The 144,179-nt window shown below is 44.7% G+C and overlaps 1 protein-coding gene and 1 pseudogene across 1 annotated transcript; both read left to right on the plus strand.

The window, feature by feature from the left end:
* The first annotated feature begins 4,649 nt into the window (after positions 1 to 4,649).
* Positions 4,650 to 64,894, plus strand: LOC127316215 (tRNA-specific adenosine deaminase TAD3-like; annotated as a pseudogene).
* A 36,201-nt stretch (positions 64,895 to 101,095) lies between these two features.
* LOC127311291 (F-box protein At2g26160) lies at positions 101,096 to 103,703 on the plus strand. The gene is made up of 2 exons (XM_051341702.2): positions 101,096 to 101,285; positions 102,326 to 103,703. The coding sequence occupies exons 1-2, from the start codon at positions 101,145 to 101,147 to the stop codon at positions 103,487 to 103,489; spliced, it is 1,305 nt and encodes a 434-aa protein (XP_051197662.1). The 5' UTR covers positions 101,096 to 101,144; the 3' UTR covers positions 103,490 to 103,703.
* Positions 103,704 to 144,179: the final 40,476 nt, after the last annotated feature.

The raw sequence follows: 144,179 nt of genomic DNA on the forward strand, positions 1-144,179 counted from the left end.
TCCCACACGAGGCGGGTGCCGACGCAGATGAGCCCGGCGTGCTGGCCGACCTTGACTAGGTCGAGCACACCTTGGCTGCTTAGAGTTCGACTAGGTCCGGTACCTCAGCCGCGTGGCTCTCGATGGAGGGGAGGGGAGGCACCGGGGAGAGGTAGAACAGGGAGAAGATGGGGAGGGAAAGGCCGGTTGCTAGAGAGGTGGAGCAGGGACAAACGGAGAAGGAGATGGAGATCGGAGGTGGGTCGCCATGGAGAGGTAGAGGGAATGCCGTGCTCGTGCTACTGCTGCTTGCTGTCACCAAGTGGTGTTGCTGCCTACGATGGTCCTGCTCTGCTGCTTCCAGGAGAGATTCAGGGCCTCAGCTGCTGCGTGTTAGACACTGGTATGCCTCTGTGTGCCTTCCTGCGGTTGCTGATTCGTAGCTCTGTGTGCGTTTTGGTCATCATGGCTAGGTGCTAGCCTTGGCCCCTGTGTTCTTATTTCTTTGCCGCTACTCTGTTTTTTTTTCAAATCTTCTGGATTGCTAGATGTAAAGATGGGAACAGGTACGTACTGTTTAAATTCATATACACAAAGTAAAGATGTATGATGTGCCTTCCCTAAAATTTGCCAGTGCACGTGCATCGCAACCCAAAATGAGAAGCATTGAAACAGGTACGGATTCCCCAACGTACGTATGCATAGAACAAGTGGGGATTTAGCCGATAATTTCTAGACTTTTCTTCACTCGGCAATACGGCCATACCAAGCATCATCATATCAGGTCATGGCCGACTGTTTTTTCCTTCTTACATGCTATGTAGACAGCCACACGAGGGGCTCATTTTATAAATCATGAATGGTACTATATCGAAGCTGCACATGATACTGTATCATATATTTTATTTGTTTCAATTCTTATGTTATTATAAATAACTCTAGCGCTAGCGAAGTATAGAGCAATGGCACAAATGCTGCTAGGATAAAACTACCATGTACAATAAAAGTTGCCAGGCTTAATGGTGAGATCACCATGAACGTGGGATCTGGGATGCATGAGGGGAGGGGAGGAGCGGAGCATCAAGTTTGGCAGGAGCAAGGACAGTGGCAAAGGGATTGCAAGGAATTAATTGCTTGGATGTTATGTTCATTGCAAGAAATAAATTTTATGGACGATAAGTTCTTGTCCTATGGAATTGGATTATATGAATTTATTCTCACTCATTTTTTATGTATTCGTAGCAACGCACGGGTATTCAGCTAGTAGGGGTATAGGAGTACATGGTTTTCGTATCCAATACACATCTATGTATGGTATACGTATTACATACTATAACCTGGTATTACAACTCTAACAGCTTCCTCGTCCACGAAGATGACAGCCGCTCCCCGGTGAGACCTTCCTTCGTGGAAACTACCTCTCCTCTTCCCGAACCACATGCCATCTATGATGCATCTAACATCCGCAATGTGGTGGTGTCCAATCAGCTCATCGCCGTTCTCAGTGTTACTCTGCCTTCGTCTGTACACGCGCTGGCCGTGAAGCTAGTATGAGGTGCTTGACGAGGACGATGGAGTAGGTGCAACAACATTATTTTGCACCCAATTCCACCTCCGACATTGTACTCGTCAAAGGAAAGCGGTACGCCCTCGCATACAATGAGGAGCTACGTGTCCTGGATATCGACAACTGCATACGCAATATCCTGAGGGTTAGCTACGTTCACGTGCAAAGATGGCACGATCCTTGCGCCACTAACATGTACTAAAGACAACGTGACTACCTCGTTGTGTCCGGTGAGGCTACTATGGGTGAAACGAAAGATGAATATACCACCGATATTGCAATTAGACAATGAGATAAAGGAGCAGAATTTCTTGTTTAATGTCTTCAAAAGTTTAAAGTGGCAGACCTTAGCGGCAGGTGTGGATGATGAAGACAAGTGGATATGTTGATGGGTCATGTTCTTTTTGTCAGCCAAGGTTTCTCTGAGTATGTCTCTGCCATGGCCGTAAACATCATTGGGTTCGACAAGATTGTATCTACTTTGCAAATATGTTTCTCATCTCGGTTGTGTGTAACAAGAGAGACTAATTTTTACACTGGATAGAGTATCTGCTAGAGATGCCATTAAAAGAGCCAATAGTATTTTGTGTGGGTGGTGTCCCTGCAGCGAAAATGCATCATCGCGCTCGGAGAGCCCTGGACATAGCACGATCACCCGCCTTTGTTGCTTTGGTGCTATAGGTATATATCGTTGTATGGTTATGCACGGCTCCGATCTTATTAGAGTTGGAGTTGGATTAGAATTGGGGACAGTACAAAGTCCGTTTCGTTTTTTGTTTTGGAGACCTGCGTGCCGTTCGGAAGCTATGCTCTTGTTTTTTTTTTCAGGTTCAGTTTCTTTCTGGTTGGGAACGTACATAGGAAACAAAGAAAAACAGAAATATAGGAAACGAAGCAAAACAGAAATAAAATGACGGCCGTACGTAGGAAATGAAGCGAAACATAAACAAAATGATGTATACGAAATTTGGATATGAGTGGTATACAGGGCTAAAGGCGGACAATTTAGATGGCAGACGAAACAAATCATGAAAACAATCCTCCCAATTAGGTATAACTAGTAAATTTGCCTGTGTGTTGCCACGGCCCTCGAAGTTGTTACGATGCAAATATGAAAAATTATAACAAGAGCCACTTGATAGCGCAATGATGAAGTAAATTAGTCATCTCTTTGTAAATGTACTATGTTTTGTAAGGAATCTAAAGAAACTCTCTTCTAGATTATGTTATATTTTTTCTTGAATTATTATTGCCAGACGAATAGAAACATAACGGTGATAAATTTGGTTATAAATTATAATCAGGATATTATACCTTCTATATTTTTTAAAGGAAAAGGCAGCTGCTATTCGATTACAGAAGAGAGAAATTGACCCATAATAGGCTAGATGCTGCAAAGGTCGGAAGAATCAACCAAAAAAGGAAAAGGACTAAAAGTGCAGGGCAATATGTCTCGGTCCTATGTGTGCGCAAAGGCGCGCTGATCACTATACTCCTCCACCAGCACCGTCTACCTTCTATATTTTTGCTTACACGGTGTTGTTCAAATATTGTGAATTTAAATGTAAAGGTAGATGAACAAGCTTGTCATGTGAACTTTTGTTCTCATACAGCTCATTACAAACTTCATTAATTTAAAGTTCGACTATGCTCATGTCGAACAGGGGTGTTAAGTTAACAAATGTAAAAGAACCAACACAGGATATCTTCTAAGTGTACACATCTCAACTAATCTAGGTCAAATAATTTTGCAGCGTCGATCTAGTAAATTCTACAAGCTGGTAAACACATCCTTAGATATACCTCTATTATTCTCAGCTCTCTCAGTTCCCCTCTGCTGAAACGCTGCCATTAGTGGTTTGCAAATATATCAGAATAATCCAGCATGAGATGACTAACAACAAAATAATTGTATATATATCTGTAGATTCAGATGATGAAAAGTTTACCCTCAACAAACTTTCCAGAATACTACCTCCATCCCAAAGCTTAAGGCCTATATTTTTTCAGAAAGTCAAACTATGTCAAGTTTGACCAAGTTTTTATCAAAAATTATTAACATGAAAAGTACAAAATCAATATCATTAGATAGATAATGAAATATATTTTCATATGGTGTCTACAAAATATCATATTTTTTTATAGATTCTTCTAAAAGTTTAGTCAAACTTTAATTCGTTTGACTTTTCTAAAAAAATATAAACCTTAAGTTGATGGACGAAGTAGGAAATAGCGGGACTGCAGGAGGTTCACCCTCAACACTGCCCATCAGCATTCTTTAGTCAGGTCTTGATTCCCCAGTGTCAATGGCGGTGCACCGGTCCATCCTACTTTCTCAACACTGCAACCTCAATCAGCGGCTGGTTGAATTTCCCAAGACCTAAGGGGTTTGAGACTCCCGGGCGGAAATCCGGACTTAACAAACGCCGGATTGGATGAAAAAAGGGCGTGGGGGGCAAAATTTTCCCAGTCGCACCCCGTCATTCGCCCATCAGCGAGGGTAGTTTCAAAAAATCGTCTTCCCGCTACACAAAAGCATCGTCCAATAGTTCGGCGATTGGATCAACCACATTCCGGCAATCGAACAAAAACTAGACGATTACAGGCTCATCGACAGTCCCTTCATGCGCCTTGTCTGGCGCAGAATCGGGCGGCGATGCATCATCGGCCGCCGATGTCGCAGCGACGGGAGTGGACGTCGCAGCGGCGGCAGTCGACGGAGGCCGAAGGATGTCTTGGCGATGGCCGTCGTACCAAGCCCTCGTCTCCTTGTCCATCTTGCCATCATTGCCGCCGATCAGGAACACCAGGTCGGTGTTCCTCTTCTTCGCCGCGGAGGTTGCCTTCAGCAAGGCGATCCGAACGCCATGTTTGGCAAGCATCTCCTTCCACCGCACGTCGTACTTGTCGTCTCTCCCGGCGGCGTGCGCCCACGCGTCGGCCCAGCAATTATCGAAGGATAAGGAAGATGGCGGCGGCTGCCCTAGCTGCCGCCTCTGTTTGTTCCACGGGATGAGGGAGCAGTGGAGTACTTGATAATATGTTAGGATGGGAAGTGAACTCAAATCCAAGAGGTTTAATACTTTACATTTTGTTACTTCTTGGGGTGAGATAGAGTGATATTTTTTCGTAAGTCAGCCCTAAGAACCATGACATATAAAGTATAAAAAAATGCATAATTTGATTGACAACTATCCAATACCCTACTATACTACATGTCTACATGGTAACCCCCTTTTCTCTCCGCTTACTTTCGATCGTCACCTTGTCTTTGCTGTAATGAAGTGAATCTTGTCTGATTGTGTTTGGTGCCACACTGGACATCGTCGTCGTGCTGCCAGCTGTCTAAGATGACAAGTGTGTTTTTTTTTTTTTGAAGATGACAATTGACAAGTAAGGTTGACGACACATGACGGAAGATAACAGGTGATCAGCTCGAAAGGAAAACAAACTGTTTTTTTCTTATAACAAGAAAAGGGTATTCCAAGAAGGCCGTAGACTGGGTCCTTGAAAGTGGGCCGGTGATGGGCCACCCTTGTTGTATCGCTTCCCGGTTCCCTCGCCGGATATTTCACAGCCCCAGCCGCCGGGAAACCCCTCTCCGTTCACCGCCGGCAGCTGAATCGGCGCGCCGCCCTCCCCTATTGACGACGATTCCCATGCCCTGAATTTTTTTTTAAAATTAATCCGGGTTCTTCCCTGGTTGTTTGTCTACGCACAAACTTTTAAAATCATTTTGGAAATATTCAAGGCAATGGCTTGTTAGTGTGACTGACATTTCAGGCATTTGAATCAGGTATGCCCATTGGAGAATCTGCGGCATGTTAAGCGGGTGCGTCGGCGTATTGAATGTGGTAGTGTATACTTTTTTTATCTAGTTATGTATTATTTTCTGTTGCGCTTTGAGTGCATATACTTCCTAATTTCATTACACATGATCATTGAAGTCATTGTATAGCTCAATATATACTGCTAAGTGTATCGTGTTAGAGCCCTTAAGAGTTGCAAATGCTAGCAAGATCATGTATAAATTGCGAAGTAAATCTGAGCAGCTCACTATATTAAAAACTGGGTATGCCATGTTGACCAGTAATTGTTTTTTCTTTTGCAGGAAAACCTGAGATATCGATCATCTTATGACTTCCCTTTGGGCCTGAAAATTGTAAAAATGGGTTTCACGATCATGTACAGAAGGTAGTAGAGACTTACCATTTGATACCTTTTATTGCCAAAGTAAGTCCCCCCATTATCCTTGGGGAGCTTAACTCCTATTTATTGCTTTTGTCGGGCATGGGGACGAATTTTCAGGTCATAAAATAAGCACATAAAAATGGCAACATTAGGCCACCAGCTAGTTCTTACTATTCATTCTGAAACTCTTCACACATTTTTTCATGGATGGAAATGTTGTTTCAGGTTTGATCTCCGCAGCAACTACAACCAAGTTTTCTGTGTCTGACCTGTTGACAACCCAAAAGTGGTGCATCTTGTCGTGAATAATTCACTGATATCGGGAGCATTGGTTAAGTTAAATACTTAAGTAAATTTATTTTGTTTTGGAATGTGGATTGTAATGTTAGTAGATAAAGCTGTGTAACTAAATAGTTATCACTCTGATGTATAAAAATAGGATCAACTGAATGGGTTTAGAGGTGAAGGCTGTCATATGTTGATATTTAATATTGGCAAAGTTTTCCGCAGGTTGCCAGTTGTCCTGCTATGTCGAAAGAGGACTGGGAGGAACAGTGCAAACTTTGGCCAACTTCTTATCATCCCCCGCATGAGTATATTCTGATAATGTATCATATTTCCCACGTTCTATTAATTTTAATGCTGCTTGTTACTCCTGTCCTGTATACTTGGTTGCTTTGAACAAATGGGCTAGCTCTGCTAGGCCAAACCATTTGTGTAGTGTGGAACACCACCATCCTTAATCAGCATATAAGCCAAATATAGTCTGTCATGGTGAATGGTGAACCAAATAGGCTTGAACTTTTAGTCAAGGATTTCCTCTCCTTGTTTGGGTGCTTAGCAATGATATCCTTATGTTCGAGTACTGAACAGCCGGCCTTGTCAAATAAGGCTGTGCCCAGCCTAGAAAGAGATTCAAACATTTGTTACTCTGTTCAAGGGAAAGTCTATTAGGCAAAAAATAGGAGTGTTAGTTGACAGTATCATTGCTACTTATTTGACTAATTGAATCATAATTTTACAAGATATAATTTGCAGTATCATAAATGTTCTTCTTAGCATAGACGGTGTTAACAAATAATTCTGATTTGGGATCTAATAGTTGTACGTCACAAAGGCCACAGTTGAAGTTATGAGAGATGAACCTCAGGGTCTGTTTTTTCAGTGCACTATTACTTAAACAAGGTTGTGCAAGAATATCTGGATCATCTATGTTGCTACTTCATATTTTGATTTTCTTCCAAAAAGTTGTACTTGTTCCCTATTAGGGTTGCAGTAAAAAAACATATATTTCACTGATACCATGTCTCCTGCATTATGACCCTTATATTAGATGACTAATTATACTATTTCCTTCCGTTAATATCTGGCCGAGTGAGATTACATTGACACGACTTCACTTGGGAGGCAAGCTTGCAGTTAGCCATGGTGCAGCCTATTCCAACAGCCAACCCAAGGTTGGAACCCATCCAGACTTTCCCTTTTGGTCTTGTTCTCCCTGACAGCAAGGAACCCACCACTGGAAATGATCACCACCCGCTACCCTCTTCCACATGAATTTGAACTGAAAATTAAGCCACAATCTTCCTACTAACTTAGATACTTTCCTCTAATATTTCTGAAATCTGTCAACCAAAACTCCAAACCTTTCAACTAGATCTGAGGAACTTTCAACCAAAATTTGGATAGCATTCCACTGAAAGTCAGAAATCTTTCAACCCAAAAAGTAAAGCTCTCAGCTAGATTTGAGGAACTTTCATTTTTTGTGTGGAACTTCCACTAAATTCGGTTATAACTTTCAACAAAATTGACAAAAGCTCAAAATATAAACATAGGCACCAACAACCAGATATGGAGCATGCATCCCCCACCTTGTACAGTGCAGCCGACGAGGGTGGGTGGCAGCAGACCATAGTGGTAGTGCTAGCCGCCATACCCTTTGAAGTTCCAATAATATCTCCTCTGCGGCCATTCCAAGCATGGCGGGAGGGTGATAAAAATAAAGAAAAAGTGTCGGGGCCTGGTTTACGTTGTGTTGTGGTGAGAATTTAACCGCCGATGTGGTTAACTTCACTAAAATGTTTCCGGCGTCGAATGGAAATTGATCTTGCTAATGTAGATTGTTGCTTTGGACGCAGTTTGACTTGCAACTTAAAAATATAGTAAATTCCATGTTGTTACTTGTTGTTATGACCGGCCTGTCGTATACTAGGAGGGGGCCCAACCGTGGGCCCAATTAGGGGGCTTAGCCCATTTATTTTTATCTCTTTTCAGCTCATAAATACTAGTTGTAATTAGACGTGATGAATCAAGCAATAATCATATCATTATTGCCGACTCCCAAAGGAGTCGGTCTCTCCTAACCATAGCCGCCGCCTCCTTGCGCCGCCGCCACGGCGCCCTGTCACCGGCGCCCTCCTCCTCGGCCGCGCCAGCTCTCCGCCTTCCCCTACAACCTACGCCCTAGACACGGTAGAACCCGAGCTCTTACCAACTTGATATCAGATAGCTCTCGTTCGATCATGTCGTCGCCACCGCCTGCGTCTACCACGCCGGCCGGCCCGCTGCCCGCCACTATGGCCGCCGCCATCGTGTCGCAATTCGCCCCGCCGATGAGCGGGGCCATCAACGACCTCGTCACCGCCGTCCAGGGGATCCGGCTATACCTGATCGGCTCCCAGGGGCCGCCGGCGCCGCCGCAGCCGCCCGCCGCCACCGTCCCGGCGACCGTGCCCTGGAGACCGGCGCTCCGGCGTGCAGCTGCTGCCGCCCCCGCCACCGGCCCTGCCCTGGCCGACGTGGCCTCCGCCCGCCACCACAGGGCCGGCCTCCACCGCCACGAGCGGCGTCCCTAGTCAGCAGGTCCGCTTCCCCCCATCGCCATCACCGCTATCAGCTTGGATCACCGAGTCGTCGTCGCCCCCACCGGTCTATTCGACAGTCGGGGATCTGATGACCCACAAGTATAGGGGATCGCAGCAGTCTTCGCGGGTAGTAAAACCCAATTTATTGATTCGACACAAGGGGAGACAAAGAATACTTGAAAGCCTTAACAGCGGAGTTGTCAATTCAGCTGCACCTGGAAACAGACTTGCTCGCAAGAGTTTATCAGTAGTAACAGTTTTATAGCAGTAGCAGTAGTGAAATAACAGCAGCAGAGTAATAGAGATAGCAGTAGTGATTATAGTAAACAGCAGGATTAAAATACTGTAGGCACGGGGACGGATAACGGGCGTTGCATGGATGAGAGAAACTCATGTAACAATCAAGCAGGGCATTTGCAGATAATAATAAAACGGTGTCTAAGTACAAAGCAATCAATAGGCATGTGTTCCAATTATAGTCGTACGTGCTCGCAATGAGAAACTTGCACAACATCTTTTGTCCTACCAGCCGGTGGCAGCCGGGCCTCAAGGGAATCTACTGGATATTAAGGTACTCCTTTTAATAGAGTACCGGAGCAAAGCATTAACACTCCGTGAACACATGTGATCCTCACATCACTACCATCCCCTCCGGTTGTCTCGATTTCTGTCACTTCGGGGCCATTGGTTCCGGACAGCGACATGTGTATACAACTTGCAGGTAAGACCATAAACAATGAATATCATGATGAAATAATAACATGTTCAGATCTGAGATCATGGCACTCGGGCCCTAGTGACAAGCATTAAGCATAACAAGTTGCAACAATATCATCAAAGTACCAATTACGGACACTAGGCACTATGCCCTAACAATCTAACACTATTACATGACCAATCTCATCCAATCCCTACCATCCCCTTCAGCCTACAGCGGGGGAATTACTCACACATGGATGGGGGAAACATGGCTGGTCGATGGAGAGGCGTCGGTGGTGATGATGGCGATGATCTCCTCCAATTCCCCGTCCCGGAGTAGTACCAGAACGGAGACTTCTGGCTCCTGAGACGGAGTTTCGCGATGTGGCAGCGTTCTGGAGGGTTTCTGGCGACTTCGTCGAACGTGTCAGGGTTTTCGCGACGGAGGCTTTAAATAGGCGGAAGGGCAAGGTCAGAAGGGGTCTGGGGCCACCAGACACTAGGGCGGCGCGCCCCCCTCCTGGGCCGCGCCACCACCATGTGTGGGCCCCCTGTGGCCCCTCTCTGGCGGTTCTCGGGTGTTCTGGAAGCTCTCGGGTGTTCTAAGATCTTCGGTGTTGATTTCGTCCGATTCCGAGAATATTTCCTTACTAGGATTTCTGAAACCAAAAACAGCAGAAAACAGGAACTGGCCCTTCGGCATCTCGTCAATAGGTTAGTTCCGGAAAACGCATAATAATGACATAAAGTATGCATAAAACATGTAGATATCATCAATAATGTGGCATGGAACATAAGAAATTATCGATACGTCGGAGACGTATCAGCATCCCCAAGCTTAGTTCCTGCTCGTCCCGAGCAGGTAAACGATAACAAAGATAATTTCTGGAGTGACATGCCATCATAACCTTGATCATACTATTGTAAGCATATGTAATGAATGCAGCGATCAAAACAATGGTAATGACATGAGTAAACAACTGAATCATAAAGCAAAGACTTTTCATGAATAGTACTTTCAAGACAAGCATCAATAAGTCTTGCATAAGAGTTAACTCATAAAGCAATAAATCAAAGTAAAGGTATTGAAGCAACACAAAGGAAGATTAAGTTTCAGCGGTTGCTTTCAACTTATAACATGTATATCTCATAGATAGTTGTCAATGCAAAGTAATATAACAAGTGCAATATGCAAGTATGTAGGAATCAATGCACAGTTCACACAAGTGTTTGCTTCTTGAGATGGAGAGAAATAGGTGAACTGACTCAACATAAAAGGTAAAAGAATGGCCCTTTGCAGAGGGAAGCATTGATTGCTATATCTGTGCTAGAGCTTTGGTTTTGAAAACATAAAAGAGCATGCAAATAAAGTTTTGAGAGGTGTTTGTTGTTGTCAACGAATGGTAGCGGGTACTCTAACTACCTTATCAACCAGACTTTCAAGAGCGGCTCCCATGAAGGACGTTATCTCTACCAGCAAGGTAGATCATCCCTCTTCTCTTTTGTTTACACATGTACTTTAGTTTAGTTTTTCTTTATTTATGGATGACACTCCTCCCAACCTTTTGCTTACACAAGCCATGGCTAACCGAATCCTCGGGTGCCTTCCAACATTCACATACCATGGAGGAGTGTCTATTTGCAAAATTAAGTTGCTTACTGATAGATCAGAGCAAAACATGTGAAGAGAATTATTAATGCAAGTTAATTAATTGGGGCTGGGCACCCCATTGCCAGCTCTTTTTGCAAAATTATTGGATAAGCGGATGAGCCACTAGTCCATTGGTGAAAGTCTGTCCGAAGTAAATGACAAGATCGAAAGATAAACACCACATACTTCCTCATGAGCTATAAAACATTGACACAAATAAGAGGTGATAAATTTTGAATTATTTAAAGGTAGCACTCAAGCAATTTACTTTGGAATGGCGGAGAAATACCATGTAGTAGGTAGATATGGTGGACACAAATGGCATAGTGGTTGGCTCAAGGATTTTGGATGCATGAGAAGTATTCCCTCTCGATACAAGGTTTAGGCTAGCAAGGTTATTTGAAACAAACACAAGGATGAACCGGTGCAGCAAAACTCACATAAAAGACATATTGTAAACATTATAAGACTCTACACCGTCTTCCTTGTTGTTCAAACTCTTTACTAGAAATTATCTAGACCTTAGAGAGACCAATTATGCAAACCAAATTTTAGCAAGCTCTATGTATTTCTTCATTAATGGGTGCAAAGTATATGATGCAAGAGCTTAAACATAAGCACAACAATTGCCAAGTATCACATTATCCAAGACATTTTATCAATTACTACATGTAGCATTTCCCGTTTCCAACCATATAACAATTAACGAAGCAGTTTCAACCTTCGCCATGAACATTAAAAGCTAAGAACACATGTGTTCATATGAACCAGCGGAGCGTGTCTCTCTCCCACACAAGCATGAATTTATTCAAACATAAAGAAAAACAAAAACAAACAGACGCTCCAAGTAAAGTACATATGATGTGACCGAATAAAAATATAGTTTCAAGAGAAGGAACCTGATAATTTGTCGATGAAGAAGGGGATGCCTTGGGCATCCCCAAGCTTAGATGCTTGAGTCTTCTTGAAATATGCAGGGGTGAACCACCGGGGGCATCCCCAAGCTTAGACTCTTCACTCTTCTTGATCATAGTATATCATCCTCCTCTCTTGACCCTTGAAAACTTCCTCCACACCAAACTCGAAACAAACTCATTAGAGGGTTAGTGCATAATCAAAAATTCACATGTTCAGAGGTGACACAATCATTCTTAACACTTCTGTACATTGCACAAAGCTTCTGGACATTAATGAAACAAAGAAATCCATCCAACATAGCAAAAGAGGCAATGCGAAATAAAAGGCAGAATCTGTCAAAATAGAACAGTTCGTAAATACGAATTTTAATGTGGCACCAGACTTGCTCAAATGAAAATGCCCAAATTGAATGAAAGTTGCGTACATATCTGTGGATCACTCACGTAAATTGGCATAATTTTCTGAGCTACCTACAGAGAGGCAGGTCGAAATTGGTGACAGCAAAGAAATCTGTTTCTGCGCAGTAATCCAAATCTAGTATGAACCTTACTATCAACGACTTTACTTGGCACAACAATGCACAAAACTAAGATAAGGAGAGGTTGCTACAGTAGTAAACAACTTTCAAGACACAAATACAAAATAAAAGTACTGTAACAAAATAAACACATGGGTTATCTCCCAAGAAGTTCTTTCTTTATAGCCATTAAGATGGGCTCAGCAGTTTTAATGGTGCAATCGCAAGAAATGGTATTTGAAGCAAAGAGAGCATCAAGAGGCAAATTCAAAAAAAAATTAAGCCTAACATGCTTCCTATGCATAGGAATCTTGTAAATAAACAAATTCATGAAGCATCATGCAACAAGCATAAAAAGATAAAACAAGTGTAACTTCAAAAATTTCAGCATATAGAGAGGTGTTTTAGTAACATGAAAACTTCTACAACCATATTTTCCTCTCTCTCATAATAACTTTCAGTGGCATCATGAGCAAACTCAACAATATAAGTATCACATAAAGCATTCTTATCATGAGTCTTATGCATAAAATTATTACTCTCCACATAGGCATAATCAATTTTATTAGTTGTAGTGGGAGCAAATTCAACAAAGTAGCTATCATTATTATTCTCATCATCAAATATAGGAGGCATATTGTAATCATAATCAAATTTATCCTCCATAACAAAGTGTACTAAAAGACCAATATCATTATAATCATCATAAATAGGAGGCAAAGTATCATCAAAGTAAATTTTCTCCTCAATGCTTGGGGGACTAAAAATATCATGCTCATCAAAGCCAGCTTCCCCAAGCTTAGAATTTTCCATATCATTAGCAACAATGGTGTTCAAAGCGTTCATACTAATATGTTCCATAGGTTTTTTAATTTTCGCATCAAACCATCCATGTCTTAAATCAGGAAATAGAATAAGAAGCTCATTGTTGTCCATTATGCCTAACTAGTGTAAACAAGAAACAAAAAGATGCAATTGCAGGATCTAAAGGAAATAGCTTCGAGCACACACACAACGGCAACAGAAAAGTACTTTACCTGGGACCAGAGTATGAGTGCCTTTTACCTTTCCTCCCCGGCAACGGCGCTAGAAAACAGTCTTGATGACCCAATAGTATAGGGGATCGCAGCAGTCTTCGCGGGTAGTAAAACCCAATTTATTGATTCGACACAAGGGGAGACAAAGAATACTTGAAAGCCTTAACAGCGGAGTTGTCAATTCAGCTGCACCTGGAAACAGACTTGCTCGCAAGAGTTTATCAGTAGTAACAGTTTTATAGTAGTAGCAGTAGTGAAATAATAGCAGCAGAGTAACAGAGACAGCAGTAGTGATTATAGTAAACCGCAGGATTAAAATACTGTAGGCACGGGGACGGATAACGGGCGTTGCATGGATGAGAGAAACTCATGTAACAATCAAGCAGGGCATTTGCAGATAATAATAAAACGGTGTCTAAGTACAAAGCAATCAATAGGCATGTGTTCCAATTATAGTCGTACGTGCTCGCAATGAGAAACTTGCAGAACATCTTTTGTCCTACCTGCCGGTGGCAGCCGGGCCTCAAGGGAATCTACTGGATATTAAGGTACTCCTTTTAATAGAGTACCGGAGCAAAGCATTAACACTCCGTGAACACATGTGATCCTCACATCACTACCATCCCCTCCGGTTGTCGCGATTATTGTCACTTCGGGGCCATTGGTTCCGGACAGCGACATGTGTATACAACTTGCAGGTAAGACCATAAACAATGAATATCATGATGAAATAATAACATGTTCAGATCTGAGATCATGGCACTCGGGCCCTAGTGACAAGCATTAAGCATAACAAGTTGCAACAATATCATCAAAGTACCAATTACGGACACTAGGCACTATGCCCTAACAATCTTACACTATTACATGACCAATCTCATCCAATCCTTACCATCCCCTTCAGCCTACAGCGGGGGAATTAATCACACATGGATGGGGGAAACATGGCTGGTCGATGGAGAGGCGTCGGTGGTGATGATGGCGATGATCTCCTCCAATTCCCCGTCCCGACGGAGTGCCAGAACGGAGACTTCTGGCTCCTGAGATGGAGTTTCGCGATGTGGCGGCGTTCTGGAGGGTTTCTGGCGACTTCGTCGAACGTGTCAGGGTTTTCGCGACGGAGGCTTTAAATAGGCGGAAGGGCAAGGTCAGAAGGGGTCTGGGGCCACCAGACACTAGGGCGGCGCGCCCCCCTCCTGGGCCGCGCCGCCACCATGTGTGGGCCCCCTGTGGCCCCTCTCTGGCGGTTCTCGGGTGTTCTGGAAGCTCCCGGGGATTCTAAGATCTTCGGTGTTGATTTCGTCCGATTCCGAGAATATTTCCTTACTAGGATTTCTGAAACCAAAAACAGCAGAAAACAGGAACTGGCCCTTCGGCATCTCATCAATAGGTTAGTTCCGAAAAACGCATAATAATGACATAAAGTATGCATAAAACATATAGATATCATCAATAATGTGGCATGGAACATAAGAAATTATCGATACGTCGGACACGTATCAGGATCCACCGATGCCCACCCTCCCGGACGCCTGAAAGGATCGTATGCCGCACCTAGAGGGGGGGTGAATAGGTGCTAACCAATTTTTAGTTTTTTTTTAAATTTAGGCTTGACACAAAGGTAAATTCTCTAGATATGCAACTATGTGAATTTACCTATATGACAAGGTTAACAACTAAGCAAGATATAGCTACGCAATATATAGGAGAGATAATCGGATAGAGGTAACCGAGAGTGGAGCACGTGGAGACACAGAGTTGATTCCCGTAGTTCCCTTCCTTTGCAAGAAGGTACGTCTACGTTCAGAGGAGTGTGGTCGCTATGAAAGGCAGACCAACGCCATGAAGGCTTCACTCAGGTCTCCTGTGAGCACCGCCACGAAGGCCTAGCCCACTTCCACTAAGGGATTTCCTCGAGGCGGAAACCGTGCCTTTACAAGGTTCTTGGGGCACACATCCACAACCAAAATGGAGGCTCCCAAATCTGTAACAACAACAACAACAAGAACAATATCAACTACAAACAACTAGGGTTTCTCAAAAGAGGAACACTAGCAAAGGGGCCCTGAAGCATATGAGGGGGAAATGAGAATCGCTTCGGTGAGGATGTAGATCGGGGTCTTCTCCTTCGGATCTTCAAAGATCAAGAGCTTTGGATGGTTGGAGGAGGAGATCTTGTGAATCTTGTGTTTCTTGAAGTGGCTCTAATGGTGGACGACCTTGTGCAGTGATTGAGCCACTTGTCCCAATGGAGAAGAAAGCTATATATATGAGTGGGGGCTTCAGATCTGACCGTTGTGGACGTTTTTGTGTAAGACCGGAAGTTCCGGCCACAAGGGCTGGAAGTTCCGGCTGGATGTTATCGCACTAGAGCAGCTGAAGGATTGAGAGTGGGCGGAACTAGGGCGGAACTTCCGGTGACCGGAAGTTCCGGCCAAGTTTCGGCCTGCTTCCGAAAATGCGCGAAAACCATACTGGAACATTCTGTAACACAAATCGCCGTTTTCGGAACTTGCCCGGAAGTAGGGCGGAAGTTCCGCTGACCGGAACTTCCGGCCTACTTCCGCCGAACTTCAACGTGAGAGGCGCTGAGATCCTGCTGAATGGAGCATCTGGGCGGAAGTTCTGCCAGCAGGGGCCAGAACTTCCGCCTGAAGTAAAAAGGCAGTAGTGACTTCAGTTTTGTCAATCCTTTCCACCAGCCATGTATATATAATGAAACCATGTACATGTCTACATCAACACACATAAATAGATACCTATTGTTGACATCAAACACACAAAACCCAAAAGGGCGGGAAATGTTCTTTCAATCTCCCCCTTTTTGGTGTTTGATGACAACACAAGTATTTGCAAGGAATAATCAAAGTAAACAACAAGTATGTGAGAGATATAGAGGAGCTCCCCCTAGATATGAGCATGTACCAAGAAAATTTCTCCGCAATCGAAGGTACACATATAAGAAACAAAGCTCCCCCTATATCTTGCGTCCATCTTCCATGGGTTAATAATTCAACATAGTGATAAGCATATAGATAGATAGATCATACACACATAGATAACCATAGAAGACTCACATACGGAGTTTACCATACACATAGATAAAGTTCACGCAACACATAATATCTAGAAACATAGTTCGACACCAAATAGAGAATAAAATGGAATCACAAGCGATAGAAATCAAAGAGCACACACGAGCTTGTGACTCCCCCATGCAAATACCCAACGGAGAGCAACCTAATAAGGGCTCACTCTCCCCCTTTGGCACCAAGGCACCAAAAAGGGACAGGAGAAACTATGCGTCCCAAGGGTCAGCGTTAGCCCAGCCGGGAGGAAGATCAGATGGAGTGCCGGGGTGAGGTGGAGTACAAGAAGGAGACTCGATCTCAAGACCATCTGGTGGGAGAGGAATGCCATGCTGAGAAACCCACTCGGCCTCCGGAGTGATGTTCTCCTCGGATCCGGGAGGAGATACGTCCACATTGAGAGCCCTTGATGTCTACGTTCCCCCTCCTTTCCTGTAGACAGTGTTGGGCCTCCAAGAGCAGAGGTTTGTAGAACAGCAGCAAGTTTTCCCTTAAGTGGATCACCCAAGGTTTATCGAACTCAGGGAGGAAGAGGTCAAAGATATCCCTCTCATGCAACCCTGCAACCACAAAGCAAGAAGTCTCTTGTGTCCCCAACACACCAAATAGGTGCACTAGTTCGGCGAAGAGATAGTGAAATACAGGTGGTATGAATATATATGAGCAGTAGCAACGGTGCCAGAAAATAGCTTGCTGGCGTGTAGTTGATGGTGGTAGTATTGCAGCAGTAGTAACACAAGAAACAAAGAAACAAGCAGTAGTAACGCAGCAGTATTTAGGAACAAGGCCTAGGGATTACACTTTCACTAGTGGACACTCTCAACATTGATCACATAACAGAATAGATAAATGCATACTCTACACTCTTGTTGGATGATGAACACATTGCGTAGGATTACACGAACCCTCAATGCCGGAGTTAACAAGCTCCACAATTTGTTCATATTTAAGTAACCTTATAGTGTAAGATAGACCAACGCTACTAAACCAAGTACTAACATAGCATGCACACTGTCACCTTCATGCATATGTAGGAGGAATAGATCACATCAATATTATCATAGCAATAGTTAACTTCGCAATCTACAAGAGATCATGATCATAGCATAAACCAAGTACTAACACGGTGCACACACTGTCACCTTTACACACGTGCAGGAGGAATAGAACTACTTTAATAACTTTGCTAGAGTAGCACATAGATAGTAGTGATACAAAACTCATATGAATCTCAATCATGTAAAGCAGCTCATGAGATCATTGTATTGAGGTACATGGGAGAGAGATGAACCACATAGCTACATGGAGCCCTCAGCCTCGGGGGTGGATTACTCCCTCCTCATCATGGAGGCAGCGATGGCGGTGAAGATGGCGGTGAAGACGGCGGTGGAGATGGCTCCGGGGGCAATTCCCGTCCGGCAGGTGCCGGAACAGAGAGTTCTGTCCCCGAATTGGAGTTTCGCGATGGTGGCGGCGCCCGGAGTCTTTCTGGAGTTTCGTCAATTGGTACTGCGCGTTTTTAGGTCGAAAGGGCTTTTATAGGCGAAGAGGCGGCGCAGGGCGCACCGGGGGGCGCCCCACCCGCGGCCGGCGCGGCCTAGGCCGGGCCCGCGCCGCCATGTGGTGTGGTGGCCCCCGGGCCCCTCTCCGACTCTTCTTCGGTGTTCTGGACGCTTCCGGGAAAAATAGGAGGTTTGGCGTTGATTTCGTCCAATTCCGAGAATATTGCCCGAACAGCCTTTCTGGAACCAAAAACAGCAGAAAACAGGAACTGGCACTGTGGCATCTTGTTAATAGGTTAGTTCCGGAAAATGCATGAAAATGATATAAAGTGTGAACAAAACATGTTGGTATTGTCATAAAACAAGCATGGAACATCGGAAATTATAGATACGTTGGAGACGTATCAGCATCCCCAAGCTTAGTTCCTACTCGTCCTCGAGTAGGTAAACGATAAAAGATAATTTACTGAGGTGACATGCTACCAACATAATCTTAATCATACCATTGTAAAGCATATGAGATGAATGCAGCGATTCGAAACAATGTAAATGCAATGAGTAAACAAGTGAATCATATAGCAAAGACTTTTCATGAATAGTACTTTCGAGACAAGCATCAATAAGTCTTGCATAAGAGTTACTCATAAAGCAATAAATTCATAGTAGAGACATTGAAGCAACACAATGGAAGATTAAGTTTCAGCGGTTGCTTTCAACTTGTAACATGTATATCTCATGGATAGTTGTCAATGCAAAGCAATATAACAAATGCAATAAGCAAGTATATAAGAATCAATGCACAGTTCACACAAATGTTTGCTTCTTGAGGTGGAGAAAGATAGGTGAACTGACTCAACAATAAAAGTAAAAGAATGGTCCTTCAAAGAGGAAAGCATCGATTGCTATATTTGTGCTAGAGCTTTTATTTTGAAAACATGAAACAATTTTGTCAACGGTAGTAATAAAGCATATGTATCATGTAAATTATATCTTACAAGTTGCAAGCCTCATGCATAGTATACTAATAGTGCCCGCACCTTGTCCTAATTAGCTTGGACTACCGGATCATCACAATGCACATGTTTTAACCAAGTGTCACAAAGGGGTACCTCTATGCCGCTGTACAAAGGTCTAAGGAGAAAGCTCGCATTGGATTTCTCGCTATTGATTATTCTCAACTTAGACATCCATACCGGGACAACATAGACAACAGATAATGGACTCCTCTTTTATGCATAAGCATGTAACAACAATTAATAATTTTCTCATTTGAGATTTGAGGATTGTTGTCCAAGACTGAAACTTCCACCATGGAGCATGGCTTTAGTTAGCGGCCCAATGTTCTTCTCTAACATATGCATGCTTAACCATATAGTGGTAGATCTCTCTTACTTCAGACAAGACGGACATGCATAGCAACTCACATGAAATTCAACAATGAATAGTTGATGGCGTCCCCAGTAAACACGGTTATCGCACAACAAGCAACTTAATAAGAGATAAAGTGAATAATTACATATTCAATACCACAATAGTTTTTAAGCTATTTGTCCCATGAGCTATATATTGCAAAGGTGAATGATGGAATTTTAAAGGTAGCACTCAAGCAATTTACTTTGGAATGGCAGAAAATACCATGTAGTAGGTAGGTATGGTGGACACAAATGGCATAGTGTTGTTTGGCTCAGGATTTGGATGCATGAGAAGTAATCCCTCTCGATACAAGGTTTAGGCTAGCAAGGTTGTTTGAAGCAAACACAAGCACGAACTAGTACAGCAAAACTCACATAAAAGACATATTACAAGCATTATAAAACTATACATCGTCTTCCTTGTTGTTCAAACATCTTACTAGAAATTATCTAGACTCTAGAGAAACCACTCATGCAAACCCAAATTTTAACAAGCTCTATGTATTTCCTCACTAATGGGTGCAAGGTATATGATGCAAGAGCTTAAACATGAGCACAACAATTGCCAAGTATCACATTACTCAAGACATTTATAGCAATTACTACATGTATCATTTTCCAATTCCAACCATATAACAATTTAACGAAGAACTTCGCCATGAATATTATGAGCTAAGAACACATGTGTTCATACGAACCAGCGGAGCGTGTCTCTCTCCCACACAAGCATTTATTCAAACAAAAACAAAAACAAGAAACATACAGACGCTCCAAGTAAAGCACATAAGATGTGACCGAATAAAAATATAGTTTCAAGAGAAGGAACCTGATAATTTGTCGATGAAGAAGGGGATGCCTTGGGCATCCCCAAGCTTAGACGCTTGAGTCTTCTTGAAATATGCAGGGATGAACCACCGGGGCATCCCCAAGCTTAGAGCTTTCACTCTTCTTGATCATAGTATATCATCCTCCTTTCTTGACCCTTGAAAACTTCCTCCACACCAAACTCGAAACAACTCATTAGAGGGTTAGTGCACAATAAAAATTAACATATTCAGAGGTGACACAATCATTCTTAACACTTCTGGACATTGCATAATGCTACTGGACATTAGTGGATCAAAGAAATTCATCCAACATAGCAAAAGAGGCAATGCGAAATAAAAGGCAGAATCTGTCAAAACAGAACAGTTCGTATTGACGAATTTTAAAATGGCACCAGACTTGCTCAAATGAAAATGCTCAAATTGAATGAAAGTTGCGTACATATCTGAGGATCATGCACGTAAATTGGCTTAATTTTATGAGCTACCTACAGGGAGGTGGACCCAGATCCGTGACAGCAAAGAAATCTGGAACTGCGCAGTAATCCAAATCTAGTACTTACTTTTCTATCAACGGCTTTACTTGGCACAACAAAACACAAAACTAAGATAAGGAGACGTTGCTACAGTAGTAAACAACTTCCAAGACACAAATATAAAACAAAGTACTGTAGCAAAATAACACATGGGTTATCTCCCAAGAAGTTCTTTCTTTATAGCCATTAAGATGGGCTCAGTAGTTTTAATAATCCATTCGCGGGAAATAGTATTTGAAGCAAAAGAGAGCTTCAAGAAGCAAATTCAAAACAAATTTAAGTCTAACATGCTTCCTATGAAGAGGAATCTTGTACACAAATGAATTCATGAAGAACAAAGTGACAAGCATAAGAGGATAAAACACGAGTAACTTCAAGATTCTCAACATAAAGAGGGGAAACTTAATATTATTAAGATGCATATAACCATATTTCCCTCTCTCATAATAACTTTCAGTAGCATCATTGATGAAATCCACAATATACCCATCACTTAAAACATTCTTATCATGGTTCATATGCATAGAAGTATCATTAATTTTGGCATAAGAAGAGTTATTCTCATTATTAGTAATTGGAGCAAGATTATTATCAAGAATTTGAACATGGTAAACAAGTTGCATATTAAAAGAATTGTTTTTGGTAATCCAATCATGACTATGACAAGTTTCATAAGGATAATTATAACCTATATCATAGCATTCTTTATAATAATCATCAAAGATCGGAGGCACAGTGTCATCATAAGAAATAGAATAGTTATCTTTCACAGTCGGTTTATCTATAACCATACCATCATTGTTATTAGAAGGAGATGTATCAAACACATAATGATCAGTAGCAAAAGGTTTTTAAAACACCTCTTCCCCAAGCTTACAGCTTTCTATATTATTATGGGAGGAAGCATGGATAGCAATCGACACTATGGCAATTATTATCATCATTTTCAGAATTAGTTTCCCGAGAGATTTGCAATATCAAAAGTAGTGTGTTCATTCAAATCATGATTGCTAATGTATGTAAAGGGCATAGGAAGATCATCGTATTCAGATTCATTATCACAATAATCATTAGGAGCAACATACTTACGGTTACCTAGCGTTATCTCATTCACGCGGGGATACGCCGTTACCTCTTTCTTTTTATTCTCCTTCTTCTTCTTCTTCTTCATTCCCTTCTTCTTCTTCTTCTCTTCCTTCTCCTCGTTCCCTTCTTTAGGAGGAAGAGGCTTGAAGGGTGGCTCGTCCGCATAACCTGATTTACTTTCGTAAACAATAGAAGAAACTTGGGAGGATCCCTCCTTTTCATTAATTAGTTGAAAACACACAAATGTCCTATCATATTTTGGCAAGGTGTCATCTTCTAAAATATTTTGTATGTAAGTATTTGTATGGCTATTATCAATGCAATAAGAAAAACACCCATGCAGGACATCATCAATATCAAGATCACTCATATGTAACAAAGAGATTTTTCTCGACAGTTCTTCACACCCCAAAAATAAAGTAAGTTCATCATGCTGATTAGGAGTAATTTCATCATCACAATACAAATTTGCAGCACTCATTGGGTTCAAATTATCATTGGAGGAGCATTGAAAATTAAAATGACCCACTTCATGGCAAACTTCACAAATAAAAGGATAGAGGGCACAAACTTTTTTACCAAGATCATCTAGAGCCCTAAACCACTTTCTAGTTTTTTCATTAATATGATGGATGCAATATTCATCTTTGACTTGATTAATTCCGCAAGGCCTATGCATTCCACAAAAATTAACATGCTTATAAGAAATAGCATTTTTAGGAGTTTGAGCATGCTTATTGCAATAATTAACAACAATTTCATTCTTCATGCAAGCCTCTTTAAAAGGTTCATGATACTTATCAAAATTATTTTTAGGCAATTCAAAATGAGAAGCAAAGGCTTTATAAAGATTTGCAGCAACTTGAGAGTCAAGACCATAAGTAGCACTCATATTTCGAAATTTATCGGTATCCATAAAAGCTTCAATGCATTCATAATCATAATTTATACCCGACTCTTTACCTTTGTCGTTCTCCCATCCTTCAGCGTTGTCCTCAATCCGATCAAGAAGATCCCACCTAGCTTCAACCTCTTTGCTTGTGAAAGATCCTTCCGAACACGCGTCCAGATAGTCCTTGTGTTGTCCTGAAAGCCTCGCATAAAAATTATTAACAATAACATTATGGGGGAGCTCATGAATGGGACATTTGAGCATTAGTGACTTCAATCTCCCCCACGCTTGAGAAATACTCTCTCCATCACGAGGATAAAAGTTATAAATATAATTCCTATCAATATGCACTTCATGAGGAGGATAAAATTTAGAATAAAAGAGAGATGCAATTTCCTCCCAACCAAGAGAATGTCTATTCTCCAACAATTTATACCAATGCGCCGCTTTACTGACAAACAAACAGAGAATATCTTCTTCCTCACTTCATCCATAGAGATACCTGCACACTTGAATAACCCGCATAATTCGTGCAAAAATAGTAAATGATCTCTAGGATGGACAGTTCCATCCCCTTTATAGTGGTTGTCCATAACACATTCGATAATTTTCATAGGTATTTTATACGGAATACTTTCAGCAGGTGGATTTAAAATATCAGAAACATCATTAGAGTTATCGCATATGGGAGATAAAGCATTATCAGAGCAAAATATTTCTTCCAAAGCTGAGGAGCAAAAAAGATTATTCTTATATAAACTAGCTTCCCCAAGCTTAGACTTATCCATAGTATTAGCAGTAATTGCATTCATACTAATAACATCGCTACTAGCATGCAAATAAGGTTCCATAGGTTTTTTAATTTTCGCATCAAACAATTCTAAATCAGGAAAAAGATTAAAAAGCTCACCAATTTTTTTGTTGTTTTCCATTATGCCTAACTAGTGTAAACAAGAAACAAAAAGATGCAATTGCAGGATCTAAAGGAAATAGCTTCGAGCACAAACACAATGGCGCCGTAAAAGTACTTTACCCGGAACCGAAGTATGAGTGCCTTTTACCTTTCCTCCCGGCAACGGCGCTTTAAAAGTGCTTGATGTCTACGTTCCCCCTCCTTTCCTGTAGACAAGTGTTGGGCCTCCAAGAGCAGAGGTTTGTAGAACAGCAGCAAGTTTTCCCTTAAGTGGATCACCCAAGGTTTATCGAACTCGGGGAGGAAGAGGTCAAAGATATCCCTCTCATGCAACCCCGCAACCACAAAGCAAGAAGTCTCTTGTGTCCCCAACACACCAAATAGGTGCACTAGTTCGGCGAAGAGATAGTGAAATACGGTGGTATGAATATATATGAGCAGTAGCAACGGTGCCGTAAAAATAGCTTGCTGGCGTGTAGTTGATGGTGGTAGTATTGCAGCAGTAGTAACACAAGAAACGATAAACAAGCGTAGTAACGCAGCAGTATTTAGGAACAAGGCCTAGGGATTACACTTTCACTAGTGGACACTCTCAACATTGATCACATAACAGAATAGATAAATGCATACTCTACACTCTTGTTGGATGATGAACACATTGCGTAGGATTACACGAACCCTCAATGCCGGAGTTAACAAGCTCCACAATTTGTTCATATTTAAGTAACCTTATAGTGTAAGATAGACCAACGCTACTAAACCAAGTACTAACATAGCATGCACACTGTCACCTTCATGCATATGTAGGAGGAATAGATCACATCAATATTATCATAGCAATAGTTAACTTCGCAATCTACAAGAGATCATGATCATAGCATAAACCAAGTACTAACACGGTGCACACACTGTCACCTTTACACACGTGCAGGAGGAATAGAACTACTTTAATAACTTTGCTAGAGTAGCACATAGATAGTAGTGATACAAAACTCATATGAATCTCAATCATGTAAAGCAGCTCATGAGATCATTGTATTGAGGTACATGGGAGAGAGATGAACCACATAGCTACAGCGGAGCCCTCAGCCTCGGGGGTGGATTACTCCCTCCTCATCATGGAGGCAGCGATGGCGGTGAAGATGGCGGTGAAGACGGCGGTGGAGATGGCTCCGGGGGCAATTCCCCGTCCGGCAGGGTGCCGGAACAGAGAGTTCTGTCCCCCGAATTGGAGTTTCGCGATGGTGGCGGCACCCCTGGAGTCTTTCTGGAGTTTCGTCAATTGGTACTGCGTTTTTAGGTCGAAAGGGCTTTTATAGGCGAAGAGGCGGCGCAGGGGGGCACCTGGGGGCGCCACACCCTAGGCCGGCGCGGCCTAGGCCTGGCCCGCGCCGCCATGTGGTGTGGTGGCCCCCTGGCCCCTCTCCGACTCTTCTTCGGTGTTCTGGACGCTTCCGGGAAAAATAGGAGGTTTGGCGTTGATTTCGTCCAATTCCGAGAATATTGCCCGAACAGCCTTTCTGGAACCAAAAACAGCAGAAAACAGGAACTGGCACTGTGGCATCTTGTTAATAGGTTAGTTCCGGAAAATGCATGAAAATGATATAAAGTGTGAACAAAACATGTTGGTATTGTCATAAAACAAGCATGGAACATCGGAAATTATAGATACGTTGGAGACGTATCAGCCCTCATGATGCTCTTCTGACGAACCCGAGACTTCTTGGCCTCAGAATGCTGCTGATACTGACGGTGGTTGACAGCAGAGGTGAGACAAAAAATCTGTTGCATGCGGCGGGCAAGCTTGGAGGCCCAACTTGGTGGCTTCTCATGAATGGGAGGAACATCTTCTATGGGCGAATTGTGGCGCTTGACCCGGAGACTCTTCACTTCATGAGATGTGATGTTGAGAGGAATGGAGTGAACGAGAGGAGCCTGACGGGTAGATATCCAAGTGTCTTCAATGAGCTTCATGATGAAAGGAGCAAAGAGAGGAAGCTTCTTCTCCATCACACATGACCACATCTCATTGTAGATGTAGTCCATCACATCGAGCTTCTCACCAGTGCCCTTCTTAGCAAAAGAGTTTGCCATAAGATCCACTTCATAGGTATGCAATTCATCAAGGTTGCCACCCTTGGGTCGAATTGTTTCCCGGTAGACACGAAGCATGATGTCCCAAGTAGGGAGAAAATCCGCACTCGTGCCCAGAATACCCCATCCCTTAATATAGAGAGGTTCCAATGCATCCTTGGTGAGAGCAAATGAGCTATCATGAGACCGCCATCCATTTTCATTCACAACCGGAGAACGAGGGTATCCAAGAGCATCTCCAAAGCTTGCCAAGTTGGCCTCAAGAAGAGTCTCATGAGTCATCCACCGGAATGTTCTGGCTTCATCTTGTTGAAAGTGAACGGTGGCATAGAACTGTTGAATCAACCCAATGTCGAAGTCCTTGTTGAGCTCCATAATGGGATAGAGCCCAAACTCTCCACACAATGCATAGGCTTCATCAAAGTACCTTGTGGTGGCCATCTTGGCGGTGTCAATGGAATGTTGAGTGACAATCCCCTTCTTGAAAGTCACATAGATCTCATAAAAGATTTTTTCTTGCGACTTATTGTGGAAGCGCTTATCCGCAACCCTATTGTGCCGAGGGATGAGATAAGGGTTTCCTTGTCGCAGCTCCTTGTACTCAAGATATGGCATGTTCTTGACTGACACATGAACGTGCTTGCCACGTACTGCGGGTGACTTGACTTTCTTTTGTGCCGCAATTTGGCGAGCCGTGAGCTTGGATGGACGAGTAAGTTCAAACACTTCTTCTTCTTCGTCTTCAACATGCCCCTTGCCTCTCTTCTTGGAACCACCTGAGATACATATATGAAGATGGTAGATGATGAATGAGTGCACACGAACAAGAGGAGGCCAAAACCGGATCCTGAACAGAACACAGAGTACAGAACAGTAAACATGCCAGGCCGGAAGTTCCGGAGGGAACTGGCGGAAGTTCCGGCGCAAGCTGCCAGAACTTCCGGCTGCACGAAGACATCACAGTTTCCCTTCGGATTCGCGGTAATGGCAAGGTGAACCGCTCTACACCAACGTTCTAGACAAGAACTAGCAGGGGATATGCATCTAGAAACAATCTACCAAGGCTTGACCTAGAGTATGCCCTAAATTTCATCTAGTGAGGTCAACCCACACCTAGAGAGGGAAAGAGCACAAACCGGGGGGAGCCATGGTGGAGTAGAAGGAGAGGATGCCGATCCACGGAGCCGATCCAGCGGAGGTTGCCGGAGGAGGGAGATCTGGCCGGGGGAGCCGCCGGCTCCATTGGAGGAAGGAGGGCACGAATAGAAACGATTTGGGGGAAAAGTGGGGAGAAGGAACCGTTCCCCCGTTCCCAACCCCATATGTGGGAAAAGGTACGAGCGGAAGTTCCGCTCGCTGGGTCGGAACTTTCGGTCCCAGCAGAACGAGCCCACCGACAGCGCAGCGTCGCATGAACCAGATGCGATAGGCTTAGGACAGATGATCCAAACTGTAGGATGGTACATGATCACTCATTTTTGCAAGTAATGCAAAGGAAGACCAAAAATGAGCGATTTCCCATAAGAACATGTAGATGGCAAATAAAGATCCATAAGACTCAAATAACACCAACTCTTCAAAACGAAGAGTGTGGTGTCCTAGGCCACCATATATGAGTGTTATGGCATGGCACCACGAAGATATATCTTGGGTCCAAAACCACTACTCATCATTGAAGCTCACATATCAACATATGATAGAAAGGGAATGATTTCTTAATGTCAGCATTATGTGGGGAGGGATAGCTCAATAGTTTAAACCGCACTCCCCCTATTTCCATGCCCACATCTAAACCAAATAAAGTTTTGAGACAAAGGTGTGTTTGCAAGATGGTCAAGCTATACTCCATGAATCAATGATATTTAGTTCATTCCTCAAATAGCAAAACCTTGCTTCATCAAGAGGATTCGTGAATATATCGGCAAGTTGATCTTTGGTAGGAACATATATAGCATAGCTCAATATCACCACGGGCAACATGATCCCTAATGAAATGATTCCGAATCTCAATATGCTTCGTTCTTGAATGTTGCACCGGATTATAAGCAATTTTGATGGCACTTTCATTGTCACATAAAAGAGGCACTTTGTCACAAGTGACACCGTATTCCTTTAAAGTTTGCCCCATCCATAACAATTGAGTGCATCTTGCGGCGGCAACATATTCGGCTTCGGCGGTGGAGAGAGATATACAATTTTGCTTCTTAGAAGACCAACACACCAAGGACCTACCAAGGAATTGGCAAGCCTCGGAGGTTGACTTCCTATCATCCTTGTCTCCCGCCCAATCCGCATCGGTGTACCCATTGAGAAAGAAACTTGAGCCTTTAGGATACCAAAGACCATATCTTGGGGTATGTACTAAATATCGAAAGATTCTTTTGAGAGCCATCATGTGACTCTCCTTAGGAGAAGCTTGATACCTTGCACACACACCAACACTCAACACTATGTCCGGTCTAGATGCACAAAGGTAAAGCAAGGATCCAATCATGGAGCGATATACCTTTTGATCCACCTCTTTACCATTGGGATCTAGTGCAAGATGACATTTAGTAACCATAGGAGTGGCTACACCCTTCATCTCGGTCATCTTGAACCTCTTGAGCATGTCTTGGAGATATTTTGCTTGATTGATGAAAGTCCCTTCTCTCAATTGCTTGATCTCAAAACCAAGAAAGAACCTCATCTCTCCCATCATAGACATCTCAAACCTATCGGTCATAAGCTTTGAAAATTCATTATTGAAAGCTTTGTTAGTAGAGCCAAAGATAATATCAAACGAAAAGCTCCCCATTGACCCTCTTAGTAAAAAGAGTGGGATTGATTAGCCCAACATCAAACCCACGGTCTATCAACAATTCTTTAAGGTGCTCGTACCAAGCTCTAGGAGCTTGTTTGAGACCATAAAGTGCTTTATCAAGCTTATAGACATGGTTAGGAAAGTCGGGATCCTCAAACCCCGGGGGTTGCTTAACATAAACCTCTTCATGCAAAGGACCATTAAGAAATGCACTTTTCACATCCATTTGTTGTAACTTAAAGTTATGATGTGATGCATAAGCAAGAAGGATACGGATGGACTCAAGGCGAGCCACGGGAGCATAAGTTTCTCCAAAGTCAATTCCTTCAATTTGAGAGAAACCTTGAGCCACCAATCTTGCCTTGTTCCTCACGACATTTCCAAACTCATCTTGCTTGTTCTTGAAAATCCATTTAGTGCCTATAACATTGCGGCACTCCTTTGGCTTCTCTACTAAAGACCATACTTTATTGCGCTTGAAGTTGTTGAGTTCATCGTGTATAGCTTCCAACCAATCTGAGTCTTCAAGGGCTTCAAATACTTCCTTGGGTTCCACTAAGGAGATATAAGCATGATGATTGCTAAAGTTAGCCAATTGCCTTCTTGTGGAAACCCTTCCTCTTACATCACTTGGGACCTTCTCATGAGTGTGTTCAAGAATTTCCAAGTTCCTATCTCTTCTTGCTAGACGACAGGCCTCGATTTCCTCCTTGGTTCTTCTTGGCCTTGGAGGTATCACTTAATCAACTTGATCATTTGGGCCCCGTCTTGACCTTCAATTTGAGCTTCCTCAGTTTCTTGAGAGTGCTCAACATCATGTGCTTGATCTTGGACATCATTCGGTGAGAGGAGAATATTGAATGGATACTCATCGGATCCATCATGAATCCTAGGTTGATCTTGTCCTTGATCTTGCACACAAGAGGGAGGGTCTTGTTCTTGTTCTTGGGTAGGTGCATCATTAGCTTCAAGAGATGGAGTTTGTTGATGTTGAGAAGATGAGGGCTCCACCGTGGTAGAGCATAGTCCTTCCTGAGACGCCACACCGTGTCCCTCAATGGGGCGGAAAAATCCCACACCCATTCTTAATATGGCATCTTGAGGTATTTCATCACCTGCACAAACATCAACTTGACCCACTTGGGAGCCATCATTTTCTTCGAACTTCACACTACAAGATTCGATGATAATCCTGGAGGATACATCAAAGACTCTAAAAGTGTGAGATTCGGCACCGTAACTAGCAAATGTACCCTCCAAAGCTTTAGGAGCAAATTTAGATAAACAAACTCCTTTGATTTTATAGAAACACTTACACCCGAACACCTTGAAGTATGAGATGTTAGGCTTGTTCCCGGTGAGTATTTCATATGGAGTATTGTTCAAGCCCTTGCGGAGATAGAGCCGGTTGGAAGAGTGGCAAGCGGTGGAAATGGCTTCGACCCAAAAATTATAGCGGGGTTTATATTCCGCCATCATAGATCTTGCCATATCCATAAGATTCCGGTTCTTCCTCTCCGCAACACCATTTTGTTGAGGGGTGTATGCAGCAGAATATTGATTTCTTATCCCCTCATCACTAAGAAAATTATTGAGTGTGTAGTTCTTGAACTCGGAGCCGTTGTCACTTCTTATTGCCATTATAAGGAGGTTGTGTTGTCGTTGCACCTCGGTAGCAAAGTCAATGAAGATTTGTTGAGTCTCATCTTTCTTGTTGAGAAAGTAGACCCAAGTATATCTTGAATAGTCATCAGGAATTACCAAGCAATATTTCTTCGCACCAAGAATTGCATGACTGGTAGGACCAAAGAGGTCCACATGAAGGAGCTCCAAGATCCTCTTGGAAGAGATGATAGTCTTGCTTGGGTGCGGAGAGTCATGCATTTTGCCTTCAACACAAGCCCTACAAACACGATATTTGGCAAAAGAAATATTTTCCATTAGTCCCATAATATGGTTCCCCTTGTGAAGACTTTGCAAAGTTCTCATGTTGACATGGGCCAAGCGGCGATGCCACAACCAACCCACATCCGCCTTTCCGAATAGGCACATCGCACTTGAGGTGGTGGCCCCCAAGAAGTCCACCACATACAAGTTATGTCGCGATACCCAACGAAAGTGACTTTTAGAGTCTTGCTCCACAAGAGGACCACAATATCATTATCAATAAAGACGGCGAAACCCATCTTGCCAAGGGCGGAAACGGATAATAAATTGTAACCAAGGGTTTTGACAAGCATGACATCCACAAGAGTAATGTTGTGTGCAACCACAACCTTGCCAAAACCCAATACCTCGGATGTAGAATTATCGCCAAAGGAGACGGTGATATTATTTATGTTGGGCCTCAACTCCTTGACGAGATTCTTGCCGCCGGTCATATGACTTGTGCATCCACTATCAAGCACCCATTTTGAACCTCCGGCGGCATAGTCCTTCATGAGATCAATTCTTGGATTTAGGTACCCATTTTTCAATGGGTCCTCTTTTGTTAGCAACAAGGGTCTTTGGGACCCAAATAGACCAAGCAACATAACCATCATATGGGCCAACATATTTTGCATAGACATCACCATAATAATTTTTAAATAGAACATAGTGAGGGTTAGCAATTCCCGCATCATCATCACTAATGGTTTTGCCCTTAGGGGCTTCAACAGTAGTGATAGCTTTCTTCTTTTCTTGTGCGGGCTTGGCCTTCTTCTTGTTTGCCTTCTTTGCCTTGGCATTATAGCCAAGGCCCTCCTTCCCATTGTTTGACCTTTGCTTACTCAAAGATCATCCAAAGAAAGTTTACTTTTGGTAGAGGAGGCCTTAGCAAGTTCATCCTTCAACCTAGCATTTTCCTCAACAATATTTGCATGATCACACGAAGAGGTAGAGGAACTAGGTATGTCATATGACGCAAGCCTAATTTGAAGTTTCTCATTAGACTTGGATAGGAGAGAGTATTCACTCTTCAAAGCTTTGTGAGCCTTGTCTAGTTCATCTAGATCCTTCACAAGTTTCTCATGATCAACACCAAATTTGGCCTTTTCCTTTTTAAGCACTTTTGCTTTAGCCCTAGCAATATCTCTAGCTTTAGTAAGCTTGTTAATTTCATCTTGAGGCCCTTCAAGAGTTTCTAGCCTCTCTTCAAGAGAACCTATAGTTTCTTGACTTTCCTCAAGAGCATTTTTAAGAGCATGTATTTCAAGAGAGTCCTCTCTCTCTATTTGACATTTTTTATCAAGAGTATCATCTAGTTGTGCTAGACGAATCATGAGATTTGAAACATGCCTTTTAGTGTCACCTTTTAAGTTAAGAATGAACTCATCGAAATCTAGCATTTCTTGTTTCACTTTTAAGCTAGCATGATCAACCCCTAGATCATTTGATATGTTAGGCATAGAGGGGTTAGGGGATGATACCTCGGAAGATTTAGCCATGAAGCAACTTTCTTCCTTCATTTGAATATCCTCTTTGGGGAATTCAATTGGTGATGAAGTGGTGTTGGAGAGGGAAGCAAGAGCCATCAATCCATTGGAAGTTTCATCTTCTTCATCGTCATCATCCCCGGATGTGTATTCTTCTTGAGTTGATAGCACAATAGATGTGTCCAAGGAGGACCTTGCCATGAAACAATGTGCATTCTTGATTTGAGGGTTCTCATTGGGAGATTCAAAGAGAGATGAAGAGGGAATATTAGTGGTGGCAATGGCGGCCACTTCCCTTGAAGTTTCTTCTTCATCACTACTATTCTCAACTTCATCAGAAGAATACTTTTCCTTAGTCACAAGAACAATTCTTGATGGCCTCTTGTCCTTCTTACTCTTGTTGTAGAATTTTTTGTTGGGGGCCTTTGGATCTTTGCTCTTATCTTTGGGAATGAGCCTTCCACCACGAGTTTCCCTATGCTCATAGGGGCATTGGGCGATGAAATGATTCCTATCACCACAATTGTAGCAAGATCTTGTTTTTGGGCCCAAACTCTTGAAACCACTTGAGTTGTTTCTCTTGATGTTGTCTTCCTTGGCCTTGGATGGATCAATCCAAAAGGTTTTTGCATGGAATGCCATGTGGTCATTGTAGTGATATTCCAAATCTTCCGGATAGGACATGCTCCAAGATGCCCTATAAGGATCTTGAGTGTGCACCTCTTCCATGGTATTGACCATCAAGGCAAGGTTGTTCCCTCTTGACATCCCAATGGCACGATTGCGAGAATCTTGAGAGTTTTATTCGAGCACCTTGAGAGCTTGCAACTCGTGCACCACTTGTTCTGAGGTGAGAGAAGGAAAGCTTTCTCTCCCAACGAGAGTCTTTACATTAATGGGTTCAAATGGCATCATCCAATCAATATACTTATCCTTGATCCAAAAATCATCAATATGTTTGGCACCCACATTCCGAAAAGCATCGGCAACTGTGATAAGTCTTCTATACATGACTTGGTGATCTTCATCCGGCAACCTCATGAATCCCTCGGCTTGATTCCGGAGAGCACTATACTTGTTTCTCTTCATGCTTTCACTTCCCATGAAGCTTGTGTCCAAACCCTCCCATGCTTCCTTGGCGGTGGTGAAGTTCCGAATAAGAGACAAGTCTTTTGTGCCCACACTAGTTTGAATCATGTGCAAGGCAATCGAGTTGAGTTGGTTATCAACCTCTTCTCTTCTAGTCAACCTTTCGGGGTTGTAAGGCTTGAAACCTTCCAAGATAATTCTCCAAAGTTCATTGGAGGCACTGCACACATAAGATTTAAACTCAAATTGCCATGTACTAAAATCTTTATCATTAAATTTGGGTGGATCACCCCTAGTGTTTATATGTGGATGGGGAACCGGGATATCGGGAGAGCGGAAAGGTGGAGCCACATTATTGTAGCTCGCACCTCCACTAGTTGCCTTAGGAGAAGCAATGGGGGTTTTAATTGTGGTTAAGTGATCACCATTCAAGGGATTGGTAGAGGAGGGTAATGCCGAAGCACCATCCTCTCCTAACGCATCCTTGCCCTTTTACTCTATGACGGGGATAACAGAGGGAGCCATTGGCAAGCGATCGGAAAACATTTTCATCAATGTTTCCATTTGAGCTTCCATGGCGGATCTCAAAGATGTTTCCATCGACTTGAGATCATCCATGGAGACCGGCTTTGCAGCCCCATCCGTAGCCTCATTTTCCGGCATACTCTTAGGCGGTTAAGCCCGAAATAAGAGCCGAGGCTCTGATACCAATTGAAAGGATCTTATGCCGCACCTAGAGGGGGGTGAATAGGTGCTAACCAATTTTTAGTTCTTTTTCAATTTAGGCTTGACACAAAGGTAAATTCTCTAGATATGCAACTATGTGAATTTACCTATATGACAAGGTTAACAACTAAGAAAGATATAGCTACGCAATATATATGAGAGATAACCGGATAGAGGTAACCGAGAGTGGAGCACGCGGAGACACGGAGTTGATTCCCGTAGTTCCCTTCCTTTGCAAGAAGGTACGTCTACGTTCGGAGGAGTGTGGTCGCTACGAAAGCCAGACCAACGTCACGAAGGCTTCACTCAGGTCTCCTATGAGCACCGCCACGAAGGCCTAACCCACTTCCACTAAGGGATTTCCTCGAGGTGGATACCGGGCCTTTACAAGGTTCTTGGGGCACACATCAACACCCGGATTTTTAAGTCCAGATGCCTATTATGCCATACATCGCAATCCCAGGAAGATTGTTGTTGCGAGACATAACAGTTGAATATCATAGAGTCATCATTTATTACAACACATAATCATCTTACAAAGGTAGATCACATGATCCAATATTACAATAGTAGTTGATCTATTGATCAACGAACATCACAAATAGCGGAAGCGAAGTAGTAGTGGCTATCTAATCCACAGGCCAACGCTTGACGTCAGGAGTAGTCCTAGTTGTCGTAGACGTCTTGTTGTCCATCTTCCTCGTACTGCTGTTCTCCTTCATAGTCTGGCCATTTGAATAGCCAGGGACAAAGCCATGAGTACTTTTAAAGTACTCGCAAACTAATACTAATGTAAGTACTTATCAATTTTAGTAAGGGGGTGCTAAGCTCTAAGTTTATTTGCATAAAGCCAATTTTAGTTCACAAATATTTAGTAAAAGCCTCCTCATTTGCTAACTAACTCAAGTGGGAACATTAGTGTCATTCCCACAACTCTGTTGTGATTCAAGTTCAATTCACCATTCACCTTTTAAGTTCAAATCACAAGTCATATGTCACATTTTTTAAAATGGTCTGATGACGGAACAGTATGGCCTTTCCAACCGTCCATAACCATGGACACGGCTATTCGAATAGTTTTACACTCTGCAGAGGTCATACACTTGTGCCACAATATTTGCAATAATCCGTCTGGGTTAACTGGCCCTGATTTATCACACTCCGTATGTGGACTACCAACCATAACCTTTCACTTACATACCCTAGTATAGGCACCTCTCCCCATGAGCTTGGCCTCCTGATACGTCTCCGACGTATCGATAATTTCTTATGTTCCATGCCACATTATTGATGATATCTACATGTTTTATGCATACTTTATGTCATTATTATGCGTTTTCCGGAACTAACCTATTGACGAGATGCCGAAGGGCCGATGTCTTTGTTCTGCTGTTTTTGGTTTCAGAAATCCTAGTAAGGAAATATTCTCGGAATCGGACAAAATCAATGCCCAGCATCCTATTTTTCCACGAAGCTTCCAGAACACCCGAGAGCCGCCAGAGGGGGGCCACAGGCCCACCAAACAGTAGGCCGGCGCGGCCAAGGGGGGGCCTGCGCCCCCCTGTTGTGTCGTCGCCTCGTCAGCCCTCCGACTCCGCCTCTTCGCCTATATAAATGTCCCTGACCTAAAACACGATACGAAAAAAAGCCACAGTACGAGAAACCTTCCAGAGCCACCGCCATCGCGAAGCCAAGATCTGGGGGACAGGAGTCTCTGTTCCGACACGCCGCCGGGACGGGGAAGTGCCCCCGGAAGGCTTCTCCATCGACACCACCGCCATCTTCATCAACGCTGCTGTCTCCCATGAGGAGGGAGTAGTTCTCCATCGAGGCTCGGGGCTGTACCGGTAGCTATGTGGTTAATCTCTCTCCTATGTGCTTCAATACAATAATCTCATGAGCTGCCTTACATGATTGAGATTCATATGATGATGCTTGTAATCTAGATGTCATTATGCTAGTCAAGTGGGTTTTACTTATGTGATCTCCGGAGACTCCTTGTCCCACGTGTGTAAAGGTGACAGTGTGTGCACCGTGTGGGTCTCTTAGGCTATATTTCACAGAATACTTATTCACTGTTATGAATGGCATAGTGAAGTGCTTATTTATATCTCTTTATGATTGCAATGTGTTTTGTATCACAATTTATCTGTGTGCTACTCTAGTGATGTTATTAAAGTAGTTTATTCCTCCTGCACGGTGTAATGGTGACAGTGTGTGCATCGTGTAGTACTTGGCGTAGGCTATGATTGTGATCTCTTGTAGATTATGAAGTTAACTATTGCTATGATAGTATTGATGTGATCTATTCCTCCTTTCGTAGTGTGAAGGTGACAGTGTGCATGCTATGTTAGTACTTGGTTTGGTTATGTTGATCTGTTATGCACTCTAAGGTTATTTAAATATGAACATTGAATATTGTGGAGCTTGTTAACTCCGGCATTGAGGGTTCGTGTAATCCTACACAGTTAGTGGTGTTCATCATCCAACAAGAGGGTGTAGAGTTTAGCATCTATCTATTTGTTCTGTTATGTGATCAATGTTGAGAGTGTCCACTAGTGAAAGTAAGATCCCTAGGCCTTGTTCCTAAATACTGCTATCGCTGCTTGTTTACTGTTTTACTGCATCTTTACTTCCTGCAATATTACTACCATCATCTGCACGCCAGCAAGCACTTTTCTGGCGCCGTTACTACTGCTCATATTCATTCATACCACTTGTATTTCACTATCTCTTCGCCGAACTAGTGCACCTATTAGGTGTGTTGGGGACACAAGAGACTTCTTGCTTTGTGGTTGCAGGGTTGCATGAGAGGGATATCTTTGACCTCTTCCTCCCTGAGTTCGATAAACCTTGGGTGATCCACTTAAGGGAAACTTGCTGCTGTTCTACAAACCTCTGCTCTTGGAGGCCCAACACTGTCTACAAGAATAGAAGCACCCGTAGACATCAAGCACTTTTCTGGCGCCGTTGCCGGGGAGGAAAGGTAAAAGGCTCTCATACTCCGGTCCTAGGTAAAGTACTTTTCTGTTGCCGTTGTGTGTGTGCTCGGAGTTATTTCCTTTAGATCCTGCAATTGCATCTTTTTGTTTCTTGTTTACACTAGTTTGGCATAATGGACAACAATGAGCTTCTTATTCTATTTCCTGATTTAAGACATGGATGGTTTGATGCAAAAATTAAAAAACCTATGGAACATATTAGTATGAACGCTTTGAACACCATTGTTGCTAATGATATGGAAAATTCTAAGCTTGGGGAAGCTGGCTTTGATGAGCATGATATTTTTAGTCCCCCAAGCATTAAGGAGAAAATTTACTTTGATGATACTTTGCCTCCTATTTATGATGATTATAATGATAGTGGTCTTTTGGTGCCACCTACTATGGAGGATAAACTTTATTATGATTATACTATGCCTCCTACACTTGATGAGAATAATAATGATAGCTACTTTATTGAATTTGCTCCCACTACAACTAATAAAATTGATTATGCTTATGTGGAGAGTAATGATACTTTTATGCATGTGAATAAGAATGTTTTATGTGATACTTATATTGTTGAGTTTGTTCATGATGCCACTGGAAATTATTATGAGAGAGGAAAATATGGTTGTAGAAGTTTTCATGTTACTAAAACACCTCTCTATATGCTGAAATTTTTGAAGTTACACTTGTTTTATCTTTTTATGCTTGTTGCATCATGCTTCATGAATTTGTTTATTTACAAGATTCCTATGCATAGGAAGCATGTTAGGCTCAAATTTGTTTTGAATTTGCTTCTTGATGCTCTCTTTTGCTTCATACTCTATTTTTCATGTGAGCATCATTAAAACTGCTGAGCCCATCTTAATGGCTATAAAGAAAGCACTTCTTGGGAGATAACCCATGTCTTTATTTTACTACAGCAATTTTGTTTTATATTTGAGTCTTGGAAGTTGTTACTACTGTAGCAACCTCTCCTTATCTTTGTTTTGTTGCATTGTTGTGCCAAGTAAAGTCTTTGATAGTAAGGTTCATACTAGATTTGGATTACTGCGCAGAAACAGATTTCTTGCTGTCACGAATCTGGGCCTAATTCTCTGTAGGTAACTCAGAAAATTATGCCAATTTACGTGAGTGATCCTCAGATATGTACGCAACTTTCATTCAATTTGAGAATTTTCATCTGAGCAAGTCTGGTGCCATTTTAAAATTCGTATTTACGGACTGTTCTGTTTTGACAGATTCTGCCTTTTATTTCGCATTGCCTCTTTTGCTGTGTTGGATGGATTTATTTGTTCCATTAGCTTCCAGTAGCTTTGTGCAATGTCCAGAAGTGTTAAGAATGATTGTGTCACCTCTGAACATGTGAATTTTTGATTATGCACTAACCCTCTAATGAGTTTGTTTCTAGTTTGGTGTGGAGGAAGTTTTCAAGGGTCAAGAGAGGAGGATGATATACTATGATCAAGAAGAGTGAAGAGTCTAAGCTTGGGGATGCCCCCGTAGTTCATCCCTGCATATTTCAAGAAGACTCAAGCATCTAAGCTTGGGGATGCCCAAGGCATCCCCTTCTTCATCGACAACTTATCAGGTTTCTTCTCTTGAAACTATATTTTTATTCAGTCACATCTTATGTACTTTACTTGGAGCGTCTGTGTGTTTTTATTTTTGTTTTGTATTTGAATAAGATCTGATCCATCATGCTTGTGTGGGAGAGAGACACGCTCCGCTGTTGCATATGAACACATGTGTTCTTAGCTTTACTTTTAATGTTCATGGCGAAGGTTGAAACTGCTTCGTTCATTGTTATATGGTTGGAAACGGAAAATGCTACATGTAGTAATTGATAAAATGTCTTGGATAATTTGATACTTGGCAATTGTTGTGCTCATGTTTAAGCTCTTGCATCATATACTTTGCACCTATTAATGAAGAAATACATAGAGCTTGCTAAAATTTGGTTTGCATAATTGGTCTCTCTAAAGTCTAGATAATTTCTAGTATTGAGTTTTGAACAACAGGGAAGACGGTGTAGAATCTTATAATGTTTACAATATGTCTTTTATGTAAGTTTTGCTGCACTGGTTCATCCTTGTGTTTGTTTCAAATAAACCTTGCTAGCCTAAACCTTGTATCGAGAGGGAATACTTCTCATGCATCCAAAATCCTTGAGCCAACCACTATGCCATTTGTGTCCACCATACCTACCTACTACATGGTATTTCTCCGCCATTCCCAAGTAAATTGCTTGAGTGCTACCTTTAAAATTTCCATTCTTTACCTTTGCAATATATAGCTCATGGGACAAATAGCTTAAAAACTATTGTGGTATTGAATATGTACTTATGCATTTTATCTCTTATTAAGTTGCTTGTTGAGCGGTAACCATGTTCCTGGGGACGCCATCAACTACTCTTTGTTGAATATCATGTGAGTTGCTATGCATGTCCGTCTTGTCTGAAGTAAGGGAGATTTACCACTCATTTAATGGTTAGAGCATGCATAATGTTAGAGAAGAACATTGGGCCGCTAACTAAAGCCATGATCCATGGTGGAAGTTTCAGTTTTGGACATATATCCTCAATCTCATATGAGAACATTAATTGTTGCTACATGCTTATGCATTAAAGAGGAGTCCACTATCTGTTGTCTATGTTGTCCCGGTATGGATGTCTAAGTTGAGAATAATCAAAAGCGAGAAATCCAAATGCGAGCTTTCTCCTTAGACCTTTGTACAGGCGGCATAGAGGTACCCCTTTGTGACACTTGGTTAAAACATGTGTATTGCGATGATAATCCTGGTAATCCGAGCTAATTAGGACAAGGTGCGGGCACTATTAGTACACTATGCATGAGGCTTGCAACTTGTAAGATATAATTTACATAACACATATGCTTTATTACTACCGTTGACAAAATTATTTCATGTTTTCAAAATAAAAGATCTAGCACAAATATAGCAATCAATGCTTCCCTCTGCGAAGGGCCATTTTTTACCTTTTATGTTGAGTCAGTTCACCTATCTCTCTCCACCTCAATAAGCAAACACTTGTGTGAACTGTGCATTGATTCCTACATACTTGCATATTGCACTTGTTATATTACTTTACATTGACAATATCCATGAGATATACATGTTATAAGTTGAAAGCAACCGCTGAAACTTAATCTTCCTTTGTGTTGCTTCAATACCTTTACTTTGATTTATTGCTTTATGAGTTAACTCTTATGCAAGACTTATTGATGCTTGTCTTGAAAGTACTATTCATGAAAAGTCTTTGCTTTATGATTCATTTGTTTACTCATGTCATTACCATTGTTTTGATCGCTGCATTCATTACATGTGTTTACAATAGTATGATCAAGGTTATGATGGCATGTCACTCCAGAAATTATCTTTGTTATCGTTTACCTGCTCGGGACGAGCAGAAACTAAGCTTGGGGATGCTGATACGTCTCCGACGTATCGATAATTTCTTATGTTCCATGCCACATTATTGATGATATCTACATGTTTTATGCATACTTTATGTCATTATTATGCGTTTTCTGGAACTAACCTATTGACGAGATGCCGAAGGGCCAGTTGCTGTTTTCTGCTGTTTTTGGTTTCAGAAATCCTAGTAAGGAAATATTCTCGGAATCGGACGAAATAAATGCCCAGCATCCTATTTTTCCACGAAGCTTCCAGAACACCCGAGAGCCGCCAGAGGGGGGCCACAGGCCCACCAAACAGTAGGCCGGCAGGGCCAAGGGGGGGCCCGCGCCCCCTGTTGTGTCGTCGCCTCGTCAGCCCTCCGACTCCGCCTCTTCGCCTATATAAAGGTCCCTGACCTAAAACACGATACGAAAAAAAGCCACGGTACGAGAAACCTTCCAGAGCCGCCGCCATCGCGAAGCCAAGATCTGGGGGATAGGAGTCTCTGTTCCGGCACGCCGCCGGGACGGGGAAGTGCCCCCGGAAGGCTTCTCCATCAACACCACCGCCATCTTCATCAACGCTGCTGTCTCCCATGAGGAGGGAGTAGTTCTCCATCGAGGCTCGGGGCTGTACTGGTAGCTATGTGGTTAATCTCTCTCCTATGTGCTTCAATACAATAATCTCATGAGCTGCCTTACATGATTGAGATTCATATGATGATGCTTGTAATCTAGATGTCATTATGCTAGTCTAGTGGGTTTTACTTATGTGATCTCCGGAGACTCCTTGTCCCACGTGTGTAAAGGTGACAGTGTGTGCACCGTGTGGGTCTCTTAGGCTATATTTCACAGAATACTTATTCACTGTTATGAATGGCATAGTGAAGTGCTTATTTATATCTCTTTATGATTGCAATGTGTTTTGTATCACAATTTATCTGTGTGCTACTCTAGTGATGTTATTAAAGTAGTTTATTCCTCCTGCACGGTGTAATGGTGACAGTGTGTGCATCGTGTAGTACTTGGCGTAGGCTATGATTGTGATCTCTTGTAGATTATGAAGTTAACTATTGCTATGATAGTATTGATGTGATCTATTCCTCCTTTCGTAGTGTGAAGGTGACAGTGTGCATGCTATGTTAGTACTTGGTTTGGTTATGTTGATCTGTTATGCACTCTAAGGTTATTTAAATATGAACATTGAATATTGTGGAGCTTGTTAACTCCGGCATTGAGGGTTCGTGTAATCCTACACAGTTAGTGGTGTTCATCATCCAACAAGAGGGTGTAGAGTTTAGCATCTATCTATTTATTCTGTTATGTGATCAATGTTGAGAGTGTCCACTAGTGAAAGTAAGATCCCTAGGCCTTGTTCCTAAATACTGCTATCGCTGCTTGTTTACTGTTTTACTGCATCTTTACTTCCTGCAATATTACTACCATCATCTGCACGCCAGCAAGCACTTTTCTGGCGCCGTTACTACTGCTCATATTCATTCATACCACTTGTATTTCACTATCTCTTCGCCGAACTAGTGCACCTATTAGGTGTGTTGGGGACACAAGAGACTTCTTACTTTGTGGTTGCAGGGTTGCATGAGAGGGATATCTTTGACCTCTTCCTCCCTGAGTTCGATAAACCTTGGGTGGTCCACTTAAGGGAAACTTGCTGCTGTTCTACAAACCTCTGCTCTTGGAGGCCCAACACTGTCTACAAGAATAGAAGCACCCGTAGACATCACCTCCCAGTGAAGAAAGACTGTCAGCCTGGGAACTGCACAGGGCTTGGGCCGGACATTCACCTCATTTCACGTCATTTCACATCATTTCACCTGTAATGGAGGCAGCCTTGGCCTAACCCCTATGACGCTTTTTTAGAGGGAACCCATACTAAAGCACATAAATTTCTAGTTAAGCCCTTCCCCATGTTGGGTATTGTGGGGGTACTTTCAAATTGGAATGGTATCGCATCCGAACCCAACCATCAGTTTTCATAAAATTCACCAAGTCATTCACAAATCATATTCACCTTCAAAATCTTACAATAGAATGATTCATCATTCCAAGGTTTTCAAAGTCATTTCATTTCACATGTTCCCATCTAGAGTGGTCAATTTTATTTGTTTAGCACTAGCAACTAGTCATGAGGGGTGCTAACTAGCTTTGATTACTCTAGGCTAAATTTGATGCTCTTGTGCTACTCTAGACCAAGTGAATCATAAATCAAAAAGTAACTTTGATAAATCAACATCAATAAAACTTGTAAGGTAAAAACTTGGGATAGGACTATTAAGCATAAAGTAAAATGTGGTGATGCATTGCTCTTGTAGAGCTTTGCATTTTGCAAGATTATTAGCTTGCAACAATATAACTTGCATTAGTCTAGCTTGCCTTGATTGGGGTAGTGATCAAAGTTCTCTTCTTCTTCTTCTTGGTAGAAAACCTCCTCCTCTTGATAGTCTCCGGTACTAGCATCTATAAACGAATACGAGGATACAATCACCAAACAATACTTAAGTAAACTTAATTAGCCTTAATGGCTCACACAAATGATCTAGCATCATCACCTAACATTGCTACCAAAATTATGCTAGGGTTTTCTTACTTAGTGTTAGGAAAATAATTTTCCTCTCATTGAATCTTCTTAAGATTTAATTTTCTCAAATAACAAGTATGATATTATGTTGACCAAGGTCAACACTTCATATTTCTTATTTGGGGGAAATGGTTTAATTGAGATACTTCATCTCATGCCATTTAAATATCACTATGGAACAATTTAATATTACTAAGTAATTTCATATGAGGTGCTATAAATTAAGGTTATTACTTCATATTGGAATACTTAGGACAATGGTTTAAATGAGAGAGTATCTCCCATATTATTTACATAATTAAACTTGGATAATTTAAATGGACTAGAAATGGCTCCATAGCCCTTATTTGACTCTAGCCCATGATCATATGAGACAACCATATCATATTTTTACAGAAACAATTAGAGTATTGGAAATGTGAATTTTGAGAATTTCAATCACCTCAAAATTCATTATGGTTGATTTTATAAATGAATTTGAATTCTGAAAACTCTCTGTCTTGTTATTTTTACTATTCAAATTCTACAATTGATCTAGGGTTCAAACCAGTAGGGTTGGATGGAGCTTTTCATAAGCTTTCCAACAATATAAAGTTCATCAAATTTGGTTGAGTGGATTGAGAGTTATTAAAACTCTAAGTGAGCATCAGTATTGAAATTCACTGAAATCAATTAACTCGAATTTGAAACAAATGGGCTAGGCGGGAAAGCTAAGCAGGCCAGAGAGAGGGAGAAAGAGTTGGGCTGGCCCAGCTATGCCCATGGAGCATGCGGGCCAACTGACATGGTGGGGCCCAGGCGTCAGCGACGCTTAACGCCGAAACGGTACCGGCCAAGCTAGGACGTAGGATTAAAACACGGATCGACGGCTCATACTCGTCGTCTACGGCGACGAGAGGGACTCTCTGGCGCGGCGAGGCTAGGGGGTGGGCGAGCTCACCGGCGGTCGGCGGACGGCGGCGTTGACGCGAGATGATATTGCGGACGACGGCGAAGCAGGGGGTACCGACGGCGACTCCAACGGTGGCGGAAATCGATGGCGTCGTCTGCAGCACCGCCGCGGACTTCAGCTGTCAATTGGAGGTCTACCGGAGACGATGTGGAGTGGAGAGGGGTTGAGAATGATCAGAGAGAGGAGGGGAGTCGAGGATGAGGAAGCGGCTGGTACAGACGGCGGCTCCAGAGGCGGCGGCAATCGTCGGCTTCTTCTGCAGCACCGCCGCGGGCTCCGGCGAGAAATAGGACAGCTACTGGCGGCAATGTGGCAGAGCAAGGGGTCGAGGGGGCTCAGAAGAGAGTGGGGAGTGGAGGGGTGTGCTCAATGGAGGCCGGGGCACTCCCCTTTTATAGGGTTGAGAGGGGGGCCGTGGCGAGTGGGACAGGTCATGGTGGCGACGGCGCTAGGGGTCGCGAAAGGGCAAGGTGAGGGGCGCGTGCGCTTCCTGGCATCATGGCGAACACGACGCGCGTGCTGGTGCAGCGGATGGAGGACTAGGGCATGTGGGCATCGTTGTCGTCCTCGCAGTACGGGCGCGGTAGGGGTTTGATGATGTCGTCGTCTACGGTGCGGGCGACGGCCAATGGTGGTGTCTGGCGACGTCCTGGTAGGGTGTTGAGTGACTGTGCGCAAGGAGAGAGGGAGAGGAGGACAGACGCGATCGGGCGATGCATCGCTCTGGCGCGCTCTGCGTCGTGACCATGCGCGTCCTGTCGTGTACTGGCAGGCCTGGGCACGTCTGGGCGCGTCGAGTTTGGCCAATGCCGTGCGTGTCTCTGGCCAGGGAAGGTACCAGCGTGCTCTGCAGGGCGTGGTGAGTCTCGTTGACATGGTGCAAAGGACCAGAGAAGGATGGAGAGAATGAGTGGCATGGTGGTGTCCTTGAGCTCGGCATGGACTTGTTTTGGCTTTCTACAGGCTTTAATCACCAAGGCAGGTACAGGCCTTGATGCAGGAGACACAGAGGAGCACTCATCATCTCAGTAACAAAGTGGTTTAGGCTAAAACCTGTTGTGTAAACAGGTGTGTGTCCAATCTGATTTGATGCCTGCCAAGTGCTCGATGAAATGGACGCAAGAAGAAAATATTCAAATTTTTCAGAGATTTTTGGTGGAGTGTTATCAGATAATATTTGAAGTATAGTTGTGGTGGTGGTGCTCAAAATTGAGTTGATTTGCAAAATGTCATAATGGGTAAGATCTTGTTTTTGTTTCATAGTTGCTACTTGTCTCATTTATATTGGTCAAACTAGGCAGAGTCAACCATGGTGGTCAACACAATAAATGTTCACCCTTACATGGTCTTGGATGAGGTGGAAAGAAGTGAGGGGTTTTGGTTTAAGAATCTTCCAAACCAGGGGTGCAAAGTGGACATGATGATATAAATGTGCAAAGTGACCATTATCATATGTGATGGAATTTTGATATTTCCTTTGCTTTGATTGTTGTTTCTTTGATGCAAATGTGTTTATTATTGATATATTAGAGTTTCACAAGCAATGGCACAAGCCATGGTGGCCTTGGTTAAAGATTTGCATATTTGGCTAAGTGTGTATGTGAGTGAAATTGCATTTTTCTATTTCTTTTATTTCTCTCTATTTGATTTGGTTTTTCTTGATTCCAAAGTGATTCTTATTTGTTTTGGAACATTTCCAAACCATTGAAACCATTCCAAAAGGCCTAGTTAAAAGATTTGCAAAAATGTCCATAAACACATAAGAGGTGATATTCCAATTTTTCTTTTCTTCTATTTTGTTCCTCTTGCTTTACTTGGGCATGGTCTAGGGTCCATTTAGGGTTAGATTAGGTTTAGAGATGGTTTCAAACCATTTGGGAAAAGTATGAGGGCATAGGGCAAGATTTGGTAATATGGCTATGTGTCACATACGCCTCTATGCAAAGTTTATTTTATTTTTGTTTCTCACTTGAATTAGTTGGTAAGTACTAGGTTAGGTTTGTTGAGGTTTTCAAAATATCTAAACAAGGTAGAAAAGCCTAGGTAAAAGTCTTACCAAAAATAGCCATAGGCACATAGGCCCTTTTCTTATTTAATTTCTTTTTATTTTGTTTTAACTTGAATGGTGAAAAGGATAGGGTTTAGGGTTTTAGATCATTTCAACATACTACAATAAACAATCATGGCAATAACACAAGGATTAGGTAGAAGCACTATGCATAGCATACTAGGTAATAAAAGTTTTTGTTGGTTCTCATTTTTGGAAAAAGGAAATTCATTTTCTTCTTGTTTGAAAATTTGGGATGTTACATTCCGCAAATGCGCGAAAACCATACTGGAACATTCTGTAACACAAATCGCCGTTTTCGGAACTTGCCCGGAAGTAGGGCGGAAGTTCCGCTGACCGGAACTTCCGGCCTACTTCCGCCGAACTTCAATGTGAGAGGCGCTGAGATCCTGCTGAATGGAGCCTCTAGGCGGAAGTTCCGCCAGCAGGGGCCGCAACTTCCGCCAGAAGTAAAAAGGCAGCAGTGACTTCAGTTTTGTCAACCCATTCCACTAGCCATGTATATATAATGAAACCATGTACCTGTCTACATCAACACACATAAATAGATACCTATTGTTGACATCAAACACACAAAACCCAAAAGGGCGGGAAATGTTCTTTCAACGCCACAGCCAAGGGTTTCGCGGGGCCCTACGCCAGTCGCGCCGCGCCATACGGCCATGGCGGCGCTGCCCCGACACCGCCATGTTTCGCCAAGCTCGACTTCGCCATCTTCGACGGCTCAGAGGACCCCCTCAACTGGCTCAACCAGTGCGAGCAGTTCTTCCGCGGACAGCGCACCCTTGCGTCTGATCGCACCTGGCTGGCCTCCTATCACCTCTGGGGTGCCGCACAGACATGGTACTACTCCCTCGAGCAGGAAGAGGGCGGCATGCCTCTGTGGGACTGCTTTCGGGAGCTCTGTCTCCTCCGCTTCGGGCCGCCGATTCGTGGGAGCCGACTGGCTGGGCGCCTGCCCTTCACTACCACGGCGCAAGACTTCACCGAGCGCTTCCAGGCCCTCGCTTGCGATGCCCCGGGCGTGACAGGCCAGCAGCGCGCCGAGCTCTTCATTGGTGGACTTCCAGACCACATCCGGGTGGACGTGGAGCTTCAGGCCCCCCAAGACCTCCAGAAGGCGATGCACTATGCCCGCGCATACGAGCGTCGCACACAGGCGATGCAGCACGGACCACCGGGCCACGGAGGCCGCCCGCCTGCCCGGCCACCACCGCCTGCCGCACGGCCGGACCGGCCGAACCCGGCCACGCCAGCGGCCAACGCCCCGGCCGTGACACGTACGTTCCGGCGGCTTACCCCGGCCGAGCAGCTCGAGCGCCGCCGCCTCGGCCTGTGCTTCAACTTCGAAGAGCCCTATGCACTAGGTCACATCTGCCCTCGCCTCTTCTACCTAGAGACGGTCGATGACTTCGAGGCTGACAAACTAGCCGAGACGCCAGCGCCGACCGAGCCCATCACCACGACCACGCCGGCCACTGCTTTCGTGGTCTCGCTCCACGCGCTGGCCGGTATCCGCCACGAGCGCACTATGCTCCTGCCGGTGACGATCCGAGGCGAGCACCTGGTGGCCCTCTTGGACACGAGCTCCACGCATAACTTCCTGCCGGTGACCACCATGTGCCGCTTAGCCCTCTAGCCATCGGGCGGTGATCATCTCCGCGTCACGGTGGCTAACGGTGACCGCCTTCGGTGCCATGGCCTGGCGCAGCACGTGCCTCTCACCATCGGCGACGAGCACTTCACCATCACGTGCGCCAGCATCGACTTGGGCTGTTTCGACTTCATCCTCGGCGTCGACTTCTTGCGGACCCTCGGCCCCATCCTGTGGGACTTTCAAACCCTCACGATGACCTTCGGGCGCCAGGGCCACCGCGTCCGATGGGAGGGCATTGGGGGCACCGCCCCGGCACCGCAGCTCTAGCACGCCATGACCGACGCCGAGGCCGAGCACCCCCTCCTGGCACACCTTTTGCAGCAGCACGGCAACCTCTTCGACGAGCCGCAGGGTCTACCACCTGTCTGGGTGTAGGATCACTGTATCCACATCTTACCAGACACGACAACGGTGGTCGTGCGGCCCTACCGCTATCCACAGTTGCAGAAGGATGAACTGGAGCGGCAGTGCGCTTATGCTCGCCGCGGGTATCATCCGGATCTCCACGTCGCCATTCTCGGTGCCGGTCCTCCTCGTCCGCAAGTCGGACATCATGTGGCATTTCTGCATCGACTACTGATGTCTACGGGTGCTTCTATTCTTGTAGACAGTGTTGGGGCTCCAAGAGCAGAGGTTTGTAGAACAGCAGCAAGTTTCCCTTACGTGGATCACCCAAGGTTTATCGAACTCAGGGAGGAAGAGGTCAAAGATATCCCTCTCATGCAACCCTGCAACCACAAAGCAAGAAGTCTCTTGTGTCCCCAACACACCTAATAGGTGCACTAGTTCGGCGAAGAGATAGTGAAATACAAGTGGTATGAATGAATATGAGCAGTAGTAACGGCGCGTAAAAGTGCTTGTGGCGTGCGATTGATGGTATTAATATTGCAGGAAGTAAAGATGCAAAGAAACAAGAAACAAGCAGCGATAGCAGTATTTAGGAACAAGGCCTAGGGATCATACTTTCACTAGTGGACACTCTCAACATTGATCACATAACAGAATAAATAGATAGATGCTAGACTCTACACCCTCTTGTTGGATGATGAACACCACTAACTGTGTAGGATTACACGAACCCTCAAAGCCGAAGTTAACAAGCTCCACAATATTCAATGTTCATATTTAAATAACCTTAGAGTGCATAACAGATCAACATAACCAAACCAAGTACTAACATAGCATGCACACTGTCACCTTCACACTACGAAAGGAGGAATAGATCACATCAATACTATCATAGCAATAGTTAACTTCATAATCTACAAGAGATCGCAATCATAGCCTACGCCAAGTACTACACGATGCACACACTGTCACCATTACACCGTGCAGGAGGAATAAACTACTTTAATAACATCACTAGAGTAGCACACAGATAAATTGTGATACAAAACACATTGCAATCATAAAGAGATATAAATAAGCACTTCACTATGCCATTCATAATAGTGAATAAGTATTCTGTGAAATATAGCCTAAGAGACCCACACGGTGCACACACTGTTGAAGGAGATATGCCCTAGAGGCAATAATAAAGTGGTTATTATTTATATCTTTATGTTTATGATAAATGTTTATATATCATGCTAGAATTGTATTAACCGAAACATTAGTACATGTGTGATATGTAGACAAACAAGAAGTCCCTAGTATGCCTCTTAAACTAGCTTGTTGATTAATGGATGATTAGTTTCATAATCATGAACATTGGATGTTATTAATAACAAGGTTATATCATTATATGAATGATGTAATGGACACACCCAATTAAGCGTAGCATAAGATCTCGTCATTAAGTTATTTGCTATAAGCTTTCGATACATAGTTACCTAGTCCTTATGACCATGAGATCATGTAAATCACTTATACCGGAAAGGTACTTTGATTACACCAAACACCACTGCGTAAATGGGTGGCTATAAAGGTGGGATTAAGTATCCGGAAAGTATGAGTTGAGGCATATGGATCAACAGTGGGATTTGTCCATCCCGATGACGGATAGATATACTCTGGGCCCTCTCGGTGGAATGTCGTCTAATGTCTTGCAAGCATATGAATGAGTTCATAAGAGACCACATACCACGGTACGAGTAAAGAGTACTTGTCAGGAGACGAGGTTGAACAAGGTATAGAGTGATACCGAAGATCAAACCTCGGACAAGTAAAATATCGCGAGACAAAGGGAATTGGTATTGTATGTGAATGGTTCATTCGATCACTAAAGTCATCGTTGAATATGTGGGAGCCATTATGGATCTCCAGATCCCGCTATTGGTTATTGGTCGGAGTGAGTACTCAACCATGTCCGCATAGTTCACGAACCGTAGGGTGACACACTTAAAGTTGGATGTTGAAATGGTAGAACTTGAATATGGAATGGAGTTCGAATATTTGTTCGGAGTCCCGGATGAGATCCCGGACATCACGAGGAGTTCCGGAATGGTCCGGAGAATAAGATTCATATATAGGATGTCATTTTATGTGAATTAAAATGTCGCGGAAGGTTCTATGGAAGGTTCTAGAAGGTTCTAGAAAAGTCCGGAAGAAACCACCAAGGAAGGTGGAGTCCACATGGGACTCCACCTCCATGGCCGGCCAACCCTAGTGGGGGAGGAGTCCCAAGTGGACTCCCCCTTAGGGGGCCGGCCACCCCCCACATGGGAGGTGGAACTCCCACCTTTGGTAGGAGTCCTAGTTGGGCTAGGTTTCCCCCTCTTATGGAAGGTTTTGGTTTGGGGTCTTATTCGAAGACTTGGACACCAACACTTGGGGATCCACCTATATAATGAGGGGCCAAGGGAGGGGGCCGGCCACCCCAAGACCACAAGCTGGCCGCCCCCCTTGAAGTGGCCGGCCCCCCCCTCCCAAACCCTAGCCGCCCCCCTCTCCTCCATATAGCCCGCGTAGCTTAGCGAAGCTCCGCCGGACTTCTCCACCGCCACCGACACCACGCCGTCGTGCTGTCGGATTCAAGAGGAGCTACTACTTCCGCTGCCCGCTGGAACGGGAGGTGGACGTCGTCTTCATCAACAACCGAACGTGTGACCGAGTACGGAGGTGCTGCCCGTTCGTGGCGCCGGAACCGATCGTGATCAAGATCTTCTACGCGCTTTTGCAAGCGGCAAGTGAACGTCTACCGCAGCAACAAGAGCCTCATCTTGTAGGCTTTGGAATCTCTTCAAGGGTGAGACTCGATAATCCCCTCGTTGCTACCGTCTTCTAGATTGCATCTTGGCTTGGATTTCATGTTCGCGGTAGGAAAATTTTTGTTTTCTATGCAACGTTATCCTACAGTGGTATCAGAGCCGTGTCTATGCATAGATGGTTGCACGAGTAGAACACAATGGTTTGTGGGCGTTGATGCTCTTGTTATCTTTAGTTTGAGTACTTTGCATCTTTGTGGCATAGTGGGATGAAGCGGCTCGGACTAATTTTACATGACCGCGTTCATGAGACTTGTTCCTCGTTCGACATGCAACTTGTATTGCATAAGAGGCTTTGCGGGTGTCTGTCTCTCCTACTATAGTGAAGATTCAATTTACTCTTCTATTGAAAACATTAGTATCAACGTTGTGGTTCATGTTCGTAGGTAGATTAGATCTCTCTCGAAAACCCTAAACCACGTAAAATATGCAAACCAAATTAGAGACGTCTAACTTGTTTTTGCAGGGTTTGGTGATGTGATATGGCCATAATGTGATGATGAATATGTATGAGATGATCATTATTGTATTGTGGCAACCGGCAGGAGCCTTATGGTTGTCTTTAAATTTCATGTTGAGTAGTATTTCAAAGTAGTTGTAATAGTTGCTACATGGAGGACAATCATGAAGATGGCGTCATTGACCTTGACGCTACGCCAACGATGATGGAGATCATGCCCGAAGATGATGGAAATCATGTCCGTGCTTTGGAGATGAAGATCAAAGGCGCAAAGACAAAAGGGCCATATCATATCACATATGAACTGCATGTGATGTTAATCCTTTTATGCATCTTATTTTGCTTAGATCGCGACGGTAGCATTATAAGATGATCCCTCACTAAAATCTCAAGATAATAAAGTGTTCATCCTTAGTAGCACCGTTACCAAGTCTTGTCGTTTCGAAGCATCTCGTGATGATCGGGTGTGATAGATTCAATAAGTACATACAACGGGTGCAAGACAATTTTGCACATGCGGATACTAAGGTGGCCTTGACGAGCCTAGCATGTACAGACATGGTCTCGGAACACGTGATACCGAAAGGTAGAGCATGAATCATATGGTTGATATGATGAACACTTTGAGTGTTCGCCATTGAAGTCACACCTTTTCTCGTGATGATCGGGTTTAGGTGCGGTGGATTTGGTTCGTGTGATCACTAAGACAATGCGAGGGATATTGTTTTGAGTGGGAGTTCACCTAGATTTTTTAATTATGTTGAATTAAAATTTGAACTCAATTTGTCATAAACTTAGTCTAAACTATTGCAAATATATGTTGTAGAGATGGCGTCCCCAATCAATTTTAATCAGTTCCTAGAGAAAGAGAAACTTAAGAGCAACGGTAGCAACTTCACCGACTGGTTCCGTCATGTGAGGATCTTCCTCTCTGGCAGAAATCTGCAATTTGTGCTTGATGCACCGCTAGGTGACCCTCCCGCGTAAGATGAAACCGATGAAGTAAAAGCTGTTTACGCGACTCGGAAAACTCGGTACTCTCAAGTTCGGTGTGCCATCCCGTGCGATCTGAATCCGATCTTCAAAAACGTTTTGAGCACCACGATCCTAATGAGTTGATGAATGAGCTGAAAGCTATATTCGAGACTCATGCGGTCGTGGAATGCTATGAAGCATCGAAACATTTCTTCAGCTGTATGATGGAAGAAGGCAGCTCCGTTAGTGAGCACATGCTCGCCATGACCGGGCATGCGAAGAAACTCAGTGACTTGGGAATAGTGATTTCTAACAGACTGGGGATTAATCGTGTCCTTCAATCACTGCCACCAAGTTACAAGAACTTTGTGATGAACTACAATATGCGTAACATGAACAAGGAGTTACTCGAACACTTTGGCATGCTAAAAGCTGCTGAGATTGAGATCAAGAAAGAGCACCAAGTGTTGATGGTCAACAAAACCACCAGTTTCAAGAAACAGGGCAAGTCTAAGGGAAAATTCAAGAAGGGTGGCAAGAAAGCTGCCACGCCTCCTATGAAACCTAAGAACGGCCCTAAGCCTAATGCTGAGTGCTATTACTGCAAGGAGAAGGGACACTGGAAGCGTAATTGCTCCAAGTATCTGGCTGATCTGAAGAGCGGCCTTGTCAAGAAGAAGAAAGAAGGTATATCTGATATACATGTTATAGATGTTCATTTCAACGGTTCTCGTTCTAGTACTGGGTATTTGATACTGGTTCGGTTGCTCATATTTGTAACTCGAAACAGAACTAAAGAATAAACGACAACTGCTGAAAGATGAAGTGACGATGCGCGTTGGAAACGGATCCAAGGTCAATGTGATCGCAGTCGGCACACTTCCTCTACATCTACCTTCGGGATTAGTTTTAAGCCTAAATAATTGCTATTTTGTACCTGCGTTGAGCATGAACATTATATCTGGATCTTGTTTAATGCAAGACGGTTATTCATTCAAGTCTGAGAATAATTGTTGTTCTATTTTTATGAATAATATCTTTTATGGTCGAGCACCACAAAAGAATGGCTTATTTCTGTTAGATCTCGATAGTAGTGATACGCATATACATAACATTGATGCTAAGCGAATTAAATTGAATGATAATTCTACTTATATGTGGCACTGTCGTCTTGGTCATATTGGAGTGAAACGCATGAAGAAACTCCATACTGATGGATTACTTGAATCACTTGACTTTGAGTCACTTGATAGATGCGAAGCATGTCTAATGGGTAAAATGACAAAGACTCCATTTTCTGGTATGATGGAGCGAGCTACTGACTTATTGGAAATCATACATACCGATGTATGTGGACCAATGAGCGTAGCATCGCGCGGTGGTTATCGTTATGTTCTAACCTTCACAGATGATCTGAGTAGATATGGGTATATCTATTTCATGAAACATAAATCCAAAACTTTCGAGAAGTTTAAGGAATTTCAAAGTGAAGTAGAAAATCAACGTAACAAGAAGATTAAATTTCTACGATCTGATCATGGAGGTGAATATCTGAGTTATGAGTTTGGCATGCATTTAAAGAAATGCGGAATACTTTCACAATTGACACCGCCGGGAACACCTCAACGTAACGGTGTGTCCGAATGTCGTAATCGAACTCTCTTAGATATGGTTCGTAGTATGATGTCTCTTACTGATTTGCCGTTATCATTTTGGAGTTATGCATTAGAGACAGCCGCATTCACTTTAAATAGAGCACCATCAAAATCCGTAGAAATGACACCGTATGAATTATGGTTTAATAAGAAATCTAAGTCATCGTTCCTGAAAGTTTGGGGTTGCGAAGCCTATGTAAAGAAGTTACAACCGGACAACCTAGAACCCAAAGCGGAGAAATGCGTCTTCATAGGATACCCTAAGGAAACTATAGGGTACACTTTCTATCACAGATCCGAAGGCAAAATCTTTGTTGCTAAGAACGGAACCTTTCTTGAGAAAGAATTTCTCACTAAAGAAGTGACTGGAAGAAAAGTAGAACTCGATGAGATTAATGAATCTATACTCGTTGATCAGAGTAGCGCGATCGGAAGTTGTACCTGTACCGCCTACACCGGCAACGAGAGGAAGCTAATGATAATGATCATGAAACTTCGAACGAGGAAACTGCGAACCTCGCAGATCGACAAGGGAACGTGCCACTCCTGATTGGTATGATCCTTGTCTAAATGTCATGATTGTGGATAACAATGATGAGGACCCTGCGACGTATGAAGAAGCGATGATGAGCCCAGATTCCAACAAATGGCAAGAAGCCATGAAATCCGAAATGGGATCCATGTATGATAACAAAGTATGGACTTTGGTAGACTTACCTGATAGCCGAAAGGCTGTCAAAAATAAATGGATCTTCAAGAGAAAAACAGATGCTGATGGTAATATTACTGTCTATAAAGCTCGACTTGTCGCAAAGGGTTTCCGACAAATTCAAGGAGTTGACTACGATGAGACATTCTCACCTGTAGCGAAGCTAAAATCTGTGAGGATTTTGTTAGCAATAGCTGCATTTTTCGATTATGAGATTGGGCATATGGATGTCAAAACGGCGTTCATTAAGGGAGACATTGAGGAAGAGTTGTATCTGATACAACACAAAGGTTTTGTTGATCCTAAAAATGCTGACAAAGTATGCAAACTTCAGCGTTCAATCTATGGACAAGCAAGCATCAAGAAGTTGGAACCGACGCTTTGATAAGGTGATCAAAGACTTCGGGTTTATACAGTGTCATGGAGAGGCCTGTATTTACAAGAAAGTGAGTGGGAGCTCTGTAGCATTCCTGATATTATATGTAGATGACATATTATTGATCGGGAATGATATAGAACTATTAAGCAAAGTTGTTAAAGGTTATTTGAATAATAGTTTTTCAATGAAAGACCTTGGTGAAGCATCGTATATATTAGGCATCAAGATTTATAGAGATAGATCAAGGCGTCTAATAGGGCTATCACAGAGTACATATCTGGACAAGATTCTAAAGAAGTTTAGAATGGACGAAAGTAAGAAAGGGTTCTTACCTATGTTACCGAGCAAGGTATTGAGTAAGACTCAAGGACCGGCTACGAGCGAGAAGAAAGAGAAAGGATGAGTAATATCCCATATGCCTCGGCGATAGGATCTATCATGTATGCCATGCTATGTACTAGACCGGATATAGCACATCTTTGTTAGTTTGACTAGCGAGATATCAAAGTGATCCAGAATGGAACAACTGGACAGCGGTCAAGAATATCCTGAAGTACTTGAAAAGAACTAAGGATATGTTTCTTTGTTATGGAGGTGACCAAGAGCTCGTTGTAAACGGTTACACCGATGCAAGTTGGAACACTGATCCTGATGACTCTAAGTCACAATCTGGGTACGTGTTTATATTGAATGGTGCTTTGCGATAGCTGGGCAAGCTCGAAGCGGTGCACGGTGGCGAAGTCTTCAACGGAATCAGAGTACATAAGCGGCTTCAGGAGGCTTCATCGAAGCGGTATGGATGAAGAGGTTCATTGTAGAGCTCGGTGTGGTTCCTAGTGCATTGGACCCATTAATCATTTACTGTGGTAACATGGGTGCCATCGCCAATGCACAAGAGCCAAGGTCACACAAGAGGCTGAAGCATATCAAGCTGCGTTACCACTCGATTCGCGAGTACATCGAAGATGGAGAAGTAAAGATTTGCAAAGTACACACCGATCCGAATGTAGCAGATCCGTTGACTAAAGCTCTCCCTAGGGCAAAGCATGACCAACACCAGAATGCCATGGGTGTTAGGTATATTACAATGTAATCTAGATTATTGACTCTAGTGCAAGTGGGAGACTGAAGGAGATATGCCCTAGAGGCAATAATAAAGTGGTTATTATTTATATCTTTATGCTTATGATAAATGTTTATATATCATGCTAGAATTGTATTAACCGAAACATTAGTACATGTGTGATATGTAGACAAACAAGAAGTCCCTAGTATGCCTCTTAAACTAGCTTGTTGATTAATGGATGATTAGTTTCATAATCATGAACATTGGATGTTATTAATAACAAGGTTATATCATTATATGAATGATGTAATGGACACACCCAATTAAGCGTAGCATAAGATCTCGTCATTAAGTTATTTGCTATAAGCTTTCGATACATAGTTACCTAGTCCTTATGACCATGAGATCATGTAAATCACTTATACCGGAAAGGTACTTTGATTACACCAAACACCACTTTGCGTAAATGGGTGGCTATAAAGGTGGGATTAAGTATCCAGGAAAGTATGAGTTGAGGCATATGGATCAACGGTGGGATTTGTCCATCCCGATGACGGATAGATATACTGCTGGGCCCTCTCGGTGGAATGTCGTCTAATGTCTTGCAAGCATATGAATGAGTTCATAAGAGACCACATACCACGGTACGAGTAAAGAGTACTTGTCAGGAGACGAGGTTGAACAAGGTATAGAGTGATACCGAAGATCAAACCTCGGACAAGTAAAATATCGCGAGACAAAGGGAATTGGTATTGTATGTGAATGGTTCATTCGATCACTAAAGTCATCGTTGAATATGTGGGAGCCATTATGGATCTCCAGATCCCGCTATTGGTTATTGGTCGGAGTGAGTACTCAACCATGTCCGCATAGTTCACGAACCGTAGGGTGACACACTTAAAGTTGGATGTTGAAATGGTAGAACTTGAATATGGAATGGAGTTCGAATATTTGTTCGGAGTCCCGGATGAGATCCCGGACATCACGAGGAGTTCCGGAATGGTCCGGAGAATAAGATTCATATATAGGATGTCATTTTATGTGAATTAAAATGTCGCGGAAGGTTCTATGGAAGGTTCTAGAAGGTTCTAGAAAAGTCCGGAAGAAACCACCAAGGAAGGTGGAGTCCACATGGGACTCCACCTCCATGGCCGGCCAACCCTAGTGGGGGAGGAGTCCCAAGTGGACTCCCCCTTAGGGGGCCGGCCACCCCCCACATGGGAGGTGGAACTCCCACCTTTGGTAGGAGTCCTAGTTGGGCTAGGTTTCCCCCTCTTATGGAAGGTTTTTGGTTCGGGTCTTATTCGAAGACTTGGACACCAACACTTGGGGATCCACCTATATAATGAGGGGCCAAGGGAGGGGGCCGGCCACCCCAAGACCACAAGCTGGCCGCCCCCCCTTGAAGTGGCCGGCCACCCCTCCCAAACCCTAGCCGCCCCCCTCTCCTCCATATAGCCCGCGTAGCTTAGCGAAGCTCCGCCGGACTTCTCCACCGCCACCGACACCACGCCGTCGTGCTGTCGGATTCAAGAGGAGCTACTACTTCCGCTGCCCGCTGGAACGGGAGGTGGACGTCGTCTTCATCAACAACCGAACTTGTGACCGAGTACGGAGGTGCTGCCCGTTCGTGGCGCCGGAACCGATCGTGATCAAGATCTTCTACGCGCTTTTGCAAGCGGCAAGTGAACGTCTACCGCAGCAACAAGAGCCTCATCTTGTAGGCTTTGGAATCTCTTCAAGGGTGAGACTCGATAATCCCCTCGTTGCTACCGTCTTCTAGATTGCATCTTGGCTTGGATTTCGTGTTCGCGGTAGGAAATTTTTTGTTTTCTATGCAACGTTATCCTACAACTGTCACCTTTACACACGTGGGACAAGGAGTCTCCGGAGATCACATAAGTAAAATCCACTTGACTAGCACAATGACATCTAGATTACAAGCATCATCATATGAATCTCAATCATGTAAGGCAGCTCATGAGATTATTGTATTGAAGCACATAGGAGAGAGATTAACCACATAGCTACCGGTACAGCCCCGAGCCTCGATGGAGAACTACTCCCTCCTCATGGGAGACAGCAGCGTTGATGAAGATGGCGGTGGTGTCGATGGAGAAGCCTTCCGGGGGCACTTCCCCGTCCCGGCGGCGTGCCGGAACAGAGACTCCTGTCCCCCAGATCTTGGCTTCGCGATGGCGGCGGCTCTGGAAGGTTTTCTCTGGTTTCGTCGAACGTGGTAGGGTTTTCGCGACGGAGACTTTAAGTAGGCGGAAGGGCAAGGTCGGTGAAGTCCTGGTGGGGCCACACACTAGGCCGGCGCGGCCAGGGCTTGGGCCGCGCCGCCCTACTGTGTCCCCACCTCGTGGCCCCACTTCGTTTCCCCTTCGGACTTCTGGAAGCTTCGTGGAAAAATAGGACCCTGGGCGTTGATTTCGTCCAATTCCGAGAATATTTCCTTACTAGGATTTCTGAAACCAAAAACAGCAGAAAACAGGAACTGGCACTTCGGCATCTCGTCAATAGGTTAGTTCCGGAAAATGCATAAATATGACATATAATGTGTATATAACATGTAGATATCATCAATAATGTGGCATGGAACATAAGAAATTATCGATACGTCGGAGACGTATCAACTACCACGCCCTCAATGCGCTGACGCTCAAGGACAAGTTCCCTATTCCGGTGGTTGACGAGATATTCGACGAGCTCCATGGGGCGCGCTTCTTCACCAAGATCGACCTGCGGTCGGGCTACCATTAGGTGCGCATGCACCCAGAGGATATCGCCAAGACGGCGTTCCGGACGCATCACGGCCACTTCGAGTTATTGGTGATGCCTTTTGGCCTCACCAACGCCCCAGCGACGTTCCAGGCCCTCATGAACGACGTCCTTTGCCCCTACTTGCGCCGGTTTGAGCTTGTTTTTTTATGACATTCTCATCTACAGCACCTCGTGGGCGGAGCATCTGCAGCACATCGCCATCATCTTCAACGAGCTTCGAGCGCATCATCTTCACCTTAAGCGCTCGAAGTGCTCGTTCGGGACGTCATCGGTCGCCTACCCCGGCCACGTCATCTCCACCGAGGGGGTGGCCATGCATGCAAACAAGGTGGCCGCCGTCGCGGCATGGCCGGCACCGCACTCGCCGCGCGCCCTTCGCGGTTTTCTGGGCCTTGCCGGATACCACTGGAAATTTATCCGGGACTATGGCCTCATCGCGGCACCACTCACGCGCCTGCTGCGTCGTGACGCCTTCGCCTGGGACAACGAGGCCACTGCGGCATTCGAGGCCCTAAAGGGGGCCCTCACGACGGGCCTCGTTCTCCAGATACCGAACTTCACCCGGCCCTTCATACTGGACTGCGATGCCTCCGGGGTGGGGTTCGGCGCCGTGCTGCACCAGGGCGACGGGCCTCTCGCCTACTTCAGCCGCCCCTTCACCGCGCGCCATCTCAAGCTCGCCGCTTACGAGCAGGAGCTCATCGGCTTGGTGCACGCCGTGCGCCACTGGCGCCCATATCTTTGGGGGTGGTCGTTCCGGATTCACACGGATCATTACAGCCTCAAGTTCTTATTGGACCAGCGGCTGTCAACGATTCTGCATCATCAGTGGATCAGCAAGCTCTTTCGCTTCGATTTCACTGTCGAGTATCGTCCCGGGCGCCTCAACACTATGGCGGACGCCCTGTCCCGCCGCGATACGGACCATGATGAGGCGGACGGTGCTTCCGAGGGGGCGGTGATGTGCCTCCGCTCGGTGCCCTCCTTCGCCTTCTTCTACGCCATTCGCCGGGAGACCGAGGCGGCACCCGACGCCCAGCTCCTGCAGCAGCAACTAGAGATGGGCGAGCTGGCCGAGCCATGGCGCTTGCCGGACGGCTTGCTCTTGCATGGGCGCTGCATTTTCATGCCCGAACACGACGACCTCCGCCATCAGGTGATGTTGACGGCCCATTCTGCAGGTCACAAGGGCATTCAGAAGACCCTCCACCGTCTCCGCGCCGACTTCTATATACCCGGTGATCGGGCCTTGGTCCGGGACTGGGTGCGCTCTTGTGCGACGTGCCAGCGCAACAAGACTGAGACCCTGCGGCCGGCAGGGATGTTGCAGCCGCTGGAGGTGCCTTCCCAGGTCTGGGCCAATATCTCCATGGACTTCATCGAGGGCCTCCCCAAGGTGGGCGGCAAGTCGGTTATCCTCACGGTGGTCGACCGCTTCTCCAAGTATACACACTTCATCGCGCTCGGCCACCCATACACTGCTGCATCCATGGCTCGTGCCTTCTTCGACGGCATCGTCCGCCTCCACGGGTTTTCGGCTTCGGTCGTCAGTGATCGTGACCCAGTGTTCACGGGGCATGTGTGGCGCGACCTCTTCCGGATGGCGGGGGTGAAACTCCTGTTTAGCACAGCCTTCCACCCTCAGACGGACGACCAGTCGGAGGTAGTCAACAAGGTGATCGCTATGTACTTGCGCTGTGTCACCGGGGACCGTCCGCGCGCCACGCCATTCGAGGTGGTCTACGGCCGTCCGGCACCGCCCATACTGCAGGTGGACTCGGCGACGGCTCGGATGGAGGTGGCGGGGGAGCTCCTCCGCACCCGCGATGAGGTGTTGGCCGAGGTGCGGCAACGCCTCGTGCAGGCCCAGCTGTTGTCCAAGCACTACTACAACGGACATCATCCCGAGGTGGAATACACGGTCGGCGATTGGGTGTGACTGCGCCTCCTCCATCGCTCCACTCAGTCCCTGGACCCGCGTGCGAAGCACAAGCTGGGCCCCCGCTACGCTGGACCCTTCATCATCTTGGAGCGCGTGGGGAACGCTCGCGTACCGCCTTCAGCTTCCAGCCGGTTCCCGCATCCACGATGTCTTCCATGTGGGGTTGTTGAAGCCTTACCGCGGAGAGCCACCTGCTGCGACACCGGCGCTTCCTCCTACTGCTGATGGGCGCACTAGTAGGAAAACCCTTATAGGCGGAGCTTAGTTCTGTGGCGCACCCCTAAGAATGCGCCACAGAATGTTATTTTGTGGCGCACCAGGAACAGTGCGCCACAGAAATAGCTTAATTTTGTGGCGCACCATGGAACCATGCGCCACCAAACTTGGTGGGCCCACACCCTGTCACGCCCAATCATTGGTTTTACTTTTTCTATGGCGCACTACACTTGGTGCGCCACAGAAATAACGTATTCTGTGGCGCACTGGCCTAGGTGCGCCACAGAAATAACGTGTTCTGTGGCGCACTGTCGCAGGTCTTTCCATCAAGGACTCGTTCACTGCACGGCGAGGGAAGAAAAGTGGCATCTGCTGCAAACTGCTATGCACCTGTGGAGTCTGGCGATAGTGGTGATGGCGATTACCATTATTCCCCCGATGAGTCCAATCGTGGTCCGGCCATGGAGAAGAGCGCAGGAGACGCGGCCACAAGGGAGGCGGCTGGGACTGCCGTGGTTCTGCGCCGGAGAGGCAGATCGGCGTTGTTGTGTCGTCAAGGACCCGTTCACGGAATGGCGGCCGGGGAAAGGGGGCTCTTCTGCAATGTATACTGCGGTGTATACTGCAACTATGGTTTCTGACCATAGTATTTGTGTTGACCAACAATGTATGAGGCACTTATTCCATTTTGTCATTCAATTTGCTTTGAGATTTTCAAAATGCCGATGATTAAAATGTTTGGTCCCCGTACACTTGGGGGTGGCGTAAGTCAGCCTGGTAAGATAGCACAAATATCAATCTCTTGTGCATCGGACTTGGTCTCACTTACGCCATCCCTGAATGTTAATATTTGTGTTGACCAACAATGTATGAGACATTTATTCCATTTCTCTTGTGCATCGGACTTGTTGGTCTCACTTTCTTCCATTTTCATCATAGTAGGAACTGGATATGAAGACCCCGATGCAAGCGAGCCTGGTGGGTAGAGATGAGGGAGCAAAGGAGGAACTGGGATGAAGACTACTTTGTATCTCGAAATTGTGAATTTGTATGAATTAAGAGTTGTATGCAAAACATTTGACACTTGACACTATATATGTATCTCGATCGGGCTCTAAGTACTGTGATGATGATGTATAATGTTGCTATGTTATATGTGTCCATATTATATCTGTCTATATTATATCTGTATATAACCTGTATATTGTGTATAAAACCTGTATAACACTCCAGGCAGTATAAAATCGAGTATACCTGTACAATGTTCTGTGGCGCACCAAAATGTAATTCAGTGGCGCACCTGTTTCTGTGGCGCAGGGGGAACCATGTGCGCCACAGAAACCTTAATTATGTGGCGCATGGGCCACTGCACCACAGAAACCTTATTTTTGTGGCGACGTTTCTGTGGCGCACCACCCGTGCGCCACAGAATCACTTTTTCGTGCGCCACTGATGAGGCTTTTCCTACTAGTGGCGTCTTCTTCCGAGTCCTGCAAAGGTGTTGCGGGCTCAGCTACATCGTGGCGTCTAGTAGTTGTTGGTTCAGTGGGATGGTCTTCCAGCGAAGGAGGCCACTTGGGAGCAGCGCGATGACTTCTGCCTCCACTAGCCAGACTACCAGCTCGAGTACGAGTTGTTTGCGCAGGCGGGGAGAGATGTTATGACCGGCTTGTCGTATACTAGGAGGGGGCCCAACCGTGGGCCCAATTAGGGGCTTAGCCCATTTATTTTTATCTCTTTTCAGCTCATAAATACTAGTTGTAATCAGACGTGATGAATCAAGCAATAATCATATCATTATTGCCGACTTCCAAAGGAGTCGGTCTCTCCTAACCCTAGCCGCTGCCGCCTCCCTGCGCCGCCGCCACGGCGCCCTGTCGCCGGCGCCCTCCTCCTCGGCCGCGCCAGCTCTCCTCCTTCCCCTACAACCTACGCCCTAGACACGGTAGAACCCCAGCTCCTACCATTTGTACGTGGCTTTTCTAATGCACTTTTCTGTTAATCTTGCAGCATCGATGGTGCATCTGGGTTTAAAGATGAGGAATTACCATCAATATTTGATTGCATGAGGACTACTATCCAATTATCAGAGGTGGCCACTATTGGTTTTGCACTATTTTTTATTGCGAAAGTGTCGTAGTGATTCCCATTATTATTTTCTTAATATTGTTCTTGGTGTTAAGTGAGAAGTTTCTCCAACCCTGATGCAAAGTGACCTCATACCTGGTGCATAATGCAGTTTACTCTATTAACGTTGGCAAGGATACCATGTTCTCTTATTTTCTTACTTGCATCATTAGCTTGCTAGTTCTTCAGTATAGAACATTTGGGGTTAACTTCTGCATTTCCAGGTGGGCAACGCGGCCATTATTGTTGATCCATCAAGTATGCAAATTATTTCGAAGGCTGCAGATCAAATACACCAGCATGATGCTTCTTTAAAAAGGAATACATGTGTCAGAGTGGAATCAGATGGTGCCTCCTCCTTAGCTGAAACAACTGAGGATAATGATAGGAAGTTTTTGCTGTCAAGCTCACATGTTCGTAATGACTTGAAGATGGAGGTCTCCTGTATAAACTTGTGGGGATGGACGAAACACAGGTCTACGGAGCAGAAGAGATTGCCTTCTGAAGGTGGTTTTCTGTGGCATCCTCTGAGACATGCTGCCATAGTTGCTATTCAAAATGCTGCCGAGAGGGATAAAATGTTATTCCATACTTCAACTTCGTCAACAACCAAACTAAAATTAAAAGGCGATATGCAGGCTTGTTCTGATAATCCACCAGTAAACTGGCCAAAGGTTGTTGCAAAAACGAGACTTGTTACTTATATCTTGCTTTCTATTGTTTATTTCTTTTTCGAAACGGATCTTGCCTTCTATTGTTGCCACTTAGCTTTCATAACCTGTGGACATTAGCTGTTGTAATAGTAGACTGAAAATAATGTTTGTTTCTAAGAAGTTCAAACTTGAACATCAGGATAAAGAACAATCTGCTCATCAAGAATGATGGAGTGACTTGTCTAGAAGAAACATGCCCTATCTTTGCATAGGATTTGACATCTACCTTGTTTGGGAACCATGCACGATGTAGGTTCACTATTGTGAGAGTATGACAGTTCTGGTCGTTGATTACTGTTTGGTGTACTGACATGCTTGTTTACATGTAGGTGTGCTATGTCACTTGTACATCAAAGATTCAAGTGCATCTTCTATGCTTTCCCTAATCCAAATGCTGGAGCTCTGGGCAGCGTCTACAGATTGCATAGGGAGAAGAGTTTAAATCACCATTACTCGGTTTTTAGGATAAAAGTGTCCGAGCCATATTTGAATGGTAGGAGTGATTTCTCTAACAAATGCTGCTCAGATTCTGCATCACCTTAGTTTGGAAACAGCATGAGCTTTTTTTTCTGGCTCTTTGGTTCTGCTTGGTCATCTCTGTTTTTTATGGGCGGTGGCGACTGTCTCATCTTTTTTTACTGAATGTTCCATGACCCCTTTATTTGGCTGATTTGCTCCCCTGCAAGCCTTCCCTTGCCACCTTCAGTACTTCGGTAGCCGTTGCCTTCTGTCTAATAGGTGTTGTGTTGCTTGGCTTCTGCTGTGTGTGCCTTCTCTATCTGGGTGTTCGGGAACATCAGGAGCTGTGTCTTAATTGTTGGTGATGTAGAAGGCTTCAGTGCATTGGAATGTGCTTTTCTTATTTCAGGCAATTCTCGGCATCTTAGAGGGGCTTGTCTGCTTTAGAGATATTGTCCTGTGTAATCAAACTTGACATAATCAATTGTCCTGTGGAAAACATATACCTTTAGGTCATTCTAAAAAATATATCTTTAGGTGCTACCTACTGAGTTGAGACGTTTTTTTCCCTTCGTTTTTTGACAATTCTGTATGGTGTAGTATCATTTGTTACTCAATCACTAGTAATCAGTGATGAATCTAGCTAATAGTTTCAATCAAGGTGGATCAGATCTTTGTAATTAAGTTTCTTGCCTGATCCAAATCTACAATTTTTTGGTGAGTAGTTACCTCCGATGTTCATAAATTTACACATGGATGTTTCAGTAGGTTGCTGCTTCAGCTAACAGAACTGCACATATTCAGTAATTTTTATGTATTTGGCTCTGATGCCCACCACATCTGTCATCGTAGCAGCATATATTCGAACAAAATGTCGCTTTTTTTGTTTCAGCATATTTTCATCTATAAGAAAGATAAGAAAAGGGACTGCATACCACAAGCAACTTATTGAAGTTTGGTCATCGCACATGTGAAATTAAGAAAACATACGATCATGAGCTCAGTACTACAGCATTCTTTTATATGGTTTTATCCTTTTAGTCTAACTATAAATTCTAACGGAATGGTTATGTTGGAATTTATAGTCGGAGTAAAAGGATCATCGTGACTAGCTTTCTTTAGCATCAAGATCTGTGCAAAAATGATTGGACATACCCAATACTGAAAGTTAACAAACATTATAGAATCTTGGAAAGTGAAAATATTTTTTAGCTTATAGGTGTAGATGCACCCACTGCCTAAAAAACATATTTTAAAATATTAAAAAATCTGGAAAAAAGATAGGTGCTCGTGAAAAAAATGACATTTTTCTTTGACTTCTGTAAAAAAAAATTGGTGCTCAAAAATAGCTTCTAACGAGACAATATTTTGTCCTTTCTTCCGACAAAATTTTGTGTGCGAACATAGCATGTCTAGACATACACCCATGATTTTTTTTTCAGAACTTTTCTACATTTTAAAATTCATATAACATACATTCATAATAGGTGCATTTGGACGTATCGGCCAAAAAGTAGGAAGGAAATTTTTAACCAGTCTTTTCCTTACTTTTATGGGCATCTCCGGCCTGATGTAAAACAGATCGAGTTGTCCGTTTGTGTGCAGGTGGATATGCGAGGAACAAAACCCCAGCCCAGTAGCCCCACGCAAACTAACCAACCTATTCGTGTTGACCTATTTGCGGCCCAAATTTGGGTTGGAATTGTGTTGGCGCGGACGTGTCGCAGAACGTTCCGGTGTCCACACTAGACCTCAACGGCCTCGCCCATCATCGACGTATCATAGTAGAAATCAGTTCATACACTACAAAAAAAGCTCCCCCTCTCACCTGGCTGATTTTTTGGACTGCCCAAGCCATAGTCGCCTACAAAATATTTTTCCCGACAAATACCCCTTTCCCGGCGACTAGATATGAATGCGGATACTTATGCGTCGTGACTTAGTCCATACCGACACTTATTAGTGCCTTGGTTGGTACCACTAAATATGGGTGCTTATTAATGTCGGGCTCGGGGAATAGAGGCATAAATATTTCAGTCATGCATTGTAAACGTCGTTAAAAGTTAGTCCCACGTTGAACAAAAGTCAAGCTCGTCTCATTTCCTTTCAGACTTGGCTCGTTGAATGGTATGTCCCACCACCTACGCGGTATTTGGCTGACAACTATTTATGAAGAAGCTACTAGTACTCACATATCCCTTATACAAACACACCGGCCACCACTCATCGTCTCTACCAACCTCGATCCCACCCGCCCGCCCGACCTCCAATCGCTGGCCACCGGTGTAGGAAGTTGACACACAATTGAGTCAGCGATCCATGCCTAAAAGGGAGCATGGTGGTGGCATCGCAATCCTCTCCCCTGTGTTCTTAGTCCCAAAACGTAGTAGTCTCTACTTCTCAGCCGACTTGCTTGGTCGGTAGGCTTCTTCTTCCTCCATTTTACAAATCATGTTTCATCCTTCTACAAATCCCATTTCGTCTTGATTTCAGATATGCACATAGTTCTTCTTTCTATTCACTCTTTTTATTTTCTATATTTTAAATGCCCGACAAGGTCATCGGTCTATTGTAAGTCGACGATGGCGCTCAGATCTGTAGTGATGGACTCCAAGATCTGCAGCGATGGACTCCAAGATCTGCAGCGATAGAGGTGACGGTAGAGGATGGACTCCAAGATCTACGCGCGAACCATGGTCTCCAGGATCGTCCACCCTTATCTTGATGGACAAGTTAATACATAATAGAGAGTGCTTGCAGAATAGACTAAAGGCTTAATGAGATCCATATGGATCTCATTATGTGGTTTCTTCATCCAAAAATGTTGTTAATCAAAGATAACTTGGCAAAAGTTGGAAGGCCAATCATAAATGTTGTTTTTGTAACAAAGATGAAACAACACAACATTTATTCATATTTTTTTATTTTTTTAAATGGTATGGCTTATTGTCTTGACTTTTAACGTACCACCTCACTAATATCAGAACTTGCTCGGGAATTGATTGAATGGTGTTGCTAAAAAATATAAAGTTTAAAACCGAGTTGGAGTTTGCTTTTTAGCTATTTGAAACATACACAATGCCTTTGTTTTTGTTTTTGGGGCATCTCCAGCGGCGCGACGCAAACGGTCGCTCAGCGACCGTTTTCGTCCGCCGTGACCGGAAATGCGTCTGGGGCCTGTTCCAGCGGGGCGACGCAAAGTGACCGGGCCGTCCGCGGAGACGCAAACCTGCCCAAATATGCGCCAGGTTTGCGTCTCCGCGGACGCCGGTCGCGCCGAGTGTCCGCCGAAAATGATGTAGGACCCGCGCGTCAGTGGCTGGAGGTCGATATTATTCCCGCCACTGGCCATTCCCCCGCGTGAAATTGGAAACTAGACCGGCGCGAGCAGTCCAGAAGCGATGGACGTCCTCGCCGCCGCAGCTACCGACATAGATGCGGAGCAAACCCTCGCACCCGCCGCCGCCCCATACTCCCCCGTAGCCACGACCATAGCCACAATGGAGGCTGCAGCTCCGGCGGAAGCAAAGCGGGCCGCCACCGACGGCGGCCGCGAGGCAAAGCCGAAGGCGGCAAAGAAGGTGCTCTCCCCGGAGGAGAAAGTCCTGGAGGCCGCGAAGCGTCGCGGCCGGCGCAAGAACCAGAAGATCAAGACTGCCGCGGCCGCCAACCAGCAGGCCTGGAAGATGCAGATCAAAGCCGGTGTCGCGTAAGTAGCCCTCCATCCGAGCTTAGCGGAGGGCTACATGCTCATCAAGAGAGAGGGGATCGCCGGCGTCGCTCCTCCGGCCTCGTCGGTCAACTCGGTAAGTTCCCAGCTGCGCCCTGGAATTCCCGCTCCCTTGCAGGGCCACGCGGCGTCGCGGTTCGCCTTCGGCCTGCCGCCGGTGAAGTTGACCGGGGTGGCGGTTCCCGACCTCAATCGGACGCCTAGAAGCGGTGACTCCTGCCCGGGCGCGACACAGAAGACGCGCCAGGTGCCGGAGGAGAGCATGCCGCAGCCCCGCATCCTGTTCGACGAAATGGCGCCGCCTGACCCAACCATGGACGACCCGGTACGTGAGCTCTGTCAATGTGTGCGAGTGCCCTGTATCATGCGTCTGATGTCCGGTCGTTCGTAGGACTATTGGAAGGACCGCCATGATTCAGACATCCAGGAAATTATCTACGGCGGCGGCTTCGTTCGTGATGATCGGGCCGGGACAGGCGCGCATGATGACTGGCCACCAACGCAAGATGCGGAGGACATCGAGACCGCACGGTTGTTCGGCACCCAACAGACGCAGCCAACACCCGTGTGCGTGGACGACTTCGACGACGCGCCAACACAGCCTATCCCCACGGACATTGCCACCAAGAAGAAGGGGGAGAGCCACAGGACACAAGGCTTCATCGACGCCGAGGACAAGTGTTTGTGTGAAGCGTGGCTGGCAACGACCCAAGATTATATTAATGGCGCCCAGCAAAAGGGCAAGGTCTATTGGGCCAAGGTCTTGCAGGAGTACAACGAGACCAGGATGCACCCGCCCTACCATATCACAGGCCCTCGGACGGTAGAGTCCCTCCGGAAAAGATGGAACTACATCAAACAAGAGACAAGCAAGTTCTGCTCGGCGGTCGAACATGCTATTAACAACCCCGTAAGTGGCACTGGCGTCATGACAGTGGTAAACACGATACAACCATCATCAATCTACACAATTTGCATCATTGTATGTACATCATTGGCGCCTATGATTGCAGGTATCCCGCGCCTTGGAGAAGTTCAGGGCGACGCATAAGAAGGGCTTCCATATGGTTGATGACCCACAAGTATAGGCGGTGTATCGTAGTACTTTCGATAAATAAGAGTGTCGAACCCAACGAGGAGCAGAAGGTGTTGACAAGCAGTTTCGATGAAGGATTCACTGTAAATGCTCACAGACAAGTTTTCAGGATATTTTGTGTAGCAGATAAATAAAATACAAGTAAGTAAAATGCGAGAGTAATAATTGCAGCGAGTGGCCCAATCCTTTTTAGCACAAAGGACAAGCCGGTTTGTTTACTTATGATGACCAAACGTTCTTGAGGACACACGGGAATTTAGTCTAGTGCTTTCGCTTCATATAGTTGATTAATCTTCATTGTTTTTTATAAGTGTTGTGTGGGTGAACCTATGCTAATGCACCGCCCTTCCTAGGACTAATACATACTTGTGATTAAACCCCTTGCAAGCATCCGCAAATACAAGAAAGTAATTAAGATAAATCTAACCACAACCTTAAACTCTGAGATCCTGCTATCCCTCATGCATCAATATACCAACGGGGGTTTAGGTTGCTGTCACTCCGGCAACCCCACAATTAGCAAACGAATACAAGATGCATTCCCCTAGGCCCATAAAGGTGAAGTATCATGTAGTCGACGTTCACATGACACCACTAGAAGAATAACTGATACGTCTCAAACGTATCTATAATTTCTTATGTTCCATGCTACTTTTATGATGATACTCACATGTTTTATACACATTATATGTCATTATTATGCATTTTCCGGCACTAACCTATTGACGAGATGCCGAGGAGCCAGTTGTTGTTTTCTGCTGTTTTTGGTTTCAGAAATCCTAGTAAGGAAATATTCTCGTAATTGGACGAAATCAACGCCCAGGGTCCTATTTTCACACGAAGCTTCCAGAAGACCGAAGAGGATAAGAAGTGGGGCCACGAGGCGACGCCACACTAGGGCGGCGCGGCCCAAGCCTTGGCCGCGCCGGCCTGTTGTGTGGGGCCCTCGTGTGGCCCCCTGACCTGCCCTTCCGCCTACTTAAAGTCTTCGTCGCGAAACCCCCAGTACCGAGAGCCACGATACGGAAAACCTTCCAGAGACGCAGCCGCCGCCAATCCCATCTCGGGGGATTCAGGAGATCGCCTCCGGCACTCTGCCGGAGAGGGGAATCATCTCCCGGAGGGCTCTTCATCGCCATGATCGCCTCCGGATCGATGTGTGAGTAGTTCACCCCTGGACTATGGGTCCATAGCAGTAGCTAGATGGTCGTCTTCTCCTCATTGTGCTATCATGTTCGATCTTGTGAGCTGCCTATCATGATCAAGATCGTCTATTTGTAATCCTACATGTTGTGTTTGTTGGGATCCGATGAATATTGAATACTATGTCAAGTTGATTATCAATCTATCATATATGAGTTGTTTATGTTCTTGCATTCTCTCTATTGCTAGTAGAGGCTCTGGCCAAGTTGATACTTGTAACTCCAAGAGGGAGTATTTATGCTCGATAGTGGGTTCATGCCTCCATTAAATGCAGGACGATGTGAGAAAGTTCTAAGGTTGTGGATGTGCTGTTGCCACTAGGGATAAAACATCGATGCTTTGTCTAAGGATATTTGTGTTGATTACATTACACACCATACTTTATGCAATTGTCTGTTGCTTGCAACTTAATACCGGAAGGGGTTCGGGTGATAACCTGAAAGTGGACTTTTTAGGCATAGATGCATGCTGGATAGCGGTCTATGTACTTTGTCGTAATGCCCTGATTAAATCTCATAGTACTCATCATGATATATGTATGTGCATTATTATGCCTTCTTTATTTGTCAATTGCCCAACTGTAATTTGTTCACCCAACATCTGTTTATCTTATGGGAGAGACACCACTAGTGAACTGTGGACCCCGGTCCTATTCTTTACATCTGAAATACAATCTACTGCAATTGTTCTTTACTGTTCTTCGCAAACAATCATCATCTTCCACACGATACGTTTAATCCTTTGTTCACAGCAAGCCGGTGAGATTGACAACCTCACTGTTACGTTGGGGCAAAGTACTTTGGTTGTGTTGTGCAGGTTCCACGTTGGCGCCGGAATCCCTGGTGTTGCGCCGCACTACACTTCGCCGCCATCAACCTTCAACGTGCTTCTTGGCTCCTCCTGGTTCGATAAACCTTGGTTTCTTTCTAAGGGAAAACTTGCTACTGTCTGCATCACACCTTCCTCTTGGGGTTCCCAACGGACGTGTGTTAATTGCACGCTTCAAGCTCTTTTTCTGGCGCCGTTGCCGGGGAGATCAAGACACGCTGCAAGGGGAGTCTCCACTTCCAATCTCTTTACTTTGTTTTTGTCTTGCTTTATTTTATTTACTACTTTGTTTGCTGCACTAAAACAAAACACAAAAAATATTAGTTGCTAGCTTTACTTTATTTACTGTCTTGTTCTCTATATCAAAAACACAAAAAAATTAGTTACTTGCATTTACTTTATCTAGTTTGCTTTATTTACTACTGTTAAAATGAATACTCCTGAAAACACTAAGTTGTGTGACTTCACAAACACTAATAATAATGATTTCCTATGCACACCTATTGCTCCACCTGCTACTACAGCAGAATTCTTTGAAATTAAACCTGCTTTACTGAATCTTGTTATGAGAGAGCAATTTTCTGGTGTTAGTTCTGATGATGCTGCTGCCCATCTTAATAATTTTGTTGAACTATGTGAAATGCAAAAGTATAAGGATGTAGATGGTGATATTATAAAACTAAAATTGTTTCCTTTCTCCTTAAGAGGAAGAGCTAAAGATTGGTTGCTATCTTTGCCTAAGAATAGTATTGATTCATGGACTAAATGTAAAGATGCTTTTATTGGTAGATATTATCCTCCCGCTAAAATTATATCTTTGAGAAGTAGCATAATGAATTTTAAGCAATTAGATAATGAACATGTTGCTCAAGCATGGGAGAGAATGAAATCTTTGGTAAAGAATTGCCCAACCCATGGACTGACTACTTGGTTGATCATCCAAACCTTCTATGTAGGATTAAATTTTTCTTCGCGGAACCTATTGGATTCAGCTGCTGGAGGTACCTTTATGTCCATTACCTTGGGGGCGGCTACAAAGCTTCTTGATGATATGATGGTCAATTACTCTGAATGGCACACGGAAAGAGCTCCACAAGGTAAGAAGGTAAATTCTGTTGAAGAAACCTCCTCCTTGAGTGATAAGATTGATGCTATTATGTCTATGCTTGTGAATGGTAGATCTAATATTGATCCTAATAATGTTCCTTTAGCTTCATTGGTTGCTCAAGAAGAAAATGTTGATGTGAACTTCATTAAAAATAATAATTTCAACAATAATGCTTATAGGAATAGTTCTGGTAGCAACTATAGGCCATATCCATCTGCTAATAGTAATGGTTATGGTAATTCTTATGAGAATTCTTACAACAATAGTAGAAGTGTACCCCCTGGTCTTGAAGCCATGCTTAAAGAATTTATTAGTACACAAACTGCTTTTAACAAATCTGTTGAGGAAAAGCTCGATAAAATTGATATTCTTGCTTCTAAGGTTGATAGACTTGCCTCTGATGTTGATCTTTTAAAATTGAAAGTCATGCCTAATAAGGATAATGAAAATAAGATTGTTACTACAGCAAATACCATCCAAGTTAGAATTAATGAGAATATAAGATTGATGGCTGAATTGCATGCTAGGTGGGATAGAGAAGAAAATGAAAAACTAGCTAAAGAGAACAATGTAGCTAAAGTTTGGACTATTACCACCACTAGTAATGATAATGCTTTACATGTTGCTACACCTCCTACTATCAATGGTAAAATAATTGGTGTTGGCAATGTTTCTACTCCTAGTGCAAAGCGTGCAAAATTACCTGAAACTGCTAAAACTGCTACTAAACCGATAAAAGCTATTTGAAATTTTTCAAAATGTTGGGGACAATGATTCCATTGCTGTAGGTCATAATGATTTAGACTTTGATGATTGTCACATCTCTGAAGTTATAAAGTTTTTACAAAAGCTTGCTAGAAGTCCCAATGCTAGTGCTATAAATTTGGCCTTTACAAAACATATTACAAATGCTCTCATAAAAGCTAGAGAAGAGAAACTAAAACTTGAAACTTCTATTCCTAGGAAGTTAGAAGATGGTTGGGAGCCCATCATTAAGATGAGGGTCAATGATTTTGATTGTAATGCTTTATGTGATCTTGGTGCAAGTATTTCGGTTATGCCTAAGAAACTCTATGATATGCTTGACTTGCCACCATTGAAAAATTGTTATTTGAACGTTAATCTTGCTGATAATGCTACGAAGAAACCTTTGGGGAGGATTGATAATGTTCGTATTATGGTTAACAATAACCTTGTCCCTGTTGATTTTGTTGTCTTGGATATTGAATGCAATGCATCTTGTCCCATTATATTGGGAAGACCTTTTCTTCGAACTGTTGGTGCTACTATTGATATGAAGGAAGGTAATATTAAATATCAATTTCCTCTCAAGAAAGGTATGGAACACTTCCCTAGAAAGAAAATGAAGTTACCTTATGATTCTATTATTAGAACAAATTATGATGTTGATGCTTCATCTCTTGATAATACTTGATTCACACTTTCTGCGCCTAGCTGAAAGGCGTTAAAGAAAAGCGCTTATGGGAGACAACCCATGTTTTTACTACAGTACTTTGTTTTATATTTGAGTCTTGGAAGTTGTTATTACTGTAGCAACCTCTCCTTATCTTTATTTTATTGCATTGTTGTGCCAAGTAAAGTCTTTGATAGTAAAGTCAATACTAGATTTGGATTACTGCGCAGAAACAGATTTCTTGCTGTCACGAATCTGGGCAGAATTCTCTGTAGGTAACTCAGCAAAATCTGCCAATTTACGTGCGTGATCCTCAGATATGTACGCAACTTTCATTCAATTTGAGCATTTTCATCTGAGCAAGTTAAGTGCCCCTGGAAAATTCGTCTTTACGGACTGTTCTGTTTTGACAGATTCTGTCTTTTATTTCGCATTACCTGTTTTGCTATGTTTGATGGATTTCTTTGTTCCATTAACTTTCAGTAGCTTTGTGCAATGTCCAGAAGTGTTAAGAATTATTATGTCACCTCTGAATGTATGAATTTTCAATTATGCACTAACTCTCTAATGAGTTTGTTTCGAGTTTGGTGTGGAGCAAGTTTTCAAGGGTCAAGAGAGGAGGATGATACAATATGATCAAGAAGAGTGAAAAGTCTAAGTTTGGGGATGCCCCCGTGGTTCATCCCTGCATGTTTCAAGAAGACTCAAGCATCTAAGCTTGGGATGCCCAAGGCATCCCCTTCTTCATCGACAACATTATCAGGTTCCTCTAGTGAAACTATATTTTTATTCAGTCAATCTTATGTGCTTTGCTTGGAGCGTCTGTTTGTTTTTGTTTTTTTTTGTTTGAATAAAATCGGATCATAGCATTCTTTGTGTGGGAGAGAGACACGCTCCGCTGTTTCGTATGAACACATGTGTTCTTAGCTTTATCTTTAATGTTCATTGCGAAAGTTGGACTATTTCATTCATTGATATATGGTTGGAAACGGAAAATGTCGCATGTGGTAAATGGTATAATGTCTTGAATAATGTGATACTTGGCAATTGTTGTGCTCATATAGATCATGTTTAAACTCTTGCATCATGTACTTTGCACCTATTAATGAAGAACTACATAGAGCTTGTTAAAATTTGGTTTGCACGATTGGTCTCTCTAAGTCTAGATATTTTCTGGTTGAGGTGTTTGAACAACAAGGAGACGATGTAAAGTCTTATAATGCTTACAATATGTTTATATGTGAGTCTTGCTGCACCATTTCATACTTGAGTTTGCTTCAAAAAACCTTGCTAGCCTAGCCTTGTACTGAGAGGGATTCTTCTCGTGCATTGATGCGTGTGGTTGACACGTCCGTTGGGAACCCCAAGAGGAAGGTGTGATGCGCACAGCGGCAAGTTTCCCTCAGTAATAAACCAAGGTTTAATCGAACCAGTAGGAGTCAAGAAGCACGTTGAAGGTTGATGGCGGCGGGATGTAGTGCGGCGCAACACCAGAGATTCCGGCGCCAACGTGGAACCTGCACAACACAACCAAACTACTTTGCCCCAACGAAACAGTGAGGTTGTCAATCTCACCGGCTTGCTGTAACAAAGGATTAACCGTATTGTGTGGAAGATGATTGTTTGCAGAAAACAGAGAAACAAGATTGCAGTAGATTGTATTTCAGTATAGAGAATTGGACCGGGGTCCACAGTTCACTAGAGGTGTCTCTCCCATAAGATAAACAGCATGTTGGGTGAACAAATTACAGTTGGGCAATTGACAAATAAAGAGGGCATGACCATGCACATACATATTATGATGAGTATAGTGAGATTTAATTGGGCATTACGACAAAGTACATAGACCGCCATCCAACTGCATCTATGCCTAAAAAGTCCACCTTCAGGTTATCATCCGAACCCCCTCCAGTATTAAGTTGCTAACAACAGACAATTGCATTAAGTATTGCGCGTAATGTAATTAGTGACTACATCCTTGAACATAGCACCAATGTTTTATCCCTAGTGGCAACAGCACATCCATAACCTTAGAGGTTCTTGTCACCCCTCCAGATTCACGGAGACATGAACCCACTATCGAGCATAAATACTCCCTCTTGGAGTTACTAGCATCAACTTGGCCAGAGCATCTACTAATAACGGAGAGCATGCAAGATCATAAACAACACATAGACATGAATTGATAATCAACATAACAAGTATTCTCTATTCATCGGATCCCAACAAACGCAACATATAGAATTACAGATAGATGATCTTGATCATGTTAGGCAGCTCACAAGATCCGACAATGAAGCACAATGGGGAGAAGACAACCATCTAGCTACTGCTATGGACCCATAGTCCAGGGGTAGACTACTCACACATCACTCCGGAGGCGACCATGGCGGCGTAGAGTCCTCCGGGAGATGATTCCCCTCTCCGGCAGGGTGCCGGAGGCGATCTCCTGGATCCCCCGAGATGGGATCGGCGGCGGCGGCGTCTCTGGAAGGTTTTCCGTATCGTGGCTCTCGGTACTGGGGGTTTCGCTACGGAGGCTTTAAGTAGGCGGAAGGGCAGGTCAGGAGGCGGCACGAGGGCCCCACACCACAGGGCCGCGCGGCCAAGGGGGGGCCGCGCCGCCCTAGGGTGTGGCCCCCTCGTGGCCCCACTTCTTCTCCTCTTCGGACTTCTGGAAGCTTCGTGGCAAAATAGGACCCTGGGCGTTGATTTCGTCCAATTCCGAGAATATTTCGTTACTAGGATTTCTGAAACCAAAAACAGCAGAAAACAGCAACTGGCACTTCGGCATCTTGTTAATAGGTTAGTTCCAGAAAATGCACGAATATGACATAAAGTGTGCATAAAACATGTAGATAACATCAATAATGTGGCATGGAACATAAGAAATTATCGATACGTCGGAGACGTATCAGCATCCCCAAGCTTAGTTCTGCTCGTCCCGAGGTGTAAAACGTAACACAGATAATTTCTGGAGTGACATGCCATCATAACCTTGATCATACTATTTGTAAAGCATATGTAGTGAATGCAGCGATCAAAACAATGTATATGACATGAGTAAACAAGTGAATCATAAAGCAAAGACTTTTCATGAATAGCACTTCAAGACAAGCATCAATAAGTCTTGCATAAGAGTTAACTCATAAAGCAATAATTCAAAGTAAAGGTCTTGAAGCAACACAAAGGAAGATTAAGTTTCAGCGGTTGCTTTCAACTTGTAACATGTATATCTCATGGGTATTGTCAACATAGAGTAATATAATAAGTGCAATAAGCAAATATGTAGGAATCAATGCACAGTTCACACAAGTGTTTGCTTCTTGAGGTGGAGAGAAATAGGTGAACTAACTCAACATTGAAAGTAAAAGAATGGTCCTCCATAGAGGAAAAGCATCGATTGCTATATTTGTGCTAGAGCTTTGATTTTGAAATCATGAAACAATTTTGTCAACGGTAGTAATAAAGCATATGTATCATGTAAATTATATCTTACAAGTTGCAAGCCTCATGCATAGTGTACTAATAGTGCCCGCACCTTGTCCTAATTAGCTTGGACTACCGGATCATCACAATGCACATGTTTTAACCAAGTGTCACAAAGGGGTACCTCTATGCCGCCTGTACAAAGGTCTAAGGAGAAAGCTCACATTGGATTTCTCGCTATTGATTATTCTCAACTTAGACATCCATACCGGGACAACATAGACAACAGATAATGGACTCCTCTTTTATGCATAAGCATGTAACAACAATTAATAATTTTCTCATATGAGATTGAGGATATTTGTCCAAAACTGAAACTTCCACCATGGATCATGGCTTTAGTTAGCGGCCCAATGTTCTTCTCTAACAATATGCATGCTTAATCATAAGGTGGTAGATCTCTCTTACTTCAGACAAGACGAACTTGCATAGCAACTCACATGAAATTCAACAAAGAGTAGTTGATGGCGTCCCCAGTGAACATGGTTATCGCACAACAAGCAACTTAATAAGAGATAAAGTGCATAATTACATATTCAATACCACAATAGTTTTTAAGCTATTTGTCCCATGAGCTATATATTGCAAAGGTGAATGATGGAATTTTAAAGGTAGCACTCAAGCAATTTACTTTGGAATGGCGGGAAATACCATGTAGTAGGTAGGTATGGTGGACACAAATGGCATAGTGGTTGGCTCAAGTATTTTGGATGCATGAGAAGTATTCCCTCTCGATACAAGGTTTAGGCTAGCAAGGTTTATTTGATACAAACACAAGGATGAACCGGTGCAGCAAAACTCACATAAAAGACATATTGTAAACATTATAAGACTCTACACCGTCTTCCTTGTTGTTCAAACTCAATACTAGAAATTATCTAGACCTTAGAGAAACCAAATATGCAAACCAAATTTTAGCATGCTCTATGTATTTCTTCATTAATGGGTGCAAAGCATATGATGCAAGAGCTTAAACATGAGCACAACAATTGCCAAGTATCACATTACCCAAGACATTTATAGCAATTACTACATGTATCATTTTCCAATTCCAACTATATAACAGTTTAACGAAGGAGAAACTTCGCCATGAATACTATGAGTAGAAACTAAGGACATACTTGTCCATATGCTACAGCGGAGCGTGTCTCTCTCCCATAAAGTGAATGCTAGGATCCATTTTATTCAAACAAAACAAAAACAAAAACAAATCGACGCTCCAAGCAAAGCTCATAAGATGTGATGGAATAAAAATATAGTTTCAGGGGAGGAACCTGATAATGTTGTCGATGAAGAAGGGGATGCCTTGGGCATCCCCAAGCTTAGACGCTTGAGTCTTCTTGATATATGCAGGGGTGAACCACCGGGGCATCCCCAAGCTTAGAGCTTTCACTCTCCTTGATCATGTTGCATCATACTCCTCTCTTGATCCTTGAAAACTTCCTCCACACCAAACTTAGAACAACTCATTAGAGGGTTAGTGACAATAAAAATTAACATGTTCAGAGGTGACACAATCATTCTTAACACTTTTGGACATTGCATAAAGCTACTGGACATTAATGGATCAAAGAAATTCATCCAACATAGCAAAAGAGGCAATGCGAAATAAAAGGCAGAATCTGTCAAAACAGAACAGTTCGTATTGACGAATTTTATTAGGCCACCAGACTTGCTCAAATGAAAATGCTCAAATTGAATGAAAGTTGCGTACATATCTGAGGATCATGCACGTAAATTGGCTTAATTTTCTGAGCTACCTACAAGGAGGTAGACCCAGATTCGTGACAGCAAAGAAATCTGGAACTGCGCAGTAATCCAAATCTAGTATGAACTTTTCTATCAACGACTTTGCTTGGCACAACAAAACACTAAACTAAGATAAGGAGAGGTTGCTACAGTAGTAAACAACTTCCAAGACACAAAATAAAAACAAAGTACTGTAGGTAAAAACCATGGGTTGTCTCCCACAAGCGCTTTTCTTTAACGCCTTTCAGCTAGGCGCAGAAAGTGTGTATCAAGTATTATCGGAGGGTGGTACTTCTACAGCGGGGTGTGGATTTTTCTCAACTATGCATCTTATCTTTTCTATGTGAGTTTCAGAGGCTCCCTTTTCACTAGTCTTGGGCTTGCTACTCTCATCAAACAAATCTTCAGGAACAATCCAATCAAAATTCTTTTCTAGTGCCTCACACATTCCCAAGAGTTTGCACGGTATTGATGTTTTAATATCCCCCTCATAATTAACTTCATTAGTGTACTTTTGTCTATCCTTTTCCATCCTCTCAAGGGTACTAGCAAAGTTGGTATAAGAGCCTAGCATATTATATTTAGTGAAGACTTTCCTAGCTTCTCTCGCTATTCCCCCAAATTCTTTAAGAAGGGTTTCTAATACAAAATCTTTCTTTTCTCCTTCTTCCATATCACTGAGTGTAAGAAACATATGTTGAATCACAGGATTAAGATTAACAAATCTAGCTTCTAATGCGTGTACTAAAGAAGCAACAGCAATTTCATAAGTGGGAGCAAGTTCTACCAAGTGTCTATCTTCAAAATCTTCGACCGTACTAATATGAGTGAAAAAATCTTCTATATTGTCTTTCCCAAGGATAGACCCTCGGCCTACCGGTACATCTTTAAGAACAAACTTAGGAGGAAACATGATGAAATAAGTAAAGTAAATGCAAGTAACTAATTTTTTGTGTTTTTGATATAGCAAACAAGATAGCAAATAAAGTAAAACTAGCAACTAATTTTTTTGTATTTTGATTTAGTGCAGCAAACAAAGTAGTAAATAAAACTAAGCAAGACAAAAACAAAGTAAAGAGATTGAGAAGTGGAGACTCCCCTTGCAGCGTGTCTTGATCTCCCCGGCAACGGCGCCAGAAATTTGCTTGATGCGTGTGGTTGACACGTCCGTTGGGAACCCCAAGAGGAAGGTGTGATGCGCACAGCGGCAAGTTTCCCTCAGTAAGAAACCAAGGTTTAATCGAACCAGTAGGAGTCAAGAAGCACGTTGAAGGTTGATGGCGGCGGGATGTAGTGCGGCGCAACACCAGAGATTCCGGCGCCAACGTGGAACCTGCACAACACAACCAAAGTACTTTGCCCCAACGAAACAGTGAGGTTGTCAATCTCACCGGCTTGCTGTAACAAAGGATTAACCGTATTGTGTGGAAGATGATTGTTTGCAGAAAACAGTAGAACATTATTGCAGTAGATTGTATTTCAGTATAGAGAATTGGACCGGGGTCCACAGTTCACTAGAGGTGTCTCTCCCATAAGATAAACAGCATGTTGGGTGAACAAATTACAGTTGGGCAATTGACAAATAAAGAGGGCATGACCATGCACATACATATTATGATGAGTATAGTGAGATTTAATTGGGCATTACGACAAAGTACATAGACCGCCATCCAAGCGCATCTATGCCTAAAAGTCCACCTTCGGGTTATCATCCGAACCCCCTCCCGGTATTAAGTTGCTAACAACAGACAATTGCATTAAGTATTGCGCGTAATGTAATTAGTGACTACATCCTTGAACATAGCACCAATGTTTTATCCCTAGTGGCAACAGCACATCCATAACCTTAGAGGTTCTTGTCACCCCTCCAGATTCACGGAGACATGAACCCACTATCGAGCATAAATACTCCCTCTTGGAGTTACTAGCATCAACTTGGCCAGAGCATCTACTACTAACGGAGAGCATGCAAGATCATAAACAACACATAGACATGAATTGATAATCAACATAACAAGTATTCTCTATTCATCGGATCCCAACAAACGCAACATATAGAATTACAGATAGATGATCTTGATCATGTTAGGCAGCTCACAAGATCCGACAATGAAGCACAATGGGGAGAAGACAACCATCTAGCTACTGCTATGGACCCATAGTCCCGGGGTAGACTACTCACACATCACTCCGGAGGCGACCATGGCGGCGTAGAGTCCTCCGGGAGATGATTCCCCTCTCCGGCAGGGTGCCGGAGGCGATCTCCTGGATCCCCGGAGATGGGATCGGCGGCGGCGGCGTCTCTGGAAGGTTTTCCGTATCGTGGCTCTCGGTACTGGGGGTTTCGCGACGGAGGCTTTAAGTAGGCGGAAGGGCAGGTCAGGAGGCGGCACGAGGGCCCCACACCACAGGGCCGCGCGGCCAAGGGGCCGCGCCGCCTAGGGTGTGGCCCCTCGTGGCCCCACTTCGTCTCCTCTTCGGATTTCTGGAAGCTTCGTGGCAAAATAGGACCACAGGCGTTGATTTCGTCCAATTCCGAGAATATTTCGTTACTAGGATTTCTGAAACCAAAAACAAGCAGAAACAAAGAACTCGGCACTTCGGCATCTTGTTAATAGGTTAGTTCCAGAAAATGCACGAATATGACATAAAGTGTGCATAAAACATGTAGATAACATCAATAATGTGGCATGGAACATAAGAAATTATCGATACGTCGGAGACGTATCATGCATCCAAATCCTTGAGCCAACACCTATGCCATTTTTGTCCACCATACCTACCTACTACACGGTATTTCTCCGCCATTCCAAAGTACATTACTTGAGTGCTACCTTTAAATTTCCATTCTTTGCCTTTACAATACGTAGCTCATGGGACAAATAGCCTTAAAAACTATTGTGGTGAAGAATATGTACTTATGTATCTTATTTCTTAATAAGTTGCTTGTTGTGCGGTAACCATGTTTCTGGGGACGCCATCAACTTTTACCTTTGTTGAATATCATGTGAGTTGCTATGCATGTTCGTCTTGTCTGAAGTAAGGGCGATTTTCATGATCAAATGGTTTGAGTATGCATATTGTTAGAGAAGAACATTGGGCCGCTAACTAAAGCCATGAATCATGGTGGAAGTTTCAGTTTGGACATAAAACCTCAATCTCTTATGAGAATATTATCTGTTGTTGAATGCTTAAGCATTAAAAGAGGAGTCCATTATCTGTTGTCTATGTTGTCCCGGTATGGGTGTCTAAGTTGAGAATGATCAAAAGCGAGAAATCCAATGCGAACCTTCTCCTTAGACCCTTGTACAGGCGGCATAGAGGTACCCCTTTGTGACACTTGGTTGAAACATATGTCATGCAATGATAATCCGTGTTAATCCAAGCTAATTAGGACAAGGTGCGAGCACTATTTGTATACTATGCATGAGGCTTGCAACTTATAAGATATCTTATACATAACACATATGATTTATTACTACCGTTGATAAAATTGTTTCTATGTTTTTAAAATGAAAAGCTCTAGCACAAATATAGTAATCCATGCTTCCCTCTGCGAATGGCCTATCTTTTACTTTATTGTTGAGTCAGTTTACCTATTCCTTCTATCTTAGAAGCAAACACTTGTGTAAACTGTGTGCATTGATTCTTACATGTTTACCTATTGCACTTGTTACATTACTTTGTGTTGACAATTATCCATGAGATAAATATGTTGAAGTTGAAAGCAACCGCTGAAACTTATATCTTCCTTTGTGTTGCTTCAATGCCTTTACTTTGAATTTATTGCTTATGAGTTAACTGTTATGCAAGTCTTATTGATGCTTGTCTTGAAAGTATTATTCATGAAAAGTCTTTGCTATATGATTCAGTTGTTTACTCATTATCTTCATCATTGCTTCGAATCGCTGCATTCATCTCATGTGCTTTACAATAGTATTGATCAAGATTATGATAGCATGTCACTTCAGAAATTATCTTTGTTATCGTTTACCTACTCGAGGGCGAGTAGGAACTAAGCTTGGGGATACTTGATACGTCTCAAACGTATCTATAATTTCTTATGTTCCATGCTACTTTTATGATGATACTCACATGTTTTATACACATTATATGTCATTATTATGCATTTTCCGGTATTAACCTATTGACGAGATGCCGAAGAGCCAGTTGCTGTTTTCTGCTGTTTTTGGTTTCAGAAATCCTAGTAAGGAAATATTCTCGTAATTGGACGAAATCAACGCCCAGGGTCCTATTTTCACACGAAGCTTCCAGAAGACCGAAGAGGATAAGAAGTGGGGCCACGAGGCGACGCCACACTAGAGCGACGCGGCCCAAGCCTTGGCCGCGTCGGCCTGTTGTGTGGGGCCCTCGTGTGGCCCCCTGACCTGCCCTTCCGCCTACTTAAAGTCTTCGTCGCGAAACCCCCAGTACCAAGAGCCACGATACGAAAAACCTTCCAGAGACGCAGCCGCCGCCAATCCCATCTCGGGGGATTCAGGAGATCGCCTCCGGCACCCTGCCGGAGAGGGGAATCATCTCTCGGAGGGCTCTTCATCGCCATGATCGCCTCCGGATCGATGTGTGAGTAGTTCACCCCTAGACTATGGGTCCATAGCAGTAGCTAGATGGTCGTCTTCTCCTCATTGTGCTATCATGTTCGATCTTGTGAGCTGCCTATCATGATCAAGATCGTCTATTTGTAATCCTACATGTTGTGTTTGTTGGGATCCGATGAATATTGAATACTATGTCAAGTTGATTATCAATCTTTCATATATGAGTTGTTTATGTTCTTGCATGCTCTCCGTTGCTAGTAGAGGCTCTGGCCAAGTTGATACTTGTAACTCCAAGAGGGAGTATTTATGCTCGATAGTGGGTTCATGCCTCCATTAAATGCAGGACGATGTGACAGAAAGTTCTAAGGTTGTGGATGTGCTGTTGCCACTAGGGATAAAACATTGATGCTTTGTCTAAGGATATTTGTGTTGATTACATTACGCATCATACTTAATGCAATTGTCTGTTGCTTGCAACTTAATACCGGAAGGGGTTCGGATGATAACCTGAAAGTGGACTTTTTAGGCATAGATGCATGCTGGATAGCGGTCTATGTACTTTGTCGTAATGCCCTGATTAAATCTCATAGTACTCATCATGATATATGTATGTGCATTGTTATGCCTTCTTTATTTGTCAATTGCCCAACTGTAATTTGTTCACCCAACATCTGTTTATCTTATGGGAGAGACACCACTAGTGAACTGTGGACCCCGGTCCTATTCTTTACATCTGAAATACAATCTACTGCAATTGTTCTTTACTGTTCTTCGCAAACAATCATCATCTTCCACACGATACGTTTAATCCTTTGTTCACAGCAAGCCGGTGAGATTGACAACCTCACTGTTACGTTGGGGCAAAGTACTTTGGTTGTGTTGTGAAGGTTCCACGTTGGCGCCGGAATCCATGGTGTTGCGCCGCACTACACTTCGCCGCCATCAACCTTCAACGTGCTTCTTGGCTCCTCCTGGTTCGATAAACCTTGGTTTCTTTCTGAGGGAAAACTTGCTACTGTCTGCATCACACCTTCCTCTTGGGGTTCCCAACGGACGTGTGTTAATTGCACGCATCAATAACACCACAACTTAAATATCAAACCATTAAATATTACTCAACATAGTTCACTACTAACATTTAGACTTCACCCATGTCCTCAAGAACTAAACGAACTACTCACAAGACATCATATGGAAAATGATTAGAGGTGATATGATGATGGATAACAATCTGAACATAAACCTTGATTCAACGGTTTCACTCAATAGCATCAATAACAAAGAGTAATTAACACCGGGAGAGTTTCCCCTATGAAATACTCAAGATTCAACCCTAGATGTTACAGCGGAGACGAGGTGCAGTGGTGGAGATTACGGTGTCGGTGGTGGAGATGATGATGATGATGATGATCCCAATGAAGTCCAGCTCGATGACGGTGACGATGGCGACGATTTCCCCCCTCCGGGAGGGAATTTCCCCGGCAGATTTCTTCCTGCCGGAGAGCTCTTTTCTCTCTGGTGTTTTCCGCCTAGAGGAGGCGGCGGTGTCTATCGTCGATGTCCCCCCCCCCCCCCCCGCACCTTAGGGTTTCTGGGAGATGAAGTACGCGAAAGGGCGATGGCCGAGGGGGTCGTGGGCCCCCTCCCCACCTTGGTGGTCGCGCCAGCCTATGGGGAGGGCCCATGGCGCCCCTCCTCGGCCTCCCCTTCTGGTTGGCTCCGTCATTTGGAAAATAGGAGCTTCGGTATATTTTCCATCAATTGTTGATCTTCAGAAATATTGTATCCTGACGGTGCTTTTTTCAGCAGAATCCTGACTCCGGTGAGTAATTCTCCAATAATCATGAAACATGCAAAATAGGTGAAATAACATAAGTATCATCTCTAAATATGAAATATATCAATGAATAACAGTAAATTATTATATAAAATAGTGATGCAAAATGGACGTATCAATGGTCCATTGTTGGAAGGTGCTCAAAGACAACAACAAGTGGATGATAAGCTTTGCGGCCTACCAAGAAGCTGTGAAGAATGGGACAGCGGTCACCCTCGACGGCGAAGACGACGATCAAGGCCGTCCAGTCCTTCCACCTCGTCCACGAGGCCATAAGGCTACCAAGGCCGATCTTGTCCGGGAGGCGCAGGCCATTGCGTTCACGCAGAGCATGGAGAAGATAATGGCCGACAATCGTGCCGCCATGGCTGCTAGGGACGAGAAGAGGCGTCTGGAAAAAGAGGCCGCAGCTGTCATCTACCAGAACCTCGCGAAGGAGATCCTCGATGTCCAAAGGCTTGACATCGAGGCCAAAAAGGCTGACGCCGAGGCGAAATTGCGTGCAGAAGACACAAGGATCATGCTTGCCGACTTGAGCGCCGTCGACGACGACACCAGGGCATGGTTCATCAAGAGGCGCGCCAAAATCCGCGCGCGAGATGCCTGATCGCCGGCGCCATGCGCCCATCACCTTGGCCTCCTTTTGGACTTTTTATTATTGTTTTTTCAGGCCTTGTTGTGCCCTTTTGGACTCCACTTTGCGCCGTACCAGCTGCAAAGTGTGATGAACTTGTTTCAGCCCTCAATTTGTGGCTGTAATTTCGTGCAAAGTTGACGCTAGTTCATCTTTTTTGAAATCTGGCCAGTGCCGAAAAATGCGTCGCCCTGCTGGAGCCAACCCCAGATGCAAACGGACGCACAACCATTTCCGCGTCCGCCACGCGACGCAAACGAACGCCCGCGGATAATTTGAACGTCCAAAATAGATCGCGCCGGAGATACCGTTGCAACTTGTTCCTTCAGCCATACATTGGCTCCGTATATGGCCTCTCTTCAGCCGACGGAGCGGTGATAGGAAATGGCTTTTGGGTGCAGTTGCATGGAATTTTACAACCAGTGCAACCGGATTGTTTAATATGGTGTTAATGTTCTGGCGCTTCATGCAGTTATAATTTCCATTAATTATCCATGTGGGAGATGACTTATGATATAATTAGCTATTTTTAATTCTAAATCATGCATTTTGCAAGCCTACTCGTAACAGGAGTAGCTGACAACTAAATATTCCCTCTGTTATAATAAATAAGATCTATATTTTTTATTAGAAAAGTCAAATTAACTAAAGTTTAATCAAATTTTTAGAAAAATATATTAACAACTATAATGCTAGATAGATACCATATGAAAACATGCTGTTTCTGCTCCCGGGAGCACATGCACCTGGTTTTTAAAATTAAATTTCAACATATTATATAATGTCAAAAAAATCCGATAAAAAATGTTACGGATACATCTTGATGTTCTATGTGTTTGCAAAGTCGTTTCACGAAAAATCGATACTTTTTGTGTCATGTGTAAAAAAGTTAAAATTTGGTGCTAAATATAAGCTCTTCGCAAGACGTTTTGCTTGTCATTTTTACACAGGACACCAAACCTACCGGTTTCGCGCGAAACTTGGCATACACATATGGATTGTTGACATATACGCGTGAAATTTGTGTTCGTATTTTTTGTGATATTTTAAAATGTTTTTCTCTGTAGCAGGAGCATGTGCACCTGAGATCAAAATTGCATTTCCGATGAAAACATAGTCTATAATGTATCTACTGATACTAATTTTATGTTCTACATGTTAATGATTTTAAAAACATCCTCTTAAAAGTTAACGTAGTTTGAGCTTTTTTTTAAATACATCCTATTCGTTGGAAACCAGTACTAATTAGCATCTTCACTATGGTGCGCTAATGGGAAAATATTGCTACTATTTAGAGCATCTCTAGTCGTATCCCTCAAAAAAGTCTAGCGTGACGATTTTGGACGCTTTTGGAGATAGCTCGGACAAAAAAAACCCAAAAATCCGTAAAAAAGAGACCATTCCTAACCGTGCCTCTCAAACAGCATCGGATGTATGCATTTTAATAGAGGAGACCAAACCAAGTGAAAAAGTATGTGAGAGAAAGTGTGGGAAAAAATGGCATATGAGGACCGCATGCATGCATCCGGACGATGTTTTTGTGTCCGGCGCTCCAACTCCCCGGTAGACAATCTATACACAGAGTCTTTATCAAGAACGCCGGACATAAAATGCAAGTTTAGCTATGAAGGACAGGATTGGGAACCTTTTATTTGTTCGGCCCTCAAACGTTGTTTGGGGAGCGACGGGAGATGCTCTTACGTTCCCGTTAGACAAGTACTTTGTTGGTTTTATTTAGTGCTCATTTTAGCCTAAGGTAAATTCAAATTTCACCAAGTGTCATCAATAACGTAAAAATATATCAACATTCATATTATTAAATAAATATATAAATATATATAATATAGAAATACATTGTACGACGATTCTAAGGGTGAGATATTACATTGTAGATGTTCATATTTGTTCTTAAAATTTAATCAAACTTTATAGACTTTGACTTTACCTAAATCTACTTTCTCTGTTTCTAAAAAAAATCGACTTTATTTAAATACGAAGATATATAATATATTCATATATCTAAAAAAATTGAGCACTGTGTATGCACGTTGCACCTCTCACAAGTCACACCTGTCAAAGCCTACTCAATATCGGCCCAACTCCATGGAGCGTCAGTTTTAAAAGCAACCTGTGACCCGACGCAAAAGTCTGACCACTGGTCGCAATGGAAGTACTGCGATCACGCGCCAGCATTGATCCCTTGGAGTGGACAGGACAAGAAGCCACGGGCCTGCTCTCTCCGTCAGTGCAGCATGCAAGGCAGTGCTGACCATCTTTGGCCATATTTTTGCCTCGGAACTCGGAAGTAGTACGTAGACACAGAGCAGCCTATGAGCTTGCTGCCATCATGGCGTGCTGCCGACCACCCTATGCTATATCTAATCAAGATTTGTATTGTCTTCATCTATGGTCAGCACCAAACAGTTTTTTTCTTGTCCTTTTTTGATTGCAATCAGATAAGTCTGATGCATGCAGCTATTAGACTGGTCATAGTGGGAGTAACTTAGCTAGTAACATCACACAACTCAATACATTTTGGTGACATGACATGAGAATTAATGAAGAAAGAGAGTGAGGTGGTAACTAGCTATGTTACCATAACATCACACATCCCAAGACAAGTTGAGTCTACACCATAGTAAATGACACAATGCATGACACCACATATAAGTTACTACCCACTATGGAGGTAGTAACTTAGACTAGTAACATATGTCATGTTACTAGTCTAAGTTACTCCCCACTATGACTAGCCTTAGAACTGAAGGCATTAATAAAGGCAAGGAGGAGAACAGCTTACGGATCTCCACGGCGCGACCCATTTCGGACGTCAAACGGATGAGTCGTGTCCGTTTGCGTGGGCAGATGGTCGTAATCGTTCGAGCGTCCGTTTGCGTCGGGGGTGGCTCCAGCGGCACGACGCATAATTTTTTTTTATTCATGAAGCCATAATTTACATGAAAAAAAAACATAAAAAAACCAGAAAGGCGTGCTAAAAGTACGTGTTGTCTACTGATCGTCGTCGCTGATGAGGTCAATCAACTGCGGCGTCGGGCATGGAAGCTCGTACGCCGGCGGTGAAGGAGGTACCGCCGCATGGGCAGGAGGCTGTGGCCAGGGATCCCACGCTGGAGTAGCAGGCGGAGCGCGGACGTTGGAACGCCTGGAGGAGTCGCCGGCCTCCCCTGCGCGAGCGCTGGCTCGCGGAGCTGGATTGCGAGCCCGTCCCACAAAGCGAGCTCGTTGAGCTCGTCCTGCTCGCTGTTGGCCAATGCCATGGCAATGACCTCCTCATCGGAAATGTCCGGCGACTGGGTCTCCGGATCCGACGCCGGCCCGCCGTCGTCGTGGTCGTACTGTGCCATGGTCACGTCCTCGTGCTCGTCCTCGTCCTCGTCACCGTCCTCGTCCGCGTCCTCCTAGTCGTTCTCTTCTTCTTCGGCGGCGATCTCGCGCTCGAAGTAGTCTACGTCGGTGAGGTAGGCAGCGCGGCGGCGCGCGTCGAACTCCCACGTCCCGAATGAAATCCAGTTGTAGGAGTTCAGTGTGGTGACCCGACATACCACTGCATAGTGTAGTATGCAAGTCTGATATAACACCAATGAAACACCTTTCCACTAGTACTATATCGCTCAGAGTGGTACAACAGAAACATATGCGGGTCCAAGGCATGTCTATAGAATTACAACTTCGACTCTGTTGCAGAAGATCAGCACTGCCTCCTACTTTACAATGAGGTAAATCTGCAAATAAACTCCAGAAGAACGACTCGTAGTCTAAATCTATCACAAACTCTAGTTGTAGAGTATTTAACTAGCTATAGAGGCTAAGAATATATTCTAGCTAAATAAGAGCTAGGTTTAGGAAGCTAGCTCCCTTCTATTGCTAATCTAGGTTTCCTCCTTGTTGGATGTGGTATCTGACTACTCTGACAGGGTCCTGTCCCTTGAAGTAGTTATTGACTCCTCGGCCTTCGAGTTGCACTGTAGATACTCCTTCGATGCCTCCATATCTAAGCAGGGGATTTAAGAGTGGTATGAGTACGAGCGTACTCAACAAGTTCATTATAGGAAAGAGGTATTTAATGCACTAGCTACGGTATTAGACCATAAAGTCTAATACCAATGCAGGTTTTCATAATCATTTCTTCAAAAGATTGCTTTTATTCAGAAGAGCTATGTCCGTCAGTCTTCACTGGTTCACTAGAACTTCATGGAGTTCCTTTCCGGCAGCGTTCGCAGTTCCAAAACCCGGAACAGGAAGTGACTGGTCACGATTCATTACACTCTGCAGAGGTGTGTTGCTTTACCCATAAGAGATCTTAACCTTGGTGCCAACCGGGTGCGCAACCCGTCCACACTTCCTTTGGTGTGAGGCCCGGTATAAGGTCTAGCCAATCATGTTCCTCCGCTACCTCGAACACCCACCCTTTGTTGCAATCCCCGACCCTGGGTCCTCGCCGGTGCTCTTATACCAATTACGGACGGCCCCCGACCACGACGTCAATTCAGGGCTCTACCATAAATTCCTTCGCCGGTAGATGCAACCCATCATAGACCGCATTACCGTGGGGACTTCAACGGGATCCCCACCCTACCGCTTGTCTCTCGAGATCAAGTGTCTACGGTAAGCGCATCCGTTGAAGAACGAGAGGTGGAAACACTTTTGACTACTCTGTCCCACTCCAGATCTTATGGTTAACACAGGTATTACGGCATAAGAATCACTGGATGACATTTGTTGTTTAATCCTAGATGTATATAAACCCATTGCAATGGAACCTCCACCATGTCAACACAATCCATGGTTCCATTGCCAACCACATAGTCATATTCATAATTATGAAAATAGTGGTTTTCCTTTTTATGCAAGAGTGATAAGTATAGTACTTTGCAAGTAATTTGGTAAAAGTACTCAAATGACATGAGCAAGCGATGAACTTGCCTTTCTTGACTGCAAGATTATGCAGGCAAGGTCTTCGATACGCAATAACTCCAAATTCTGAAATAGCATCATCGTCCGGTAAGGACGATGTTTAAAAGATTGGTAAGGATGCAATAATGCGTAAGTATGAGATGCAATCGCTCTAGGCGTGACCTAACCCCGATGATTTAGGATTAGTGAGTTGAAATGATTTGTTTAGGTTGTGTTGTACTTTTAGAGTGATTCACAAACAAGGTTCTTATTCAGGGTTGTGTTGTTTTAGAATCATAAGCCAGTGGTAAAATGCATAGTAACTATCATACACACCAAGGAATAGTAGTTGTATAATAAGTAAAGAGAAGTTGTCCATTTTAAGTCCTATAGTGCATGGTTGATGATTACTTATTATATAATTTAAAAGAATAACTTTTGAAGAACATGTTCTTTAATAAAGAACAAGTATGATAATTAGGTCTGTGGGGTTCTATGGTTTTCTATGGTTCCAATTGGTTTCTGGAGTAAGGATTAGATGGATCCCAACAATGTTGGATTCATCAACACCTAGGGCTTGTAAGGTTGAGTTAAGCTTAGGCATCCTAAGAAATTATTTATACATGGTTGCTGTCAAGGTTGGTTATATCCTACTGGTCATAGGTAGCTAGGGTTTATAGGTCCTATTAGGTAGGGTTGATGAACACTCTCTATTTACTTCAAAAGAATAACTTTTGAAGAACATACTTCTTAAGGAATAAGAAGTATTATAATTAAGGTTGAGGTTGTCTAGGGTTTGCTATTGGATCCACTAAGTAATGAATAATTGGCTCCTAAATAGGATGGTTCAAAATTATGAAATATTTGTAGGGTTTAGCGGACTATGGTTATCTAATGATAAACATTTGGCATAGATGCTATTGGAGTTCATCACAATGGTGTGATGCTAATTAAAGTTATTTAAGGATGAGCCCCTTGATGATAGGGACTAGGTTTGATCCTAATTGATCATCTAAATTTTATGGGGATGAACACATGGAATACCATTTTATTAGTGATAGGTCTCTATTATTTTATGAAGACATGACAAGTATTTAATTGCTACTATGGATTTGTGAATGCAAAGTAAGTGTCATGATCATATGTTCTAACCTAGGGTTAGGGTTAGAAGCCAATTAGGGTTCTCATGTAATAATAAAGCTAGGGTTCTAAATGAATTTAGGATTTTAGGGTTTCATATGAAATGGTAAGATTATGCTTTCATTTAATAAGGAATTACGGTTTCTTAATTACCATATAGTTCTTAGGTTAATAACTTCATTATAAAGTGGAAGTTATTAATAACTCTGAAATAAAAATAATATTAGATTGGGGCTTTTTATTATTTTTAATGAATTAATAATTAAGGTAATTATTAGTCAGTGTTTAAATCCCTCTAATAAGGATTTAATAAATTAACAAATAAAGAAAATTAGTTTTAAGGTTTTCTTTATTTATTTACTGGTTTTTATTTAATTTGGAAGGTTTTCCTAATTATTGAATTTTTAATTCAATTAAGAATAAAAGAAAAGGATTAATTATTAAGTTTAAAACAATTAAATTTTTATTAAAAATAAAATTTTCATATTATATTTTTATTGGATAGAGTTTACTTTTCTAAGAATTTTGATATCTTATATTTATTTTTCTGAGATTTTATGATTTTTCTAAGTATTTGCAAAGTTGCAGTAATTAATGAAATTGAAAGAAAACAAAAATTACTAAACACACACGTGTCTGTGCTACTCACAGACACAGACAAGTGGGACAGTGCCACGCTGGCTGCCACGGTGGCGTCGATGTGGCAACCATGGCCACCACCGGCGGCCAGCCGTGGACGGCGCCGGCGTTCCCGGGGTCTCGCGAGGGCGTGCGTAGGTTCATTGGAACGAGAACGACAAGATGATGCTAGTGGTGGTCGCGCCTCTCCTTATTGGTCACCGGAGCGTGCTCGCCGGCGAGGTACTGCGGCGGCGGACACGGTCATACGGCGCGAGGCATGCTACGGGTGATGATTTGATGCAATAGGGAGCTCAGGAGATGCGCGGGCTCACCGTGATTGTGTTGAGCTCGACGGCGCGGTCATAGGTGGTCCCAATCGACGGCGAACGTCGATGTACTGGCGGTGACCGGCGAAAGGGAACGACGGTTCTCCGGCGACTGAGAGCTTCCGGGCTCGATTCCTCTTGCACGGCGAGCTTGTCGACCAAGGCGGTGCTGATGGTGGTCACGGCGAAGCTTGGGGATGCTCCGAACGACGGTGATGGTCGACGTCCGAGCGGCTAGGGTTTCGGTTTGGGGAATTTTTTACAGAGAGAGGAAAATCCCGAGCTAGGGTTCTTCGGGGAGCTTTATACGGCGCCAGGCGCGAGCCTCGTCACGTCGTCGATCGCGGAGAGGTCGCCAGCGAGAGAGGAGGCAGAGCACGGCTTTGTGCTGGCGTCCATGCGCCCTTGAGAGGATGAGGACGAGCTCCTCTCGTTGATTTTTCGACGAAGAGGTACTGGGCTGGGTTGGGTCAATGCTGCTGGGCTGCTGGTGGGCTGCTCGGCCAGGTAAGGTCCAGGTGAGGCTTTTGTCTCTTTTCTCTTTTATTTATTTTCTGTTTTGTATTTCTATTTTGAATTCAGATTTGAATTCATATTTTAACTCTTTTCTATTTTGCAGGTATTTCAATATGTTAATTCTATTAAGAGTTAGTGTAATGATTATTAGACTAGTATTTCATTTGAAACAATTATTTTGTATTGGATTATATTGCATATTGGTGACTTATTCAAAATAGCAATTAGACATGAATTATATTTTCACTTTGATTTCCTTTTTATTATGAATCCAATTTAATTTAGAAATTTAAGAGTTGATACTTTCTTCTCAAGGTATTTCTAAAGTTGTTGTTATGTCTTATTTCCTATTTGAGGAATTAATCATTTGCATGTTATTTCATGTGAGCACTATTTTATTAGGGTTTTGTAGGTTTGATGATAACCCATATCAAAATTAACATTAGTGTTATGGTCTATTAACACTTTGAATTACCTAGAGTAGATATTACTCTCCTCAAGGTTGGGTCTTAATTATATAGATAAGTGGTTGATAATCACACTTATGGTTTTAATTATAAGATGTATCACAAGAGTTTTCCCAGGTTTAATAATTGTAGCTTAAGATTTTATTAATGTGCCATACTAGGGTTCTAATGATATTTACCTAATGGCAATTGGTTTGAATCTCAATTATGGCCTAGGTTTATATTATGATCACCATAGTGATACATAAACTAGGGTTGAGATATACTTCTAGTTTGTAGAGTTGAGATGACATCATATTGCATTTGCTAGGGTTTAATCTCCCCTAACCAAGGTAATATGGTTAGTTGCTTAATTATTTCTGTTCTCCTTTAATTACTAAGGGCTTGAGAATTGGTTTTATCTTATACCAATAGATTGCTATTATATCCTTAATCTATTGTTAAAGTAACTAAAGTAGCTATATTTCTTTTTATAGTTAACTTTGGTTATAATGATGAATGGTTTCTCACCATATAAATTATATGCTTTAACTCTAAGCTTTTCTTATGTGCTTATATCCTCTACTTCAAGTTCTTAGGGTTTATGATCACTACACAATTTATAATGATCAAGATTTGGTTTCCTAAGTTATCTCTCAAGAATTAGGTTTCTCACTCCCAAGATTAAGTATTGTCTTGATCAATTAGATATAGTTTCTTTCTTATATTATCATGAATGGATATAGTTACCTCAATAATTTATATCCCAGGAGAATGCCTGAGATAATAACTTATATTTCTACTTAAGGAATGATGATTTAATCATTAGGACATATGGATAGTTCTCTCCCTTAAATTTAAGTGTTGTCTCAACTATCTTAAGTATAACACCATAGCTTGAGCTCTCTCATATAGGAATAGTTATTCTAGGGTTTTTGGTGTACTCTTAATATTTCCTTTAGGTATCTCAGCTAAGGATTTAATTGTCTAGCTTAATTGAATTAATCTTATCTTTATTTCTTTAACTCAGGAACATGGTCTTATTCCATTTGGTATATGGTTCTCTCACCCCTTCGAGATGAAATGGTTTACCTCCTAATACTTTAGTTCAATGGTGGTAATTTATTCCTAAGTAATTAAAGCTAGGATTGATATGGATGGTCTCTCTCATTTGGAAAGGATTGTATTACTATCCTATGGTTAGGCTCCATAGAGATTGATATGATCACCATTATCTATGTTTCACATAAATGGTTTCCCTCTCTAAGGAATGTCTTGAATAATACTCTAGGGTTCCTCTTGAAGATAATGTTGTGATCATATGGATATTTATATCCAAGGTTTGCCTCAAGATTTGTCATTGCTTCCCTAAATAAAATAGGACTCTCACCTCTTTAGGTTTGATGTAAAACTATTTGGAATAGAGAAGAATATATACTTCTTGAGTGGATCTCCTTGTTATAATTCCAATGTTGAAGTGGAATGAATACCATGAGGTTTCATGGTAGGATCATGGATTAGTTTTAAGATATGGAAAAGATAAGTGAAAAATGGTTTCTTCATTTTATTGTTACTTGATTTACCATTGAATATATGTTCATATGTTATGGCAAATAATACCATATTATGATCTTTAATAAGATCAAGTAATTGATCCTTGATTAATATGTTATTGTGTTGGTTTTAGTTCCATTTGATCTAACCCTTCAGATCAAATCATCTCTACCCAAAACAAGGTTTTAAACAGAGTCACATTGAGGTTTATAGCGCTTGACTTGATGAGCTACTTCAATTCCACCAAGGTCAAGTGAAACTTCAATTACTGTGACTGTTTTACTTTAAAGCGCGAAAATTCCCCGGATTTTCTATGCATGAATGTAATGCACACATCTGATTCCTCTATTTTTGTAACCCCAAATACTGGGATATTACATTCAGCGCGTACGCCGGATCCTCCCGCAGATCCGGCGGCAAGATCGCTCGGCGGCGGCGCACCTCGTCCCGCCGCTCTCGGCCCTCGCGCGGCACGGGGGGGACTGGCACGCGCCGCGAGTTCAGGTACCAGCCCCCTCCCGGTAAGTTCGCGTCCGGCCATGGTACCGGCCGGTTTTCCTCCCATAGCTGCCGCGCGAGGTCAACGCGGACGTACCGGCCGACCCGTGCCTTCTTGCCGAAACGCGAGCCGCTAGCCTCCTGGTCGTTCTTCGTCTTGCGGAACGGCCAGCATTTCTTCCCCATGGCGTCGGTGTGGTGGATACTGTGGGATTTGGCAATGGTTTGGTCGGGAAAATGGGCGCCGACAGCGTCCCTTTAAGGGCTCCGATGCCATCTCGCCTTCAATGGCCTGCCAGTGCAACGCCTACTAGCTGCGCACGCTCGCGGAAGCCGAGGCACGCCATTAACGCGACCCTGCAAAGGCTGCACTGCGCCGTCCGGAAGTAATGCCGCAAAAGACGAAGCAGTTGTGCCGCTGCCAGGCGGGCCCGTGCGAGGACCGAGCGGACACTTTGCGCGTCCGCGCAGCGTCCGCAGAGACGCAAACCTGGTGCATATTTGGGCCAGGTTTGCGTCTCCGCGGACGGCCCGGTCACTTTGCGTCGCTCCGCTGGAGGTGGTGCCAGACGCATTTCCGGTCACGGCGGACACAAACGGTCGCTCAGCGTCCGTTTGCGTCGCGCCGCTGGAGATGCCCTTACAAAGGAGTACTCCTTTCCATCCATATTGTTGACACTAAAATAGATGTACCTATAATTAAAATATATCTAGATACTGTCAAATAATATAATTAGAGGAATATAAGCAAAAGAAAGGAAAAAGTGGTCAGCTTGAGAACGCCGAAGAGATCAACCACCGAAGAGCTTGCTGAACTTGGGAAGAGCAAAGGAGAGCGAAAACGTGGGCAGTAACTAATATGTAGAGGCGCCGAACCGTCCAATAATAGATACACTCACCCTAGCTCATGAAAACCCTGAAAATCAAACCGCTAAGAACGAAGGGACTCCGAGCATGACTGATGCCGAAATCCAAAACCAAGCTAAGAGCATCTCCAACCGCGTCTCTCAAAAAACATCTAGCACGATGATTTAGAATGTATTTGGAGATAGTGCCGAAAAAAAGGGAGACAAAAATCTGCACAAAAAAGAGGGTATTTCCCAGCCGTGTCCCTCAAACAGCGTCCCGATACATACATTTTAATAGAGGGGACTCCTCATGTGGGAAAAGTAGGTGAGAGAAGGTGCGGGAAAAGAGAATGACATGTGGGAACTAGAGGTTGCATGCATGCATCCGGACGCTATTTTTGTGTCCGGCGTTCCTGGTAGAGTCTCTACCGGGGACACCGGACACAAAATAAGGCGCTATTTAGGTTTGGAGGACGCGACTGGAAACCGTTTTCTGCATTTCTTATCCACGGTCCGACGTTTGGGGGACGCGACTGGAGATGCTCTAAGCACCGTTGCGCCACCTTCTTCGAACGAGCCCAAGAAAACGGTTGAAAGGACCAACGACTCTCGAAACGACGCCTCCAAGGAGGACCCAACACAAAGTGCCACTATGCCGTTCATTGTGACAAGCAAACCAAGGCTTTCACTGAGAGCCTATGTTGGGAGGTGTAGGACGCCACATCGATGCCTCCAACAAGGATAACGACGCACAAGAGCTTTGCCGTCGCCGGTCCAACAAAGTTTGGCAGGGTTTTCACTTGGAGACCATGCACCCAAGCCACTTCACAACTGCCCAATGGAGAACGTGGCGACATATGGGTTTGAAGAAGACGAACCAATATCTGGTCAGAGGTAGCGCTGACCAGCGACCCATGCACCACGACCATCTCCCCCAGACTGCTCGTCGTCCACGTGGCCGAGGAAGCCGACCTACATCGGCAACACTGTCCAAAGGAGGAAGCCCAACGACAGCTCCAACTCCGAGCGGGAAACAAGATAGCGAACTTGCACCAGAAAGTTTTACTCAAAAGTTTACAACAACAAATTAACCACACAAGACCATCCATGGCTCGCGGGCTCGGCGCCAGGCCTACTTGTAATACCTCGGTGGTCGGCATGAAGGCTCTGGCCTGACGCTGGAAACTCGCGGCATCGCTTAGATCCATAAGGCGGTGCAATGGTCATTGGCTCGATGCATGGCGGCCTGTGGCAGGTGGGTGTGTGAAGTGGTTGCCCACAGGATAGCCTAGCGATGATTCCTTATCCGGTCGGTGGTCGGTACTGTAGGATGCCAACAACATGGCTGAAGAGTTGGCCGGAACTATACCTGGGCATTGTTGGGCTTCGGGCCGGGTCTAACACAAAAACATAGGCTCGGCCCGACCCGACCGTCGGGCCTAATATTTTGGCCCAAGCCCAGCCCATCGCAGCAAATACCATCAGGCCTCGGCCTCGGGTTGGGCCCCTTCCCTATTTGCCATATTTCTCAAGCCCAGGCCAGGCCCGGCCTAACCATCGGGCCTAAATCTTCAGCCCAGGCCCAACCCACAAGCATGCTCGGGATGGCCCAAGCCCGGAAATTTCGGGCCGGGCTTCCCATGGCCAGAACTGCTCTCTACCATCGATGACTTCGAACAAGGGCGACAACGAAAGAGGGTGACAACAACTAGAAGCGAAACACGAGGTCTCACTCCCTCAATAGTGGGCCGGCTAGCGAGAAGTTGCAGCCGATAATGAGGTTGGTAGCGTGACTATTCTGAAAATGTATGCAGATGATCCTAACCTTTTTTCATTTGTGTACTGGATTGTTCAACTTCGATGGTTTGCTTGATGTTGATTTTAAGAATATATGACTCTGTACAGAAATAACCAATTCTGTTTTTTAGCGCCTTGCTACACATACTAAGATTTTCATGCTCCCTCTGTTTTTATTTAACCCGAGTTAAAGTCAAACTTTATTAAGTTTAACTAAGTATATAGAAAAAAAAATGCAAATCTACAATACAATATCAGTATTGCTAGAACCACTACAAAATGTATTATCGTATATAAATTTAATATTATGAATGTAGCTACTTATTTGGTAAAGTTTGACTTTGACTAAATTTAAAATGCATGATAAATAAAATGGAGGGAGTATTAGTATTACTACCTTTTACTCTCGCAATGAATTGGTAGAGTATAGCTAAGTGAAAAATATAAGTTTAAATATGATTCAAACGTAAATAAATTCCCTCAAACGTCGCTCAACACGAGTAAGAGTATCTCTAGCAGAGTCCGTAAAAATGTAAACCGAAAAATTCGAGTTCAGTCTTCCGAAAACGTGTTTACGGGTCGCAAAAAGGCTGCGCAGAACAGAGCCCGTAAACTAAAACCGAAAAACAAAACATTCGAAAAATTATCATCTTCTTCACAAGAACTGTCTGGGCTGCTGCCTAGATCTCCCCGTGCAGACCGGTGACCGTGCCCCCGACTACAGCCGCAAGAGGCGAGGACAGTTACGCACGGCTCGATGAGGCGTAGGTCCGGTCGGCCAACCGGACGCGGCCGGACACAACCGAGATTGCTGAGCTGAAATTGATGATTGCTAAGAGCATCTCCAGCAGGCGCGCTATATCTTGGCGCGCTAAACCTCAGATTCTGCGCGCTGTAAACCGTTGGCGCGCGCCGGAGCGATTTCTCCCCCGCCGGACGCGCCATTTTGCAGCGCGCGTTGGCGCGGTAAAATAGCACCTCCGCCGGACGCGCCATTTTGCAGCGCGCGTGCGCGGCGCAAACAAGAAACACACACAAGTATGCATCCAATAAGATCAAACAATACATAAAAATTCACATAATAAATGGTACCATCGAAATACAATACATTGTTCACAACAATACTTCACACCAAATACAACATGTCCAACATACAACAATACAACATGGTTTTGATACAATACAACACATAGTTTTCAAACAAATACAACAAATATGCAACTATTGTTGTCCATTCCAATTCCACCGTTCTTCCATGAGATCTTTTTGAAGCTCATCATGTGTGTCGTTGCACCGAATGGCATGGTATGAGGCAATGAATCGGGCAATCCTATGTGCGGACCTCCTCACTTGCACGGGAACCCCCATCAAGTCGTAGTGGGTATGATCCACATCTTTTCGGCGATCATCCTCTATAATCATGTTGTGCATGATTACACACGCGGTCATGATATACCAAAGGCATTCTTGATCCCAAAATCTAGCCGGTCCTCTAACAATGGTAAATTGGGCTTGCAAAATCCCAAATGCTCTCTCTACATCTTTCCTAGCCGCCGATTGTGCATTATGGAATTGGGTTTGCTTCTTACCTTTTGGTTGAATAATTGGCTTCACAAATATTTGCCACCTTGGATATATTCCGTCGGCGAGGAAGTAGCCATGGGCGCGCCATGTTGCTAGCAAGCTCGAGGACGACGAGGACGACATGTCTACGCCTGCGCGGAGAAGAACGCGACGCCGGCGCGAAGGGGGCCGCGGAGAAGGACCGCCGACTACAACTCGTCGCTGGCGGCCACGCGAGCGACACAGTGTGGCGGAGCGTCCGCCGCTGCCAGGAGGAGGTGCGGGCGACGCGGATCTACGACGCGGCGGCGCGCAGAAGCGGGGGCGGCGGCGGAGTCGACCGGCGGCGGCTGAATTTCGCGCCGGCGGTAGGTGGGGAAATGAGGGCGCGGGCGCGGGGGAGAAATTTTCCAGCCATTGTATTTTTCGCGCTTGGACGAGCGATGCCGCGCGCTGTAGCCGACGCGCCAGATATACCGCTCCGGATTGTGCAAAACACCGCGCGCCCTAAAAATTTTACAGCGCCGCGCCGTTTACCACGCCTGCTGGAGCGCCACATTCTCTTCCGCGCGCGCTATATCGGACGTTTTTATACCGCGCGACCTATATAGCGCGCCTGTTGGAGATGCTCTAAGATTGATTGCTGCACGTAGCAGCTCTTGGCCGGCGCATGCAGCTGCTAGCTGCAGCTCTCGGCCGCGCGCCATATGCAAGTGATAGCTGCTGCTCTTACTCGCATATGTAGCCGCGCTGCGCACCTATTTGCCACCACGCCGCGCCATAGCCTGCTGTGTACGTCCGCCGTACGACTCGTCTGCAGCTATGAGCTTGGTCGTCGTCGAATAATTTTAGCAAAGCAGCCAGATATCGGTGGCTGGAGGCGATTGTACATACGGCGGCGCTAGAGAAGTCCGTTCAGTTTTGAGCCTGTAAACGACCCTTTGATCTGTATTAGTAGGGGTCGAGTTTAAAAAAATTTGCCCCTGAAATTTTTTTTTGGACCGAACGGCGAGTTCAGTCTTCAATAAATTCTCCTCACCGGGCTCACATTATTTTCCTCCTCAGCCCTTTCATTCCTGAACCCCACTCCACTCCATGGCTACTCCCCTGCCCACCCACAACCAGGTTCCGATCCCCTTCGATGCGAGCTTCGCCGGAGACACCGAGGCCTCCGCTGCTGGCTTCCCCACTGTCCTGCCCCTGCCTCTCGTCGACCAGGCCACTACGCACTCAATAGTAAGTTGTAACCTAGCTCTCTTCTGCTCATCTGCCTGGTTATCTTTGGCCATGGCTTTGGCCGGTTGGGAAAATCGTTTCTTTACCTCAATATAACATTGTTTTTTTTTTTTTGAGGGATCAACATAACATTGTTAGTCTCAGTAGATCTGTAAAAGCTTCACATATCACATATGTATGAAAACTTGTCTCCGTTGCGCACCCCTCATTGATTCTACATGTTCTTGGGGTTAGGGGGATGTTACTTTTTTGTTATTGTTCCAGATTTTTACTTTGTCTAATCGAGTTTATTTTGGATAAACAAAGTGGATCCGAAATGTATCCTTGCTGTTAGTCAAATTTGGCGATGAATCTTCTTACATGATCTGAAAACTAAAAACGTGTGGTAATACTTACCTGCGATGTTCACGTATCAATCTTTCAGCTTGTTCTCCCATACGTCGCAGATTGCTAATTAAAGTAACCAAATTTATTCAGCTGATCTAAGCTGGATACTGAACAATCTGCAGTAGTACGTACATGAGCAAAATGTCAGTTTTTGTTCAATACTTTTTATTTGACAGAACACTCTCTGGCTTTCTCATGTAGCATATTAAAGTTTGGTTATTGCACATGAGTTTTAAGAGCATACTTCATTGTTAGTTCACCATATACATGCTGCGGCTGTTGGTGTTTCTAGTTGTGGACATGCACTTTTTCCTCTCTTTTGGTGTACAACCAGTTCAAAAAACATGTAAAATTAGCTATACTTACTGTGACAAATAAATACGTAGTCCATTGCTGTCTGCTTATGCTGCTGTTACCAAGTGCTAGAAGCATATATGCGATCAATGTGAAGTGCAAGACAAGTTGGTATATATGGAAGATATAGTGCTTTTACTAGTTTATTTCTCGTCTAATAGATCGTTTTGCTGGTTTCTACCGCATCTTTATATTTTGATTGCTTTGTGATGGCCTTGGGGCTTAAACAGTACAAGAAGCAAATGCATTTCAATTTTCTTCAATTTCCTAAACTTTGGATCTTGTGTCTTGTCTTGTAGAGTTGCATGACGGAGGCTGAACAGTTTGTACCTTGGTCAGAGCTTCGTCCGGAGCTGGTGGGTCTTGTGCTCAAGCGCCTCCCTTCCCTGGCTGACCGTGTTCGTATGCGAGCAGTATGTCACCCATGGCGCAATGGTACTATGTCACAGGCTCTTCCCCTCCCATTCCCGTGGCTCACCCTCCCCGATGGAACCTTCCTCAGCATCCCAGGTGGTGAGGTTCACCAAATTCCTGTTCCTGATGGTTCTTCTTGCCATGGCTCCATTGACAGCTCGCTATTCCTCATGAGCAGTGATGGTGCGTTTTCATTGCTGAACCCTTTCTCCAGGACCACATTTGAGCTTCCTAATCTAGTCACTGCTTGGCAGAGGGAGATAGATGACCATACAACCCATCTAGCTGATGTTCCAGTTTCCTATAAGTTGGTTGCACCCACGCCCCTGGGCTCATCACCCAAGTCCCTTGCTGCCGCGCTGATCATTGGCAGTGGGTATGCCGAAAATCTTTGTATCATCAAACCACAAGTTGCCACTTACCCATTCAGACTTTCAGCAGATCCATATCCTCTTGTGGACTTCGCGTTCTTCGATGGACGGCTGCACATGGTCTCTGAGTTTTTCAAGCTTTTCATCGTTGATTTATCTGAGAACCTTGAAAACAATCCAAACATCAGCTGCGCAATTGACTCTGTTGGTGATTTTCTTGGAGCTCCTCAATACTTGGACCCAAAGGGGGTTTATCAACTCAAGCAGTATCTAGTTGAAAGTGGTGGTAAATTGTTGATGGTGCAGCGCTTTATGAGCTCTAGTTTTAGGAATACTAATGTTCAGACTGTTGGATTTAAGGTCCTTGAGGCAGACATGCGCACCAACCCTGGTCAGTGGAGGATGGTGAGTGATTTGGGTGGCCATGCGCTCTTTCTTGGCAAGCAAAGCTCCAAGTCCCTGCCTGCTGGAGAAGGCTGTGGATCACACGAGGATTGCATCTACTTCATCTGCGACTACCCTTGCCCGGAGTCTTCCGCAAACCCTCTACGCGATTCTGGCATATACAGCATGAGAAATGGGACGATCAGGCCATTGTATTCAGGGACTCCAGCAGTACCGGAACGCCAAGCTGGCCAGTGGGGGCTGACATGGTTTTTCCCTCCTGAAGCTGTGTGATCAATCCAGTGTGGTTTGTCGATCTTTGTGATGAACCGACAAGCCTGAGTTCTGCTTATCTTTATGCTAGTAGTATGTTATCGTATCGTCTTAAGTTAGTACTCTGATGGTGTGCACGTTCAAGTCCTGCCGGCTACCTTTATATTTAATAATGTAATCAGATGTTTAAGACATGTCAAACTTAATGTAATGTCTATGTGGTTATGCTTTTTAATTGAATAGTTGCTTCACTAGATTACTTTCATGCCGACATGTGGTCAGTTGGTATTTAGCGTACATAGATCAGGTTTCACCAAGTGCCATCTTTCAAAAGCATATTTTGTTTGTCCTAGAACAAGGGCTTTCATAAAGCTGATACTACTGGATTCGTATAAAAAAACTTTTTTTCTTGGAACTTAATTCAGGTAGATGTTATAACTGGTAAGTAAATATAGCATATGTTCAAACTAGAGCAATGGCGAACTACCAAACTACGATCCCACATTCCAGCTACAACTCCCAGGCTCCGCTTAGTAATTTGATTAATCAAGGTTATAATTAGAGCATCTTCACCGGGGCAGCATCTCCACCGGTACTCTCTAAATAGACGTACCAAACTATGATCCCATATTCTAGCTACAACTCCTAGGCTCCGCTCAATATATGCACATAATTTGATTAATCAAGGTTATAATTAGAGCATCTCCACCGGCACTCTCTAAATAGGCGTCGATAGGTGGGAGATGGAACCAAACTATGATCCCACATTCCAGCTACAACTCCCCGGCTCGGCTCAATATATGCACATAATTTGATCAATCAAGGTTATAATTAGAGCATGTCTATAAATAGGCGTCAATATATTAATATCACGTAAAGACCAATGACGCCCAGCTTTTGCAACAACGCAGTGCCCTAATGGCAATACAGATGCACACAGAAAAAAACAAAAAGAATTACAGAAAAAAGTCTCGTTACAGTGATCACCTTTCTTTGCAGCAGTGAACCAACCACCACCAAGACAACACCACAAATCCATCTTCTTCAAAAGCAACGCCTCTAAATAGGGCGGGCCCAGGATTTGGAGAGCGTGTATTCAAAATGCAGTCTAAAATCTAGTTTTGCCTACTTTTTTTATTATTATAGAAGCATCAGTGATTACTATAAAAAAGTAGAAGTTATAACCCAGTTTGAGCATAATATCCTAGTTTTATAGAACATATCAAAAAGTTTCAACATATATATGTATCAATTGTTTAACATATCAAAGGTCAACATCTGGAATATTTAGAGGACACAAAATAACAATATGATAAGAGACCGGAGAGCTTACAAATTACATGTTAACTTTTATGTGCTGAGAGCATCTCATGTCGCGTCCCCCAAAACGCGTCAGATCGAGCGTTTGGGGAATGACTTTTCTTCGTGTTGCGTTTGGGGACGTCGCTGCCCAGTCGCGTCCCCCATAACCACCTCAAATATAAATTCAAATAGTTCACATTCAAAAGAGATTGTTACCGTCGAAGTCGTCGCGATCAAAGTAGCCATGATCATAGTACTGGACGCGATCATATCACAGACCGAGGGTGCAAATTAAACATAATTTAGAGAAGGGTTTCGGCGATGTCGACGTTGCATCCTGGGTTGACATAGGGTCGTCGAGCACGACGACCTTGTCGTGCTCTGCCCGGTCTGGCTACTCCGTCGCCGATGCCAAGGCCGATGCCAATGCAGACATAGGTGTACTAGCAGGCGTTGTCGCTGACACGCCTGCTGGTTCCGCCGCTGCCTCCGATGGTGGGGTTGCTGTCGCTGCCTCGGATGCCGCCATTTTGGCTTGGTTAATGTCGAGGACCATGCCTTTTTGTGCGCCGCAAGCGTCCGGGCTGTCGACGCGGTCAACAGGAGAAGTCCTCTTTGCGTTTCTTGAGCTCCATCTTCTCATCTTGCCTCTTGAGCAGCGTTGCCCTCCTTTCATCGGCCTTTTTGTCGCGGATAAGTGATGTCTACGCACGCTTCTATTCTTGTAGACAGTGTTGGCCTCCAAGTGCAGAGGTTTGTAGAACAACAACAAGTTTCCCTTAAGTGGATCACCCAAGGTTTATCGAACTCAGGGAGGTAAAGGTCAAAGATATCCCTCTCAAGCAACCCTGCAATCACGATACAAGAAGTCTCTTGTGTCTCCAACACACCCAATACACTTGTCAGGTGTATATGTGCACTAGTTCGGCGAAGATATAGTAAAATGCAAGTGATATGGATAAATATGAGTGGTAATAACAATCTGAAATAAATATGGCAGCAAGTAAACATGCAGTAAAACAGTAAATAAACGGTGGTTCGATGTTTGGAAAAAATGCCTAGGGATCATACATTCACCACTTCGTCACTTTGAGCATTCATAGGAGGTACTAACACAACACAATTTAATAGAGACATCCAACTCAAATCGTAATCCAGTGAACAAGTATTCTGTGAAATATAGCCTAAGAGACCCATGTAGGGTTTTTGCACCCAAGGTTCTCTTTCACTACCATGTTTAGTAGCAATGAAATCTTCCTTAGTGTATTTTGTATTCTTAGTATGATTTTCAGGATTCTTTATCGGAAGCATCATTTTTATCATTACCACTTTCAGTTTCAGCATCAGAAATAGATATACTATTAGGATCCTTAGCAGGTTCAGAGGATTCTACAACAGTTGTATGTTTTTTTCTTAGACTTAGTCCTAGCATCATCAACTCGTTGAGAATCTTGTTCAATTCTCTTTGGATGTCCTTCAGGATATAAAGGATCCTGAGTAGAAACACCACTTCTAGTTCTTATTTCATAAGCATGTTTTTCTCTAGAAGCATTAACTAGCAAATCTTTTTGCACTTTAGTGAGCTGATCAATTTGAGTTTGAACCATATGAAAACATTTAACAAGTATTTTAACATCATTAGAGGTTCTTTCCACAATATCATGCAAATAATTGATAGCTCTAGAATTTTCCATTAGGTGATGTTCCACTCTCTTATTAAAATTATCAACCATATTGAAATATAATTATCAAATTCATCTAAGCATTGATCATGAGGTTTAGAGTAGGGAATATCTCTATTATATATCAAAGCGTTGGAGAGAGTGTACCTCAATAGTGGAAGAGCGAGGGATTGGCTTACATAATTCTTCTATAGGTGGTAGATTCTTCACATCTTTAGATTTAATATCCTTTCCTTAAGAGATTTCTTGGCTTCCCTTATCACTTCATCATTTAATTCAATCATTCCCCTTTTCTTCGGTGTCGGTGTCGGCTACGGTGTAGTCCAATCATCATAATTCTTGCTTATTTTAGTCAATAATTCCTCAGCTTCAGCCGGATTTCTTTTACTGAAAACACAACCAGCACAACTATCCAGGTATGTCCTAGATTCAACGGTTAGTCCATTATTAAATATATCAAGGAGTTCATTTTAGCTAACAGATGTTTAGGTACACTACAAGAAAAGTTGCCATAGCCGACGATTGAAGTCGCGCCGTGGTTGATGATGCACCATGGCCGACGATTTTTGCTCTCTCTGTGGTTCCTGATGCACCAATTAAACGAAATCACATATGGGCCCGCAAAATCGTAAAGCGCCTAACAGGCCGACATGCTAGCATAGAAATTCGCAGATGGGCCGGCCCAACAAGTAACAACGGTCTTCACGCACCTCGGCCCAACAAGACTATTGGGCCTTACTAGGCCCACATATATTATGCAGTGGCCGATCCACCAACTAAATGGGCCAGCCCACTTACTTATTGGGCCAAGCTTTAAGGTGGACCCCACTCACTAACTGGGCCGGCCCTGTAATAGGAAAGTGGGTCCCACGTGCTTATTGGGCCAGCCCACTTGCTTTAAGATGGACCCCACTTGCTCACTGGGCCGGCCCGGTAACAGGATAGTGGGCCCCACTTTGTTTTTGGGCCGGCCCACTACCTTATTGGGCCAGCAAAATTGCTTTATGGTGGACCCCACTTGCTAACTTGCTCGTCCCGTTAACAGGAAGTGGGCCCCACCTGCTTATTGGGCTGGCCCACTAACTTATTGGGTCAGCCCACTTGCTTTATGGTGGACCCCACTTACTAACTGGGTCGGCCCGTTAACAGGAAAGTGGTCCCTACCTGCTTATTGGGCCGGCCCACTAACTTGTTGGGCAAGCCCACTTGCTTTATGGTGGACCCCACTTACTAACTGGGCCGGCCCGATAACAGGAAAGTGGGCCCCACATGCTTAGTGGGCCGGCCCGTTTGCCTGTTGACCGGTCAAACAAAGGCATATGGCCCGGCCCACATGCTTACTGGGCCAGCCCATTTATCGTGTTGACTGGTCAAACGAAGACATTCGGCCCGGCCCACTTTTTCAGTGGGACCGCCCAGCTATCCTTTGATCGGTCAAACGAAGGCATTCAACCCGGCCCGCGTGCTTAGTGGGCCGGCCCTTTTAAGTTTTGACCAGTCAACCTTAGAGGTTAGGCCCGGCCCACATACCTAATAGACTAGCCCAGTTATATAGTTGACCGGTCAAACTAAGTCAGCTGGCCCGGACCGCAAACTAAATGGGCCGGCCCTCTTAAGGCGTGGCAGGCCTTGTGTGGGCCTACCATCTACCACGGGGTTTCAGCCGGTTAACGACGTTAACTAACAGTTAATGGCGTCTGCCACGTGTCAGTTTACATGACGTCAGCAGTCAACGGCCTCCCGAAAACACTTCTTCAACGGTTCGATTTTCTGTGACGGAAGGGCGCCCAAACGCGACGAACCGAAAAAACGTGGTAGGACTTTGCCTGACGCAGTTTGGACCACAGAACCCATATCATCGGGTTATGCCCATATGCGACGAAAAAGGGGGCCATACTTGACGAAAATTGGACGTTGAGTATCAGAACTTGTCTTGTAGTGGTAGTGCTCTAATTAAAGAACAAAAACTTGCCCATGATTCAGGCAATTTCTCTCCTTCTACCTGCACAAAGTCAAAGATTTTCTGCAAAGCAACATGTTGAGCACTAGCAGGGAAATATTTCTGAAAGAAAGCATTAACCAAACCAATAGGACTATTAATAGATCCAGGAGACAAATTATCATACCAAATTTTAGCTGCTCCTTTCAGGGAGAAAGGGAAAATTTTAGTGACAAAGTAAGTGCGTATCTTAATATCACCGGAGAATAAATTTCTCAAAGTAGAGAGTTCATTCATATATTTCATAGCACTTTCATTTTCAGTACCAAAAAAGGGTTCTTTATCAACAATAGATATGTAAGATAAATCCAAAGAGAAATCATAATCCTTATCTCTAATATTTGTGGGAGATGTGGCAAATTTAGAATCAGGAGATAAATATCTAACAGCTCGTCTTGCAAGAAGACTTCTCATAGCACTTGCATCTCTAGTAGCATGACATTCTTCAATAAAGTCATCGTCAAGTTCAATATAAGTTTCATCAAGATCATCGCTAGGATTCCACCTAGCTTGAGGTGAACTAACAGGTGTAATAATTGTTAAAGATATGCCCAAGAGGCAATAATAAATTAGTTATTGTTATATCTTAGTGTTCATGATAAATGTTTACATCCCATGCTATAATTGTATTAACCGAAACATTGATACATGTGTGTTATGTAAACAACAAGGAGTCCCTAGTAAGCCTCTTGTATAACTAGCTTGTTGATTAATGGATGATCATGGTTTCGTGATCATGAACATTGGATGTTATTAATAACAAGGTTATGTCATTAGGTGAATGATATAATGGACACACACCCAAATGAGCGTAGCATAAGATAAGTCATTAAGTTCAATTTGCTATAAGCTTTCGATACATAGTTGCCTAAGTCCTTCGACCATGAGATCATGTAAATCACTTACACCGGAAGGGTACTTTGATTACATCAAACGCCATTGCGTAAATGGGTGGTTATAAAGATAGGATTAAGTATTCGAAAAGTGTGAGTTGAAGCATATGGATCAATAGTGGGATTTGTCTGGGCCCTCTCGGTGGAATGTCGTCTGATTAGCTTGCAAGCATATGATTGGATCATAAGAGATGACATACCACAGTACGAGTAAAGAGTACTTGTCGGTAACGAGGTTGAACAAGGTATGGAGATACCGATGATCGAACCTCGGACAAGTAAAATATCGTGTGACAAAGGGAATTGGCATATTATGTAAATGGTTCAATCGATCACTAAGTCATCGTTGAATATGTGGGAGCCATTATGGATCTCCAGATCCCACTATTGGTTATTTCTCGGAGAGGAGTCTCGACCATGTCTGCATAGTTCGCGAACCGTAGGGTGACGCGCTTAAGGTTCGATGTCGCATAAGTAGATTTGAATATGGTATGGAGACGAAGTTTGTTCGGAGTCTCGGATGGGATCCAGGACGTAACGAGGAGGTCCGAAATAGTCCGGAGAATAAGATTCATATAAGGGAAGTTGATTTCTAGGTTTCGGAAAAGTTCGGGATTTTTCCGGTGGATGACCAGGAAGGTTCTAGAAGGTTCCGGGGGTCCCACCAGTGGGCCCACGACCCTAGGAGGCCTAGCATGGGCCGAGGGGGTGCTCCCTAGCCTAATGGGCCAGGGGCACATGCCCCTCAAGGCCCAACCGGCCAAAACCCCTAGGGTTTCCCCAAAACCCTAGGGGGGATCAACTTGGGGGGAAGAAATCCCTCTTCCCCCACTTGGCCGCCGCCCCCTAACCCTAGATGGGAAACACTAGTAGAAAAAGAGGCTTCCGTCCACCCCCATTAGTCCCGGAAATATTCGAACCGCGACTAAAGGGGGCTTTAGTCGCGGTTCGGGAGGCAACCCGCGACTAATGCTCCATCCGAGACGAAAGGGTACCCACCAACCGCGACTAAAGGGCGATGGAGGGATGCGGCCGGCGGAAAACCTTTAGTCCCGGTTGGGGACACCAACTGCGACTAAAGGGTACCCCTTTAGTCGCGGTTGGTCCCAACCGCGACTAAAGGTTTTTCCGAGTTTTTTTACTCCCACGCACCCTGCACCCCCCCAGTGGATCGCCTTTTTTGGTTTGTAAAATACAAAAGAAAATGATAGAAAATTCAGAAAAAAAATTGTTTTCAGATTCTTGTTTGTTATGCAACCTACTATTGGGAGAAATTAAGAAATTCGAATTTTCACTTTTTTTGCAAACAAAGTTTTAAAAAATGGTAAAACCGCAATAACTTTTGCATACGACGTCGGAAAAAACGTATAATATATCAAAAATATTCTGGAAAAAAGTTACATCCGAATTCACCGGGGTTTACCCGGTTAGCCAATTTTTAGATTCTCAAAATTCCAAATGAAAATACGAAAGTAGGAAGATTTTTTTTTTTGCTATAAATTATGGATTTTATATTTTTTAAATTTTTTTTTAAAATAAAATTAGTAATTGCATCCAGCATAAAGATTACTATTACTTTTACCCAATTTTTAGATTTTCAAATTTTTAGGTTTTAGGTTTGGCAAAAAAAATATTTAAAAAATTAAAAAATTAAAAATAATAAAAATTAAAAAGTTAATGTTTATTTATTTATTCACGATTATTATTACATCATTATTTTTGTTTATGAAAAAAATTATTTGAAATTCAAACAATAAAAAAATGTGACATCGACCAACATGTTAATAGGATTGATATGATACTAGTATCACATACATGTGCGCGTAGCACTTGGATGCGGGACGGAATGGAACTCGGAAGTTAAGCGTGCTAGAGGTGGAGTAGTGGGAGGATGGGTGACCGAGCGGGAAGTTTGACCACGAGTAAGTAATTTGACTAGAGATAAGTGTAGTTAGAGATAGAGACTAAGCTATGCAAATAAATGAAATAATAGAAATTCTAAAAAAAAATAGAAAAAAAACGGAGTGAAAAAAAATTAGAAACCCAAATGAATTAAATAAAAATTTAACGAAATAGCCTTTAGTCCCGGTTGGGGACACCAACCGCGACTAAAGGTCCTTCGCCCAGGCGCACGCTAGCCACCCACGTGGACGGACCTTTAGTCACGGTTCGTAAGCAACCGCGACTAAAGGGGGGGGCCTTTAGTCACGCTTAATTGGTCGCGGTTGCGCAACCGCGACTAATGGCAGTTGCGAACCGCGACTAAAGGCCATTTTTCTACCAGTGAAAGGGGGCCACCCCACCGACCTGGCCCCCTATATAAAGAGGGGAGGGGGTGGCCGGCCACTTGTCCCTTCACCACAACCCTGGCCGCCTCCTCTCTTCCTCCACCATACGTTGTTCCGGCTTGGCGAAGCCCTGCAGCTTTTCTTCCTCCACCACCACCACCACGCCGTCGTGCTGCTGGAACTTGGAGGAGATCTACCACACCTCCGCTGCCCGCTGGAACGGGGATAGGAAGGGCTTCATCGACACCGTACGCGCGACCGAGTACGGAAGTGCTGCCGGATTGCAGCACCGGGGACGATCCTCTACACCAACAACGAGATCTAATCTCGTAAGCTTTGGAAATCTTCGAGGGTTAGTCTCATCTCCATCTCGTTGTTCCGATCTTGTAGATTAGATCTTGGGTGTTCCATAGATTAGATCTTGGATTTATTCGTCTTGCGGTAGAAAATTTTTTGTTTTCTATGCTACGAACCCCATCAGTGGTATCAGAGCCATGTCTATGCATAGATCTGTTGCACGAGTAGAACACAATGGTTTTGTGGGTGTTTATGCTTTTTTTTGCTTTAGTTTGTGTACTTTGCATCTTGCGGGATGGTGGGATGAAGCGGCCTGGGCTAACTTTACATGACCGCGTCTCATGAGACTTGCTCCACGCTTGACATGCAACTTGTATTGCATAAGTGGCTTTGCGGGTGTCTGTCTCTCCCACCATAGTGAAGATTCCAATTTGCACTTTGTATTGTCAACACTAGTATCACTGTTGTGGTTCATGTTCGTAGGTAGATTGGATCTTACTCGAAAACCCTAAACCACGTAAAATATGCAAACCAAATTAGAGGCGTCTAACTTGTTTTTGCAGTGTTTGGTGATGTGATATGGCCATGTGATGATGATTATATTTGATGTATCAGATGTTCATTATTGTAACATGGCAACCGGCAGGAGCCTAATGGTTGTCTTTAATTTTTTGTTAAAGACATGCGTGTCTATTCATCATGTAATAGCTTTATTTCAAGTAGTTGTTATAATAGCTATAAGTGATGGACAACCATGAAGCGGCGCCACTGACCTTGACGCCATGCTGGTGATGATGGAGATCATGTCCGTGCTTTGGAGATGGAGATCAAAAGCACAAGAAAAAGGCCATATCATATCACACATTATGAATTGCATGTGATGTTAATCCTTTATGCATCTTATCTTGCTTAGATCGCGACGGTAGCATTATAAGATGATCCCTCACATTAATATCAAGATAATAAAGTGTTCTCCCCTCGTATGCACCGTTGCTACAGTTCGTCATTTCGAAGCATCTCGTGATGATCGGATGTGATAGACTCTATGTTCACATTGTTATCACCAGAATTTGACCGGATCAGAGGTGGGCCGCGATTGGAGATGGGCTTGAAGAATATACATGGAAGGAATACATGAATCGGCCTTATATGCAAAGTTTGGGCTAGTTTGCCCGTGTATCTGTAATATAGTAGGATACGTGTCGATTAGATAGAGTTTGGCTTGTGCCCGGTTGGGATTATTCCCACGTTAGAAAGTCTACGGACTATAAATATGTATCTAGGGTTTATGAAATAAATAACAATCACGTTCACCACAAACCAATCTAGGCGCATCGCCAACTCCCTTGTCTCGAGGGTTTCTTCCGGGTAAGCATCATGCTGCCTAGATCGCATCTTGCGATCTAGGCAGCTGTTGCTATCAAAACCCACCGGCGGGCAGCGACGGGCAACACAGTAGAGCCGGGAACAACTTAGGGCTACGGCTGGCCCTGGTCCCTCCGAGCGACGGCCCGCAAAGCCTCTGGTACACACGTCCGATGCTGGTGCAGGGCGTGCCACCTGACCTATACCTGGTCAGGAAGGTGATGGAGATGCCTCGCTTAGTTTCCTGCATGGCATACACGTAAACATTAAATACGAGCCTCGATCGGCTCTCAGGTTATCCTGTGAATCGGCTCAAGGAGCCGATCCACCCATGATTCGTACGAGGTGTACGAATATATGGTGGTCCTGCTTGATCAAGATAAAGCTAAAACGATCTACGACGATTTAGGGTTTTCACCGCATAATCGGATCATCCTACTCACGATTGGGCCTCGCGGCCAGGCACGGTGATCGTAAGCCGATCCTAGACAAGGCCTAAAAACCAACACGAGGTTGATCCCCGGAACATCCTGTCTAGGACTAGCAAACGACACCCTACGTGCCGCTGGATCCTCCAACCCTTTGTAAGGCCTAACTATTGCAGATATTAAACTAATCCTTGAAGAACAAGGAGCAACCGTAACGGATCGGATCTACTAAATAATGATTAAGCGGGGTGCCGCCCCCACACCTAAGATAGGTGTGAGGGCGGCTAGATATGCAAGGGTTGCACTACGATAGCATGTTATACGAAGAACTATGCTAACCCTAACACATCTATGATAACTACGTTGCTCGCCATCAAAAAGGCTTCAGTACGAGCAACGCATGAACAACATAAAGCTTCTGCTGCCTAGATCGCAAGATGCGATCTAGGCAGCATGATGCTTACCGGTAGAAACCCTCGAGACGAAGGAGTTGGCGATGCGCTGAGATTGATTTGTTGGTTGAACGTTGGTTGTTGTTTATTTCATAAACCCTAGATACATATTTATAGTCCAGGGGACTTTCTAACGTGGGAATAATCCCAACCGTGCACGAAGCCAACTCTAACTAAAACGACACGTAATCTACTATGTTACAGATACACGGGCCAACTAGCCCATATTTTCCATATAAAGGCCGATTCACATATTTCTTCCATGTATATTCTTCAAATCCACCTTGATCGCGGCCCACCTCTCACTCGGTCAAATTCTGGTGATAACACATGCCCCCCTAGTTTTGGAATTGGTAATTCCAAAATCACTCTGCTTTTCCTTCGTTGGGTCATGTCGTGGCAGAACCGTTGCAGTGTCCGTCATCATGATGCCTTGCCTTCTCAACTTCTCCGCGTGACCTGGCAGTTTTTTTTTTCTTTTAGGCACCACTTCCTCGGAAACTGCTGTGGCATTGAATTTCCACTATATCCCCTTTTATTTAACCGCTCCGCACAGTTTATCTCCGCATCTTCTTCGCATTAGCACTCCAAAAGCCCTCCTGCGCCACCATGTCTTCTTCCTCCTCTGCTTCATCGGATCTTTCCACCCAGTCCTCTTCCTCTCGCGAGCCGACGCCGGAGCCGAACCCGGCGGAGGTCCACGCAGCCAATACCCGCCGCGCCATTGAGGCCGGGGAGGAGTCTAGCCACGACTTTTCCATCTGGTCGGAGGACGACAAGTCCCTGACCGACGGGGAAAGCGACCTCCGCTTCCTCGCCGACGGGGAAACGGAGGAGGAGAGCGACGACGATCGCTTCTCTTGTGACTTCACCTCTCCCGAGGAGGAGGAAGAAGAGGAGGAGGAGGAGGACGACACCTCCTCCGACGAGCCGCCGGCCAAGCGGTTCTGCCCCTGGCCGGGGAACCTCAGCGACTTCGACAGTGACGACGATGACGCTGACGAAGAAGACGAGGACAATGAGGGCCCGGTCGGCGGCCATTGGAGCGACGACGAGCCCGCCGGGAGCAGCGCCGACAGCGGCGATGATGGCGTGTATTTCACACGTTCGTTGGGCAACCCCAAGAGGAAGGTATGATGTGCACAGCAGCAAGTTTTCCCTCAGAAAGAAACCAAGGTTTATCGAACCAGGAGGAGCCAAGAAGCACGTTGAAGGTTGATGGCGGCGGGATGTAGTGCGGCGCAACACCAGGGATTCCGGCGCCAACGTGGAACCTGCACAACACAACCAAAGTACTTTGCCCCAACGAAACAGTGAGGTTGTCAATCTCACCGGCTTGCTGTAACAAAGGATTAACCGTATTGTGTGGAAGATGATTGTTTGCAGAAAACAGTAGAACAAGTATTGCAGTAGATTGTATTTCAGTAAAGAGAATTGGACCGGGGTCCACAGTTCACTAGAGGTGTCTCTCCCATAAGACGAACAGCATGTTGGGTGAACAAATTACAGTTGGGCAATTGACAAATAAAGAGAGCATGACCATGCACATACATATCATGATGAGTATAGTGAGATTTAATTGGGCATTACGACAAAGTACATAGACCGTCATCCAAGCGCATCTATGCCTAAAAAGTCCACCTTCGTGTTATCATCCGAACCCCCTCCAGTAATAAGTTGCTAACAACAGACAATTGCATTAAGTATTGCGCGTAATGTAATAAGTGACAACATACATGAACATAGCACCAATGTTTTATCCCAAATGGCAACAGCACATCCGTAACCTTACTGGTTCTTGTCACTCCTCCGCATTCACGGAGACATGAACCCACTATCGAGCATAAATACTCCTCTTGGAGTTACTAGCATCAACTTGGCCAGAGCATCTACTAATAACGGAGAGCATGCAAGATCATAAACAACACATAGCATAACTTTGATAATCAACATAACAAGTATTCTCTATTCATCGGATCCCAACAAACGCAACATATAGAATTACAGATAGATGATCTTGATCATGTTAGGCAGCTCACAAGATCCGACAATGATAGCACAATGGGGAGAAGACAACCATCTAGCTACTGCTATGGACCCATATTCCAGGGGTAGACTACTCACACATCACACCGGAGGCGACCATGGCGGCGTAGAGTCCTCCGGGAGATGATTCCCCTCTCCGGGAGGGTGCCGGAGGCGATCTCCTGGATCCGCGGAGATGGGATCGGCGGCGGCGGTGTCTCTGGAAGGTTTTCCGTATCGTGGTTCTCGGTACTGGGGGTTTCGTCACGGAGACTTTTTATAGGCGGAAGGGCAGGTCAAGAGGCGGCACGGGGGCCCCACACCACAGGCCGGCACGGCCAAGGGGGGGGGGCCACGCCGCCCTATGGTGTGGCCCCTCCGTGGCCCCTCTTCGTCTCTCCTTCGGACTTCTGGAAGCTTCATGAGAAAATAGGCCCCTGGGCTTTGATTTCGTCCAATTCCGAGAATATTTCCTTACTAGGATTTCTGAAACCAAAAACAGCAGAAAAACAAGCGGCACTTCGGCATCTTGTTAATAGGTTAGTTCCAGAAAATGCACGAATATGACATAAAGTGTGCATAAAACATGTAGATAACATCAATAATGTGGCATGGAACATAAGAAATTATCGATACGTCGGAGACGTATCAGCATCCCCAAGCTTAGTTCTGCTCGTCCCGAGCAGGTAAAACGATAACACAGATAATTTCTGGAGTGACATGCCATCATAATCTTGATCATACTATTTGTAAAGCATATGTAGTGAATGCAGCGATCAAAACAATGTATATGACATGAGTAAACAAGTGAATCATATAGCAAAGACTTTTCATGAATAACACTTCAAGACAAGCATCAATAAGTCTTGCATAAGAGTTAACTCATAAAGCAATAATTCAAAGTAAAGATATTGAAGCAACACAAAAGAAGATTAAGTTTCAGCGGTTGCTTTCAACTTGTAACATGTATATCTCATGGATATTGTCAGCATAGAGTAATATAATAAGTGCAATAAGCAAGTATGTAGGAATCAATGCACAGTTCACACAAGTGTTTGCTTCTTGAGGTGGAGAGAAATAGGTGAACTGACTCAACATTGAAAGTAAAAGAATGGTCCTCCATAGAGGAAAAGCATCGATTGCTATATTTGTGCTAGAGCTTTGATTTTGAAAACATGAAACAATTTTGTCAACGGTAGTAATAAAGCATATGCATCATGTAAATTATATCTTATAAGTTGCAAGCCTCATGCATAGTGTACTAATAGTGCCCGCACCTTGTCCTAATTATCTTGGACTACCGGGTCATCACAATGCATTGTTTTTACCAAGTGTCACAAAGGGGTACCTCTATGCCGCCTGTACAAAGGTCTAAGGAGAAAGCTCGCATTGGATTTCTCGCTATTGATTATTCTTCAACTTAGACATCCATACCGGGACAACATAGACAACAGATAATGGACTCCTCTTTTATGCATAAGCATATAACAACAATTAATAATTTTCTCATTTGAGATTTGAGGATTGTTGTCCAAAACTGAAACTTTCACCATGGATCATGGCTTTAGTTAGCGGCCCAATGTTCTTCTCTAACATATGCATGCTTAACCATATGGTGGTAGATCTCTCTTACTTCAGACAAGACGAACATGCATAGCAACTCACATGAAATTCAACAATGAATAGTTGATGGCGTCCCCAGTGAACATGGTTATCGCACAACAAGCAACTTAATAAGAGATAAAGTGCATAATTACATATTCAATACCACAATAGTTTTTAAGCTATTTGTCCCATGAGCTATATATTGCAAAGGTGAATGATGGAATTTTAAAGGTAGCACTCAAGCAATTTACTTTGGAATGGCGGAAAAATACCATGTAGTATAGGTAGGTATGGTGGACACAAATGGCATAGTGTTGTTTGGCTCAAGGACTTGGATGCATGAGAAGTATTCCCTCTCGATACAAGGTTTAGGCTAGCAAGGCTTATTTGAAACAAACACAAGGATGAACCGGTGCAGCAAAACTCACATAAAAGACATATTGAAAACATTATAAGACTCTACACCGTCTTCCTTGTTGTTCAAACTCAATACTAGAAATTATCTAGACCTTAGAGAAACCAAATATGCAAACCAAATTTTAGCATGCTCTATGTATTTCTTCATTAATGGGTGCAAAGCATATGATGCAAGAGCTTAATCATGAGCACAATAATTGCCAAGTATCACATTACCCAAGACATTTATAGCAATTACTACATGTATCATTTTCCAATTCCAACCATATAACAATTTAACGAAGAAGAAACTTCGCCATGAATACTATGAGTAGAAACCAAGGACATACTTGTCCATATGCTACAGCGGAGCGTGTCTCTCTCCCATAAAGTGAATGCTAGGATCCATTTTATTCAAACAAAACAAAAAACAAAAACAAACCGACGCTCCAAGAAAAAGCACATAAGATGTGATGGAATAAAAATATAGTTTCAGGGGAGGAACCTGATAATGTTGTCGATGAAGAAGGGGATGCCTTGGGCATCCCCAAGCTTAGACGCTTGAGTCTTCTTGATATATGCAGGGGTGAACCACCGGGTGCATCCCCAAGCTTAGAGCTTTCACTCTCCTTGATCATGTTGCATCATACTCCTCTCTTGATCCTTGAAAACTTCCTCCACACCAAACTCGAAACAACTCATTAGAGGGTTAGTGCACAATATAAATTGACATATTCAGAGGTGACACAATCATTCTTAACACTTCTGGACATTGCATAATGCTACTGGACATTAGTGGATCAAAGAAATTCATCCAACATAGCGAAAGAGGCAATGCGAAATAAAAGGCAGAATCTGTCAAAACAGAACAGTTCGTATTGACGAATTTTAAAATGGCACCAGACTTGCTCAAATGAAAATGCTCAAATTGAATGAAAGTTGCGTACATATCTGAGGATCATGCACATAAATTGGCTTAATTTTCTGAGCTACCTACAGGGAGGTAGACCCAGATTCGTGACAGCAAAGAAATCTGGAACTGCGCAGTAATCCAAATCTAGTACTTACTTTTCTATCAACGGCTTAACTTGGCACAACAAAACACAAAACTAAGATAAGGAGAGGTTTCTACAGTAGTAAACAACTTCCAAGACACAAATATAAAACAAAGTACTGTAGCAAAATAACACATGGGTTATCTCCCAAGAAGTTCTTTTCTTTATAGCCATTAAGATGGGCTCAGCAGTTTTAATGATGCACTCGCAAGAAATAGTATTTGAAGCAAAAGAGAGCATCAAGAGGCAAATACAAAACACATTTAAGTCTAACATGCTTCCTATGAAGAGGAATCTTGTACACAAATAAATTCATGAAGAACAAAGTGACAAGATTAGGAAGATAAAACAAGTATAGCTTCAAAAATTTAAGCACATAGAGAGGCATTTTAGTAACATGAAAATTTCTACAACCATATTTTCCTCTCTCATAATAATTTTCAGTAGCATCATGAGCAAACTCAACAATGTAACTATCACATAAAGCATTCTTATCATGAGTCTCATGCATAAAATTATTACTCTCCACATAAGCATAATCAATTTTATTAGTTGTAGTGGGAGCAATTTCAACAAAGTGGCTATCATCATATACAGGAGGCATATTGTAATCATGAAAGAAAATTTTCTCCTCAATGCTTAGGGGACTAAAAAGATCATGCTCATCAGAGCCAGCTTCCCCAAGCTTAGAATTTTCCATAGCATTAGCAACAATGATGTTCAAAGCATCCATAGTAATAACATTCCCATTAGCATGCATATAAAGTTCCATGGGTTTTTTAATTCTCTCTTCAAACACATCATGTCCTAATTCAAGATAAAGTTCATAAAGATCTCTCATATTTTTGTTGTTTTCCATTATGCTTAACTAGTGAAATAAAAACATGCATGATATTAAGTAAAGTAAAACAAGTAACTAATTTTTTTTGTTTTCGATATAGCAAACAAGATAGCAAATAAAGTAAAACTAGCAACTAATTTTTTTGTATTTTGATTTAGTGCAGCAAACAAAGTAGTAAATAAAACTAAGCAAGACAAAAACAAAGTAAAGAGATTGAGAAGTGGAGACTCCCCTTGCAGCGTGTCTTGATCTCCCCGGCAACGGCGCCAGAAAAAGAGCTTGATGGCGTGTATTTCACACGTTCGTTGGGCAACCCCAAGAGGAAGGTATGATGCGCACAGCAGCAAGTTTTCCCTCAGAAAGAAACCAAGGTTTATCGAACCAAGAGGAGCCAAGAAGCACGTTGAAGGTTGATGGCGGCGGGATGTAGTGCGGCGCAACACCAGGGATTCCGGCGCCAACGTGGAACCTGCACAACACAACCAAAGTACTTTGCCCCAACAAAACAGTGAGGTTGTCAATCTCACCGGCTTGCTGTAACAAAGGATTAACCGTATTGTGTGGAAGATGATTGTTTGCAGAAAACAGTAGAACAAGTATTGCAGTAGATTGTATTTCAGTAAAGAGAATTGGACCGGGGTCCATAGTTCACTAGAGGTGTCTCTCCCATAAGACGAACAGCATGTTGGGTGAACAAATTACAGTTGGGCAATTGACAAATAAAGAGAGCATGACCATGCACATACATATCATGATGAGTATAGTGAGATTTAATTGGGCATTACGACAAAGTACATAGACCGTCATCCAACTGCATCTATGCCTAAAAAGTCCACCTTCAGGTTATCATCCGAACCCCCTCCAGTATTAAGTTGCTAACAACAGACAATTGCATTAAGTATTGCGCGTAATGTAATCAGTGACTACATCCTTGAACATAGCACCAATGTTTTATCCCTAGTGGCAACAGCACATCCGTAACCTTAGTGGTTCTTGTCACTCCTCCAGATTCACGGAGACATGAACCCACTATCGAGCATAAATACTCCCTCTTGGAGTTACTAGCATCAACTTGGCCAGAGCATCTACTAATAACGGAGAGCATGCAAGATCATAAACAACACATAGCATAACTTTGATAATCAACATAACAAGTATTCTCTATTCATCGGATCCCAACAAACGCAACATATAGAATTACAGATAGATGATCTTGATCATGTTAGGCAGCTCACAAGATCCGACAATGATAGCACAATGGGGAGAAGACAACCATCTAGCTACTGCTATGGACCCATAGTCCAGGGGTAGACTACTCACACATCACACCGGAGGCGACCATGGCGGCGTAGAGTCCTCCGGGAGATGATTCCCCTCTCCGGCAGGGTGCCGGAGGCGATCTCCTGGATCCCCCGAGATGGGATCGGCGGCGGCGGCGTCTCTGGAAGGTTTTCCGTATCGTGGTTCTCGGTACTGGGGGTTTCATCACGGAGACTTTTTATAGGCGGAAGGGCAGGTCAAGAGGCGGCACGGGGGCCCCACACCACAGGCCGGCGCGGCCAAGGGGGGGGGGGCCGCGCCGCCCTATGGTGTGGCCCCTCCGTGGCCCCTCTTCGTCTCTCCTTCGGACTTCTGGAAGCTTCGTGAGAAAATAGGCCCCTGGGCTTTGATTTCGTCCAATTCCGAGAATATTTCCTTACTAGGATTTCTGAAACCAAAAACAGCAGAAACAAGAATCGGCACTTCGGCATCTTGTTAATAGGTTAGTTCCAGAAAATGCACGAATATGACATAAAGTGTGCATAAAACATGTAGATAACATCAATAATGTGGCATGGAACATAAGAAATTATCGATACGTCGGAGACGTATCAGGCGACGACGGCGACGACGAGGGCAGCGATGGCCCGTAGATAGGACCTTTAGTATAGGACCAGTAGCAGTAGATGGGGCAATGTATCCCCTAGTACTTCCTTTTGAGAGTAATCAGCTCTTTATGTAAGAAATCTCGCCTATCAATGAAGAACTTTTCCCAATTTGATTTTGCCGATTTCCTTCGAGCTTGATTTAGCCGATTTCCTCTCATACTGATCTTGCCGATTTGTCCCCTTTGCCAATGCGTAGTGAGCCGATAGCAACGCATCGGTCCTTTAAAATTCACCCTTCCATTCTTCAACTGATGATTTTGAAATCTGGTGGATAATGTAGAATCTTCAGGGAAGCCTTTGAATTCTTCCAACCAAACCTAATGGTCTTCTTTAAACACCCATCATTTTGTGAAGAAGGTTGCGACGAAAGATCAGCCGATGGTACCCCAATCGGCTCCTGAACAGAGCATCCACCAGGCCTGCTGCCCCCCGAGCCTTACTCGAGGCGAGAATGTCAGAGAGGATGCACCAAAGCCGATCACCTTTCTTCCTTAGAAAGCCGATATACCCCTTCTGTCAACACTGCTGAACTAGTACCAAGGGTTGAAAATCCTCGACAAGAAGGTTCAGTAACCCGGATCGGCTCAAAGCAGCTGAAGAAGTTCTCATTGTTTTACTCCCGCGAAGAAGCAGAGGGCCCCACAGCTGAACTGGATTTGGTGGAGATCCGGTAAACCTCGTATAATTGCACTAGAGTCGATGGCTGCGCACCGGCTTCGGGGCTTCGGTTAATTTTTTTTTTACTGGCCGATTTTTTCCTATCGGCCCCCCAATATTTCACTGCACACATGTTCTCCTGCACATGTTCACATGTTCATCGTGTTTAGGTGCCCCCCGAGCCGAATCTGTCAGGGAATGGCAGATATCGGCTCTGCAATTCGTACGTCGGCTCCGGTAGGATCAATGACGAACACAAGCAGAACATGTGGTGAGGATAATTTTGGCCGATTGCTGGAATCGGCCTCCATATTGATTAAAGCGCTTAGTGAAGGTTCTGTAATGTTCCTTCATAGATCATTGGGGGGCCGATCCCCAGGGATCGGCCTTGCCACGTTTGCTCATTGTTTTGCTCCTGCTACATGGTTAGGCCAGTGGATAAAACCAGCTTAACCCTTCCCTTCGTCACGTCGATGCGCTCGCAGTCGTCCAAATTGATACCTGAGAGGGGTTCTTGGCCTGCTGCTTCCCATGCGTTCATGCCAGCCGTTGAAATTTCGGCTGAGTCATCGGCCTGGACGACCTCTACCTCATCTCCATCCCACTGTATTATGCATTGGTGCATCGTGGAGGGAATGCAGCAGTTGGCGTGGATCCAATCTCTTCCTAGCAGAACAGCATAGGTGCTCTTGCTATCGACGATGAAGAACGTTGTAGGGATAGTTTTCCTTCCTACGGTCAGATCCACGTTCAGAACACCTTGTGCGTCAGACGCTTGGCCGTTGAAATCACTCAATGTCACGTTGGTCTTGATTAGATCTGAGCTAGAGCGTCCCAACCAACGTAGCATAGAGTATGGCATAATGTTGACTGCCGCTCCGGTGTCCACCAGCATCTTATTGACAGGCCTCCCATCTATATAACCTCGCAAGTACAGGGCCTTCAGATGTCTATAGCTTCTTTCTCGTGGCTTCTCAAAGATAACCGGCCGTGGGCCGCAGTCAAGTTGTGCCACAGGTGCCTCGTCTTATCCGGGAGCACTGAACTCCGAAGGAAGGATGAACACCATGTTTGTGCCAGCCGATGTTTCATCATCGGCTTTCCTTTGCTTGGGGCGCCACTCCATTTTCCGTGGACGACCCTCTTTGTCCAGGGTTCGCTGAACTTTCGCAGCCAGATCAGGTCGTGCCTTCCTCAGCGTATGCAAGTACAACCTTTCGGCTTCCTCCAGGCCGCGCAATCGCTGAACTCTGCGCTTTTGTGAACGGCTGAGTCCATCAGGGCACCACCTTGGCCGGTGGTACCTGTCTTCTTCTTCTTCTTGTCCCTCGTCTTCTGAATCCTCGAGATCTTCCCACCGAGGGGACTCAGCGCGTTTGCTTTGTGGCGGGAGAGGCCCTAAGAGCTTGAACACGGACACGTTGGCTGCCTCCTTCTTCTTCTGGTTGCATTCTGGGCAATTGCCGATTGTGGGTAATCGGCTCATTCCTGAATCCCAGCAGTGTCTGAAGAAGGGGCAGTCCCAGTGCCTATCGTTGTCGTCTTGCTCCCTTGATTTTCCTTTGGCACGGCGCTCGTGCTCCTCCTCGTCGCGATCATGCCGACGATGTCTTCTGGCTTCTCTAGCCAGACGATCTCTTTCATCATCATCGCTGGATCGTCGGCGTTGGTCATACTGACTCACATACTTGTTGAGGAGGTGATCAGAGAGGGGTCGCTGATATCTTATGTTCTTCACTTCTCCCTCCGTGACGTAGCGCTTGCCATCATGACGGAGCCGATCGCGTGGAGCGGCCTCTTCTGTGTCCTTGCTACGAGAGCAGCTGCCCTCGTCTCCATCTTTGCCAGAGTGGTGCCCAGGTCCTACCATGTTGATGCTGAACGAGGATCCTGGCTGGCAACCTTCAGGGTAAGTGCATCCCACCATGTTAACGGCGGGGAAGGGTTGGGTGTCGACCTTCATGGCGTACTGGTTGAAAATCAGACGTCCTCTTTCTATCGCCATTTGGATCTGCTGACGCCACACCCTGCAGTCGTTGGTGGCATGGGAGAGCGAGTTATGCCATTTGCAGTATGGCTTTCCATTCAGCTCCTGTACCGTGGGGAATTTGAGACCTTCGGGTATCTTCAACTGCTTCTCCTTGAGCAGGAGGTCGAAGATTTGCTCAGTTTTGGTCACGTCAAAATCAAACCCCCTGGGCGGACCTGGTGGCTTCACCCATTTGCAGGACACGGGGGTTGCCCCCCGAGTCCATTCAGCCACTGCTACCTCTTGATCTCCCGCAGAAACTTCGTCTTCCTCTGCCTCGACCAGGACTACTGCACGCTTGAATTTGTCCTGGTACAAGTCCGGGTGGCGCTGTTCATATGCCGACAATTTCTGAACCATGTGCACCAGTGAGGGGTAGTCTGCTTGGGAGGCCATGTCCTTGAGCGGTGTTGCGAGGCCCGCCACTGCCAACTCGACTGCTTCCTTTTCAGTCACACGAACCGAATAACATCGGTTCCTAAGATTCCTGAAGCGCTGGATGTATTCTGTCACAGTTTCTCCACGCTTCTGACGTATTTGTGCTAGATCGGCAAGGCCAGACTCGGAAACCTCTGAGTGGTACTGCGTATGGAACTGTTCTTCCAACTGCTTCCAAGTCCGGATCGAGTCTGGTGGCAACGAGGTGTACCACCCGAAAGCCGATCCCGTGAGGGACTGTGAGAAGAACCTCACGCGTAGTGGATCCGACACTGAGGCCGTTCCTAGCTGTGCCAAATATCGGCTCACATGCTCGATGGAGCTGGAACCATCCGATCCACTGAATTTGGAGAAATCAGGGAGCCGATATTTAGGTGGTAGCGGGATCAACTCGTACTCGTCGGGGTACGGCTTGGAATAGCCGATTGCCCTCCTTTTCGGCACCATGCCGAACTGGTCGCTCAGTATAGCACTGATCTGATCCGCTGTGCTGGCTGCAGGAGTTGAACTCTGAAGATTCGCCGGGGTGGCGTACTTAGCCAGCCATGCTTGCTTTTCCAGCTCTGAGCCAACTGCAGGAGCTAAGCTCTGGAGGTTCGTCGGGGTGGCATATTTAGTCAGCCACGTCTGCTTCTCAAGATCTGTCGCTGACGTTCCTCCTGTTTTCCTAGAAGTCCCTGATGTTGTGGCCTGGTTTGTGAGCGCCCAGTTACCGCAATCTGGCACATACGTGCACATGTACCCGTGAGGGATCTCCTTAGGCGCCTCATGCAAGAACTGGCAGTCACTAGGGTCACCACCGATCTTGTAGACGACGAATGCCGGTGAATTCGGCACTTCTGGTGCTGCCAACGCAAATGGCAGCGGTGGACGGGACTGGAGTGGCAACTCTCCTTGATGCGTCCCGAGAGCTGGTCCTGACGGCGAGTGCGGTGCCTCATGATCTCTGGATCACCCGAAGAGCGACACGCTCCAACGTGTTTACCAGGTTCTCGAGTGGCGGTGTAGCGAGTGAGCCACCAAGTAGTTGATCTCCTGCCGCAGGGACCTGGTGCATTCTTCTGACGGGGCAGAGAGGTCTATCCCATCGAGTGCACCATCAGGCGTGAACCCCTTCCACCTGATGCCATGTGAACGGGTTCTGTGGAAAGAGCCGATGAGGTCGGCTTCGAGGATGGCTTTGACCTCGTCATACTTCTTCTTGAGCTCGTCGGTCAGATCCTCGTACGTGACTGGCGTGCCGTCCGCCATCTCAGATGTAGATGGCGATGTGGTTGATGTAGACGATTGTCCCACCAGGCGTGCCAGAATGTGTTGCGATCAAAACCCACCGGCGGGCAGCGACGGGCAACACAGTAGAGCCGGGAACAACTTAGGGCTGCGGCTGGCCCTGGTCCCTCCGAGCGACGGCCCGCAAAGCCTCTGGTACACACGTCCGATGCTGGTGCAGGGCGTGCCACCTAACCTATACCTGGTCAGGAAGGTGATGGAGATGCCTCGCTTAGTTTCCTGCATGGCATACACGTAAACATTAAATACGAGCCTCGATCGGCTCTCAGGTTATCCTGTGAATCGGCTCAAGGAGCCGATCCACCCATGATTCGTACGAGGTGTACGAATATATGGTGGTCCTGCTTGATCAAGATAAAGCTAAAACGATCTACGACGATTTAGGGTTTTCACCGCATAATCGGATCATCCTACTCACGATTGGGCCTCGCGGCCAGGCACGGTGATCGTAAGCCGATCCTAGACAAGGCCTAAAAACCAACACGAGGTTGATCCCCGGAACATCCTGTCTAGGACTAGCAAACGACACCCTACGTGCCGCTGGATCCTCCAACCCTTTGTAAGGCCTAACTATTGCAGATATTAAACTAATCCTTGAAGAACAAGGAGCAACCGTAACGGATCGGATCTACTAAATAATGATTAAGCGGGGTGCCGCCCCCACACCTAAGATAGGTGTGAGGGCGGCTAGATATGCAAGGGTTGCACTACGATAGCATGTTATACGAAGAACTATGCTAACCCTAACACATCTATGATAACTACGTTGCTCGCCATCAAAAAGGCTTCAGTACGAGCAACGCATGAACAACATAAAGCTTCTGCTGCCTAGATCGCAAGATGCGATCTAGGCAGCATGATGCTTACCGGTAGAAACCCTCGAGACGAAGGAGTTGGCGATGCGCCGAGATTGATTTGTTGGTTGAACGTTGGTTGTTGTTTATTTCATAAACCCTAGATACATATTTATAGTCCAGGGGACTTTCTAACGTGGGAATAATCCCAACCATGCACGAAGCCAACTCTAACTAAAACGACACGTAATCTACTATGTTACAGATACACGGGCCAACTAGCCCATATTTTGCATATAAAGGCCGATTCACATATTTCTTCCATGTATATTCTTCAAATCCACCTTGATCGCGGCCCACCTCTGACTCGGTCAAATTCTGGTGATAACAGTAGCACACGTTTATTCGCTGTTCATGCGTTGCTCGTGCTGAAGCCTTGTTGATGGCGAGCAATGTAGTTATCTTAGATGTGTTAGGGTTAGCATTGTTCATCGTATCATATGCTGCCGTCGTGCAACCCTTAGACGTCTAGCCGCCCTTACACCTATCTTAGGTGTAAGGGCGGCACCCCGCTTGATCATTATTTAGTAGATCCGATCCGTTATGATTGCTCCTTGTTCTTCAAGGATTAGTTTAATATCTGCATAGTTAGGCCTTACAAACGGGTTGAAGGATCCAGTGGCGCGTAGGGTGTAGTTTGCTAGCCCTAGACAGGATGTTCCGAGGATCAACTTCGTGTTGGTTTTTAGGCCTTGTCTAGGGTCGGTTTACGATCACCGTGCGTGGCCGCTAGGCTCAATCACGAGTAGGATGTTCCGATTATGTGGTGAAAACCCTAAATCGTAGTAGGTCGTTTTAGCTTTATATTGATCAAGCAGGACCACCATATATTCGTACACCTCGTACGGATCATGGGTGGATCGGCTCTTTGAGCCGATTCATAGGACAACCTGAGAGCCGATCGAGGCTCGTATTTAATGTTTAGGTGTATGCCATGCAGGAAACTAAGCGAGGCACATCCATCACCTTCCTGACCAGGTATAGGTCAGGTGGCACGCCCTTGCACCAGCATCGGACGTGCGTGCCGAGTCTTTGCGGGCCGTCGCTCGGAGGGACCAGGGCCAGCCGCAGTCCTGGGAGCCTCCCGGCTCTACTGTGTTGCCCATCGCTGCTCGCCGGTGGTTTTCTGGCCGCAACACATTCTGGCACGCCCGGTGGGACAGTCTTCGACATCAACCGCATCGCCATCTACATCTGAGATGGCGGAAGGCACTCCAGTCACGTACGAGGATCTGACCGAGGAGCTCAAGAAGAAGTATGACGAGGTCAAAGCAATCCTCGAAGCCGACCTCATCGGCTCTTTTCACAGAACCCGCTCACATGGCATCAGGTGGAAAGGGTTCTCACCTGAAGGCGCGCTCGATGGAGTGGACCTGTCCGCCCTGTCAGGAGAACGCACCAGGTCTCTGCGTCAGGAGATTAACTTCATGGTAGCTCATTCGCTACACCGCCATTCTGAGAGCCTGGTGAACACTTTGGAGCGTGTCGCTCTTCGGGTGATCCAGGAAATCATGAGGCATCAGTACTCTCCGTCAGGACCAGCTCTAGGGACTCACCAAGGAGAGACGCCACTCCAGTCCCGACCGCCGCTGCCATTCGCGTTGGCAGCACCAGAAGTGCCGAATTCACCGGCATACGCCGTGGACATGGTGGAATGCACGTACCCTGGGAGGTGCCAGCCAAGATTCTCGTTCAACATCAACATGGTAGGACTTGGGCGCCACCCTGGTAAGGACAGAGACGAGGGCAGCTGCTCTCATAACGAGGACAAGGAGGAAGCCGTTCCACGCGATCGGCTCCAGCACTTCCCAAAAAATCTATAGACGAACGTGGCGAGGCCGATCCTTGTGATCGAACATTGCAAAACCTTCATTGAGCGATTCAATCAACATGGAGGCCGATTCCAGCAATCGGCCCAAATTATCCTCACCATACGCTCTGCCTGTGTTCAACGTCGATCTAACGGGCAACGGGTTTACGTCGGCTGATGAGCTGGAAGAAGTCAACATTGTTCCTAACAGAGCCGACATTCAAATACAGTGCCTTGGCTCACCACAGAGCCGATATCCGCAGTTACCTGGCAGATTCGGCTCGGGGGGGCACCTAATCAGATGAACATGTGCGATACATGCGCAGTGAAATATTGGGGGCCGATAGAGGGGCCGATAGAAAAATTGGCCAGTAAAAAAAAATATAAAAAAGCTGATGCACAGCCGTCGACTTCAGACAAAACATTTGTCAGAAACATTTATCAGTTTACATAGAGAGGCTCTACTGAAGAAAAGCGTTGAGGGCGTGAAGGGCGTCGGCACGGATTCGATCCACCTCGGCGATCTCAGCCTCGTCGTCCTCGTCTCTGCCCGTCACCAGCTGACTGCTCAAAGCACGAATTTCAGCCAGATCGGTCTTCAGATTGGCTGTGAGGCCTTTTGCTTCCTCTTGAGAGCGAGCAATGAGGGTTTCCTTGTCTTGGATAAGTTGCTTGGTCTCCCTGACCCTCTTTTCAAGGTCCTCCAGTTCCTTGCGCAGGATCTCGAGTTCGGCACTATTGGTAGAAGTGTCGGTTTTGGCGTCTAAAGCGGCCTTCTTCTCGTTGAGCCGTTGACACTTGTCTGCAATATCGGCTCTCAACGGAAGCTGGGCGCGCCGGAGAATAATTCTTTGACGAGCCGACTGCACCCTTGACCTGAAAACCGACAAAGTCACAGCCGGCCAAAGCTTAACCTGCAGCGTCACCGGGAGATGGGGTTGGATGTCTTCGAGGATGCCCTTGACTGCCTCGGGGTTTTCGACCAGGGTTTCGACCGAGGAGGAGAGCAAAACCTTGAGACGCTGGAGCGGACCCTGGACCGCGCTAGGGCTTGGCTCTTCACCTACTTTGGAAGTAGCTGGCTCGATGGAGTCGGGATCGAACGTTAGCAAGCTTGAAAGATCACAACCCTGACAGACGAGCAAGAGCAGTATGAGCATACAACAAAGAAAAGGGTAGGCCCGAGAGAGTGGAGCGTACTTCTCCCAAAGAAGGAAGAGCAGCCGATGTTGTGACAATCGGCTTTTCGGTGGACTGGGCCAAGTTAGCCACTTGGTCAGCCACGCTCGTCGAGGTGGTTAGGCCTAGCGTGGCGGATGGCATCGGTACCTCTTCAACGTCCCCGCTAGAGGTCCCGTTAGTCTGCAAAAGAAATGGTGAGCCGATCCAAGTAGCGACGGGACGGCATGGAATATGAGCTGTTGAAGTAATTACATTTGAAACCTCCTGGCTCGGCGAGGAAACTCGTGGGTCTTTGCGAGCCCTTTTGACGCATCGACGCTTCACGCGTGACCCTGTTTTGATCGGAGCTTGAAGGTCAGCAGGCTCGGGAGTCGACCTTTTCCTAGAAGCCGACGTTGGCGAGTCCGTCTGGCTCTGAGTGGTGGATCTCCCAGAATCGCCCAGGGTGGAGTCCCTTGGGCTGGACTGTGCTTCCTCGCTGGAGTTCTCTTCAGTGGAAGTCTGTAAGAAGAGGTACAACCATGTTACAAAAGACTGGGAAGACTGGGAAGGCAAATGAATTTGGTCGAGGCACGAGTCAGCTTACATGCAAGCTTGCTTGGACAGGAGCTTTGCGCTTCAGGGTCTTTTCTCTGCAGCTACTTTCCTCACTACCTTCCTCACCTGGATTGAGGCTCGGGGGGCAACAGGCCCCGAAGATGCTTTATCTTTGGGAGCCGATTTCGGTGAAATCGGCTGGCTCTGCATTATGACCTTCTTCAAGGGGGGCGAGCTCTGGCAGAAGAGAACCACCAGGGCTGGTGGAAGGAACTTGAAGGGGGAGCCATCGGCTTGCGTGGGCTCTGGACCATCTTGTTGCTGCCAAGAAATAGAGTCAGGTTACGGACAATCATCATGAGCCATTGCGAGTAATTTATGTGGAATGGTACCTGGTGTGCAGGAACGTCATAGTCGGCATCAAGTTGCTTCAGCAATGGTCCTAGAGCTCTTCTGAAGGCGTGGGTCTTCCACATGGACCACCAAGTCTCGAAACCATCGGTAGTGGTGGTGAAACAGAGGTTATGAGGAATTGGAATGGCCAGAGCGTCAAAGAAAGCATAGCACCTTTGGCCAGTAAGAATGTCAGGCAGTTCAGCTCTGCTTGCTGTCAGGTGGTGGAGAAAGAAGTGTGGGGGCACTTGCCCAAGACCAAGCTGCCGAGCTACTACCACCGGTTGGTAAGGCTCATAACCAGGCTTGATGATCCTGTTTGAGGTACTCATACCAACTGGGAGAAAGCAAGGACGGATCATGATAGAGTACAAGTGCCGGGTGTTAGCGTCATCGGCAAGGCTGTCTAATCGGAAGGAGACTGGATTCTCAAAGTTTTCCGATTTAGTATAGGGAAAGAACAGGGGGTTGTCCAGGCCTTGGAAGAAAATCTTGAACCACTCTGCTGCTTCCTTGGGGATCAACCTGCTGCCTGGGAGACTATACAGAGCTTGACCATAGCTAGTGCATCGAATATCCTTCCCATTTGCATCTGGGAAGGTGCAGGTGGCCAAAGGGGGGAAGTTTGGGATCTGGTTTTGAAAGTACAGCTGAGCCCATAACTGAATAAACTACTAGGGGCCTCCTGTTTTAACTGTCTTTTGGGAGAACAGTTTGATGGACATCAGTTGAAGAGATCGATAGACCTCTCCAAGGAGCAGTTTTCCGAGGCCAAGGTGAGTACCTTTGGCGAGCTCGTTGGCCAGGGAAAGGTAATTCTTGGTTGGGGCAAGTGAAGGACCACAAAATATGAAGTGTTCCAACCAGAAGTTCAAGAAGGCCGTGTGCTCTCTTTCTGTCACAGGGCCTTTGGTTTTCATATAACGCCTGAGGTAGGCGCCCCAGCTTGTACACTCTGTTTTAGAGGAAAGGGTGAAAGGGACCTTTGGCAATTTAAAGGCAGAGGGGCTTGGAGATGCAATGTCCAGGCCTGTGATCATGGCCACGTCCAGCAAAGTTGGCGTCATGGGGCCATGGCCGAACATGAAGCAATTCAGTGCATCAGACCAAAAGTAGCCGATGGTTTTCAAGATGTTCTCATTCTTTTCAAGAGGAGATAGTGATAATGATAAGGCATCGGCTATCCCTATCGCGTCCCAGGTAGCATAGTGTGTTTTAGGCACTCTACTGTACCATGCCACCCAACCTTCGGGAGGATTAGGCCAGGCTCGCAGGCAGTCGGCCCAGGAAGTCAGATCTAAATTCTGATTCACGAAGGGGATTCTATTGGCCTCGCATGAGATTAGGTGAGCGGGACTCTCGGAAGAACGGGGGCCAAGACACATAGAGTTTGGGAGAGAAGGGTGCGGCAGCAGGATGTCTGAAACCTAAAATTGATAACGGAATAGGACATTAATTCAGGTGTTCGCTGTTTACTCCTAACATTGATTCGAATGGCGAGGAGGCGGTTGAGGATTACCTTCAGACCGGAGACCATGGCGTTGGCGTTGGATGATTCCGCCATTTGATGCGCTGAGGAATTGGGACGGCGCGGTTGAGATCTGAGATTCGTGGAGCTGCTTGGGCGGCGATTTGGGGATCTGAGTTTGCTTTCTCAGACGGAGGTCGCAGGTTACCATTTGGAGGAGCAATTAGGTTGGCCTTACTCTTGTTTTATCATAGAGGCTGATGTGATGCCATCGGCTCTTTCGGGGAGTGTTTGACTTTGACTATCGGTAAAATTAAATAGAAGCACTCCTTCATTAATAAGAGGGGTTTTTTAGATTGGTGATGAGATCAAGGAGGCAAGACGCCATGACATGACCCGACGAAGGAAAAGCAGAATGATTTTGGAATTGTCATTTCCAAAACCAGGGGGGCATGTGTTATCACCAGAATTTGACCGGATCAGAGGTGGGCCGCGATTGGAGATGGGCTTGAAGAATATACATGGAAGGAATACATGAATCGGCCTTATATGCAAAGTTTGGGCTAGTTTGCCCATGTACCTGTAATATAGTAGGATACGTGTCGATTAGATAGAGTTTGGCTCGTGCCCGGTTGGGATTATTCCCACGTTAGAAAGTCTACGGACTATAAATATGTATCTAGGGTTTATGAAATAAACAACAATCACGTTCACCACAAACCAATCTAGGCGCATCGCCAACTCCCTTGTCTCGAGGGTTTATTCCGGGTAAGCATCATGCTGCCTAGATCGCATCTTGCGATCTAGGTAGCACACGTTTATTCGCTGTTCATGCGTTGCTCGTGCTGAAGCCTTGTTGATGGCGAGCAACGTAGTTATCTTAGATGTGTTAGGGTTAGCATTGTTCATCGTATCATATGCTGTCGTCGTGCAACCCTTAGACGTCTAGCCGCCCTTACACCTATCTTAGGTGTAAGGGCGGCACCCCGCTTGATCATTATTTAGTAGATCCGATCCGTTATGATTGCTCCTTGTTCTTCAAGGATTAGTTTAATATCTGCATAGTTAGGCCTTACAAACGGGTTGAAGGATCCAGTGGCGCGTAGGGTGTAGTTTGCTAGCCCTAGACAGGATGTTCCGGGGATCAACTTCGTGTTGGTTTTTAGGCCTTGTCTAGGGTCGGTTTACGATCACCGTGCGTGGCCGCCAGGCTCAATCACGAGTAGGATGTTCCGATTATGTGGTGAAAACCCTAAATCGTAGTAGGTCGTTTTAGCTTTATATTGATCAAGCAGGACCACCATATATTCGTACACCTCCTACGGATCATGGGTGGATTGGCTCTTTGAGCCGATTCACAGGACAACCTGAGAGCCGATCGAGGCTCGTATTTAATGTTTACGTGTATGCCATGCAGGAAACTAAGCGAGGCACATCCATCACCTTCCTGACCAGGTATAGGTCAGGTGGCACGCCCTTGCACCAGCATCGGACGTGCGTGCCGAGTCTTTGCGGGCCGTCGCTCGGAGGGACCAGGGCCAGCCGCAGTCCTGGGAGCCTCCCGGCTCTACTGTGTTGCCCGTCGCTGCTCGCCGGTGGGTTTCTGGCCGCAACACACATACAACGGGTGTAAGCCATGTTGCACACGCGGAAATACTTGGGTTTGCTTGAAGAGCCTAGCATGTACAGACATGGCCTCGGAACAACGGAAACCGAAAGGTTGAACACGAGTCATATGGATGATATGATCAACATGTTGATGTTCACCATTGAAGCTATATCATCTCACGTGATGATCGGTTTTGGTGTAGTGGATGTGGATCGTGTACCACTTAACAACTATGAGGGATGTTGTATTAAGTGGGAGTTCATTAGTAATTAGATTAAAATATGAACTTATTATCATGAACATAGTCTGAATAGTATTTTGAATTAAATTTGTAGAATTGGCGTCCGTTTTCTACCATGCGCTAGTCTTGTAATTGAGATAGAAATACTGTTAAGTCTGACAAGTAACTTTACAGACTGGTACCGTATTGTTAAAGAATCAAGAAATGATTAAGTCCTATTGCAAACTTTTAGTAAACCTCACATTGTTGATTCAAAGAACAATGGTTTCAATTAGTACCTAGAATCATCTTGTCTCCGTGAAACTTGAAGTTCAAATCTGTTTGAAAAGTAAGGAGCTGAAAATTTAGTTTTCAGAAATAAGAAAGGTATGAGATATATGTGATATCTAAGACCTTATTGCAAGGTGATAGAATATAATTTGGTGAGACTACATAAACTCATAAGTTTTATGGGAATGTACGAAGGTTGAAGACGCCAGGCGTCCCAATCCTCCAACTATTGGGGCACTAACGATATTCGCATATCCATGAAATGATCGCCCTTAGTATGCACCGTTGCTAAGACTCGTCATTTCGAAGCATCTCGTGATGATCGGGTGTTATAGATTCTACGTGTGCATACAACGGGTGCAAGCCAGATTTGCACATGCGAATACTGAGGTTAAACTTTACGAGCCTAGCATGTACATACATGGTCTCGGAAAGTCGTCATGATATGATGGATAAAATTATGAGTGAAATTTTTCATCATATTACAAAGTTACTAATAGTGAAATCTGGAACACTTGTCATAAGATGATCAACTTCAAAATAAGAACCTCAAGGTTATTGGTATTTGACCAACAAACCTAGAAGTTATTGAAGGTGAAGTGTTTTCTGAGAATGAGGAAAGCTAAAAGAGAAACTACAAAAGATATTTTGGCAGAAAGAAAGAAAAAGACTAGAAAGTCTAGCTCAGGTGTATATAGATGATATACATGTTATGGATGTATTCCTTGTTTGGTCACATAATAAAATTCTTGGGTATTTTTACCAGATTGGTTGGTATGAGATGTCATACAATACAACGCAATACAAGAATACGATGGCCTAAGTGACTGATAAGGAATATGGTAATAATGCATGTCTGGAACATAATAAAGTGTTATTATGTTTGTCGTTGGCTTTCTACCTAGCCCTTAGAATTTATAATAAAGAACTTAATAAATTGTTATTTTGCTCTGGTCAAATGAAAATAATGAGTTGTTCAAATTATGACATTACTCCATGTACGATGGATAAGTTATTATAAATCTTAATGGTGAAACACACATACATAACACTGACGCTAAAATGCCATAAGGCAAATGATTTGAATTCCACTTATTTGTGGAACCGCCATTTAGGTCATGTTAGAGAGGAACGCATGAAGGAACTCCATGCAAATGGATTTTTGGAGTCATTTGATTTTTGAATCGTTTGGCGCTTGCAAATCTTTCTAAAGAGAATGACTGAAATACCGTTCATAGGCCAAGAGTTGAACGGGCAACTAACTTAGTGGAAACATACATGATGATATATGTGGTTCACTGGGCATAGTTGTACGTGTGCGGGAGATTCTTCTACTTAATGAAAACTTCCAACAATGAATTGAGTATATATATGGGGATATATTCGATAAGGAAGAAGTTTGAAACATTTGAATTGATTCAAATAAATTTCAGCATGAAGTGGAAATCATCGTAATAGAAAAGTCAACTATCTATGATTGGATCATAGTGGAAATATTTGAATTACGAGTTTTAGAGAACATCTAAGAGAGTTATGAAGTTGTTCTACAACTCACGTTTCTTGGAGTATCATAGTGATGATGAAGTATCCGAGAGACGTATCCAAACCTTATTGGATTAATGATGAGATAAAATAAAATGAAGCCATTATATTTTTGTGAATTATGCTTTAGAGACTACCGCTTTTACATTGAATAGAGCATCATCATGATCCGTTGAAATGACACCATACAAGTTATGGCATGGGTATAAACCCTAATAGTCCTTTCTTAAAATTTTGGTATAAGTAAATGAGTTTACAACCAAAACCGGATAAATGTCTTTGTTGGTTATCCCAAGAGAATGGATTGAAAATTCTTCCCACTATGAAGTAAAAGACAAAAGTGTTTGTTAATGTTACTTGCTTATTTCCAAGAAATTGTTTTCTAGCGAAGTATTTGAGTGGGAGGACAATAGAACTTGATAAGGTTTATGAACCTGAGCATAATGATCAGAGTAGCGCAGCATCGGAATTGGTTCCGGAAGCGGCCACGACGATCATGGCTCCCATGACTACAAAGTGTTTTAGCCATGGAGATCGAAGTACATATTGAACCTTGTAGGTATGGTTTACTTTATGATCAAATAAATGATTTGTGGACAAAGGATTGTTTTTGAACAATGATAAACCAACTACATACAAAGAAGTTATGATGGGCCCTGACTCCGTTAAAATGGCTATGCGCCATGAAATCCAAGATAGGTGAATACTTTTTGAAAGTAAATAGATCTATAAAATTGATGGACTTGGATGGAATATCCTTAAAGAAGCTTGACTTATCGAAATGTTTACGACAAAGTTCAAAGAGTTGACTATGATAAGATTAGATCTTCCGTGGCAATGCTTATAGTCTATGTGGATTATTCTAGTAATCGCTACATATTTCTTTTATGAGATATGATAGTAGGATGGCAGAAATACATTCCTTACCAGAAGTGTGTATGAAGGATGTATACTAGATACAACCAAGAGTTTTGCTGGTCCGTGGAATACTAGATAGGTATACAAACTTCAATTGGATTAAATGAGTATCGCGGAGTTGGAATCTTCACCGGATGAAATAATCAAAAAGAGTTTTGGTTTCATTAGAAATGATGAGGATGCTTGCATTTGCAAGAAATTAAGTGGGAGCGCTAAGACATATTTATAATACTTTATGTAGATGACATATCGTTGATTAAAAATAATGTGATCATGTACTTGATGTGATTAAAAGGATTCATTGAGAATTAATGAAAGGATATGGACTGAAACATATTTAGTGTTGTTGGGGGGATAACCCCCGGTATGCCAAAGGCATGCCAAACCGGATGGTTTGAGCCATCAGGATACCGGTTTAATGATCTTACCGGAAGCCTAGTAGGAATCCGGGAAAGCAAAGCTAAGCCGGTATCCCCAGAGGGGTATGCCGGATCCCGGTATAGGAGATACCGGAAAGGAGAGCCTGTCGGCAGGACTGGTCAAAGATTCTCTTCAGAGCAAGAAGACAAGGATGAGCTAAGCAAAGTAACTTTATTCAGAGCCCTGGCGCCAAAGAGAGAGGTGACGGAGAAAGAAGCCGGAGGACGTCAGCTTCTATGATAAAAGAAGGCCCCGGTGTCATCTATGATTAAAGTAGCTTTGTACAGTAACTCTGTAAAGTAGTTTGTCCAGTCAAAGATGCCATTAGGGTTTCTTGCTCTGTAAGCCACCCTCTCCCCTATATAAGGAGAGGGGGCAGCCCTCCTTGCGGGCACGATGAAATAGAGGTAGACAGAACTTGTAACCATGCTGTGATCAATGAAGCTAGCGATCTAGTAAAGAGTTCTTCCTCTTGTCTCTCTTCTTGTATACCGGTCTCTGGCTGTGTTCTTGAGGAAAGCATCCGGAAGTTCTTCCCATCTAATCGCAAACCCTCCCCCGAATCCTCTTGCGTCCATTCGGCCCCAATCTAAGCCATCCTATGGCATCTGCTCGTTCACCACGACGACAGTTGGCGCCCACCGTGGGGCATGAAGTGGCGCTTGATGGAGTTCACATTCGGGCGGGCGTCCTCGAGATCTCCAGCGAGCGTACGGTGTCCGCGTTGGTGCAGCGCATCTACGCCATGGACTTCATCAACGACAATGCGGGCTGCTTCGCCAACGGCGGCGTCTTCCCCAAGAACGGCCGCATCATCGAGTTCGGCAGCCACCGCGTCTACTTCGGCACCGTCCCCGTGCGCCAGCGCCTCTCGCCGGTGCTGGTGGCACCGGACCCGCCAAGATGGCTCTGTGCTGGCCGCGCCGCCGGCAGCGTCGAGGTAATGATGACCGGTGTGGCTGGTGCAGGAAAGGAGGTTGCGGCTGAAGGTGCCGGTCGCGCGGTTTCGACCCGTGCGGCTAAGCCACCGCTGGAGCGCGGCGCAGGCGCAGCGGGAGCATCATCCGCGCCACCGGAGACACCGCTCCAGGCGGCGATGAACGTCCTCGCCACCCCCATCGCGCAGAACATCGACCCGGCAGCGGCTCAGGCGGAGCTGGAGGCGCAGCGCCAGAAGATGCTGGAGAGCGGCAAGGACATCGTCAGGGCGCAGCGCGAGCTAAACCTAACCGTACGTGAGTATAACGCTGCCCATGGCTTTGCTTCTGTTAGCGCGCATGCTGCTAGGATGCCGGAGAACCGGCTAAAAGCTCGCAACCTAGATCAAGATTTGCGCAAAGAGATTCTTACCGGCAAGAGTGCCTCTGCATCTGTTAGCATCGTGGAAAAGCCTAAGTATAGCAGCCCGGATAAAACTATAAAAGCTGCTAAAGCTGCCGTAGAGCTGTGCGAGTCGCTTTCCGGAGAGGCTTTGGCAAAACAGCAAGAGCGTGTTAGAGAGCTGCTGGAAACTATTGAGCAGCAAAATGCTGAGCAGCTGGCTAAGCTGAACAAGGCCACGGCCTCAAAATCCGCGCGTTCGACAAAGAATGCCGGTAGCAAGTCCCATGGGCAGGCATCGTCCCCCCATCCGGATAGAAGGAGAGAAAAAGAGGTGAATGCGCAGCAGATGACTGTGTACGATCCGGTTCTTGCCGGAAAGCAACAAGCCGGGCAACATGATGCCGGTAGAAAAAGCCAAGGGGCAGAGCGAGGCTACGCCAGAGGCTATGCCGGAAACAATCATGCCGGTAGATATGAGACCGGGCAAAACTATCGAGCTGCAAGGGCAGCGTACGATGAGGAGGAAATAGATCCCCCAAGGTACCGGCAGGCAAGGGCCGCGGTGCCGGAATGTTATGATGAAGCCGATTCTGCAAGACCGGCAGCGTACCGGAACCCATTGGGAGAACGCCTGGGAGAGAGATACTTATGGAACGGGATGCGAGGCACCGTCTGGATAGAGTGTACTTGTCAGAAATGATCGAGGAGGAAGGTCCTCCAGGTCCAAAGTGCTTTGGCCCAAGGATCATGAAAGAAAAACCACCAGTTCGCAACTTTATGTTGCCCCGTGACACAAAGACATACGATGGCACCACGAAGCCGGAAGACTGGCTCGCGGATTACGTGACCGCAGTGTACGTTGCAGGTGGTGGAGGAACCGTAGCAGGAGGAGGAAACCGGCGTTGGGCCGTGAGGATCATACCATCGTTTTTGGTTGGACCGGCAAGAATTTGGCTAAACAACTTGCCGGCAGGAAGCATAAATGGCTGGCTGGATTTTGAGGAGGCTTTTGTGAGCAATTTCAGCAGCACCTATCAGAGGCCAAACAGGCCGCAGCAACTTGCTCTGTGCGTGCAGCGCCCGAATGAAACAGACCGGGATTATCTGGCCCGGTGGAACACCACAAGGAACTCCTGTGAAGGGGTAATCGAGGCACAAGCCATTGCTTGGTTTAGCAGTGGATGCAGAAGAGGTTCACCGTTGTGGCAAAAGTTGCAGCGCAACATGCCAACAACGCTGGCAGAGATGATACGTGTGGCGGATAGCTATGCGTTGGGAGACCCAACGCAGCCGGCAGTGCAACCGGAGCCGGAACAGCTGCGCCACGAACAACACCGGGATAACCGGAACAACAAAAGAAGGGAAGATTTTCCGGATCGAAGGTACGGTCCACAGCAAGTTGCTGCTGTGCAGGAAAACTCTGAGGCCAGCGGCAGTCAGAGGCAAAAAACCGGATCACAGCCATGGGCGGGTCCTAAGAAACAATGGGTGGAAAAGAAACCCTGGGTCCAGAAAAGAAACTGGCAAGAACCCGCAAAATACACCATGGAAGCTGCCATGGATCAACCTTGCCGATGGCACACACCGAATCCGGCACACCCGTCAAACCATCTGACGAAGGATTGTACCTGGACCAAGTACTTGATGCAAAAGGGGACGGCAAAAGATGCACAGCCACCACAAGACATGCCGCGGCAGCAGCAACAGCTACCGCCACCACCGCCACTTACCGGGGCAAACGCCTTACCGGTGCAGCCAAACCGGCAGCAGTACCAGCAAGTTAACCGGGTGGAGCAAAACGATAACCAACCACCTCCGCCGGCACCTTTAGGCCGGAATGTTTATGAAGATCCGCATCTGTGCTGTGTTGTCTTTGTCACTGAGCCAACAGACAGGCAAAGTGTGCACCGTCGCTCCATGGAGGTCAATGCTGTGATGCCGGCAGTTCCCAAGTACATGATGTGGTCCAATCAGGAAATTACCTGGTCATCAAAGGATCACCCTAAGATCATGCCGAATCCGGGTGGATATGCTCTTGTTGTGGACCCAATCATGAAGGGGCCACAAACTCGAGTGAAGTTCAGCAAGGTGCTGATAGACAATGGCAGCAGCATAAACATCATGTACAAGCACACCATGCATACGCTGGGCATAACAGAAAACATGCTTCAGCCAACGCGCACGACGTTCCACGGAATCGTTCCTGGCTTGTCCTGTGCCCCGATAGGAAAAGTTCGGGTGGACGTGGCATTTGGAGGACGTGACAATTGCCGGGTGGAAAATCTGGAGTTTGAGGTGGTGGATCTAGACAGTCCCTACCATGCATTGCTGGGAAGACCGGCATTGGCAGCCTACATGGCCACAACTCATACGGCTTACCTCAAAATGAAGATGCCGGCACCTCGTGGACCATTGACTGTGGTGGGAAACTATAAGATCTCACTGGAAACTGCATCTGCCGGATCGAACCTAGCGGAATCGCTGGTGATCGCGGAGGAAAAGAAAAGAATGCAGACAGCTGTTGCTCGGCTCGATCCTCACAGTTGAGCTTAGCGGCAATGAGTGAAAACATGGGCTCACCGGCATTCAAGCCAACAAATGAAACAAAGGACATCGTGCTGGATCCGGCTTACCCAGAGCGCACCGTTCGTATCGGTGCCGGCCTTGATCAAGCATAGGAAAGCGCGCTCGTCAGCTTCCTCCGTGAGAATCGGAATATCTTTGCCTGGTCAACTGATGATTTGGTAGGTGTTCCGAGGGAGCTGGCTGAGCACTCCTTAAACGTTCGGAAAGATGCCAAGCCGGTGCGGCAACCACTACGCCGGTTCGCTGAAGACAGAAGAAAGATCATAGGAGAAGAGGTAACCAAGCTGCTTGTTGCCGGATTCATTGTGGAGGTCACGCACACAGAGTGGCTGGCCAATCCGGTAATGGTTGAAAAGAAGAAAGATGAGAACCTGGAGGCAAAAGCTCCGAAGGTGTGGCGCATGTGCATCGACTACACCAACCTAAACAAAGCTTGCCCAAGAGATCCTTTTCCTTTGCCACGAATCGATCAAGTGATTGATTCAACTGCTGGGTGTGAGTTGTTGTCCTTTCTGGATGCCTATTCCGGTTTCCACCAAATTCCCTTGAAAAAGGAAGATCAAATAAAAACTGCGTTCATTACCCCGCACGGGGCTTATTGCTATGTCACTATGCCTTTTGGTTTGCGCAACGCTGGTGCAACGTACCAGCGCTGTATGCAAAAATGCTTGTTTGATCAAATCGGAAAGAATGTGCAAGTCTATGTGGATGACATTGTGATAAAAACTAAGGTAAAGAACACCTTAATCGATGACATCCGGCAAACATTCGACAACCTAAGACGGTTCCGGATGAAACTCAATCCGGCGAAATGCACCTTCGGTGTCCCTGCCGGCAAGCTGCTCGGTTTCCTGGTATCAAGCCGGGGCATAGAAGTTAATCCGGTAAAGATCCGAGCAATAGAAAGAATGGCTATCCCTCGAGAGTTAAAAGATGTGCAGAAGTTTACCGGAAGCTTGGCATCGCTAAGCCGGTTTGTAAGCAGGTTGGGAGAAAAAGCTCTGCCACTTTATGCTCTGATGAAAAAATCTGACACGTTCGTCTGGACCCCTCAGGCAGACGCATCGTTTAAGGAGCTAAAAACAATGCTAGCCACAGCACCCATACTGGCTTCACCTCTAGAAAGGGAGCCTATGCTGTTATACATAGCAGCAACAAACCGGGTTGTGAGTGTAGTGGTTGTAGTTGAAAGAGAAGAGGAAGGAAAAACCGTCCAGAGGCCGGTATACTACCTGAGCGAGGTGCTCTCCCTCTCAAAACAAAACTACCCTCACTTCCAAAAAATGACTTATGGCGTGTACATGGCCGCCACCAAACTCAAGCACTACTTTGAGGAGCACCCCATGAAGGTGGTGAGCGAAGCACCAATTTCCGACATCATGTGCAACAAAGATGCCAGCGGCCGGATTGCAAAATGGGCAATCCAGATATCACCGTACGTGCCGGTGTATGAAAGAAGAGATGCCATAAAATCACAGGCTTTGGCTGATTTCCTTGTTGATTGGGCGGAGATGCAATATAAACCGCCAGATCAGAGGATAGAGTACTGGAAAATGCACTTTGATGGATCCAAGCTCAAGGAGGGTCTAGGTGCCGGTGTGGTGCTTACTTCACCAAAAGGAGACCACCTCCGGTACGTTTTGCAAGTACATTTCAGGGCATCGAACAATGTCGCTGAATATGAAGCTTTGATCCATGGGCTTAAGGTCGCAAAAGAAATCGGTGCACACCGGATCATTTGCTATGGAGATTCAGACCTTGTGGTACAGCAGTGTTCCGGAGATTGGGATGCAAAAGATGCCAACATGGCCTTGTACCGGTTTCACGTGCAAAAGATTGCCGGATTCTTCGAAGGGTGTGAGTTTCACCATGTGCCGCGAGCAGAAAATGAAGCCGCGGATGCTTTGTCCAAGCTGGGCTCATCTAGGCAAGAAATTCCTCCCGGAATAACTTTGGCTCACTTAAGAGTGCCATCGATCAAACCGAGCCCGGAATCAGAATCAATTTTTGTACCGGAGTCACACGTAGTACCCATGGATATCGATGAAGGGAACCCGGGGACTGCTCCGGTAAGCTCGGGGACTGCTGTACCCATACCGGAAGAAATGATGCTGGTGGATAGCATGGAGATAGATGCACCGGTGTTTTTGGTTCGAGAGATACCGTCATGGGTTAAACCTATTAAGGAATTCCTGATCAGCGGCACCTTGCCGGCTGACGAAAATGAATCAAGGAGGATACAAAGAAGGTCCAAAGCTTACACATTCATCAACGGTGAGGTGTACAAGAGAAGCGTTACCGGTGTCCTTCAAAGATGTGTGGAACCGGAGGAAGGGAAAGAAATGCTTGAGGAAATTCACCAAGGAGAATGTGGGCATCATGCTTCATCAAGGGCGCTAGTAGCAAAAGTATTCCGGCATGGGTTTTATTGGCCCACTGCTTTGGAAAATGCTGAGGATTTGGTAAGAAAATGCAACGGCTGCCAGAGGTACGCCAAACAAAATCATACCCCAGCATCCGGTTTAAAGACAATACCGCTAACATGGCCATTCGCCGTTTGGTGCCTTGACATGGTTGGCCCATTCAAA

This window comes from Lolium perenne, chromosome 7 (assembly GCF_019359855.2).
Source record: "Lolium perenne isolate Kyuss_39 chromosome 7, Kyuss_2.0, whole genome shotgun sequence".
In the NCBI taxonomy this organism is placed as follows: Eukaryota; Viridiplantae; Streptophyta; class Magnoliopsida; order Poales; family Poaceae; genus Lolium; species Lolium perenne.

What these genes read in the sequence shown, in the direction of transcription:
- LOC127311291 (XM_051341702.2), top strand. Translation starts at nt 101,145, where the DNA reads ATGGCTACTCCCCTGCCCACCCACAACCAGGTTCCGATCCCCTTCGAT. An exon ending in AGGCCACTACGCACTCAATA is followed by an intron (nt 101,286 to 102,325) that starts GTAAGTTGTAAC and finishes CTTGTCTTGTAG; the next exon opens with AGTTGCATGACGGAGGCTGA.